Source organism: Sus scrofa, chromosome 17 (assembly GCF_054392235.1).
Source record: "Sus scrofa isolate SSC_HxYL_T2T_F1_AM1 chromosome 17, Sscrofa_HxYL_maternal_Yorkshire_Landrace_v2.0, whole genome shotgun sequence".
Classification (NCBI taxonomy): Eukaryota; Metazoa; Chordata; class Mammalia; order Artiodactyla; family Suidae; genus Sus; species Sus scrofa.
The window spans coordinates 42,086,110-42,217,371 of record NC_139399.1 but is presented as its reverse complement, the minus strand read 5'-3'; the positions used below and the strand labels follow the sequence as shown (position 1 = coordinate 42,217,371).

The 131,262-nt window shown below is 50.2% G+C and overlaps 2 protein-coding genes and 3 long non-coding RNA genes across 8 annotated transcripts; 4 read left to right on the top strand and 1 right to left on the bottom strand.

The window, feature by feature from the left end:
- The first annotated feature begins 33,206 nt into the window (after positions 1–33,206).
- On the top strand, positions 33,207–45,816 carry LOC106506648 (uncharacterized). Its single transcript, XR_014832338.1, has 3 exons — positions 33,207–33,332; positions 33,559–33,667; positions 42,942–45,816. It is a non-coding gene; the product is annotated as an uncharacterized LOC106506648 (long non-coding RNA).
- Positions 45,817–59,594: 13,778 nt separating this feature from the next.
- Positions 59,595–102,934, top strand: LOC146395248 (uncharacterized). The gene is made up of 3 exons (XR_014832339.1): positions 59,595–59,735; positions 60,907–60,943; positions 102,806–102,934. It is a non-coding gene; the product is annotated as an uncharacterized LOC146395248 (long non-coding RNA).
- Positions 61,000–68,152, top strand: LOC146395249 (uncharacterized). The gene is made up of 2 exons (XR_014832340.1): positions 61,000–61,062; positions 62,961–68,152. It is a non-coding gene; the product is annotated as an uncharacterized LOC146395249 (long non-coding RNA).
- On the bottom strand, positions 66,093–84,996 carry SLC52A3 (solute carrier family 52 member 3). Of its 3 annotated transcripts, none has more exons than XM_021077535.2 (6): positions 84,935–84,996; positions 82,391–82,499; positions 73,604–74,216; positions 71,406–71,911; positions 68,312–68,435; positions 66,093–67,832 (listed from the first exon to the last, which is right to left on the bottom strand). In XM_021077535.2, exons 3-6 carry the CDS (start codon positions 74,168–74,170, stop codon positions 67,620–67,622), a joined length of 1,410 nt encoding a protein of 469 aa, XP_020933194.1. In that variant the 5' UTR covers positions 74,171–74,216; positions 82,391–82,499; positions 84,935–84,996; the 3' UTR covers positions 66,093–67,619. The 3 variants fall into 3 exon arrangements, with proteins under 3 accessions (XP_020933194.1, XP_084860034.1, XP_020933195.1); XM_085003908.1 differs by lacking the exon at positions 84,935–84,996 and adding an exon at positions 84,340–84,472; XM_021077536.2 differs by lacking the exon at positions 82,391–82,499.
- Positions 102,935–106,620: 3,686 nt separating the features above from the next.
- On the top strand, positions 106,621–118,706 carry FAM110A (family with sequence similarity 110 member A). Of its 2 annotated transcripts, XM_021077746.2 has the most exons (3): positions 106,621–106,832; positions 113,712–113,827; positions 117,145–118,706. In XM_021077746.2, the coding sequence occupies exon 3, from the start codon at positions 117,242–117,244 to the stop codon at positions 118,127–118,129; it is 888 nt and encodes a 295-aa protein (XP_020933405.1). In that variant the 5' UTR covers positions 106,621–106,832; positions 113,712–113,827; positions 117,145–117,241; the 3' UTR covers positions 118,130–118,706. The 2 variants fall into 2 exon arrangements, with proteins under 2 accessions (XP_020933405.1, XP_020933406.1); XM_021077747.2 differs by lacking the exon at positions 113,712–113,827.
- The last annotated feature ends 12,556 nt before the right edge of the window (positions 118,707–131,262 follow it).

Sequence of the window (131,262 nt, the reverse complement as noted above, 5' to 3'; positions counted from 1 at the left end):
CCCCCCAAATGGCCAAGACAATTCAGCTTTTTCAGGGGAAATGGGGGGGCTTGGGCAGGGCCTGGCTCCCGGGGACAGCTGTATGGAAATGACAGCGCCTCTCCTCCGTCCTGTCCCGTGATGGCTGAGGGTGGGGAGCCAGCGCCTTCGGCTGCGGGCAAGGCGGAGAAGAAGCAGCCAGGACCAGGAAAGCAGATGAGTCAAGAGGAAGGGGCCGAGAGGGGCTGGGAGACTAGCCATGTATGGAGAGAGGAAGGATGTGTTGGGAGCAGCCGCAGGTGAGGTTGTTGGTGACTCCAGAGTCTGACTCACCGGGTGGGAACTGGGCCTTTGCCATTGGCTAGCTGTGTGACGTCAGCCTAGCTGTGCTCCCTCTCTGGGCCCCAGAGCTCTCATCGGTAAGATGGGGGCATCTAAACAGTCCCCTGCCAATCCTCAGGGGGGGTTTGGAGGCTTGGCAAGATGATTCATAGCACCCAGCCCACAGTGAGTGCTCCGTCCATGCTTGAGACAGCAAGCACTTCAAAGGCTTTGGTCATTCGTTCATATGATGAACATGTATGTATTGAGAGCCTGACATAGTCTGATGGTTCCTGGTGCTGGGAAAATAGCAATGATTAGAACAGAGTCCCTTTCCACTTGGAGCTGATGTTCTAAGAGGGGAGAGAGATCATTAATCACTAAGCCCATAAACATATAAGGTCACACCAGTGATCCCACTTCTGAAAATTTATTCTGTGGATGTGTTTGGACAATGTGAAATGAATGTATTTATTTATTTATTGCAGTCTTCTTTGGCCTAACAAAATCTCAGTTGCAATCTAAATACCTATGATATGTGATTATCATAGGTATTTAAATAAAGTAGGGAATAGCCAGTGGAGAACTATACAGCCACCAAAAAGGTGAGGTCGCTCTCTAGGTAATGATACAGAAAGCTCTCCAAGATGAACTGACAAATAAGAAAAGGGATGTGAGAAATACTTTAAGTAAAAGAGGAGGAAATAAAAAATATTTTAATATCAGCTTGTGTAAACAGCAAACTAATAGTATCACCTATGAGTGGGAGGAGGGTTGGAATGAGGGGTGGGGAAGAGACTTTTCACTGTGTGCTTTTCTATAGTTTTGATTTTTGTGCTAAGTAAATGTAATACTCGTTCAAAAAATGTTTTAGGGATTCTTGTCGTGGCTCAGTGGTTAGTGAACCCGACTAGCATCCATGAGGATGCAGGTTCGATCCCTGGCCTTGCTCAGTGGGTTAAGGATCCAGCATTGCTGTGAGCTGTGGTGTAGGTCACAGACACGGCTCAGATCCTGCATTGCTGTGGCTCTGGCATAGGCCAGCGGCTCTAGCTCCAATTGGACCCCTAGCCTGGGAACCTCCATATGCTGTGGATGTGGCTCTAAAAAGACAAAAAAGCAAAAAAAAAAAAAAAAAAAACCCACATTTAAAAAAAAATTTCCTCTTTCCTCCTTCCCTTTCCTAATATTTATGGGAGGTGATGGATGGGGTGGGGGACCAAGCAGGAAGGCAGCTGAGGGAGGATGGGTCAGAGAAGGGAATCACAAATAAGGAAATAAGAAAGGCTAGCGTGCACCTTGTGGTGTGGGAATGGAATTAGAGAGATCAGTGTAAACTCCTGGCTTTAGACATATATAGATAGGTAAGTATAGATGCAAATGAGTGTGTGTGTGTGTGTGTGTGTCTGTGTGTGCCATGCATGTGTTTCTCAGCTCTGTCCACAAAGAGAGCCTAGCAGCACTAATACCCACGTAGCAATGAGTACTCCTAGCACCAAATCTTGCTTTCAAAAATGTAGCATCCTCCACTGGAAGGACGCAGGGAAAATGACTGATGTGAGGGCTCGGCCAGGGAAGGTAGACACAGCCTGGAACTTGTCCCACAAAGTAAGTAGAAGTGCTCAAGTAGTGCTGGAGACACGTCGAAAGAGCCTAGAAGCTACTGGCCAGATCTGGGGCCATTCGAACATTGGAATAAATGAAGGAGTAGCAGATTACAACACATTGAATAAAAATAGGACTCTAGGGGAGTTCCTGTTGTGGCTCAGAGGATTAAGAACCTGACTAGTGTCCAGGAGGGTGCAGGTTTGATCCCTGTTTTGCTCAGTGGGTTAAGGATCTGGCGTTGCTGTGAGCTGTGGTGTAGGTCACAGATGTGGCTCGGAGCCTGTGTTGCTGTGGCTGTACTGTAGGCTAGCAGCTGCAGCTCTGATTCACTCCCTAGCCTGGGAACTTCCATATGCTGTTGGTGTGGCCCTAAAAAGAAAAAAAAAAATAGGATTCTAGGAATCTGCACTGATGTCATAATACATATGTACACACTCATGTAGCCTGCACGAAGGAAGAGAAAGCTCTTTCTTACAGTAGAATGTCCAATAATAAATGTAGGAGGAAGGCTGGAAATATTATGGTAGCAATTGATTTTGGAAAGAATCATTACTAGAAGCTAGGAAGAAAAGCACTGTGTGAAAATTTGGGGGGACAGGATATGTATATAGTCTTAAGGTATCTCCCCCCAAGATAATGTATTAGTTACAAAGGGAAGGAGAGCTTTTTTTTTTTTTTTTTTTTTGTCTTTTTAGGGCTACATCTGTGACACAGGAGGTTCCCAGGTTAGGGGTTGAATTGGAGCTGTAGCCACTGGCCTATGCCACAGCCACAGCCATAGCAATGCCAGATCTGAGCCGTGTCTGCAACCTACACCACAGCTCAGGGCAACGCTGGATCCTTAACCCACTGAGCAAGGCCAGGGATTGAACTTGTATCCTCATGGATACAAGTCAGATTCATTTCCACTGACACACAATGGGTACTTCTGGTTCAGCTGTTCTTTGTTCAGCTGTTCTACTGTTCTCAGTATATGAATCCAGTACTGAGAGACAAGTGTTAGGTAAAAGGACAGATAGCTTATTGAGGAAGCTGGCAATCCTGGGGAGAAGGTGGACTCATGTTGCAAAGAGCCAACTCCCCATTGCTGATCGGGGGCAAGAGGTTTTTTTTTTTATTTATTTATTTTTATTTCCCCACTGTACAGCAAGGGGATCAAGTTATATACATTACATTTTTTCCCCACCCTTTGTTCTGTTGCAACATGAGTATCTAGACATAGTTCTCAATGCTACTCAGCAGGATCTCCTTGTAAATCTATTCTAAGTTGTGTCTGATAACCCCAAGCTCCCGATCCCTCCCACTCCCTCCCTCTCCCATCAGGCAGCCACAAGTCTATTTTCCAAGTCCATGATTTTCTTTTCTGTGGAAATGTTCATTTGTGCTGGATATTAGATTCTAGTTATTAGTGATATCATATGGTATTTGTCTTTGTCTTTCTGACTCATTTCACTCAGGATGAGATTCTCTAGTTCCATCCATGTTGCTACAAATGGCATTATGTCATTCTTTTTTATGGCTGAGTAGTATTCCATTATGTATATATACCACATCTTCTGAATCCAATCATCTGTCGATGGACATTTGGGTTGTTTCCATGTCCTGGCTATTGTGAATAGTGCTGCAATGAACATGGGGGTGCACGTGTCTCTTTTAAGTAGAGTTTTGTCCGGATAGATGCCCAAGAGTGGGATTGCGGGGTCATATGGAAGTTCTATGTATAGATTTCTAAGGTATCTCCAAACTGTTCTCCATAGTGGCTGTACCAGTTTACATTCCCACCAACAGTGCAAGAGGGTTCCCTTTTCTCCATAGCCCCTCCAGCACTTGCTATTTGTGGACTTATTAATGATGGCCATTCTGACTGGTGTGAGGTGGTATCTCATGGTTGTTTTGATTTGCATTTCTCTTATGAGCAGCAATGTTGAGCATTTTCTCATGTGTTTGCTGGCCATCTGTATATCTTCCTTGGAGAACAGTCTATTCAGGTCTTTCGGGGGCAAGAGTTTTTAAAGAGGAGTTTCAGGGGTGCACAGGTGGTGGTGGTGGGGTGCTAGGGGCAGAACAGCACGCAATCAGCTCCAACAATCTTCTTGAAATCGGTCATGTGGTGGTCTGATCAGCTTCTTCTGGATTGTTTCAAGTACAGTTAATTTTCAACTCCAGGGTCAGTTTGTTCCCATTTCCTGGAGGCCACTTCCTGGAGTGGTGCAAGATGGAGCAGCTTATGTCATGGCTACAGTTTGGTCATTATGTAGTTAACCTCTTCCACCTGGTGGGGGTTTCAGCATCTGCACAACAGCTCAAAGGCTGTATGGCTCTGTAGCCCTGGAGGAGGAACTAAATGTCCTTGACTTTGTGTAATGGCTAAACTACTAGTATTTTTTCTCGTTTGACTGTTTTCCTTTGCTCGTGCATTTTCTCATTTCTCTGATTAAATTTATTCTTTGGCAGAAGTTTTTCTACAGACAAGAGGCAGGCAGAGGACATTTGGTGTGTGTGCGGGCTGTCCTGGGAAGGCCTCATAGGGACCTGCTCCATTACAACCTCACCTGTTGTGGGACACATGGGTAGGATGTGCAGAGAAGAGCCAAAGATGCAAAACCTAAATCTAATCATGAGGAGCCGTTGGGTGAACTCCAACTGAGGAACATTGTACGGAATAACTGGCCTGTAATCTTGGTAAATGTCAAGATAATGAAAGGCAAGAGAAAACTTGAGGGACCCCTCCAGATGAAAGGAGACAAAAGAGATAAGACAACTACATACAATAAGTATTTCTGGATGGATCCTTTTATTAATGGTGAAAGATTATTACTGGGACAATTGACTATTTGACTGGGGTCTGAAGCTTAGATGGCAGTAAGGTCACCATGTCAGTATCCTGGTTTTGATGACTTTATTGTGATAATGTAGGAGAATTTCCTTGTTTGCAGGAAATAACAGACTAAAGTATATGCAGTTAATGGGGGATCGGGTCAGCAAATGACTTAAATATTTCAGAAAAAAAAAATATAAAGAAAGAATGATAGGGGAGTTCCCGTCGTGGCGCAGTGGTTAACGAATCCAACTAGGAACCATGAGGTTGCGGGTTCGGTCCCTGCCCTTGCTTGGTGGGTTAACAATCCGGCGTTGCCATGAGCTGCAGTGTAGGTTGCAGACGTGGCTCAGATCCTGCGTTGCTGTGGCTCTGGCGTAGGCAGGTGGCTACAGCTCTGATTAGACCCCCAGCCTGGGAACCTCCATATGCCGTGGGAGCAGCCCAAGAAATAGCAAAAAAAAAAAAAAAAAAAAAGACAAAAAATAAAAGAAGAAAAAAAAAAAAGAAAGAATGATAAAAGCCAGCATTTGGGGATCCTGGGTGAAGGCGATATGGCCATTCTTTGCACAATGTTTCCAGCTCTTCCATAAGGTTAAAATTATTTCAAAATAAAGAATTTTTAAAAAACTCATTCAGAGGGAGTTCCCTCTGTGGCAAAGTAGGTTAATGATATGGCTCATCTCTGTGACGTTGCCAGTTTGATCCTTGGCCCAGTGCAGTGGGTTAAGGATCTGGTCTTGAAGCAGCTGTGGCTCTGGCTGGATTAGATCCTTGGCCCAGGAACTTCCATATGCTGCCAGTGTGGCCAAAAAAAGAGAAAACAAAACAACCCCCCCCCAACTCCTTCAGATGGAATGGAAACAATATAATGTCAGGAATAGCAAATGGAGGGGTGGTGCTCTTCTAGATGGTCAGGCAGGCCTCTCCGGGAAGGGACTTCTGAGCAGAGACCTGGGTGAAGGGAGGGAGGAGCCCTATGGATGTGAGGGGACAGGCTTCTAGGCTGAGGATCCCATCAGAGAAAAGGCAGAGAACGGAGCCAGCTTGGCAGGTGTATTGGATTCTACTACCATGTAACAAATTACCACAAACTTAGTGGCTTTAAACAATACCCATTGAGCTCACAGTTCTGTGAGGCACAAGTCTGGCACAGTCCCTTGGGCCATATTACGCCGCCTAATCACAGGAGTAAACGTCATTGCTGTCACAGTCCAGGGGATTCTGCTGGACACACACACCTGGGCGCCATCTTCGAATTCTTCCATCTTCGTAGTAGGGATGCCAGGAACAAGGAAGCCAGTGTACAGGAGTGAGCCGGGGGTGAGGGCTAGGACAGAGCAGAGTATTTCAGGTGGAGAGACCCACATACACCAAGGAGCCCAACGGGAGACTGGGGTCCAGGAAGTGACCTTGTGCATTTTTGCTCCTAAGTCAGGGGAGGGTCATGCTCATTCCCCGTGGGATCACTTGAAATAAAGAGCAACGCCAGGGTAGGAAGCAATAGATGATTTAAATGGAAACAACAAAACAAAGCAAAACAACACCTGCCTAAAGTAATCAGTGCGTTCCTGGGCATGGGTGATGAAGGGATCTGCTCTATGCATTTGGCCTTGGAGGGTGCACTGCAAGAAGCCACAGGCTCTAGAAATCTAAAAAAGTTGGCTGGAGGATAAGAACCCAACTGGTATCCATGAAGATGCAGGTTCTATCCCTGGCTTCGCTCAGTGGGTTAAGGACCCAGCATTGCCGTGAGCTGCAGCATAGGTCGCAGTTGTGGCTCTGATCTGCCGTGGCTGTGGCGTAGCCCGGCTGCTGCATCTCCAATTCGACCCCTAGCCCGAGAACTTCCATATGCTGCAGGTGCGGCCGTAAAAAGGAAAAAAAAAAAAAACTTTTCAAAACTCAAAGCAATAAGGTTTAAATGTCTGCACAGTAGTTCCGTGTCAACTGGTGGTCAGTAATAGATTCACATCTCCTAGTAGTTAGATATGTGTTATAGTTAACACGACTGCACTTCGTTTCCATTTAAAAATTACCGTATTTATTTATTTTCCCATAGGATCACATGCAGTGTACAAAATAAAAAGGTACAGAGAGGGATAGAGTGATAAGGAAGTCTCTCTCCCCCTTAACCCCAGGCCACCTCTCTCTCCCTCCAGACCAGGGGTATTTTATGCACACGAGTGAATAAGCATATACACACTTTACTCCTTCCCCTTGTACAAGGGTAGCATTCTGCCTTTCTTCCCCCTGGCGAAGTGTCTTAGACATGCTTCCGAAGACCTTGTGTGGAGCTGCCCATTCTTTTGTAAAGCAGCTATTATTTGGATGAACATCATTTGTGAACTGGCTCTGCCTGCAACTCTTACCCCTTCTTCTCTCCACACTCTAAGCACTCGTGGCCTCTCCCTGGCCTCTGGGAGCATCTTGGAAGCTCCCGTTCATCCCATTGCTTCCACTCAAATGATGAGTGTGGGATCTGCTTGCCAACAGGGCTGAGTCACACCACCCAGAAGTGTGCAAAAGTTAAGGTCCCAGCCCTGGAGCAAATGTTGTCCAAAGAAAGAACGCAGGGCAGAAGGGAGACAAATTTATCAGGTACCCATGGGCAGGGCACTGAGGGCTCAGTGCTGCCAGTCTGAACATTGTGGCCCGCCTCTCGTGTGCACATATGTACATTTTTCTAGAGTGTCTCCAGGAATGGGATTGCTGGGTTATAGCGTAAGTGCAAAATAAGGCCAGGTTGTTCTCCAAAGTAGTCGTACAAATTGACCCCCTAAAACCAGTGTCCAGGAATTCTCCTTATTCTACGTAAGTGATCGCAGTTGGATTGGTCCAGCTTTTTAAGTTTTGTCAATCTAGTGGACATGAAATGAGCTTTTAATTTGGAGTTTCCTGATTACTCAAAGGTTGAGCATCTTTTCTATACTTACTGGCTGTTCATGTTTTCTATTTCTTATGTCTGTTCAGATCTTCAGCTTGTTTTTCTTTTTTGTTGTTTGTCTTGTTGATTTATAGGAACTCTTTATATATTTTGGACACTAATCTTTGTCAGATTGTCAAACACATTTCCAAAGTGGCTTGTCTTTTCAGTTTTTTTATGTTGAACTTTGAACAGGGTCTTAATTCTAATGTAAATTAGTTTACTAATATTTGCCTTTTATGGCTTGACTTTATGTTTCTTGTTTAAGAAATCTTCTCCAGGAGTTCCTGTTGTGGCTCAGTGGTTAACAAATCTGACTAGGAACCATGAGGTTGTGGGTTCGATCCCTAGCCTCGCTCAGTGGGTTAAGGATCTGGTGTTGCCGTGAGCTGCGGTGTAGGTCACAAACACCGCTTGGATCCCATGTTGCTGTGGCTCTGGTGTAGGCTGGCAGCTATAGCTCCAATTGGACCCCTAGCCTGGGAACCTCCATATGCTGCAGATGCGGACCTAGAAAAGACAAAAAGACAAAAATAAATAAATAAATAAAAAAGAAAACTTCTCCAGTCCAAATCCATCCCAATCTTTCTACAATGTATATGCACCTATATTAAAAATGAGATATGAGTTCCCTGGGCCTAGTGGTTAAGGGTTCAGCATTGTCACTGCTATGATGCAAGTTTGATCCCTGGCCAGGCAAATTCCCACATGTAGCAGGTGTGGTGAATAAAAAAAAAGAGAGACCTATTGTATGTACTATTTTGTAGCTACTTTTATACTTAACAGTATAACATGAACATTTTCCCATATCTAAAATTCTACAGCATCATTGGTAAAGGGTTGCATAGTTTTCTATTGTACAGGATACACTATTGACTTACTGAATCCTCTATGCATGAACAGTTACAATGTTTTCACCTTTTCGCTATTATCAAGAAAGTCGCCCAGAACATCCTGCAGCTATTGTGGTCCATATTCATGATGATTTCTTGTAGGTAAAGTCCCAGGAGAGAGATTGCCCATCCAATTAAAGATTTCTGATCCATTGTACCAAATTTGCCAGAGGTCGCACTTTTGATTCCTTTCCCAGAAACAATATGACATTGTATTTAATTGCCCTTCCCAAGAGTCTAGAATCAGCAAAGTAGACGGGTGGCACTGGGCAGGGGTCCTGGGGACTGCGTTTTGAGTGGGAGCAGGGATGTTCAGTTACGCACCTGGAGATGGTCACTCTGGCAGGAGAAGACTACCCACTTTCTTCCTTGCCACTTCCCCACAGGTAAGACATCTTTATTGGGTAGCGTTGAGCCCAAGGAGCCAAGAAATGCCTGGTGGGATTGGCTTGGGTGCTAATTCTTTGCTAATTGTATTTTGAATGGCATGAGTGACTGCCTCAACTAGCCCTTCTGTGAGCCGAGGACTGCAAATGGTGTCACTTATGGCTGCTGCCACTGTGGCAGAGCAAGCAAGGTTCTCAAGAAATGTTTGTCTAGTGAATGAAGGAATAAAAAAAAGTCTCCCAGAAAACGCCAGTTTGAGAACTTGAAAACCTTAGATCAGGACTCCCATCTTGCTGGGGGTATCAAACTTCTAATAAAGTATTTTAGCAAATATCAATATATATCTTTTTTTGAAAAATAGTCATTGATACTGATTTCACTTATAGCAGTGGTATAAAATTTCCCATTAGTATGAATTAGCTTTATTTTAAATTTTTTATTAAAAAATTTTTTTTATGGCTGAACCCACAGCATATGGAAGTTCCCGGGCCAGGGACTGAATCGGAGCCACAGCTGCTACTTACGGCACAGCTGTGGCAATGCCAGATCCTTAATCCACTGCACCCAGCCAGGGATCGAACTTGTGCCTTCATAGAGAACCAAGCCAATGCAGTCTGATTCTTAGCCCACTGTGCCATAGTGGGAACTCCCTGGCTTTATTTATTTTTTTCTTTTCTTTTTAGGGCCGCACCTGTGGCATATGGAAGTTCTTGGGCTAGAGGTTGAATCGGAGCTGCAGCTGCTGGCCTACACCGCAGCCACAGCAACACCAGATCCAAGCCGTGTCTGTGACCTACACTGCAGCTTGTGGCAACACCGGATCCGTAAGCCCCTGAGTGAGGCCATGGGTTGAACCCACAGCCTCATGGACACTATGTCATGTTCTTAACCTGCTGAGCCACAACAGGAACTCCTCTGGCTTTATTATTATTATTTTTTTAATGAGGCAGCTTAAAGGAAAATATTAAGTAAATTATATGAAATACAGACGGAATGCAAATGGGAGTTGGTGAGGGCAGGGAGGTGGTATGATTATGTTGAAACTTCGGGAAGCTCTGCTTTAATGGAAACACCCTTCTCTGAAGACGTCTAAGACCTGGTGGGGTTGAGTCAGGGAGTAGCTGGGCCTTGGGATTCTAGGGAGGGATCTGGGAGGCTCCAGAATATAGAGACATTCTGGGGCGGGGCGAGTGCTCTTTATGGTATTAAACAGGCATTTAGGGACTAAAACGTATCCCTCCCTCTTTATGCCACTTGTTACTTATAGCAACTCTGTGAAGTTTCAGGCAATGAGGAGGTTACCTCCTCCCTTTAACAGAGAGAAACCAGGGCTGCGGGGGGAGCAATTTGCTTGTGGTCATGGGGTGAGGAAATGGGGGAGGAGGACCTGGCCCCAGTGATGGGTTTGGAATTTGTGAAGAAGTGTGTCGGGCCGTGGACCTTTGGGACCAAGAGCCCCACAGCCCTTTCATCATAACAGTAACAACCACCATTCCGTTCATGGAGCGCCTGCTCTTTGCTAAGCAACCTCGGCTGTCTTCCTGGATCGCTTCTCAATGACCCTATGCCGTGGGACCCATCATCTCCCAGAAGGAGGAGTCCCGTTGTGACTCAGTGGTAACGAACGTGACTAGCACCCATGAGAACGAGGGTTCAATCCCTGGCCTCACTCAGTGGACTAAGGATCCGGTGTTGCCATGAGCTGTGGTGTGGGTCGCAGGTGGCTGCTCTGTTTCGTCCCTTAGCCTGAGACCCTCCATATGCCGCAGGTGTGCCCCCCCCGCCAAAAAAAGATGGTGTAGGAGTAAGACGTGGCGCTCACCTTCTCCCGCAAGCACATCACCATGTAGAATGATTGGCACACAGCATCTATTGAATGCTGGCAGGGGAAAGGGAGACAGAAAATAACCACAGAAAGACCTAAAGGGGTGAGCTAATTTCATGTAACAATAAATGCTATGAAGAAAACCAACAGGGCACTCTGACGTGGTCCCTGGAGGTAGAGAAGGGGCTGTTCCATGTGAGGCTATGGCAGTGTGTGTGGGGGGGTGGTACTTCTCCATTAGAGCTGGAGACAGGAATGTACTAGATATGAACCCTGGCCATTTGAGAGCCCTGCTTGTGACCCCAAACCAACGCCACCTCTGTCTTGTGTGGATTTCAGAATGCTTCTGCCAGAGATGCCTCACTCCCATGTTAGGAGCCCTGGAGTTGTGGCTTATGGGTGGGAGTGTCTGGACCTGAGAATAGAAGAATGTAAGATACTCAAGCCAGAAGAGCTGGTACCCACGGAGGGCTGCCCTGTCCAGCTCCAGGGGCTCTGTGTTCTCAGCCTCAGGGCAGTTGTATAGCATCTGAAGGTCTCTGGAGGTGATCCCTCCGGCTAGAGGGGAAACCAAGTCCCGAAGAGGAGAAGGGCCCTGCCGAGGGCTGTAGCTTGCAGTTGTGCCAGTGCTGGGCTCAAGGGTGCCCAGCCAGCGGCTGAGAGGCTGCCTGTTTCTAATTCACACAAAGGAACACTATGGGCTAGTGGTGGCCCTGGGCCTGATGGGTCATGATGGTAGAGATGGGCTCCTGGTCGCCTGCCCTTCTCTGGCCCCACCAGCCCCAGAGGGCAGCAGGTAGAACCTCCACGCTGTTTGAGGATTGCGGCCCTCCTTGATTGCAGTGAGGGGGGGCCTTCACGGGCCCATTGCAGGCCTTATGGAACAGCGAAGAGAAAGGCCTGGGACTCCCTGGGGTCTTTGTTAGAGCTGACAGGCTGAGGAGTGTCAGGGCCTGGGGCAGGGGTGGCCCAGAAGGGCCTTATCTCCTCTGGGCCAGCGTCAGCTCATGTCCCCAGCCTGCAGGACAGGCTGGAGCTGCCAGCCTGAGACTAGGGGCTGCCGTGAATTTGCATTTATATTGGAGACTTCTGTTTCAGAGCCTGCAGGGAGGAGGGAGGCCACCGCGGTCAGCTGAGCAAGAGGCTGAGAGGAGCGGCCGCCAGCCTCATCCTGCCAGGGGCACGGGAAGTGGCCGGTGGGCTGCGCCCACCTGGCCAAGGAACAGTGGCACAGAAGGTTCTCTGGGCACAAGGCCGGCCCTGACAGCCTGCCGGTCCACCCGCCCAGCCGCTTGCCAACATCAGCTGGGAGTTGGCTCTGCCCTGTGGGCCTGGGAGAAAGGTCAGAGCCCTGTGCCAGCAAGGGACCGAGTGAGGCAGGGGTACTCCTGGGACGGAGGGCAACTGTGTGTCTTCCTGCCCCACTCTCTTCTCAACATGAGAAGTGGTTTCAGCCCCGAAAGCCAGGGCTCAGAGGTGCTGAGCAGTAGGTCCAGGGTGATCCAATTTGGATCATGAAGCCTGTGAAGCCCCCACCTAGTAACGCTGAGGGTCCTCGCATGCCCTGGGAGATGCCCTCTGACTTTAGGGCTGAGAGGAGTCAGCACCCCTGTTGCATCTGATTTCTGGAGTTGAAGGAACTCATCACCAACTCCCGACACCCTTAGGACTGGCTTTGTGATGGCTCAGGGGTCACGTTTCATTTTATGGAGAAGCCCATGGTCGTGATCAGGTTCAGAGCAGGTTGACACCGGCCTTTGGGGAATGCAGCTTCTCCCTGTGAGATTTCATAACGGGGCAGGAATGATAGGGAAGCGAGAAGGAGGGGGGAAGGGAGGAAGAAAGGGAAGCATGGAAGGAAGGCATGGAAGATGGGAGAATGGAGAGAGGAGTGGATGGAAATAAGGAGCCAAAGAGGGGCACGAGAAAAGAGTCAAGGCCAGAGGGCACGGGGAGAGCGGCCTGAGCCCTGGCCATGCACTGGGTGCCCTTGGCTGTTGCGAGTCCCCTCCTGGCTGGGGTATGGAGTGGTGCCTCCTGCTACAGCTGAGGCTTCCTGACTTCCAGTGACAGGCTGAGCCCTGCTGCAGGTGGGGGACCAGGGACTGCCTGGTAGGTGCTCCAGGGAGCAGAGGTCAGCGCCTGTTGTGAACTTGGGGCTCAGCTCTGGTGAGCCAGGCTTTAATCTTCCTCCTTTCGTGCTTTGCTGCCTCTGGAGGTGGGAGCTCCGCCTTGCTCTTCGCGCTCTCTCCACTCCCTCCCTCCCCCATCCCTCCAGACGGAGGTCTTGGCCCCATTCCCCAGCCTGTGACTGTGGGCTTGCAGCTGACAAACCTCCTGGTCCTGGCTCTCCATCCAGCAGCACGAGCCCTCCCTGTCTGTCACCAAACAGTCAGGATGGCCTGTTCCACCTGGCAGGCTGGCTATTGCCCAGCTTAGTCTTAGGAAATGAGGACCAGCTCTGACAACCCACTGCGTAGGTTCAAATCCTGGCTGTGCTTCTTCCTAGCTGTGTGGCTTTGGGCAAGAGCCTTTGCTTCTCTGAGCCTCTGGCTCCTTGTCAATAAATGGGCATAATGCTCGGACCTGCCTTTTGCATCACTGTGTGGATTTTATAAGATCATGCATGGAAAGTGCTTGGCACTCAACACATCCTACCTCTTATCCAAACTTTATCTTTCAGCCTAGTGAGGAATGTTAGGTTCCAGGACCTGTCCCTGTGCCTCCTCCATTAACCTTTTCTTTTTTTTTGTCTTTTTAGGGCCACACCCATGGCATATGGAGGTTCCCAGGCCAGGGGTCAAATCAGAGCTGTAACTGCTGGCCTACACCCACAGCCATAGCAATGCCAGATCCAAGCTGCATCTGCAACCTACACTATAGCTCACAGCAACACCGGATCCTTAACCCACTGAGCAAGGCCAGGGATCAAACCTACGTCCTCATGGATACTAATCGGGTTCGTTATCACTGGGCCATGACGGGAACTCCTCCATTAACCTTTTTATGCCTTTTGTCACCTATATGACTGTTTCAGCATGTATAGGATGGAACCCTGCCACTGTTATACCACTGCCGCTTCTCCCAGCTAACATGTAATGAGTGCTTATGATGAACTATGCATTGCTCAAGCATTTTATTTATTTATTTTTCTTTCTCTCTTTTTTTGTTTTTATGGCTGCATCTGCAGCATATGGAAGTTCCCATGTAGGGTTCACATTGGAGCTGCAGCTGCTGGCCTACACCATAGCTTGCAGCAATGCCGGATCCATAACCCACTGAGCGAGTGAGGCCAGGGATTGAACCCGCACCCTCTCAGAGACAACATCGAGTCTTAACCTGCTGAGCCACGAAGTGGGAACTTCAAAGCATTTTAAAACATGGCTCCAGGAGTTCCCATCATGGTGCAGTGGAAATGAATCCAACTAGGAACCATGACGTTGTGGGTTCGATCCCTGGCCTTGCTCAGTGGGTTAAGGATTCTGTGTTACTGTGAGCTGTGGTATAGGTCACAGACTCGGATCGGATCCTCTGTTGCTGTGGCTGTGGCTGGCAGTTGTAGCTCTGATTGGACCCCTAGCGTGGGAACCTCCGTAGGCCATGGGTGCAGACTTTAAAAAGCAAAAACAAACAAACAAACAAAACCCAAAAAACAAACCATGGCTCCAAATTCCCTGACACTCCTGTCAAGAGGTGGAGCCTATGTCCCTTCCTGCGATTGTTTCTAGAAATAAAATGTAGTAGAAATGACACTGTGTGACTTCTGAGGGTGGGTTAGATGCAGCCATACCACCTGTGCTTGAGCCTCAGGGGACACTCACTCTTGGAACTCAGCTGCCACACTGTGGGGAAGCCCAGGACCCACAGAGAGGCCACATGTAGGTGTTCTGGCCAGTAGCCTCCGCTGAGCCTAGCTCGGCTGCCAGATGTATAAGGGAGGACACCTTGAGGTGTCCCTGTGTCTGGTCCTCAGCTCTTTCCAGCCGAGGCCCCAGATATTGTAGAACAGAAGGAAGCCATCTCCAGTGTGCTCTGTCTGAATTCTTGACCCATAAGAATCAGTGAGCTTGGAGTTCTTATTGTGGCTCAGTGGGTTAAGAACCTGACATAGTGTCTGTGAGGATGGAGGTTCGATCCTTGGCCTCGCTCAATGGGTTAAGGATATAGTGTTGCCACAAAGTGCACTGCAGGTTACAGACGTGGCTCAGATCCGGCATTGCTGTGGCTGTGGTGTGGGCCGGCAGGTGCAGCTCCGATTCAACCCCCAGCCTGGGAACTTCCAGATGCTACAGGTGGGGCCCTAAAGAGGGAAAAAAAAAAAAAAAAAAAAAAAAAAAGAAGAAGAAGAATTGGTGAGCTTAAGAAACTAGGTGTTGGCGGGGGGATGTTACTCAAGAGTAAATAACCAGAATCCCCAAACCAACCCTGGAAGTAGTTGTTAGAATCATCTCCATTTCCTAGAGGAGGAAATTAAGACCTGAGATGCTTCAGTGAGTTGTCCAGAGTCACAGAGAGCACAAAAGCAGGGATTTGTGCTCATAAGTCTGACTTAAACCTGTGTACTAAAGAATCGTGTCCCATCCTGCAGGACCCAGTGGGCCAGAGAGGGGACTGGATGTCAATTTGAGGGCCCTGGGGAACCGCTGTGGAATTTGTGAGATGAGAGGGCACTCAGAAGCTCAGCTCTCTTGGGTGCTGTGTGGAGGGAGGCGAGAAGGGGCTAGAGGTGGCCGCCAGGATGGACAATGCCATTCTTCCATTGTCCTCTTTCTGTCCTGCCTCTCTGAGCTGTGAAAACTGCAGTAGGAGCCCTGGTATCAGGCCCTCGTGAGCTCTGCACCTGTCAGAACTTGGCTCAGCCAGGGATGCCCGCCAACTGGGCTGACCCTCGACAGGCAGAGCTGGGCTCCAAAGGCCAGGGATTCAGGGCCAGTGTGAGCAGAAAAATGACCCAGGAGAGTCCATCGCCCCGTGCACCTCAAGGTGGGCCACGCAATCCAAGATCCCCTGTGCAGACATCTGTTTGTTTTGGAGTTGACTGTGAGTGACAGAGAGCCCCAAAGAGCAGGGACTTAAAGGAGACAAACAGTGATCTCTCTTCTTTATAAATAGTCTGGAGTTCCTGTTGGGGCTTAGTGGGTTAGGAACCTGACTAGTATCCATGATGATGTGGGTTTGATCCCTGGCCTTGCTCAGTGGGTTAAGGTTCTGGCATTGCTCCAAGGTGTGTCGTAGGTCGCAGATGTGGCTCAGATCTGGCATTGCTGTGGCTGTGGTGTAGGCTGGCAGCTGCAGCTCCAATTCGACTCCTAGCCTGGGAACCTCCTTATGCAGCAGGTGTGGCGCTAAAAAGAAAAGAAAAGAAAAATAGCCTGGAGATAGGCAATCCTAGGCTATCGGGATGACTCCTTGATACCCAGGGACTCAGGTTCCTTCTGCCTTATGGTTCCACATTCAATACCTCATGGCCCCAAATGGCTGCTCATTCTCCAGCAATCATGTTTACATTCCAGCCAGAGGGAAGGAGGAAGAGGCAGAGAATGCTCTCCTTCTCGTTAAAGACCTTTCCCAGAAATTGCACATGGAGACACATGGCCACACTTAACTGCAAGAGGCTACGAAGTACGGTCTCTGTCCTGGTGTCCACGTGTCCAGCTATGTCTGGGGGTTCTAATACTAAGGGAAAGGGAGATACTGGACATGGGGCACCACCAGCAATGCCGCCATACCTGCAACCTGGCAGCTAGAGCGAGTGTTTTGAAATTCAGATTGGATCATTTTACTTCCCTACTTAAAACCGTCCTGTAGCTCTCACTGCTTCTTCGATAAAGGCCAACTCCTCATCCAGCCCTCGGGGCTGCCCCATCTCATCCTGACCCACCTCTGCTGCCTTACCCTCCCCAACCCGTTCCCAACGCTGAACTCGAACCATGCCCTCTCTCACCCCGAGTCACCTTTGTGCTCTGACTCTTCGGAAAATTCACAATCAGGATGAGCCACAGAGGCAGTTAATGACTTAAGGGCTCTGGTTATAAAGCCCCTACTGTGTGCCTGGTACCCTCCATCCATTTTCTCATCTTCATCCTCTCAACAGCCCTGTGCGGTTGGTACTGCAGGACCCCCTTCTGCAGATAAAGAAACGGAAACGAGCTGGGTGGGACTGTGTCATGATCTCCTTGTCGCACTGCCTTGCTGATGAAAAATGACATCTGTAGGTGTGGTGCACAACACTTTCCTCCCATCAGCTCATGCAGTCCTCACAGCTACTGTATCCCTTTTGAAAATGAGGAAATAGAGGCTCATAGAGGGACAGTGCCTTCTCCGAGGTCACACAGCCAGGTGGTAGCCATGTCCCGATTGGAATCCAGGTTTGCCTGCCCGTTGTCTCCCAATAGCTGCCCCATCTGCCCCCTCTGGGGGAGGTGTGAGGGCAGACCACTCTCTACCTTCCAGGGTCCTGGTGAAAATGGCAGGGATCCCAGAGTCCAGCCTGCAGATGAGGAGACCAAGTTCCCAAAAGGAAGAACCTTGGTCCACACACCATCAGGGGAACTGTTAGAAGGGACCCAGGTCTCCTAACTTTCAGTGCCTGCATCTTGCACACTTGGCTCGTCCATGCACAAACGTTTATTGAGCACCTCCTGTGTGCCAGGCACTGTACTAGCCTCTGGGAATCACAGAGATGAAGAGAACAGGCAGAACCCCCTGCCTCCGCCTTCCCCATGGAACTGACATTCTCGGACAGAGTCAAGGAGGGAGAGACTGAAACTAACCAAATCAAGCGTCAGCAGCTACTGTCTTCCCTCTTTACTTCTTGCCTTCGACAAACATTGATTGAGAACCGTATTTCTCTAAGACAGACTCGGCCCTGACTCTGCTGGTGTGAGAGTCTAGTTGTGGAGACAGGCACCAAATGAGGAGACACACAGATAAACAAGATAAATTCAGATTCTACTAATGGCAGAGAAGAAATCAAGGTTAGGTAGTGATGGCTTTAGATGGTGTGGTCGGGGAAGGCCTCTCTGAGGAAGGGACTCTTGAGCTGAGACCTGGAGACTGTGAAGTGGCCAAGCAGGAGGGAAGTTGGCCCAGTTGCTGGGAACAGCAAGGGCGAAGGTGCCGAGGTAGGACTGAGCTCGGGGGTGTGGGGTTGCGGAGAGAAGGCTGGGGAGATGGGAGCAGGGTGAGGGGGGTCAGATCAGAGGGGGAGGTTGGCAGGAAGGAGGATGTTGAGAAGGGCCAGGGTGCCATCAAGGGGCACTGAACAGACAAAAGGATGACTAGAGCCCCGGGGGGCACTGCTCAGGTTTATCCCTGATTGCCCAGCCAGACGCCAGAGGGGTGGGGATTGAGCACCTGCTGGCCTGGCACTGCCTGCCTCTGTAGAGATAAAGCCCCCTGCAGTGGAGCCCCCTCGGCAGTTCCTCCACCTGCATAGCCAGCCAGGGCATTGTGTGCTGGCTCTGACAGGCACACCTGGTGCTCTCACTAGCCTGCTGTCTGTCCTGATTTAGGGGCTCCTCCAGGCTGGTTTTGGGGCCTATTCCCTGAAGTCCACCAGCTGGGACTAGGCTGGCTGAGCAGGAGGAAGCCAGGCTCTGGGAGTGGCCAGGGAAGAACGCACGTCTCAACCTGGCGAAAGCCCATGGGATCAAGAGAGAAGGGGTCCTGAGCATCCTTGAAATCCCCAGACCTCCCTTTTCTGATCATCCTTCCCCAGGTGACAGAGAACCGGGGGCTTGGGTAGGAAGCAAGGTTCAAGTGCCAGTTTTGCTGTTACCCTAGGAGATTCTCTCTCCCTTTCTGGGCCTCAGTATACTCATCTGTACAAGGGAAGGGTTGACTTGGCTAAACTAACAGTGTGGACTCTAGAATCAGGCTGTCTGAATCTTCACTCTACCGTGTAGTTGCTGTTTGAACCTAGCTAAATTACTTTCAGTGCTCAGTTTACCCATCTATAAAGTGGGATATCTAATAATAGTACCTATTTCAAGGGTCGTGTGAAGATTGAGTTATGTGTGCCTGATGCTTAAAACAGATGGTAAATGCTGTCGTTAACTCTGATTATTATTGGGATGCAAATCTTTAGAGAATGTTTGTACTGCAAAGACTCAGTGGAGATAACCGAGTCCATTTGTTTGCAAACTTTTTGGTCTTTGTTTTTAATAAGAAGCTCTGCATTGCTCAAGAGAAATTTTACTCAGAGCCCCAGCTGTTCAAGGGGAGTGGGGGGGGCGACTGCCCCACCTGCTCCCCCGTCTCTGTGTCTGCAGACCCCAAGGGGGCTACTGGAGCATAATTTGAAAACTCCTGTTCAGACTGTCTCCTTCAGCTCACAGTCCCAGGGAAACAGAATCAGAGAGTGGGACCAGCCCAGGCCCCGCAGGGAGTGAGTGGCTCAGCCTAGCCTAGAACCCAGATCGCCTGGTTTTCTCAACGCAAGACAAGGGGCAGGGGCTGGGAGAAAAGCAAGGACCAGAAGCCACTTAGGGGACTGGGTGCATTGTGGCGTCAAGCCATTAGCATGCAAATGACATGCAAATTGATGCAAAACAGCATGTTTTATGCTAATTTGCAGAGTCGAGAGCGACGACATTTTTGGTAATAGGGCAGCAGTCCTGGTCCCTGGGCATTGCCGAACACGCGTCCCTTTTTTCTTTCTTTCTTTCATTATTATGATCAGGCCCATAAATCTTGGTTTGGCTGTGATCCCACCCCTTCTTGCCTGCAAGCCTGGCTCTTGTCACCCTCAAGGGCTCCCTCCTCAGTTCCCTGGTCCTGCCTGGGCCCAGGGATGGGCTAAGCAGGAGGAGGTCAGAGAACCAGGACATAGGAGCCACCAGTCAGCTCCAGGAGGTGAGCCCATCCTGGAAGCTGCTTCTTTTTCTTCTTTTTAAATTTTAAAAATTATTTTCTTCTATTGAAGTGTGGTTGATTTAGTGTCGTGTGGAAGCTGTTTCTTGAGGAGGAGAGCTTGGTGGGAGTCTGATGGGGTGTGGGACCATGTCAACCACTCCTCAGTGCCAACTGGCCTGTGGGCATCTGATTCGTGCCTGCCAGGCCTCCCGAAAGAAAGCCGGTCCTAACCCCAGATTTGGTGTTTCCCACAGCTCCCATGGCCACTGTGGCTTCCGTGCCATTGTCCGTTTGGCACTGGTCAACCTCACAGGACACTCAGGGAGGGCAGGGCCTGCTCCTTTTCTAGTCGGGATGCTCTGTACCTGGGACACAGATGTGTTTGGTGTTGGAGAACTGGAGCAATACAGAGATCTGGCTATGTCCCTGGGTCCGCTTGCAGTTTCTGAAATCACGCAGCTTGAATTCAAATCCCGATACCTCTGCTTTCTGAGAAAACACTAACATTCATTGCTGACTGTAATGACGCACCGACCAGGTTCACTTTGTGCGGGTGGTTTCTGCTCTCCCTGATAAGCGAATCCTACAAGGTGGGTATTAGTATGGCCCCCATTGTATGGAGGAGAGGTCAAATGACTTGCCCAGAGTCACATCCCGGAGGGAGTGACCAAAGGGGCCTTTATGGACACGGAGGATGAGCACCTCACTAGGCAGTAGCTCTAAACCACTGAGCTGCTGGTACAGGGAGCCAGAGCTTCTACCTGTGCCATCAACTCACCTTTTGACAGTGTTAAACATTACCTGCACCTTGTGCTCCTAGAAAACATGGGTGGTTAAGAAATCTTCCCAACCTTTTGTTTTCTACAATCCCTCTACCCTTCTGTGTTGCAGGAAATGGTTTACTGCAGGCTTAGGCCGCATAAGATTTAAGATTCTGTCGGTCTTTCTCATGGCTCCCATAAGACTCAAAATGACTCTCTTGTTTGTCTGTGACCTGTCCCCTTTTGTCTGAACCTGCTGATAAGGCCAGACAAAGACCGTCCCCTTCCCATTCTTTGTCTCATGGTTGATAGATGAGATTAGAACTATTTGTCCCCTCTGAAACTAGACATAAACATTTCCTGTTCAGCTGTTTGAGGTGTCTTCCCCTGACTGCAAGGCAATCTCAACTCTAAATCCCCCCACCTGTAACCTCTCGACTCCACCCTATAAAAGTCTAAGGCAAACCGGCCCTGCCTAGATTTGGGGGTCCCAGGTGCTTTCCCTATTGCAAGAGCTGGAATGAAATCGACCCTCCCACTGTCCCCTTGTATTTTGTCTTTGACACTTTACACCGTGGCATTTTCCACCTAAGGCTCCGGGGCCCTTTAAAGGCCCTGTGTGTGACCTTGGATCACTTCCTGAGTATCTCTGTGCCGGGGGCTCCTCTGCAGCAAAACGGGATGCTCAACGGCCCCACCTCCTCAGGTTGAGACAGGAGATCACGCCAGGAAACGCTTGGCGCAGAGCCAGGCACAGAGTGAACGCTCCAGAAATGTCAACCATTGTGCGTGCAGGAGAGGCGAGCGGTGCTCGGAGACTGGACGGGACGTAACGGGACCTGCCGGGGGACACTCGGCGGACGGAAGTGGCGGTCGAACGCACGTCTGGAGCCCTTTGCCACCCCCTCCCGCGCTAGGGATGTCCTAGGACTCCCCTCTGGGTCCCTCCGGGATCGCCGGCTGGGGCGGGGGGCACATTCCCCACTCCCGCCCTCCCCCCCGCCCGCCTTTGATTGTGGCGAGCAGCGAGTCGCGGAGCAAATTAACTTTTTGCACACTTCATTATGCGCCGCCCCGCGTCCCCCGGGGCCGCGGCCCCGCCCCCGCCCCGCGCCGACAACTTGATTGGGCAATTAATCTTCGCGCCCCCCGCCCCCCCTCCCGGCCCGGGCCTTTGTGCGCCTGCACGCGGGCCGCGGGCGCCCGCCGGGCCGCCCGGTCTGCTCGCGCTGATAAGGCGCCCGCGCCGCCCGGCCCCCGCCTTTGTTAGGGCGCGGGAGGCGCGGCCGCCGCTGCCGTCTCGCACCCCGTCAGCGCGCCCCCGCCCCCTCGGCTCCGTCCATCTGTTTGAGCTTCACAATCCTCCAGCGGCCGGGGCGGGGGAGGGGTCTCGCTCTCGGGCGGGGAGCCAGCACCCCCTCCACTCCGCCGCCCCATGTGTGAGGAGAGCTTCCCCCCCCCCCCCGCAATCCCCGAGACACACACGCACGCGCACGCGCGGGGTGCCCAATTAAGCAGCGCAGTAGTAATTAAGGGGGGGGGCACGAGGCACAGCAGCAGTCTAAGGAATGGGGAGGGGTCTTAGGAGCAGTGTCCAAGAAGGGGGGGACCCGGCCCCCATCCGTACCCCAGGTGTGTAATGCCTGGTTCCCGCCTTGGGGTCTTCAGGTTCCAAAGGCTGGGGTTGGGTGGCGGAGGGGGGGGGGAGTCCCTGGGAATTTGCCTTGAAAATCATGCCTCTTTGTACATTTTTCTGGGTTGAGCCAGCAGCTGACCCAGCCTCAGAAAGGCAGCCCTGAATCAGGTAACGTTGAGAACGAGGTTCTAAATGGAGGGTAGAGGCAGGGCTATAGTAGATGCCAGCAGCAAGGTGGTTGGAAGGGGCTTACCCCTCTCTCACTGTGGGAGGTTGTGCGTCGGGTAACAGCTCTGTGCCCAGGTATGGTGGAGGCCATAGGCCAGGACCATGTGGACACATTGCTGGGCACCCAGCATGTGCTCACAAGTGTCCATTCTTGGTATTTATTTTCTCGGTCTTCTGTAGACAGGCAGGGCAGAGAGGATGAAAGCTGATCAGTGAAAGATGGTGCTGGAAACAAGCTCTTGAGGTTCATCTTGTGCCAGGGCCAGTGGGGTAGAGTGGTGCCCGGGCATGAGTGCAAAACCTGTGGTCTCTGCAGAGCTTAGGGCAGGTGTGTGTGTGTGTGTTTCTTGGGAGGTGTCTGCACCAGCGTGTATTGGGTGCAAGTTTGGGGAGAGGGTTCAGAGCCTTGACTAGTTCTCACAAGAGGGGTGTGATCCTGGGCTCACAGTATCTCTGTGTACAAGGCTGGCAAAGCAGCTTCATCCACAGGATTCACCAGCAGCACTGACTAAACACTCACTGGGTGTGGAGTCCACAGGAGCACCCCTTGGTACTAGGACAGCATGAGCAAAGCAGAGCTGTTGGCTGCCCTCACTGACTCACAATCTAGTGTGGGAGATGGATGAGAAAGAAGAAAACCCGTGAATAAGGAGATTCAGTGGGTGATAAGAGCTGTAGATAAAAACAAAGCAGGACAACTGATTTGGTGTGTGGGCCCCATTTGTCGGATGCCCTCATCCCCACCAGGATGCCCATTTGCCAGGGCTGTGAAGGCTACACCCCTGGACCTAGAGATCTAGGCTACCCTGACCAGGTGCAGCCTATCTCCCCACTCCCTAGGACCCAGTCTCCCCACCTGGTTCCATGGGCATGGATCCGGGTCCCTGGGATGATGGGCAGGCCTCAGCCTGCTGCGGCCTCTCTCCCTTATTCCTGTGCAGGTGGCGGTGGTGGTTCCCTCTGATAATGACAGCCTCCAGTCTTGCATGACCGAAAGGCCTCGTGGGTTTATAGTCCAGAAGGGGCCCTGTAAGCAGGAGCTGAATTAAAATGAAGAAATACAGCCTCCCCACCCCCTCCTCATCTCCTCATTCGCACAGCCCCTGAGGCCATGGGTGAATAGTTTCTCAGTCCCTTGGCCTTGCTGAGTTGCGTTAGTGAGCTGGGTCTACACCTCCCTATGGGTCCTAAAGTCAGGAGGCACCCAGAACCAGTAAGTGGAATAAAGAAAGTGGTATTTGAATGTCCACCACCCCCAACCCTTGCTCTGTACACACCAGGTTTAGATCTCTTGTGAATTGTTTTCCGATTTTTTTTTTTTTTTTTTTTTTTTTTTTTGTCTTTTTGGGGCCACACCCATGGCATATAGAAGTTCCCAGGCTGGGGGTTGAATTGGAGCTGTAGCTGCCGGGCTACACCACAGCCACAGCAATGTAGGATCCGAACTGCATCTGCAATCTACACCACAGCTCATGGCAACACAGGATCCTTAACCCACTGAGCAAGGCCTGGGGTCGAGTCCAAGTCCTCATAGATGCTAGTTGGATTTGTTACCCTGAGCTACCAGGGGAACTCCTGGTCTCTGATTCTGATGTTCTGGCTCTAGACATTCCAGAATTCTAACATTGTGACTCTGACTTTCTGGAATGTTGACATCCTATGCGTCTTACATGATCGTTCTGGATTTCGATGATTTCTGCCCTGCATGTTCTAGAATTCTGGGACTCCAGTATTGATTTTGCTGGGGCCTACTAATTTAAATAACAGTAGAGGAAGACCACATGCAGAGGCACAGGATACTAGTTGTAATAATAGCAATTAACAGTCTTTCAATCATGTTTTAACTCAAGGGTTTTTTTTGGGGGGGCATTATTTTCAGAATCTTCTAAGTGCCAGACATCATCCCAGGATTATATAAATAAATAAATACATACATACATAATTTGTTGGACAGTGATGTGTGCAGGAGAGGGGTAGGGAGTAAGGAGGTGCAATTAAAAATAATGGTCAAGGTAGAACATACTAAGAAGGTAACATTTAATTTTCTATTTGTTCTTTCATTTATTGATATTTGAAATGTCAATCTATTGACTGTATATTTATTTCTCTTTGCAAGTCTACCACGTTTTGTTTTTTATATTTTGGATTGCTGCCAGTTAGGACATTAAAAGTTTAAACTTGTTATATGCTTTTGATTAAATGATATCTTATGCATTATGAAATAACCTTATCCCTTGTAAGAGTCTTTGCTCCAAAATGAATTTTTGTCTGATATTAAACCAACCACTCTGTTGTTCTTTTGATTAGTGTCCATTTAGTACATCTTTTGCCGTATTTATACTTTTATCTTTACATGTAAACTGTGTGTGTGTTTGTTTTGGTAGGTGACACATATTTGGGTCTTTATAAAAATCCAATCTGATAATCTCTGCTTTTTTATTGGAAGTGTGTAGACCATTTACATTTAATGTGATTTTGATATGGTTAGAGTTAAGTCCATAATCTTGCTATATCACCTTTCTCTCATCTGCTCTTTCCTTTTTCTTCTTTTTCTGCCTCATTTCTGATTAACTGAGCACTTTTCATTATTCCACTTTACCCCCTTTATTGGCTTATTAGCTATAATTCCTCATTTTGTTATATTTCAGTGGTTGCATTAGAATTTATGGTATATATCTCTAACATATCACAGTCAAATTGTCAAGTGATATTATACCACTTCCTATGTAGTATAAGAACCTTACAATAGTATAGTTCCACTTCTCTCTTCCTGACTTTAATGCTACTATTCTCTTGCATTTTACTTACGTAGATGTTACAAACTCCATAAAATATTGTTATTTTTATTTGAACAGTGAATTATATTTTAAATACATTTAAATGACAATACAAAATCTTTTATGTATATATTCATTAGTTAGTATTTTGGGGGCTCTTTATTCCTTTGCATAGATCCATATTTCCATCTATTATCATTTTTCTTCTGCCTAAACAATTTCATTTATCATTTCTATAGTACAGTTCTGCTGGTGAGGAATCCTTTTAGCTTTCGTGTGTCTGAGAACATTTTATTTCACTTTCATTTTTGAAAGAAATACTAACAGGAGGAGTTCCCGTCATGGCTCAGTGGTTAAAGAATCCGACTAGGAACCATGAGGTTGGGGGTTCAATCCCTGGCCTCACTCAGTGGGTTAAGGTTGCGGGTTCAATCCCTGGCCTCACTCAGTGGGTTAAGGATCTGGCGTTACCATGAGCGGTGGTGTAGGTCGCAGACGCAGCTCGGATCCCGCGTGGCTGTGGCTCTGGCAGAGGCTGGCAGCTACAGCTCCGATTGGACGCCTAGCCTGGGAACCTCCCTATGCCACAGGAGCAGCCCTAGAAAAGGCAAAAAGACCAAAAAAAAAGAAATACTAACAGGAAACAGAAATCTATGTTGACACATTTATTTTTCTTTCAGTAAATTAAGATAGTTTTCTTTTTTTTTCCATACCTGTGGCATGCAAAATTCCTGGACCAGGGATTGAACCTGTGCCACAGAAGTGACCTTAGTCACCACAATGACAATGTCAGATCCTTAACCTCTAGGCCACTAGGGAACTCCCTAGCTTTACTATTTCCTCCTTTCTATTGTGTCCAGTAAGAAATTTGCCATGATTCTTAACTTTGTTCCTTTGTACTTAACATGCCTTTTAAAAATATTTTCCTCTTCATCACCGGTTTTGAGCAATTTCTTCATGATGGGTGATTTTCTTTCCGTTTCTTCTGTTTGAAGTATGTTAAGCCTCTTGCATCTGTGCATTTGTAGCTGACATCAGATTTGGAACATTTTAAAACATTCTCTAGACATTCTTTTTCAAATATCTCCTTTCCTCTGAGGAACTCAGTTGTACATGTTAGACTGTTCAAAGTTGTTCCACAGCTCTTAGTACTTTTCTTGTTTTTATTTTCATATTTTTCCCCTCTATGTATTCCATTTTGAATAGTTTCTCTTTTCTCTGTCTTCAAATTCAATAATCTTTTCTTCTGCTGTGTTTAAGTCAGCCATTAATTCCAGCATATTTTTCATTTCAGACATTGTGTTCTTTATTTCTAGAAGTTTAATCTGGATTTTTTTTTTTTTTTTTGTCTTTTTGCCTTTTCTAGGGCCGCTCCTATGGCATATGGGGGTTCCCAGGCTAGGGGTCTAATCGGAGCTGTGGCCACTGGTCTATGCCAGGGCCATAGGATCAGAGCGGGATCCGAGCTGCGTCTGCGACCTACACCACAGCTCACGGTAACGCTGGATCCTTAACCCGCGGGGCCAGGGATTGAACCCGCAACCTCATGGTTCCTAGTCGGATTCGTTAACCACTGAACCACGAGGGGAACTCCCCTAATTTGGATATTTTTGTATCTTCCATATGTCTCCTTAATTTTGGAGCATTTGGAACACTGTTTTAATAATTGTTTTAATGTTCTTGTCCACTACTTTTGTGTCAGTTCTGGGTCAATTTCAACTAATTTATCATTCTTCTTATTTTGGGCCATGTTTTCTTTCTTCTTTGCATGCCTGTGATCTTTATTTGAATGCCAGACTGTGAATTTTACTTTAGCTGCTGTATATTTTTATATTTCTTCTTCTTCTCTTTGGCTGCACCTGCGGCATATAGAAGTTCTCAGGCCAGGGACTGAATCTGAGCCGCAGCTGTGACATCTCCTGAAGCTTTGGCCATGCCGGATCCTTAACCCACTGCACCATGGTGAGAACGCCTATATTTTTATATTTTTATAAATCTTCTTGAGTTTTACTCTTAGATTCAATTACTTGGAAACACTTTGATCCTTTCAGGTCTTGCTTTTATGATTTGTTGAATGCGTCCAGAGCAGTGCTGTATTAAGTGCTAATTTTTTTTATCAATATTGAAAGAAGGCCTTCCTGACTACTCTAACCATTGCCCCACAAATTATGACTTTTTATATTTGTCACTATATTTAGTTCTGTGTGACTGCTAGATACTTCTCTCTAATCTTTACCCATGCTTTTCCCAGCTCAGTTTTGTCACACAAAAGTGCCAACGAGTGCTCATGCTAATACTCTAGGGGGACTTTCTGTGGATCTCTGCAATTCTCTTTTTGCGCAGCGCTCTCCTCTCTGATACTCCTTCTTGCAAACCCTGCTCTCCTTGGTCTCCCTGGACTCCCAGCTGCATTTCCTTAACTCAGAGTGTCTGCTGGTCTTCACGCCCTCCCTGCCCTGGGATCTGCAGTAAACCTGGGCAATCAAGGGCTCCCATGGTTGCTTCCCGTCACTCAGGGATCACTGTTGTTCATGGCCTGCTACCCAGTGTCTTAAAGACTGTCATTTCATATGTCTTGCCTGGTTTTTGTTTGTTTGTTGTGTATTTGTTCTATTTTGTGGTTTCAAGTAGGAGAGTAAATTCAGTTCCCGTTGCTCCATCTTGGATGGGAGCAGACATCAGAAGGGAACCTTTGAACATAGACTTGAGGAGGTGATGGAGTGCATCATGGGACTATGGGGTGGGGAGGAGAAGAGAATTCCAGGTAGTGGGAGTAGCCAGGTACCATGGTCCTGAGCACCTGTGCCTGAAAGAGTCCTGCGAGCTCTCAAAGGCCCTGGATCTCCCAGGCCCAGCAATGTTTCTGCCATGTGTAACCATCTCAAGGTTGTCACCTGCCACCTAGTGGGGGCCTGGGAGTGGGAGGCTGAGGTGGGAAGAGGGAGCAAGGTCCTAATTCTGGCTGCTCCTGTTTCTTGCTGTGTGACCTCAGGCAAGCCTCTGTGCCTCTCTGTCCCGTTTCCTCACTTGTCACATGGAGAAGTTTTGAGCACCTTAGGTGGGAAAGTATTCTCCTGAAGAGGGGGTGGCAGTTGATGGTCTGGGCTGGGGCAACCCAGTATGAACTGTTCCCCTGGCCCTCTGCCTGGGGTGACTGAAAAGCAGTTGGGAGCATAGAGGCCTTTCTCTGGGTCCTGAAGGTACATAGAGCACAGGCTGGTTGGCGGAGGCCTGGGGCTCATCTTGGAATGGAGACAGATTGACAGACAAAGAGGAGGCAGGAGGATGGGACTCGGGTGCCTCTGGGAAGAGAAGGAAGAGGAAGGGATGAGGAGCAGGAAGGAGGAAGGTAGGGCTATGTGCAGCCTCAAGAACCCAGGAACTTCGAAGTCTCCCGCTAGAGGTTGGACTGGTCCTTTCCCCAGGTGGGGTGGGGAGGGGTGCTTGCTGGTTCAGCCCTCTGGATCCTTGGAATAAATGAGGGAGGGACTTAGGTGGTAGGGAATTGCTGAGACTGTGAGAAAACACTCTCCCCTTCCCACAAACTGACCCTTCACCCCTGTCCCCAACTGCACTGCCACTATGATGTCTGAACAAGAGCTTTCTCCTCTGAAGGCAGTTTTCAAAATTGAATGAGATTGCTGGGCCTGACCCCAGGTCCGAGGTGCCTCCCGAGCATGTGCCTGCCTTGCAAGTTCCCAGATGATGATGCTGTTGCTGGTTCTGGGGACACACATTGAGAACCACTCACTGCTCTGTTGAGTGCCCTGTCAGTTTGGGTCCTTTAGGCTCAGACGCTGAGAGGGAGCCTGGAGAGTAAGAGGTTTATTAGGGGGTGATGCCTCTGCAAGATAAGGGGGAGAGAGCAGAATTGGAGGGAGAGCTTCAGTCCACTGTGCGGGCCTGGCATCATCGTCAACCCATTGAGGAGCCCTGGAGAAGAAGGCACCCATCAGAGGAGCCCCTTATGGCAGAAGTGGTCCAGCCCTGCTTCCTCACCTGGTGTGGACATGGGCTGGGATTGCCCAGGAAGAGCGTGGTCTTACCTCAAAAGCCGAGGCGGATTCTGCAGGTGGTGCAGCCAGAGGCTGTTGGCTCACTGCTTTCCTGGTATCTGAAGGTCAAATTCTCTCTTGAAGAGAGACCAAGCACCCCTCCAAGGCTGCCATGGTGTCTACCATAGGCCAGACTCTGGGCAGAGCATTTACCTGGATGAGTGCAGTTTCATACCCACCCAGAAAAATCTCAGAAATAGTTGTTCGCATTTCATATATGGGAAAAGTGTGGCACTGAGTGATTAGGTCATCTGCTCAGAGATGGAGCTGGGATTTGAACCCCTCTTGTGCCGTAGCAGTCGCTCCTCTCCATCTGGGAGGTGAAGAACTCTAATCCCCTTTACAGCTGGAGAATCTGAGGTGTGGAGATGTAACTCGCCTGACCTTAGAGATTAAAGTAAGTGGGGGCTCTGGGATTTGAACCCTGCTCTGATCTGTCTCTTCTAACTGTAAGGTACTGTTCTTAGATACTTCCAGAAGGATGTGAAAGCAGCATCTTGGAGCTGGAAGGTGCCTCCCTGGCATTTGGCCAGTGGGGACACTGAGGCCCAGGGAGGTAATCGACCATGCCTCAGTTCCTCTCTGTGCCTGCTATGTGTGGGGTGTTACCCACCCATCATTCATACATTCAGCATACAGCGTGAGACGCCTGTGGCTCAGCCTTCCAACCCAGGGCACTTGGGTTGGGGAGGCAGACATGGTACAGGCACAGGCAGCTCTGGGACTGCACTGGGGATTAGGTGGGGTGACTGACTCACGTGGGGATGCATTCAGGGGGGGCTTCCTGGAGGAGGTAGCTTGAGAAGAGAAGGGCAGGGCAGAGGGAAGAGTAGAAACAAAGGCTTGGAGGTGGGAGCATTCCCCAATGTTGCCTTTAGGGAATGGATCAAAACCCAGCAAGTCTGGAATGCTGAGGTGGTGAGGGGAAGGTGTGGCCAGAAGTGAGGCAGAGAGAAGGTGGGCCCGAGTGTGGTCAAGCTCTTGCCTTGAAACACGACCCCAGCTCCGTTCAGGGCAGGTCTACTCTCTCCAGGAGACCTTTGATCGCCAGGGCTTTGAATTATCCAGATTTTCCTCATCTTTTTGACTCCTCAGTGGTCTCTAGCCCCTAAGGTGGCCCCTAAGTATCCCCCTCTCCTCAGACGGACATCGACCTTGACTTCTAATAAAGTCGGCCTGGGTAAACAGTAGGAGTTTGTGGAAATGTCGGAGCGTGACCTCTAAGGCCAGGTCACGAGATGTATTGCAGCTTCTGCCTTGGTCTCTGGGTTTGGTCACTCTGGGGGAAACGAGCTGCCATGCCGTGAAGTCACTCAGGCAGCCTGTGGAAAGGCCCACAGGGAAAGGAACTGATGTCCCACTTCCAGCTGTCACCACCTCGCCCGTCATATGAATGAGCCACTTTGGAAGCAGATCTTCCCGCCCCAGTCAAGCCTTGAGATGAGAGCAGCCCCAGAACCACGCAGCCAGGCTGGTCCCAGATTCTTGACCCAGAGAAATCATGAGCCTTACTAAGTTATGCTTATTGTTATGAGTCACTGAGTTTTGTAATGATTTGCTGTGCAGCGACAACTCATGAGGGCTTCTCCACACCCTTTCTTGGCTCCTCCTGTAAATTGTTCACTCATTCTTTCATGAATATTCATTGGATACCTACTGTGTACCAGGCACAGGAGATCAGGTTACAGGCCCCTGTTCTCAGAGCCCCAAGATTCAGGCCTCCTGTTCCACTACAATGTTCTAAATTCACCAGCATTAGGTCGCAGACTGAGCTGGATGTCTCTGAGTGACTCTTAACCTTTTAGGAGATTTAACCTGTTTTGAGAGTCTGATGAAAACGGATGGCTAGAAAAAGTCAGCTCTACACATCATTAAATTGGGATGCACTTTCAAAAGGATCCCAGGCTATCCAAAACAAAAGCTTAAGGCTTCAGATTTCAGAGTCCCCAGCGGAGTGAGGGGTAAGAAGGGCCTCAGCTGCTGAGCTGACATTTGCTTAATGACACAGCCCATCCTGACTGCAGCAGGCTTTCAGCTTGCTCCAGGCTGAGTGCACGTGGCTTGGGTTCCCTTCTCTTCTCTGTGCCCCTGACAGGCTGCCCTGCAGAGAGGCCGGCCGGCCTGGCACGGTCAATTTAAAAAGGAGAGGCTGAGGAATTCCCGCTGGGGCTCAGCGCTAACAAACTTGACTAGTATCCATGAGGATGCGGGTTCGATCCCTGGTCTTGTTCAGTGGGTTAAGGATCCAGCGTTGCCGTGAGCTGCTGATGCTATATGGCTGTAGTGTAGGCCTGCAGCTGCAGCTCTGATCCAACCCTAGCCTGGGGACCTCCCTATGCCGTGGGTGGAGCCCTAAAAAAAAAAAAAAAAAAAAAAAGAGAGAGAGAGAGAGGATGAGCGTGAGGGTGCCCATTTGAGTGTGTTCAAGCCGGCTTCTCCAGCCAAGCTCTGCCTGCGTCTGAAGAGGCCGGGGAGTATGGAGTCGGGATGGCAGCCTCTGGGGTGGACTGTGGGCTTCAGCCCTGTGCCCTGGAGGGGAGGGTGCTTCTTCATCTTCTGACTAGTTCTTCAGCTTTGGACTGGGGTCAGGGCCCCCTGAAGGGTGGCTGCAGTGTAGAAACAAACCCTCCAGGCCAGGCGCACAGGGGGCTCCTCGCCTTGAAGCTTCTGTGGTTCTTCAGCCCTTGGCTTCTCCTTCCTGACTCTGGGCTGCTGCGGGTCCCCTGCCCCGCTCAGGGAAGCCACCGTTTCCAGGGGGCCATCTCTCCCGGTGTGGCGGTCAGGACTGTCCCAAGAGCTTGGTGCAGCTGCAGTATTTGGGGGGCGGGCAAGGCAGCTTCTCTCCCCCAGGCCCCCCACGAGGGACCCCTTTCCTCCTGAACGTTTGCTTCTCCTTCCTCTTTGATTCTTTCCATGTCTCTCTGCTTCCATCTTTGTTTTTCTTTCCTTCCTTTTCTCTTTTTCTCCTCCACTCTCCCTTCTCTCCTTCCCTCTGCCTTTCCAGTCATTCATCTCCTTCTCTTTTCCCTCCTCTTCGTCTTCATGATTAAGAGCATGGACTCCGGCTGCCTTGGGTTCAAATCCCCGCTCTGCCAAATACTGGCTGTGTGACCTTGGGCAAATTCCTTCATCTCTCTGTGCTTTGGTTTTCTGAGCTGTCAAATGGGGTGCTGACTAGGAGCCATCTCTCTTGTGGTTGTTATGAGGAGTGACTGAGCCCAGGGCCTGGCCCTCTGGGTGCTCAGTGAGTGTCCGCTGCTCCCGTTAAAGTTCATGTTCTTCCGTCCCCTCCTTTGCTTCTCCTTACTGAGCCTCCAGGCCCTGCCGTCCCACTCTCGCCCCTTCTCTGCCCAGATTTTGAGCCTGCCTCCTGCCCCTGCCCACGCTGTTGCCCCATCCATCCCGGCCCCAAGAGGCGGGGAGGGCAGGCTGGGGCTGAGCTGCCCCCGGAGCAGTTGCAGAGCCAGGTGGTGGGAGCTCTTCCTAGGCCCTGCCCACGACGTGCCGAGCTGCCTTTGTGCCGCCGGGTGACAGCCTCTCTCAGCGCCTCACTTGGCAGAGCCGTGCGTCTGGCCCGGGTACAGCTGAAATGCTCAGCCTGCGAGGCAGCAGCCTCGGAAGGCAGGGGGCTCCGGGGCTCCCTTCTCATCCACTTCCTGGACCATCAGCCCCACGGGGACCCTGGGTGCCCTGCCCAGTGCTCCCCACACAGCAGGAGTTCGAGCAATGGGCAGGCACAGAGGGTAATACCAGTGAAGGCTTCCGGAGTCCTTGCTTTGGGCCCATCGCTGCTCTAAGTGCAGAGACCCTTCGCTGTGACAACAACCCACTGCCCAAGGGACGGGTCTCATCCTTATTTTATTTTACTTTATTTTATTATTTTCTTTAGGGCTGCACCTGTGGCATATGGGCGTTCCCAGGCTAGGGGTCGAGTTGGAGCTATAGCTGCTGGACTACACCACAGCCACAGCAACGCGGGATCCATGCTGCGTCTGTGACCTACACCACAGCTCAGGGCAACGCTGGACCCTTAACGCACTCATCGAGGCCAGGAATCGAACCCGCATCCTCATGGGTACTAGTTGGGTTCTTAACCTGCTAAGTCACAACGGGAACTCCCATCATCCCCATTTTAGAGATGAGCAGACTGAACCACAGAAAAGTGAAGGAAACTGCCCTGGGCTGAATGAATGAATGAAAAGATAATCTCAGGAAGGAAGACATTTTCCATGACAAGTGACGGACCCTCAGTCACACAGGTGGTGAGTGGAAAAAATTAGGGCTTGATCCTGGGAATCCAGCTGCTTCTCCCCTGCCTGTAACCACTGTAGGGTGGCATGGCTGGCGCTCAGACACGGCTCCCTCCCCTTGCTGGGCCTGGGCGAGGAGTGAAGCACTGACCAGAGGGGCCGGATCATGCTGAGGGCAGCTCGGCTGGTGTCCCAGTCCCCACCACAGTTCTTTGAGCATATTGTCCCTGTTTTCCAGGTGAGGCTCCTGAGGTCCAGAGACGACAAGCAACACGCCAAAGGTCACACAGTGGGTGAGTGTGACTCAGAAGTTTTCCTGGTTCCTGTCTTCCCAGTTTCTGTCTGAGGTGAGAGGACAAAGAACAAAGGCCGGACTGGATACCAGCCCTTCCGTTCTGTTTCTGCTGCCAAGGCGAGATCTTGGCGCCCCTCTGCCATTTGCAGAATGGCCTGGGCACGGGTCTCTCCACCTTGTCCTGGAAGCCAGGCCTGGCAAGGGTCATTGTGCTCATCTTTCCTCCTTCCCTTCTCTCTCCCTCTCTTCCGTCCTTCTTCCCTCTCTTCCTCCATCTGATCCTCCCTCCCTTCCTTCCTTTTTGCCTTTTTATTAAGGTATAAAATATACACACTCGAAGTTCTGGTCATGGTGCAGCGGAAACAAATCCGACTAGGAACCATGCGGTTGTGGGTTCGATCCTTGGCTTCGCTCAGTGGGTTAAGGATCTGGTGTTGCTGTGAGCTGTGGTGTATGTAGGTTGCAGATGCGGCTGGGATCCCACGTTGCTGTGGCTGTGGTGTAGGCTGGCGGCTATAGCTCTGATTAGACCCCTAGCCTGGGAACCTCCATATGTGGGGGGTGTGGCCCTAAAAAGACAAAATAAATAAATAAATACACACTCACATACCTAAAACTCAGACATCTAAAGGGTACAACTGAGTTTTTCTGTAAGTATACACCCGCGTATACACCCGTGTGACTACCATCCAGATCAAGTTATAGCACATTTCCAGCACTCAGCAGGCTCCCTCCTGCCCCACCTGCAGGTAACCACTTTTTGGATCACTATAAGTGTTGTTGCTTCTCAAAATTCATGTAAGTGTACTCACTGTGCCCATTTGACAGATGAGATAGTCCGGAGAGGGAGGTAGGCCTGCTGGCAGGCCTGGGTAGTGGGTACTGTCCAGTCCTCACTGCACACGCATGCTTTGTTTGTCTAATCAGAGGAAATGCAACTCCTAGCTCCAGAGGGTCTCACAGGAATCCTGGGGGTTTTGCAATCCAAAAAATGTGGGGAGAGTTATCTCCCTTTAGGATCACCAGGGAGATGCTTGCTGTCAGTACTGGGTTGAATTAAATAACACCCGCCCCCCAGCCATTTGTGTCCACCCCAAACCTCAGAATGTGACCTTACTTAGAGAGATTGTCTTTGCAGAGTTCCCACTGTGGCTCAGCAGGTTAAGAACCGGACTAGTCTCCGTGAGGATGAGGGTTCAATCTCTGTGGGTTAAGGATCCGGCATTGCCACAAGCTGCAGGGTAGGTCCCAGATGCAGCTGGGATCTGGCATTGCCGTGGCTGTGGCATAGGCTGGCAGCTGCAGCTCTGATTTGACACTTAGCCTGAGAACTTCCATATGCCATAGGTGTGGCCCTATTTTAGGAAAAAAAAGAAAAAAAAGAAGGAAAGAAAGAGGGTCTTTGCAGATGCGGTCAAATTAAGATGTGGTCATAGGGCAGACCCTCTTCCAATGCCTAGTGTCTTCATGAGAAGCCGGAAATTTGGATGCAGACATACAGAGAGAATGCCGTGTGACAGTGGAGGCAGACACTGGAGTGACGCGTCTACAAGCCAAGGAACGGCACAGACTGTGGACAAGCCTCAGAAGCCAGGAGAGATCCGAGAACAGATTCTCCCTCAGAGCCCCCAGAGAGAAGATGGCCCTGCTGACACCTTGATTTCAGACTCCTCACCTCCAGAACCGTGAGACAATACATTTCTATTGCTTAAAGCCATTCAGTTCGTGGCACTTTGTTAGAGCAGCCCCACAAAATGAATACAATCTCTAAGCCTGAGGTTTTGGGAGCTGCCATCTTTGACTCCAAATCTGGATGGGGGTCTGTTTCAGGAAGGAAAACTCTAGACACACGAAGAAGCTGCCAAGGGCTCCCAAGCAGGAGCCTGGAGCTCAGGGCAAAAACAATCATCTTCTGGGGGTAGAAGAAAGAAAATTACCTGCCGAGACCAGCTCAGCAGGATGGGGCTGATGAACAGGTGCTGTGGTACTTAAGGAAAAAAGTTAACATAAAACAAGACACGGAGACAGTAAAGGTGGAAACGGGGGGGACTCCAGGTCTCAGGGACCAAGAGCCCTGCCTCAAGAAACCACATGCTTTTATTGTGCTCTTTAGATGAGATCAAGTGAGGAGTGGCTATGGGTGGATGATACAGGGTTTGTTTACTATTATATAAGTTTTTTTTACTACTTTAAAAGCCACTTAGCTGGTAAAAGGTTAATCTTTTACTCTGACCTTTTGGCACATTTTTTAAGCTTAAGTCATTTACCAGCACTGTGACTGTTTTTCCAAGCAGGAAGATTGGATAAATAAAGAATGAAGATGGGATAAAGTAAAGAAGGATAAGATGGAGTTTTCAAAGAAACATGTCTCACGACAATTACCTTTCCTCCCAGATGCCAGCTCTAAAAGCAAGTGCCACAGACATTTCAACAGATGAGCTGGTGTGTAGCCTAGGCACATTTGAGCCCCCACGTCACCACGAAACCAAGCTTGCAGCTGCCACAACAGCTGAGCTCTTTGCCAGGCGGAGTTTGCTTTGGTCTGGTTAGCAAAGGTCCTCGAGGTTTTGTTATTCCCATTTTACAGATGTGGAAATGGAGGCTCTGAGACATTAAGTGACGGAGGCAGCAGGTGTGAAGCCCAGGCTTTGGGACCTTGTGACTCTGGGGAGGGTACCTCCTCTCCCTGAGCTTCCTGCTGTTGAACCACCAGCAGCAAGATGCACTGCTGAGGGAGCTACCTTTTCAAGCCTTATCACATGACATCTTCTCGAAACCCTGGGAGGCAGCTCTCAGCAACCTCGCCTCATAGCCCACGACCCTGAGTCTTGAGGGAAGGTATGTGCATGGGACATGCACAAAAACTGGGAAATGTAAAAGCAAATCTCCCTTGCAGCGATGTCATGTAATTTGAGTTGAATAAGAGCAAGAATGTGGATGTGCCTGGCACAGAAACAGTGCTTAATAAAGTCTTGCTTGAGATGTCACAGCCAGTGAGTGACCGAAGGGGAAGTCACTCCCTCCACCCCATCCCCCACCCCTGGTCTGTCATCCCCTGAAGTTCCTTCTTCCCAGTGATGCTCTGAGGACGGTGCCTGGCAGAGTGAGCCTTCAAGAAAGGTTAACTGGTTCAAAGTATTTTCAGAAAGCTGAACACAAATCTCATGCAAATATATAGTAAGCATGTGTCAAAGGTTTATTTAACTCATTAATGGGGGAACCAGCAGGATGGGAAAGCTGGTTCAGTGGAGGACAAGTTAGATGTGAAACTGACGAATGTCTTACAGGCAAACAAAATCATAAGCTTTTGCATTTTTTTTTTTTTTACCATAGGAAGGTTATCATTTACAACTGTGCATCTTTTTATAAGATACTTGTAACTTCCTCCACTTTGATTAATAATAATAGCCAAGTCAAACAAAGGTGTGTAGCTTGGAGAATCAGGTGACCCAGGCTGGCTGATAAGATAGTGCTTAGGATGACATTAAAAAGACACAGAGTTACTTTTACCTTATTTCTATGTTTGGGATATATTTGCTCTACAGCTGCTACTGTCATTGTTATTATTATTATTTTCCGCTTCTCTCTGCTGAAAAGCAGCTCCCAGACCTCCTGGATTCCCAGAAACACACAGATTCCACCCCACCCCAACTCACACAGGGACACCAGGACGGAACCTTTTCCCACAGATGACAGCAGTGGAAAAGGCACACAGGCCAGGCAGCAGATCACACCCAGGTTGGGGTCGGGGGTGCGGGTAGGAGCCACCAGAGGGGGCCTGGGCTAGTGTTGCTCTGTAAACCACCCAGCCGCAAAGATCTCTACCACCTTCCTCGTCAAGTAAAATAAAGCCACCCATGGATAAGATAATAAGTAAGGCGAAATTCCGTTTAGGGTAATGCAGATATGTTTATGAGTGTGCATGCGGGCAAAGCTCTCTGGAGAAATATCCCCCAACTGACCATCGTGGGGAGGTGAGGATGAAGGGGACGGTCCCCGGTGAAGCCCATTACCTTCTTTCAATTGGTTACCTCCAACTCGTGCTGTGTCACTCGCATCCTATGTACCTATGATGTTAGAAGGTTCCTGGAAGATGTTCTCGGGGAACTAGGAATGGGGTGGTTCTCTTCTGTACTCGTTGGCTTTTCATCATTGGCATTATTTCTGACCTTGAAAGTACCTCCACCTCCGTCTCTGGAGGTGCAGAGGGGGATCCTGAGCGCCCGCTCCCTGGGTGCCGCGGGGCGGAGAGGAGCCAAGGTGCGGTGTTCGCAGGCAGCCCCCGCCGGCTCCGGGCTGGGCCGGGTCCGCAGCTGACGGGGCGGGCGGGGGTGGGGAGCAGGAGCAGATGGACGGGGCGCCGGACGGCTCGGGGTCCCCCGGTCCCGTCCAGGTGGCTCGGGCCGACTCTGGGCCAGCTGCGGGGGCCGGGGAGGGGTGGGCAGCCCGGATGGGGAGGGGACCCCGCTTTCCATGACAATGCCTAGGCGGCGCGTACAAAGGCGCCGCAATCAGCGTTTTATTGGCTCGAGTTAATTATCTGAAGCGGGGAAGGGGCGGGCGGGGCCGGGTGATTCCCTCGTGGGGCTTGGGGGGGTGTGTGTGTGGCGAGACCGGAGGAGGAGGGGCGGTGGGAAAGCGGCTCTTCTCGGCCTCTTCCGCCCCGGGCTCCGTGGCAAAGCGCCACCGCCCCCTGGTGGGTACTTCTTTAATTCGTTCACTCATTCATTCCTTCATTCGTTCATTCACTCGCCCATTCACAGCGTTGCTTTGCGAAGCCTTGCGTGTGAGTTAGTGTGAAGTCCTGAGCATAGGGCTGACAAGGGGGTCACGTTTTTGAGATGCCACGTCCTGGACTGGGCCTCTCTAGTGCTGCGGGCCGACTTATACAGGCAATGATAACACAGCCTGGCAAATGCTCGAGGAAGGGCAGCAGCTGGGCATGGGCCCAGAGAAGACCTTTGGCAGAGGAGGGAGCCTGAGCGGGCTGGCTGGAAAGATAAGACTGGAAAGGCAAGTGGAAATTAGCCAGGTGAGGGGATGGAGGGGCGTGGCAGATGAGGACCTGGCCTGAAAAATATTTAGCAAGTGCAAAGGGTTGCAATGAGAGCAAGTAAGGTGCTCCTGGGAAGATCCGCTCATTGGGAGAGGGGCCTAGAACTTACTGTGCAGGAGGGGGAAGGGCAGGTGAGGTCAGGTGGACGTGTGGGCTGGGGGTGGTGTGAGGTGGGAACACCTGCCCTGTCATTTCCTTTATTATTCTCTCCTTTGGATTTGGAGAGAATTTGCTATCTCCCCTCTCTACCCCCCACCTAAATTGCTCCCATGTGGGCTCAGGCCTTATTATTCTCCCCCTTTCCCACTGTCTCCTTGTCTACCTATTTTCCTTTATTATTTTGCCTTTCAACCCAGCAGTACTCTATCTCCCAAAATGACCTTTCTAAAAGCCAAGCTATGTGGCCCTATTCAAACTTACAAATGCGTAGGATCTATAACCCAGTGGCTGCAGGTGTCAGAAAGCCCATAGTAATACTGGTTTAAACAAAGTAGAGGCATTTCTCTGTCATGTAAATGAAGTCTGGTGGCAGGCAGTCTCAGGCTGGTATGGTACTTTCTAATTCAGAGAACTAGACTCCTATCTTTTCACTGCACCATGCTCAGTATATGGCTTCTACTTCATGGCCCAATGTGGATGCTGCAACACCAGCCATCACATTCACATCCAAGAAGGAGAGACTTCCAGTCATTAGGAAAGAGAGGGGAGTCAAGAAGGGAGGAAAGTCCCTTTAAAGACCTGTGATCCTTTTATGTACATTCCATTGGCCAAAACTTGATTACATGGCCAGAGTAAGCTCCAAGAGAGGCTGAGAAATAGGGTGTGTGCTCTAAGTAATCTGTGTCCAGATGAGAACTGCAGGTTCTGTTTCAAAGGAAGAAGCGAGGAGTTCCCGTCATGATTCAGTGGTTAATGAACCCGACTAGCATCTATGAGGACGAGGGTTCCATCCCTGGCCCTGCTCAGTGGGTTAAGGATTCGGCATTGCCATGAAATGTGGTGTAGGTCGCAGATGCCGCTCAGATTCTGTGTTGCTGTGGCTGTGGCATAGGCCAGCAGCTACAGCTCCAATTCGACCCCTAGCCTGGGAACCTCCATATGCTGTGGGTGCAGCCCTAAAAAACAAAGAGACAAAAAAAAAAAAAAAAAAAGGAAGAAGTGAAACCTGGATATTGGAGGACAACCACCAATCTATCACACTCAGGAGTTCCATTTCTGGGAACTGACAGGTGCACTCACCCATGTGACATGGGACACATCTACAATATAAGGTTATTCACTGCAGCATTGTTTATAACAGCAAAAGACAGAAAACAACCTCAATAGGGGACTGGTTAACCACATTTTGGGGCATCCACCTATTGGAGCATTACACAGCTATAAACACAAGCAAGGAAGCTCGCTGCACAGATATGTTGGTGTTACTGTGGGAGACAGAAGATAGTCTGACTTGTCATTCTTTCTGCTAGGAAATTGGCAGGGCCTCTGTCATCCCCTTCATCCCTCCCCCAGTCCTTCCTCATTCCCCAAATGGGATTGCTCTGCACTAGGAAGACCCTGCTCCCTATCACCGGCCCCCGCACTGTGGGTCCCTTTAGAACCAGTCTTTGTGATCCGCCGCCCCCCCCCCCCCAAACAACTGCAGGATGTGTTTTTCTTTTTCTTTTTTTTTTTTGGTTTGTTTGTTTTGTTTGGCCATGTTGTGTGCAGCCGTTTGGTGTGGAATCTCAGTTACCAGACCAGGGACTGAACCTGGCCCCCAGGGGTGCAAGCTCTGAGTCCTAACTACTAGAGCACCAGGAAACTCCCAGGCTGAGTATTTTTGCCAAGCTGGTTCTTGGGTGCTCTGTGCCCCCACCAGTTTGCTCACCTCTTGGGGCCTTTTGTAATATCTTCTCTGTTTCATCAGACCTTTTGATTGTACTGAAATGGTTTCTGTAGTCACTTTTGAGAAAAAAAAATCATTAACTTGTGTACTTAACATTTTGAATTTTAGTCTGAGATGTTTCTGTTGTTGAAGATCCTTGAATGAAAAGGAACCCTCGGGAGTTCCCATTGTGGCTCAGCAGGTTACGAACCTGACTCATATCCATGAGGATTTGGGTTTAATCCCTGGCCTCACTTAGTGGGTTAAGGATCCGGCATTGCCACAAGCTGTGCGTAGGTCGCAGATGTAGCTTGGATCTTGCATTGCTGTGGTGTAGGCCAGCAGCTACAGCTCTGATTTCACCCCTAGCCTGGGAATTTCCCTATGCTGCAGGTACGGCCCTAAAAAAAAAAAAAAAAAAAAAAAAAAAAAAAAAAAGAAAGAAAAAATAAACTTGCTTCTACCTGAGTAGACTCTCTGGAAGAGGTGTGACTGTGCGTGGCTGAGGGCTGGGAAAGAGGGAAGAGGGAAATGTTTCCATATCCTGTTATACTTACTGACTCTTTTAAAATTATTTTATTTATTTATTTGCTTTTTAGGGCCGTACCTGCAGCATATGGAGATTCTCAGGCTAGGGGTTGAATTGCAGCTACAGCTACTGGCCTACACCACAGCCACAGCAATGTGGGATCCGAGCTGCATCTGCAACCTACACCACAGCTCACAGCAACGCCGGATCCTTAACCCACTGAGCAAGGCCAGGGATCGAACCTGAAACCACATGGTTCCTAGTCAGATTCGTTTCTGCTGTGCCACAACGGGAACTCCTAAAATTATTATTAAAGTATAATTGATTTATGATATTGTGCCAATTTCTACTATACAGCATAGTGACCCAGTCATATACACACACACACAATTCCCTTTCTTATATTATCTTCCATCATGATCTGTCCCGAGACTGGATATAGTTCCCTGTGCTGTACAGTGGGACCTCATTGCTTATCCATTCCAAATGTAATAGTTTGCATCTAGTAACCCCAAAGTCCCCATCAATCCCATTCCCCCACTCTTTTGGCAACCACAAGTCTGTTCTCTATGTCTATGAGTCTGTTTCTGTTTTATAGATGGGTTTCTTTGTGCCATATTTTAGATTTGACATATAAGCGATGTCATATGGTCTTTCTCTTTCTCACTTACTTCACTTAGTATGAGAATCTCCAGTTGCATCTATGTTGCTGCAAATGGCATTATTTCAATTCTTTTTTATGGCTGAGTAGTATTCCATCATACGTATGTAATACCACATATTCTTAATCTATTCATCTGTCAATGGACATTTAGGTTGTTTCTGTGTCTTGGCTATTGTAAATAGTGCTGCAGTGAACATTGGGGTGCATGTATCTTTTTGTTTTTATTAAGGGCTGCACCAGCAGCATATGGAGGTTCCCAGGCTATGGGTCAAATCAGAACTACAGCTGCCGGCCTACGCTACAGCCACAGCAACTCAGGATCCGAGGTGCATCTGTGACCTACACCACAGCTCACAGCAATGCTGGATTCTTAACCAACTGAGCAAGGTCAGGGATCGAACCTGCGTCCTCATGGATGCTAATCAGATTCTCTTTAAATCCTTTAAAACCACTAGGGCAACGTTCAGATCTGAGCGTTCCTGCCTTACCTGGGCCCATCCAGGCAGCAGCATCCTTCCAGGTTCTTGTCAGCCTACCCGCAGACAGCTCAGGGCCCAGGTACTCAGTCTTGTGTGCCTGCGCCATAGCCTCAGCCACTCTTTCCCATGAGGCTCAGCTGCATGGTGAGTTCTCAGCAGTCTGTAGACTGAAGGGACTGGTCTCCACAGTCCTGCTATACTTGGTTGTCCCCTGTTCCTCATCTGTCCAGACCACCAAGTGCACTGGTCCTCACCAGGAGCTGGACCCAAGGGTTCCCAGAGATGGATGCGAGCCATCTTTAGGGACCGACATGCTTCCACGTCTGTCTGTCTCCCTCTAGGCAGCAGGCTTCTGACCTGCTTCCACGTCTGTCTGTCTCCCTCTAGGCAGCAGGCTTCTCAGGCCAGAGACTCCATTGGTGTCCTTTCTCCCCAGGCCCAGCACTGGCCTGGGCAGAGGCCTTGATAAAATTAAATGAATTGATAGCTGTATAAAGAATGTGCCCCATGGCAAGGCCAATAGAGCCCTGCTCTCTTAGGACACATAGTGAACACATACTTCTTGGGATCGTGTGATCTGAAGTTCGGGACCCCTGGCACCCGTGAACATGACCTTCTTTGGAAATAGGGTCTTTGCAGACATAATCAAGTACAAGGTCATCCCAGATTAGGGTGGACCCTGATTCAGTGACTACGGTTTTTTTTTTTTTTTTTTTTGGTTGCACCTGCAGGATGCATTAAGTCCCATACTATAGCAGTGACTATGCTAGATCCTTAGATCCTTAACCTGCTGTGTCACCGGGGAACTCCAGGGACTGGTGTCTTTATAAGAAGGGGGAGATTTGGACACCAGAAGAGAGAACGCCACGTGATGATGGAGGCCGAGACTGGAGGCATGTCCCTACAAGCCAAGGAACATCGGGGATGCAGGCAACCCTCCAGAGGTGGGAAAAGGCAAGGACCCATCCTTCCCTAGAGCCTCTGGGGAGAGCTTGGCCTTGCCCACACCATGGTATCAGACTTCGAGACTTCAGAACAGTGAGAGCCCACGTCTCTGTTGCCTTACACCATCCAGTTTGTGGTAATTTCTTTTTTTTTTTTTTTGTCTTTTTACCTTTTCTAGGGCCGCTCCTGCAGCATATGGAGGTTCCCAGGCTAGGGGTCCAATTGGAGCTAGAGCCACTGGCCTATGCCAGAGCCCCAGCAACAAGGGATCTGAGCCGCATCTGCAGCCTACACCACAGCTCACAGCACCGCTGGATCCTGAATCCACTGAGCAAGGCCAGGGATCGAACCCGCAACCTCATGGTTCCTAGTCGGATCCGTTAACCACTGCGCCACGACGGGAACTCCAGTTTGTGGTAATTTCTTACTTCAGCCCCAGAAAACTAGTATTCACCCCACACCCGTCAACACCGAAGACAATCCTAGGTATCGACAAGTGCTTTGGAAAAATAAAAGTCAACAATATATAAACAAGGCATGTGCTAGAGAGCAACTGAGAACAGAGTCACATCGGCCAGGGTGGTCAGGGAGGGCCTCTTGGAGGAGGTGACGTTTCAAGATGAGTCTACACATGAGGCAGAGGTGCTGGGGGCCGGCAGGGGGTCGGGCTTGGCCGTTTTGAAGGCTACTGGCTGCAGCCCTGGCGGTGGAGGACACCTTGCTGGGGTTTGGGGGGAAGTCCCCAGAAGTGAACCTGGGTCGGACGGTGCTCTCTTTGCCTCTGTAGGGCTTAGAATCGGCTGCATGACTGGGGTGGGTCGCCCCTGGCCTGGGCCGGCTGGCAATGGAGGCGGCCAGCCTCACAGCTGACACTCTGTGCAGTAATAGTGATTAACTACCGGGTCCTCTTCCCTGCTCGGCCCGAGGCTGCGGGTGTGACAGCTGCAGAGTGAAGCAATGAGGCCAGGAAGGGGTTAATGGGTTGCCCCTCCATCTGAGCCCTTCAGACAATGAGAGGAGGTGGGGAGGCCCCTGGTGGGGGCGGGGGTGTGTGGCATCAGCTGGGGTGAGTGAATGAAGCGGATGGAGGCCTTGTCCCTGGGGAGAGGGCGCCAGTGCTCTGTGGAGAGAGGGGGAGGGTTTGGGGTCAGAACCCTCCCCCCTGCTATTATTTTCATCCGTCCCCTGCATCCCCTCCCCTCCCCTGCCCCGCCAGCACCTCCCAGACAACTGCCCTCTGGGCTCTAAAGTGGGCAGCGTCTTCAGCCTCATGGAATTCTGAAGCAAAGAGCCTGAAAGTCCAAGAACTGGAGAATCGTGAAATGTCATGGCTGGTGGGAAGCTCATCTTCAAACTTTTCATTTTCAAACTTTTTTGCTCACATTATTAGCAGTGGAACCCCAGACCCCCACTGTACCTCATTTTTCTCCCAAAACAGCGAATAGTGCATTGATTATATGAAGCACAGTCTCAGGACCAGCCTGCCTCATTCACCGGCAGTTCTGCCACTTGGGGGCAGCATGACAAATGTAAGAAGTTGGCAACTGCCACCACAATTGCTGTATAGGACATTTCCATCACCCCTAAATTCCCTCATGCCCCTTTGTAGTCAATCCCGTTTTCCCTAATCCCTGGTGTGGGAGGTTGGATCAGCCCCACCACCCCAAAGATACTAGATTCTAATCCTGAATTTTGTAAATGTTACCTTATTTGGAAAATGGATCTTTGCAGATTTAGTAAATTAGGGATCTCGAATTGAGGATGGCCCTGGGTTATCCAGGCAGACCCTAAATGCCATCACAAGTGTCCTTATGAGAGAGAGGTGGAATTCCTGCTGTGGCGCATTAGGACTGGCAGCTTCTCTGCAGCACCAGGATGCACAGTGGGTTAAAGGATCCGGCGTAGGCACAGCTATGGCGTAGGTCGCAACAGAGGCTTGGATCTGACCCCTGGCCTGGGAGCTCCATATGCGGCCCCCCCAAAAAAGAGAGAGAGGCAAACATACAGAGGAGGAGGAGGCCACGTAACCACGGAGGCAGACATCGAGGTGATGTGGCCACAAGCCAAGGGATGATGGAGCTCCGGAAGCTGGAAGGGGCAAGGAACATCTTGTTGATCCCTGGGAAGCTTGGAGGGAGAGCAGCCTTGCCTTCATTTCAGACTTCTGGCCTTGGAACTGTAAGAGAACAGTTCCTGCTATTTCAAGCCACCCATGTTGTGGTGCTTTGTTACAGTGGCCCTAGGAAGTGCATACACCTGACAACCACGACCTTTGTCTGTCTGGATTGTTTTGCCTTTGGAGAATGTTAGGTAAGTGGAATCCCACTCTGTGGAGCCTTTTGAGTCTGGCTTCTCTCACTCAGCATAATGCATTTGGGAGTCATTCATGCAGTTCCATTTGTCAGAGATCTGTTCCTTTTTATTGCCAAATAGCATTTCAGGTATGGGTGCATCATGACTTGTTTATCCATTCACCAGCTGAAAGACATTTGGGTCAGTTCCAATTTTAGGTGATTATAAATAAAGCTACTGTGACTATATGTGTGTGTGTGTGTATATATATATATATGCAACTGAATCATTGCTGTGCAGCAAAAATTAACACAACATTGTAAATCAACTATGTTTCAATAAAAAATAAAGGAAGTTCAAAGAAAGAAATCTGCTACGAACATGTGCAAGTCTTTCATGTGGATAGAAGTTGCCATTTCTCTAGGGTCGATACCTAGGAGTGCAATTACATGATAACTGTATCTATAATTCTATAAGAAACAGACAAACTGTTTTCTGCTGTGACTGTTCCATCTTGAATTCCCATCAGTACTTAGTATTGTCTTTTTAAAAAAAATTTAACCTTTTTAGGAGTTCCCTTCATGGCTCAGCTGTTAACGAACCCGACTAGGATCTGTGAGGTTGCAGGTTCGATCTCTGGCCACGGGATCCCACATTGCTGTGGCTGTGGTGTAGGTAGCCAGCTGTAGCTCTGATTCGACCCCTAGCCTAGGAACCTCCATATGCCATGGGTGCAGTCCTGAAAAGCAAAAAAAAAAAAAATTAACCTTTAAAATTTTTTCTTTTCTTTTGTTGTTCCCAGACTAGGGGTCGAATTGGAGCTGCAGCTGCAGGCCTGCACCACAGCGACAGTGACACCGGATCTGAGCGGCATCTGCAACCTACACCACAACTTGCAGCAACATTGGCTCCTTAACCCTCTGAGCAAGGCCAGGGATCGAACCCGAATTCTCATGGACGCTATGTTGGGTAGCCCGCTGAGCCACAACGGGAACTCCAAATTTAGCCTTTGAAATAAACATATAGTGATCATAGTGTCGTGAGGTTATCGTGAGGATTAAATGAGTCTATTGCCGAGAATAGTGCCTAGAACATTAAGATGTGGCCCCTGCCTTGGACGTGTTAGGTCCTCCTTCGGTTAGTTATCCCTGTGGGGAGGTCAGGACATAACAGGGATGGGGAACTCAGTGCCAGGTGGGCTGGCAGGGGCCTTGGCGAGAAGGCAAGCGCACGCCCTGCTTGAAGGTCAGGGTCCCGAGGAAACAGACCATGAGATGGAGATTGGGTACAGGTGGTGTTCCAGGGAATACTCTTCAGATCTTCGGGGAGTGAGGACAGCAGGGTCGGGCAGTTGCAACAGAGGCTTTGGGCAGTCTCATCAGGAGCTCTGGAGTGGGCACAGCCTTTCAGAGATGTCACACTGAGACAGGCAGGTCAGGCCTCTGTGCTCTGCACTGACCAGTCTTTGGAGACATATAATCTTGGGTAAAGCAGCTCCCCTCACTTTGAGTCATCAGCAGCCAACACTGTAGGCCTGTGGGGGCTGGTGCTTCAATCCAGCCGAGGAAAGCAGGCCCACGGGATCGGAGCTTTTAATTTTTCAAGAGTAGCAGTACATCTATATTTTGATGTTGTTTTCTAATGTTTAAAACTGCTGGAAACTCTTTCAGACTTTTAGACCATATTATGAGGCACTGACGGGCCAGGCCCAAGGGTTGAATAGGACATGGGCACCTACTGAGGTCCCCTGAAATAAAAGCCACTCTGTCACCATCTGATGTCTGTTAGTGTCTGGTTCCCCATGGAGTGAGAGCCACGGGGCAGGAAACTTTGGGTTCCTGCTAGGACAGGGCTTGGCATAGACTGAGGGTAAATGAAAACAGGCAGGGCCAGGAGTTGCTGTTGTGGCTCATCAGTAATGAACCTGACCAGTATCCTTGAGGATGAGGGTTTGATCCCTGGCCTCCTTCGGTGGGTTAAGGATCCGGTATTGTTGTGCCTGTAGCGGAGGCTTATGGAACCTCCATATGCAGCGGCTTTGGCCCTAAAAAGAAAAAATATATACATAAAGAAACAAGGAAAAAAAAAAAAGCAAGGCCAAAATGGGTGATTTGCTAAGCTTTACTTAGCTTTGCTAAGAAAGGAGAAAACGACAACAAAAAAACAAACAACTCAATGAAAGAAAAAAGGGCAAAAGACCTGAGTAGACATTTTTTCCAAAGAAGATGTATGAATGGTCAATAAACACAAGAAAAGAGGCTCGAGGCTACTAATCCTTAGGGAAATGCAAATCAAAGTCGCCATCAATGAGATAGCACTTCACAGCCACTCGGATGGTAATTATTAAAAAAAACACAGAGGGAGTTCCTGGTGTGGCTCAGCGGGTTATGAACCTGACTAGTATCCATGAGGTTGCCAGTTTGATCCCTGGTGTCTCAGTGGGTTAAGGATCCAGTGTTGCTGTGAGCTGTGGTGTAGGTCTCAGACATGGCTCGGATCCTGTGTTGCTGTGGCTGTGGCGTAGGCCAGTAGCTGTAGCTCTGATTCAACCCCTAGCCTGGGAACTTCCGTATGTTGCAGGTGCTGCCTTAAAAAGCAAAAACAGGAGTTCCCGTCGTGGCTCAGTGGTTAACGAATCCGACTAGGAACCCTGAGGTTTCGGAGGTTGCGGGTTTGATCCCTGGCCTTGCTCAGGGGGTTGAGGATCCAGCATTGCTGTGACCTGTGGTGTAGGCTGCAGATGCGGGTTGGATCCCACATTGCTGTAGCTGTGGCATAGGCCGGCAGCTACAGCTCCGATTCGACCCCTAGCCTGGGAACCTCCATGTGCCGTGGGAGCAGCCCAAGAAATGGCAAAAAGACAAAAAAAAAAAAAAAAAAGGAAAAACAAAAGAACCCCCAAAAACAACAGACCCTCCCCAGAAAATAACAAGTGTTGGCAAAGATACAGGGAAAATGTAATCTTTATGCACTACTAGTGGGAATGTAAAATGGTGCAGCTGTTATGGAAAACATACGGCAGGTCCTCAAAAATATTAAACATAAAATTGCCATATAATCCAGCAATACACTTTGGGGTATATATCTAAAAGAATGGAAAGCAAACTTGAACAGATATTTGTACACTCGTGTTCCTAGCAGCATTATTAGCAGCAGCCAAAAGGTGGAAGCAACCCTAGTGTCCATCAACAGATAAAAGGAGAAACAAAATGTCATATATATAATGGGATGTTATTCAGCCTTTTGTTTTCTCTTTTTTTAAAAATGATTTTTATTTTTTCATTATAGTTGATTTACAGTGTTCTGTCAATTTTCTACTGTACAGCAAAGTGACCTAGTCACACATACATGTATACATTCTTTTTCTCACATTATCATGCTCCATCATAAGAGACCAGGTAGAGTTCCCAGTGCTATACAGCAGGATCTCATTGCTTATCCATTCCAAAGGCAATAGTTTGCGTCTATTAACCCCAGATTCCCAGTCCATCCCACTCCTTCTCCCTGGCCCTTGGCAATCACAAGTCTGTTCTCCAAGTCCATGAATTTCTTTTCTGTGGAAAAGTTTATTTGTGCTGTATATTAGATTCCAGGTATAAGTGATATCATATGGTACTTGTCTTTCTCTTTCTGACTTCACTTAGTATGAGAGTCTCTAGTTCCATCCATGTTGCTGCAAATGGCATTATTTTGTTCTTTTTTATGGCTGAGTAGTATTCCATTGTGTATATATACCACATCTTCTTAATCCATTCATCTGTCAATGGACATTTAGGTTGTTTCCTTTCTTGGCTGTTGTGAATAGTGCTGCAACAAACATACAGGTGCATGTGTCTTTTTCAAGGAAAGTTTTATCTGGATATATGCCAAGTGCGATTGCTGGGTCAAAAAGAAGGAATTTCTGACATATGCTTCAATATAGGTGAACATATATTAGGAAGACATTAAGCTAAGGGAAATGAGTCACACAGAAGGACAGACATTGTATGATTCCATTTCCGGGGGGCACCCAGAGTAATCGAATCCTGGAGACAGAAAGTAGAATGATGGTTGCCAGGAACTTGGGAAAGGGGATGTGGGGCATTATTGTTTTAACAGGTACAGAATTTCAGTTTGTGAAGATAAAGAAGTTCTGGAGATGGATGGTCGTGAGGGTTGCACAATAATGTGAATTACTTAAGGCCACTGAACTGAACACTTAAAAATGGTTAAAATGGGAGTTCCCGCTGTGGCACCATAGGTTAAGAATCTGACTGCAGTGGCTTGGGTCGCTGTGGAGGCGAGGGTTCCATCCCCAGTCTGGCGCAGTGGGTTAAAATAGCTGGCATTGCTGTGCTGTGATGTAGGTCGCAGCTGCAGCTCAGATTTGATACCTGGCCTGGGAACTTCCATATGAATAAAAATGTAATTTTTATGTTATGTATATTTCACCACGATTTTAAAAATAAGATAAAAAAGGAAGGACAACTTTTCCCCTTATCTGGTAGCCAGCTCCATGATGGCGCCCAGTGAGCCATGCCTGCTGCCCTTTATGCCCTGAGTAGGGCTGCCTTTGTGACGCCAACAGGGTGGTGTAGAAATGGGAGAGTGTGGGATTTCCCGTCGTGGCTCAGTGGTTAGCAAATCTGACTAGGAACCATGAGGTTGCGGGTTCAATCCCTGGCCTTGCTCAGTGGGTTAAGGATCCGGTGTTGCCATGAGCTGTGGTGTAGGTTGCAGACGCGGCTCGGATCCCGCACTGCTGTGGCTCTGGTGTAGGCCGGTGGCTACAGCTCCGATTTGACCCCTAGCCTGGGAACCTCCATATGCCAAAGGAGCGGCCCAAGAAATGGCAAAAACAAACAACAAACAAACAAACAAACAAAAGAAATGGGAGAGTGTGACTTCTAAGGCTAGGGCATGAAAGGCACTGTGTCTTTCATGTTGTCACTTGTTCACCGGCTGTGGGGCTGGCAGCCATCGTGTTGTGAGGACATGTCACGAGCAGCCCATGGAAGGAACTGAGGCTCTTTGGTAGCAGTCAGCTCCATGTGTGTGTGACCTACCTTGGAAATTCATCCCCCAGCCCCACTAAACCTTCAGATGACTGTAGCCTCATGAAAAATTCTGAGCCAGAGCCACCCAGCAAAGCCACTCCTGAATCCTGACCCCTAGGAACTGATCGAGATATAAATATTTACTGTCATCTTTAGTCACTAAGTTTTGAGTTCATTTGTTATGCAGTGCCTGATAACTAATACTTATTACAAAATTATGTTATGTATTTTATGACAGATCATAATGAGTTCTCTCACACCCACACGTTAAATTCATCAAATTCTGTTCACTCATCCTTCAAAACACATCCAGAATCCAAATCCTTCCTCCCATCTCCAAAGCTACCACCTGGGGCATTGCCATGGCCTCCTCACTGGTCTCCCTGCTTCATTCTTGCTCTTCTCCAGCCTGTGCTGCCCCCGCAGCCAGAGAGAGCCTGCCTTCAGCTGTGCAAGTGGAGCTGCGACAGGAGGGGACCTCGTGGTGTCTGGGGCGCTGCAAGGAGACTTCAAGGAGGAGGCTCCCTTGGGGAAATAGGAGGATTTAGCAGGGCCCTTCCAAGGGGAAGTCACCTCCCTTCCCCCCACAGAGGAGTGGCTCCTGACAAAGCCAGAGAGAGGGCAGTGTCAGGGCAAGGGGTGTGTTATGGCCCTGTTCACTTTGTAGCACCCAGGGACTTTGCACTCTGTTTGGAGTCACCCTGGCTGAGAATGTGAGTGTGAGAGGGGTGTGTCTCCATGCATCTTTGTACACCTGTTCCCAGCAGGTCCCCAGCAGGTTGGTTTAGAGCAGAGACTCGCGTTGAAATCCCAGCTCTTGTGTTCTGGCTGTGTGGCCTTGGGCAAGGTGCCCAACCTCTTAGTGCCTCCATTTCCTTCTCTGTAACATGGAACAAAAAATACTAATACTGGAGTTCCCGTCGTGGCAAAGCAGAAACAAATCTGACTAGGAACCATGAGGTTGTGGGTTCAATCCCTGGCTTCACTCAGTGGGTTAAGGATTGGGCGTTGCTGTGAACTGTAGGTCACAGACATGGCTTGGATCTGGTGTTGCTGTGGCTGTGGTGTAGGCTGGCAGCTGTAGCTCTGATTTGACCCCTAGCCTGCAAACTTCCATACAGCCCTAGAAAGACAAAAAAACAAACAAACGAAAAAATTCTGATACCTACCTCATAGGGCTCTTATGAGGATTTAATGAGTTCCTACGTGCAGAAGATACTAGCACATGCAGAAGGGTTGGCTGTTATTGTTATTATGGACGTGGATCAAATCCCAGCTCTGCCATGATGGCTTTGCTGTGTGACCTAGTGAAGTTCATTTTGCTGCTCTGGGCTCAGTTGCCTTACCTGTAAAATGGGATCACATTGGCATTATCTGTGGGGCAGCTGTGGGGATTCAAGGAGATCTAGGATGGGAAGGCCTCCTTCTTATGTAAGGTTAAGCCTCACATATGTGAGATGCTGGGCGCGTCTGCCTATGTGGGCATGGGAGGCATTCCTTTGGCCTTGGGACCACTACCTTCCCTCGGACTGCCCCCGCCCCCCGCCGCCATCTGCAGGACCCCAGCTGATCAACCCTCCAGGCACACCCTTGTCGTGCCCTTTCTCCAGCTTCTTGGGCTGCAGCGCCACCTCCTGGCTCAAAGCTACATTGCATCCAGAGCCCAGAGCCTGCATGGAGGGAAGGGAGCAAGCAAGCACTTGGGCCCCTGCTGCGTGCAGGTACATACATATAATGTATGCACTGTGCGTGCGTGCGTGCGTGTGTGTGTGTGTGTGTGTGTGTGCGTGTGTGTGTGTGTGTGTGTATACATGTCAGCATAGGTGCCAACCTCTCTCTATAGAAATTGAGCCACCTCAAGGAGGTCACATGGAGACAGCTGTGAAGCTGGGCTTTGAATCCGCAAGCCCTTTTCCCCCACTCCAAACACCCTCCCAGGGTGAGTTCAAGTTCTGCAGGTGAACCCGTGCTCCCCTTCAGCCAGAAAGGAGCCAGGAAGTGAGGTCGAGGATCCTTGGGAGAACGTCATGGTTGTCCCCCAGGGCTCGGATTGAAGACAAAGGAGCACTGAACTGTGAGTCCTCAGGCTGGGGTCTCACTCTGGCTCCCCCCGCCGCCAGCTGAACAACCTTTGGAAAGTCCTCATCATTTATTCTAGCACGTCTCACTTCGAAACAACAGTTAACGGTGGGGAGAGCATTTAACATGCGTGTTAGGTTCTAATGTGAAGAGAAAATTATAAATGCATATTTTAAAACTCTGAAAAATGCTTTCAATCGCTCGTAAAATAAAATATTGGCAGTTTTCTGAAGATAGTCCTTTGCAGTGACAAAGACACTGAACATGGTGTGGCAGCGTGTGGTAGCCACTGCATTGGCTTAAACACTATAATTTTAGATTTGGCTCCCACTCAGCTGTGTGGGATTCTGTCCACGCCCCCAGCATCTTGCTTGTAGCTGGGCTCGTGTCCAGGCAGAATCGCCCACACCACGTACTCAGTCTCCCTTATCTCTCTCTTGCAGAGTTGCATTTTCTGAAGTTACATAATAAAAACAGTTAACATTGGAGTTACCTGGTGGCTCAGTAGGTTAAGGATCTGGCGTTGTCACAGCTGTGGCTTAGGTCGCTGCTGTGGCTCAGGTTCAATCCCTGGCCCGGGCAACTTTACATGCCCTGAACAAACAAAACACTGCTAACATCTATTGAGCATTTATTATGCAGCAGGCACTGTTCTGAGGCCGTTATCTGCATTAATTCATGTCATCCTCCTAACAATGCTATGAGATAGGTACCATTTTACAGATGAGTAAACTGAGGAGCTGAGAGGTTAAGTAATTAGCCCAAGATCACACAGCCAGTAAGTGGTAGAGCCTGCACTTGAAACCAGGGAGTCTGGGACCAGAACCCATAACTCTTAACTCTCGTTCTACCCATTTGAAGGGAGGCCCCATGGGTGCTATATGTATGTGTCTGTGTGTCTGATGTCAGCCCACACGTTCCCTGAAACAGTCTAGAACCTGGTTGGGGTCATTTTTGCATCCCCAGTACTGGTCCTGTGCATCTGAGGCCCACTCAGAGTGTATGCTCAGTAATCGTTGAACCAATGCAGAACTCTCACTGAGTCCCACCTTCTTCATCTGTAAGACAGAAATAAGAGTCAGCACTTCAGGAGTTCCCGTCATGGCTCAGCGGTTAACAAACCCAACTAGCATCCATGAGGATGTAGGTTAGATCCCTGGCCCTGCTCAGTGGGTTAAGGATCCAGTGTTGCCTGGGAGCTGTGGCGTAGGTCCCAGACGTGGCTCAGATCTCTCGTTGTTGTGGCTGTGGTGTAGGCCAGTGGCTACAGCTCTGATTCAGCCGATAGCCCGGGAACCTCCATATGCCACAGGTGCAGCCCTAAAAAGAGAAAAACCAAACCAAAACAAAACCAAAACAGAGTCTCCTCAGTGAGAAAGCCCTTTAAAGCTCCTCTCTTCTCCCTGGCCCACCTCTTGTTCACCCCCTCCTTGGACTTTCAGTCTAGTCTGGGCAAGCTGATTGAATGCTTATTTTCCCAGCACTGCATCAGTAACATCATATTTGCAACTTGAAATCAGCAACAATGAGAGTATTTATACCATGGAAATTGGCAATGGTACAAAGAGGGAGTTGCCCTTTAGAAATGTTAAACATTTACCACCATCAAGATGTTCTAATGACCACTTTCTGGGAACAGCACAGTGGAAGGATCTCAGCCACTGGCTCTGGAACCACACTACCTGGGTCCAGATTCCAACTCTACTACTCATCAGCTGTGTGACCTGGTTCAGTTACTTAACCTCTCTGAGTCTCATTAGTCTCATCCTTAATAAGACAATTACCTATTTCATTAGGGTAATGAGAGCATCCATAATTATTGCTCTCTTTGAGAAATAATTTTTATTTATTAATACTATAAATCAGCCTAAGAGTTGGAGGAACTTGCTATTTCCCCATCCCAGGAAAGGAGGTGACAGGAATGGGACTTGCAGTGTCAAAGAGGGGCCTTGACAAGGTCACTGCGTAACCTCAGGTCGAGGCCCTTGTGTGGCTGAACCCCACTGACTCTATGTGGCAGTTCCATTTAGACCTGCGGTCCTACCTACTCCCCTTTCGGTGTGACTGAACTTTCACCTACTCACAAAAAATGCACCCAAGCCACATAAGTTCCTTATCAGCTTTTACCCTTGCCTTCATCTGATAGGAAAACTGAAAGAATGCCTTGCTGACCCAGATGGGTAATGGTCTGCAAGAAATAATAGTCATGAGACCCCCGGGGGAGGAAAAACCCTCAGCTCCCATTGGTGTGGACGAGCTTCTCCCTTAGTAGTCAGATTGTATTTTTAACTTTGGCCCCTTTAAATCTCCCTGTATCCCGTTTGGCTGCACTGATTGTCTGGACTGCCGTCTGTCTGATCCTAACTATGTAAATTACCCACAATAAACCTCATAATTGCACTTTGTGGGATTGCCTGCTTTGTTTTTTGATCGCAAAAATATTGAATGATATCCTCTCGGTTTGGAGGATATCATTCAATATTCCTGCAATCCAACAGCCCTAATGGGGTGTGTCTTGAGGTACCAGCAGCCCAGATCTTCATGAGCCTTTGTGGCTGTGTGCATAGTAGGTGGGGGATAAGTTCCTCGGAGGGAAACCTGCTATTAGCTTTGGAGGCTGGGACAGATCTGGGGGGAAGCAGATGAACTATCCTTTCTGCCCTCCCCTTGCCTCCCTTCTTGCTAGTGGACACTGAGTGCTGTGCACATTTTAAATGCATGACATGTAATACATATAACAAGAATAATACAAAAAGGGCAAAAAAGAAATACAGCAGTAGAGGAGTAACAGTTCTATATCTTACTGTAATTTAGTGTAAATCTGACACACATTCTGATAAGATGTGTATAGCAAGTCTAAAGCAGTCACTAAAAAAATGAAAAGAAAACTATTAAAGAAATCAATTCATTGCAGCTCTATATACAATAGTCAAGACATGTGGGAACAACCTAAATGTCCATCGACAAAGGCGGGGGGACACAATGGAATATTACTCAGCCATTGAAAGGAAAGAAATAACGACGTTTGCAGCAACATGGATGGACCTAGAAATGATCGTGTAAGTGAAGTCACACAGACAGTGAGACCCCAACATCAACTGCTACCACGGACATGTGGAATCTAAAAGCAGGCACAATGAACTTCTTTGCAGAACAGGCACTGATTCACAGACTTTGAAAAACTTATGGTTTCCGAAGGAGACAGGTTGGGGGTGGGAGGATGGGCTGGGGGCTTGGGATGGAAATGCTATAAAATTGGGTTGTGATGATCGTTGTGCAACTATAAATGTGATAAAATTCATTGAGTAATAAGAAAAAGAAATCAAAATGTGACCCTAAAAATTACTCACTTAATGTAAAAGAAAGCAGGAAGAATAGAGGAACAAAAAAGACACGAGACATAGGGAAAACATAAAATGGCAAAGGTAAGGCTAGTTCTATTCCTAATACCGTTAACTATGAACAGATTGGATCAAAAGGCAGAGATATTCGGACTAGATAAAGACACCAGGCTCTAAGTATACACTGTCTACAGGAGACACGTTCTAGATTCCAAGATACAGCTAGGTTGAGAGCAAAAGGATAGAAAAATATCTATCATGCAAACAACAATCATAAGGAAGCTGGACTAGCCATATTATATCAGAGGGTCAATCCATCCGGATGATGTAGCAACTATCAACCTATATGCCAAACAACAGAGCTCCAAAGTACATGAAGAAAAATGGACAGAACTAAAGGAGAAATAGACAATTCAATACTAATAGATGGACACTTTAATATCCGTTCAATAACGGACAGAACAACTAGGCAGAAGATCAACAAGGAAAGAGAAGACTTGGACAACACAAAAAAAAATCACCTAGACCTAAAAGACATTTGTGGAACATTCCATCCAACAAGAGCAGAAGACATTCTTCTCAAAGGCCCGCGGGAAATTCTCTAGGATAGACCATATGTCAGGCCAATGATGAATCTCAATAAATTTTAAAAATTCGAAATCATACAAATAGCTTCTTTGACCCCCCACACTAAGAAGTCTATGGAAAAGTCCCATATATGTCTGAAAGCTGGAAGCTTCTAGAAAATGCTCATGCCATCTGTCTAGGCATTAATTTCATGTCACCCTGTTAGGAGCACTACATTATCTAACTCTCGGGAAGCACTTAGAAAAGAAAAGAATGCAGTAAGCGCATGATACACTTTAGATGTTATCATCCTCACAGAAACATTATGGGGGCAAGTTTAGTTATTTTCCCTATTTTACAGGTGACGAGATACTCAGAGATGCACAGTAAGTTGCCTGAGGTCACACAGGAAATAAGTAGGGGAGCCAGATTAGAACCCGGTTTGTTAGACTTCAAAGCCCCGCACAAGTGCAGAGAGGCAGGGCTCGACTTTCATCATTGTGTTGTTTTCAGTAGCTTAAAATTGGAAACCACAGATGTCCACCAACAGATCCGTTCAGTAAACCCTGGCACACCCAGCCAGGGAATGCTTTGTGCTGGTTACAAGAAATGAGGCCACCCTATACATAGGGGCGTGGAACCATCTCCAAGACATTCTGTTCAGTAAAAAGAACATCTGAAAAAAAGTTCCGTAACTCACAGGAACGAAGCCAAATATTCCGTGAGATCTAAGTCTCTGTCTGTGTGACCTGTGAAAGCTCATATAAAGCAAAGGAAGGTGATTTAAACAATAGAATCTATTTATAGGGTGCTTTCTTTCTTTAGACTTTATTTTGGTTGAGTTTTGAGATAACAAAGGAAAAAAAATTTCAAAGTACATCAAAGTGTCAAAAAGAAAAAGGAAATCACTGGAAAGCCTTTCCTCTAGAATTAACTACATTGACATTTTGGTATATATCTTTTCAGGTCCTCTTTCTGTATGACTGCCTGAGTGTGTGTGTGTGTGTGTGTGTGTGTGTGTGTGTGTGTGTGTGTATGCATATGTATATACTTACAGAGTATAACATACATGCACATACAAATATGAGAATTCCATTGCTGCCCCTCACTTTATAGAAGCATAAACAACATAGAGGTTTATTTCTCTGTCACATTAAATCTGGGTCCCAGGAGTTCCCACTGTGGCTCAGAGACGAATATGACTAGCATCCATAAGGACACAGGTTCGATCCTTGGCCTTGCTCAGTGGGTTAAGGATCTGGCGTTGCTGTGAACTGTGGTGTAGGCCAGTGGCTACGGCGCCCATTGGACCCCCAGCCTGGGAACCTCCATATGCTGCAGGTGTGGCCCTAAGAAGACAAAAGTAAATAAATAAATAAATAAATCTGGGCCCCAGATGGTAGCTCCCCAAACCATTATGGTTTCAACCTCCTCCTAAATTCTTGCTGTGTTGTTCTCCACCTGTGGCTTCCTCCTCACGGTCTATGACAGCTGCTCTAGATCCAGTCATCACATTTGCATTTCTGCCAGTAGGAGGTCCTGCCCTGCCTTTTAAGTGCACAGCCTAGACATTATACACATTATTCTTGGGAACATTTGTCTGAACTTAGTTACATGGCCATTCCTAGCCACAAGGCATCCTGGGAAGTGTGGACTTTACTCTGGGCTACTATGTGCCCAGTTACAGTCAGGGGTTTGGTGACTATGAAGGAGACGGGAGAATGAACATTGTAGCAGTTGGCCGTGCTGTTTGTTGCTTATCTTGTTCTCTTAGGAAAGCATCTTTTCAAGTTCCCGCAGCTGCTCAGGGGTTAAGGAACCCAATCAGGATCCATGAGGATGCAGTTTGGATCCCTGGCCCCTTGCAGGGGAGGGGCCCCCTAAGGATCTGACGTTGCCAGCGGTGACAACTCTGATGCAACCCCGAGCCTTGAAACCTCCATGTGCTGTGGGTGCAGCCCTAAAAAGACCAAAAAAAAAAAAAAAAAAAAAAAGTAGTATCTTTCTTATCAAGAGAAAAAGCTCCTTATTTTACATTCTAAGCATTGAGCCCTGTGAGAACACATGGGTCTGAGCTAAACTGCAAGTTGTAACAGAGCAGCCTTTCTTTCTTTTTTTTTTTTTTCTGAAGAAATATATGAAGAAAGTGGAATTATTACTGCTTTTGCAACTATTCCCATATTAATAAAATTATATAAACACAACTCTTCACAGGGTATCTTTTTTTTTTTTTTTTTGGTTGCACCCACAGCATATGGGAGTTCCTAGGCCAGGGATCGAATTGGAGCCGCATCTGTGGACCTACACCACAGCCGTGGCAACTCTGAATCCTTAAACCGCTGCGCTGGGCCGGGAATCAAGGCGGCAATGCCACAGAGACAAGCTGGGTCGTTAAGCCACTGCGCCACAGCGGGATCTCTCAGAGTATCTTCTTTTTGACTAATGATGGCCACAGTGTTTATTCCCGAGCCACGAAGCTGTAAAATATAATAAATAGGCTTGGATTTATTGGAAAAGAAGCTGGAACCGAATTCACGAGATTCAATGAAAACACAAAAGTAAATAAAGAAAGGGGGGATTACTCAGGCTTCTCAGCAAAATTGTCCCACATAAGGATTGATTTCAGGAGTTCCTGCTGCAGCACAGTGGATTAAGGAGCCAGTATCGTCTCTGCAGTGGTTTGGGTTGGATACCTGGCCTGGCACAGTGAGTTAAGGATCCTATGCTATGGTACCACAGCTGTAGCACAGGTCTCAGCTGTAGCTAGGATTCAACCCCTGGCCTGGGAACTTCCAGATGCAGAGGGTGTGGCTGAAAAAAACCAGGTTGGGGGTCTAATCGGAGCTACAGTTGCCGGCCTACGCCAGAGCCACCACAGTGCGGGATCCGAGCCACATCTGCGACCTACAGCTCACGGCCACGCCAGATCCTTAATCCACTGAGTGAGGCCAGGGATCGAACCTGCAACCTCATGGTTCCTAGTTGGATTTGTTTCAGCTGAGCCACGACGGAAACTCTATTTTTTTCATTTTTTTAAAGTTTTATTGACGTGTAGTTGATTTACAATGCTGTGATAATTTCTACTGTAAGCCTTTCTTTCTTAAGGCACACTCAGAAGCCAGCTGCGCACCCAGAAATTTCCATGTGAAAGACAGAGTCCTGGCAACACCAACTCGTGTCCTGGTACTTTCCCCAGGTTTTACTTCTAGAAACGTCCTGAAGGGAACCAGGAAAGGCCAGGCCACTGCAAAACCGGAATTGCAAGGTAACGTGTGTGACAAAACACTGCAAGTTCCAGCACCTCCGCTAATCATGCTTCTAGGATTAGCGCTCATCTGTGCATGTGCAACCCATGTCTTGCCTACAAGAGCACTAATTTCTCCTCCCTTTTTTTCACTTCCCCGGAGGAGTTTGAGTATATGTGTGTTGGGGGGAGGGGCAAGGAAGTTGGGGTCCGGGGGTGGATTGGTTTTCTGTTTCTATTTCAAACCCGTTGACAGTGAGTCCTGGAGGCACTGAATCTCCTTGTGGCTGTTTCCCCATCTGAAGCTAAGGTTGGCCTGGCCAGTTCACGTGGTTTGAGACTCATGTCTCTGACACAGAAGGATCAGGTAGTACACAGCCTAGGCGTCCTGGGTCCAAGTTCTGGTTCTATCACTCACCATCTACGTGCCCTTGAAAGGGATAGAGTAGGCACAGGTAGTTGTAGGAGTCCCAGTAAGGGGTGAGAGATAGAGAGGGAAACCTAGGGGCCTTCAGGAGGTCACTGTAAGTTAATAATTGCTCAAGAAAGCTGTCAGAGGAGTTCCCGTCTTGGCGCAGCGGAACTGAATCCCATTAGGAGCCATGAGGTTGCAGGTTCAATCCCTGGCCTCGATTAGTGGGTTAAGGATCTGGCATTGCCGTGAGCTGTGGTGTAGATTGCAGATGTGGCTCAGATCCTGTGTTGCTGTGGCTGAGGTGTAGGCCGGCAGCTGGACCCCTAGCCTGGGAACCTCTGTTAAAAAAAAAAAGAAAAAGTCACCAGGACAAGGCAGGCTTGCTTGACCAGTGGCACGACTAGTGGAGGCACGAGAATTGCCTCAGGTCATTGGGTGGGGGATGGGGTGAGGCCTGCATTCAGGTTCAGACCAAGGGCAGGCGTTTAAGGACCACCTTTCTGCTGATTTGAATAAGCACCCCGACAGTCCTAGTTTGACCTTATAGGGTCAAATACTCCCTTACCGGATACTAAGGAGGTGCTACCACTCAAAGAAAGAAGAAGAGGTGGCCTTTTCCGACCCCTACCCCCCTTGGATGATAAAACCGTAGCCCATCAGATCCTGGGGGCCGAGCCTCCTTGCCTGCCTGCTTGCATCTCTCACAAGCGTCCTATCTTAATAAATCTGTTTCTTGCCTATCACTTTGCCTCTCGCTGAATTCCTTCTGCTCAGAAGCATGAAGAACCTGAACCTCAGTGAGTCTGGACACCGGGTAAATGATTCTAATTTTAAACTGTGGGTTCAAGTCCCAATCTGGCTTTAGGCGGTGTTCGAGTCTGCATTGGGCTCTGGCTAGGTTCAGGCCATTGGTGCTGTCAGTTTCAACCTAAGGTAAGATACCGAAGTTTTCTGTGCCTCAATTTCTTCGTTTGCAAAAACAGGGCTGATAGTAATAGGAAGTATGTCGTAGGGCTTCGGCTGCCTCTGTTCACCAAGGCTGAAGAGAAATGCAGAGACAGAGTTGGAGGAAACAGAAAAAGTCGTTTTAATTGCCAGGCAAAGAGGGGAACACAGCAGGCTTGTGCCTCAAGGACTGTGCCCCCCGTTGGAGGGGGTCGTGAGGGGGCTTAGAGTGCTTGAGGAGCTGGGCATCATCAAGTTCATGGACATTGTCCTGATTGGTGGGTGGTGAGGTCATTGGGAGCCCGCGTCATCTGACTTCTGGGGTCTACGTGCTCTTGGGCAGCGTACAGTTGATTTCTTCCATCTGGTGTGGGCTTCGGCACCTACCAAACAACTCCAAGGACATGGCTCAGAATATGACCTATAGTCTTTGCAGAAGAACTCACTAAAGGCCCTTGACTTTGTTGAATGGCTAAACTATCATTATTCTGTCTTGCCTCTTGTCCTTTTTCTCTGTATTTTCTCACTTCTCTGATTAAATTGATTCTTTGGCTAAAGTTGTGCTATAGATAAAAAGGCAGGTGAAGGACATGAGTGGGGGGTCACTCTGGGGAGGCCTCACAGCGTCCAGCTCAGTTAGACTTCTGTGAGAATTAACTTAATAAAGGCGGAGTTCCTGTAGTGGCTCAGCAGCAGCGAACCTGACTAGTATCCATGAGGATGCAGGTTCAATCTCTGGCCTCTCTCAGTGGGTTAAGGGTCCGGTGTTGCTGTGGCTGTGGTGTAGGCCGGCAGCTGTAGCTCTGTTTTGACCCCTAGCCTGGGACTATATGCCTCAGGTGCGGCCCTAAGGAAAAGAAAAGAAAAGAAAAGAAAAGAAAAGAAAAGAAAAGAAAAAAATTAATAAAGGTTCAGGAAGAGCCCCGGGCATGGGAAGGCCCTTGTTAGATGACCGTGGGAATGGCCCCACGCCCTGGCATCTGACCACCAGGAAAGGCAGCAGTGGGAAGCTCCTTAGAGCCATAAAGCTCCTGGGCAGCGTGGTGGCCATCAGTGGGGTGGACCTGCCGGATGCCTCCTTTTTTGGGGAGTCCTATGCTGACCAACGCCAAGGAAGCAGGTTGGTGTAATGCCTCACTATTCCCTTCAGGTGACTTTGTGGGTCTCTCCTCAGAGCATCCCTGATGTTATGGGTCCAAGTTCATGGGACCACCTTCCTCCAGGAGAAACCTGAAGTGTGGAACCTCAGTAGTTATGTCAACAGCTCATCAGAAAGAGCCCTGGATTCGGAGCCAGGGTCCGTGCTCTGACTTGGTGGCCCGTTTCCTGGAGGACACTGGCTAGGTCGGTCCCCCCTCTGGACCTCTGTTTCCACATCTGCAGTGGCATGGACTCTGGGGGCTGTTTGGCAGCTGTCACAATGCAGGTGGATGCAACTTACAGGCTTAAAGGGGCTGTGAGAACTAGAGAAGCAACACCATTGGATCTGTTTTCTGTTGCTGCTGTGACAAATTACCTCAAACAGCATCTTTATTTAAAAATTTTTTTTTAAAACGTATGTTTTCTTTATTTTTTTATTTTTATTTTTTGTCTTTTTAGGGCCACACCCGTGGCATATGGAGGTTCCCAGGCTAGGGGTCGAATCGGAGCTGCCGGCCTACGCCACAGCCACAGCAACACCATATCTGCACCTTGTCTGCAACCTACACCACAGCTCATGGCAATGCCAGATCCTTAACCCAATGAGTGAGGCCAGGGATTGAACCCGCAACCTCATGGTTCCTAGTTGGATTCATTTCCACTGTGCCAAGATGGGAACTCCTCAAACAGCATCTCTAAAGGATGCTAATTTCTTATCTCACATTTTTTTTTTTTTGTCTTTTTAGGGCTGCACCCACAGCATATGGAGGTTCCCAGGTTAGAGGTCAAATCAGAGCTGCAGCTGCCGACCTATATCACAGCCACAGGAACGCAGGATCCAAGCTGCATCTGTGACCTACACCACAGCTCATGGCAACACCAGATCCTTAACGCACTGAGTGAGGCCCAGGATCAAACCCGCAAAACAGTGGCAGCGAATGTCTCCTGGGGACTCCCCACTCCAGGAGTTTGGGGAGCCAGCTTCATGTCATCATGTCATGGTCTATGCACGGTGATCGGAAAGAAGGATTTTCCGGATTTAAAGCAAGGCGGAGAAAAGACACGTTTATTGAGTTTATTGAGATGAGAGATGCTGCAAGCGCAGCAGGGCAACTTCCTAATGGACTTCCTGATGAGCAGGGAGAGCTGACACCCGTGGTCATGTCTCTTTTTATAGTCGGGGAGCGAGGCGACCTGCTGACCTGCTGATTGGTTGGGGAAAGAGGAGTCTTTCAGTACAATCGCTGGTTAGTTGGGGGCATATATTGCCCCTGGGGGTAGGGTGACGATTGGGCCACATAACCTTTCCTAGTAGGGGGTAGGAAGGAATAGACCAGGTTGCTCAAAGGGGTGGAGATGGGTGGGGCGATGCTAAGGGTCCGGTAAGTCTTGCCTTGGCCACAGGCTTTGAGTTCTGTCTCCTTGAAGGGGCCTTGACATCCAACACTTCAAACCAGAACAGCTCCTCTTGTTCTGGTCCCTTGGTGCTGAGACTCCACCCCCTCTCCATACTCAGATCCCCTCAGCCTGGGGTGGAAGAAGAGTCCTTTGTCCTTTTTCTATAGGGTCCCTTTGCTCCATCAGTCTTTGACTTCCAGAAAAATTTCTTAGGAGACCAAAAAAGGACAAACTGCATATTTCAATCTCTGTGATAAGCTGGCTTCTGCACGGCTTATCCAGAGCAGGGCCCTTTCTGCCCAGGCTGGCTGCAGTAGTTTTCAAGCCTATCTGTATCTCCTGTGGTCCCCCCACAAAAGCCACACCAGCCAGCACAACCCCCCACCCCTTTCCAACCTTGGCCTCCAAGGCCGCCGCCTGTGCACCTGCCTCCGGTCTACCTGCCTTGGCTTCCTTTCAGAGGCTTGCATGCAGCCTGCCACCTCCCACCCCAAAGCTTCTGCAAGTGACGTCTCTGCTGCCTGGAAGGCCCCTTCCTTCTTGCTTTACCTCCTCCCCTCCAATCACCTTGAGATACCATCTTGGGAGTGGGGGGGAGGGCATCCTCAGGGATGCCCACCTGCTGCCAGCCCCAGGCAGGGTCCAGCGTCCTTATCACACTCTTCAGGGAGAATTATTGGCTGGATAAGAGAGGTGTCATGTGACTTGGGTCAGACTCATAACCGGACTTTAGTTTAGGGAGTGGTGGTGGCGGGGGTGAGAGTGGAGTGGAAGAGTCCCTAGCAGATATTGTCAAAAATGGAAGCTTTTCCTTTTTTCTTTTTATAGCCACACATGAGGCATATGGAAGTGCCTGGGTGAGGGTTTGAATTGGAGCTGCAGCTGCCGGCCGACACCACAGCCACAGCCCCATGCAATCAGAACCGTGTCTGTGACCTATGCCACAGCTTGGGCAACGCTGGATTCTTAACCCTGAGCGAGGCCAGGGATTGAACCCGTATCCTCATGGACACAATGTTGGGTTCCTAACCCGCTGAGCCACAATGGGAACTCCTAAAGGAGAAGCTTTTTAGGGACAACTATGGAGCCCTAAATGATTATTGAGCAATCAATAATTGTCGCTAATTAATCCTCACCACAACCCTGAAAGGGAGGGGCTTTTAGTGGCCCCTTTGTACAGAGGAGGAGCCCGCAGAGAGCTAACTCGTGCTCTGTGACGAAAAGGTTGTCAAGTTCATAAAGACTTTCAAGGAGCTGGGTGAAAGCCAAACCCCAGGGAGGGCTGTCATATGGAGGTGCCTTTTCCAAATACCCGGTCAGCCGCCCTCCCACCTAGTCCTTGGCGGAACGTAATAGCGAGGCTAGCACCTCGCTCTGCACACGCTTCAGCATCTGCTTCCCGCATGCGTGTGTAATTAATCTTGGAGCATCTTCCCATGTCAGTACAGAGAGCCGGGCTTCTTGCTCATCATCCACTCCAATATCTTTTCTGGGAAAGAATGGTTCGAAACAACCCGAATGCCCTTGTGAGGGCAAATACAAAGAAAAACATTTCTTCCCCGTGCCAGGAAGTGGAGGCGACATCCCCACTGTCTTTTCTTAGAGCCTTTACTTTAGGAAGCGTGTACATTCTTTCTCTGCTCCTTTGGCATGTATTTAAAAAAAATACAAATTCGACTCGAAAAAGCTGAAAAAGCCTCTTGCCAGTTTTGCCACCCAGAGATGTTTTTCTCAAGGACATGGGAGTCCTCTGTTTACAATGTAAAGATCAGGAAGCCAGTGCCTCTACCAGCCAGTCTCCGTGGGAGGGTAGGAGCTTAACTTCAGGGTTTGGCCCCAACTTGTCAAACCACCTCCACTCATAAAGATAAGAGTTCCTCTTTCTTGGAGATAAGGATAATTAGCTAACACAGAGAGCCACCCCGGTCACCAGGGGAGCTCAGGATGACCAGTGGTGCTATTTAGTTCTCTTACTTGAGGACAAGTTATCACTAGAGAACCTGGATGTAATTGGTTGTGTCTGCCAGACCGTATACAAGAGTGGGGTTTCTTTCTGCCTGTGCAATCTCTTTAGCAGGCTGTTTGTCATGTGGACGACCATTGGGTTGAACATATATTCAATGATAAAACAGTTTTCTTTCTCTTCTACTTTTGTGGAGAGGTTTTTGGAACCGGTTGGAGATTTCGTTTTTCGTTTTGTCTCCAACACCTTCAAATGCCTTTCTACAGAGGGCTGGTTGAACAGACCTGGCACGTCCACACAGTGGAATACTATGCAGTCATGACAAAGAGGCTGTCTGCATTTTCTGTTGAGGGAAAGTGCAAAATACACAGTAGTTTACAGCTTTTTATGTAAAAAGACTATATTTGAATTTGCTTATATTTGCATAATTTCTAGAAGAGGAAACAAGGAACTAATAAAAGTGCTCACACTCATGTTAAGAGGAACTGGGCAGAGAGGGGAATGGAGAGGAATAGAATTTTTTTGCTGAACATCATTTAATATTTTCTGATTTTTGTAACAAGTGAATATATACATATATATATACACACACACACATACACACATAGTGTATATTTTAGGGCTGCACCCGCAGTGTATGGAACTTCCCAGGCTATGGGTTGAATCGGAGGTGCAGCTGCCAGCCTACACCACAGCCACAGCAACACTGGATCTGAGCCGCATCTGTGACCTATACTGCAACTCAGAACAATGCCAGATCCTTAACCCACTGTTTGAGGCCAGGGATCAAAGGCATGTCCTCATGGGTTCGTTACTGCTGAGCCACAACAGGAACTCCACCTATGACTACTCAAGATAAACTAAACGGAGGGGTGGTAGCAAGCTGACCAAAAAACCACTAAAGAAGAGAAGTCCTAGGACCAGATATTCTCTAGGTCCTTGCTTCTGTCTATTTCTGAGCTCATAACCAACTGAAAACTGATCATATTGGTATAATTTTGGGTGTTCATGTTGGACCTTTTCTTGGACAGATGCTCTTAGTGTCAAAGCAGGGAGTGTCTTTATTTATAAAAAGAAAAGCAAAACATAAAACCAAAAAACTATCACGTAACTAATGCTGCTAACTCCTCCCCACGCTCCTCCTGCCTGCAGTTCAGACGGCTGCCTCCCAGGGTCCTCAGGGTTCAGTGTGGCTCAACCTGACCCAGTGGAGGTGGGGGGGGAAGACATGTGTTCAGAGGCTTGGTGTGGTTCCTCCCCCTCAATCCTCTCTCTCCCTCTTGGGAGCTCACTTACTCTCCAAGGAGCAGGTCTTCCTGGGTCAGCAGGGGTTACAGGAAGGGGTGTGTGCGGTACAGCGTTCCTCCATAGTAAGAATTGGGAAGCCAAGATGCTCGAGATTCCAGCATAAGCCATCTGTCTTCTAGAAGCTTCTCTGTGAGGATGGGGGTGGGGAAGGATATGGGAAGGGATCATCCTTCGAGCCCTCTGGCCACTTCTAGGCTGTATTGACAGTCACTCCTGTTATTACTGCTGGGCATCAAATCAGGAAATGGCCCAAGAGAACTTACTACCTGCTGGGTGCTTCTCCCTTTTATCCTTGTGCCAAACCTACGAAGTAGATGCTGTTTATTATAACCCGCATTTTATGGAGGAAGAAGCAGAAGCACAGAGAAATCAGGTGACTTCCCTAAGGTCACATAGCTAGTAAGGGCCAGCGTACCCTCCCAGCGGTTCTACTGGATGCTCAGTGTAGTCCACTCTCAAGAGCCGAAAGGAGTCCTGAGATGCTGGAGCTGCAGGCGCTGTGACACAGAGTTGGGGTGGGCTGTGCTTTGCATTTCCAGGTCTCGTGGAGGGCCGGAGCATTTCCCACCGTTCGGAGGGGAGTTTGTGTTGTTGCTTCACATACTCGGCTCTGCCTCCCAGCTCCCTACCACTGGCTCTGTGACTTTAGGCACTGGCCTTACCTTGAAGGGTCCCAGTTTCCAGGTGTTGGTCATGGGGACGGGGCCCTGGGGTGGACTACGCCCCTTCAGTTGGCCTAGGCTGAGCACTGCAGGCTGCAGAAATCAGCGGAGGAGAAGAGCCTGAACACATTGACCAGTGGGAACATGACCACCGCTCCGAGGAGGGAGCCCAGTTGCACTGCTGCACCGCACCACAAGAGGGCGCTGCGGCTAAGGTCGCGCAGGATCACGCCCAGCATCACCTTGACGTAGCTCAGGCAACCAATGAACAGCACCCACGAAACCACCTGCGGGGATTGGTTGGGAGAGATCACGAGCGTAGGTGACTTTGGGGCGAGCCTCAGGGGCGAAGGGCCCTTCTAGGGTGACCTAACAGGGCTAAGGGAACCCCATGGAAGAACCTCTAAGTTCAAGGACAGCCTTTTGGAGGTAACTCCCCTAGGCTAGTTGAGCTACCCAACGGCAGAGGAGACCCCAGTGGCTTTCTGTCTCCAAGGATCAGGTCAAGGGCAACTGGGAGAAGGCCACTGCTGACATACACGTAGAAAGAATGTGGCATTCAGGGGAGAGACTGACCTGTCACCCTGGACCAGCCACCTCACCTTCCTAAGCCTCTATTCCCAGATGAGAAGCCTTCTGCACCTCCCACCCCCAGTTTGGGGTCCCTGAGAGGAAACACAGACTTTGGTCAAGAGAAAGCACTGTCCTCTCCGGCTCCCGGGCCTTGGCTGGGGGCTGGGAACAGCTCCACAGGCCACATACTTACAATGAGGACTTCTCCACCCCAGTGGCCCTGCATGAGGGGACAGGGGCTCATCACGGCCATGGCCATGTTGTAGGCCCCAAAGCCGGTCCCGAGCACTGCAAGGACCCCCAGGAACGGCAGAGACCTAGAACAGAATTGGGGGGAGGTGTGAAAGAAGGAGATGAGAAGCCTGACCTCTGCCCCTAACACCCTCGCCCCAGCCCCGGGGAGCTACATGGAATGGTCAGCATCTCCAGGGTGAGAGGCGGAAACTTCCAGGCTACTCTGCTGAAGTGGGTCAGTGAGGTTCCCAGGAGTCAAGGCTGGTCTGGGTCATCCTGAGTGTTAACAGCAGGGCCCAGCATCCCAGCAGGAGGAATAAAACAGTCTCTAGCACTACACGAGCCTGGTTCAAATCCCAGTTCCATCTGTGAGACTGGTCCCTGAGCCTCAGTTTCCTCACCTGTGAAATGAGTCTTGTGGGGCTGGGAGACCCCGGGAGGAGCAGAGTGTGCAGGGCCTGGCCTGGTTGTGGCCCGCCTGGTACCATTCGCTACCATTTCCTCCGGCAACACTTCCAGCCTCAGCCAGGAGGCCGGGCTGCGCAGAGGGAGGCTTGGATCCTGGGCACTTGGGGTGTCCCTTCCCCTTTGGGCCTCAGCTGCCCTGCCTAATGTGAAGTGGGCCCGATCTGGGGGCCCCACGGGCCAGCTGGGAGGCGCTACTGCTGGCCTTGCATGAAGGCCTCCGGTCTGACCACTGAGGACATTGTCCTTCGCTTGAGGCCTTTGCCCTGGGCTGTCCCTGGGCGGAGTGTGGCATTCAGGGAAGATGCAGGACTCTACTCCTCAGGGCACCAAGACAGCCCTGCACCCCTGGGTGAGAGGGGAGAGGCTGCCCCTGCCTCTAAGGACCCTTTCTGCTCCCAGATTGTTGGATTCTGGGACCCCCAGACCCTGTATGTCTAACCTTCTGAGAGCCTCCGTGTCTGCAGGTCTGTGGCCTCCAGTCCTGCTTCCTCAGACATCTCCAGCTTCCCTCCACAGTTTTTAAACCCCCAGGGAGAAAATTCAGCTTTCTGGCAAACTGACAGCTTCTGTCCAGCTGTCGTGTCCTCATTTGCCCTCCTTCCTGGGCAGGGGGCAGGGGGCTGTGAGGACAAGCAGGGCCGGGGGCTGGTGAGAGGCAGGGGGACCTCAAGTTTCACGACCCTGAGGTGGTTATTCCTCCTGTGGGATCTGAAGCCCTGTATCAGAACCACTTGGGTTGCTTATTAAAATTTGAAATCCCAGAGTTCCCACTGTGGCTCAGCAATAACGAACTCGACTAGTATTCACAAGGATGCGGGTTCAATCCCTGGCCTTGCTCAGTGGGTTAAGGATCCAGCATTGCCCTGAGCTGCGGTGTAGGTCACAGGCATGGCTCAGATCTGGTGCTGCTGTGGCTGTGGTGTAGGCTGGCGGCCACAGCGCCAATTAGACCCATAGCCTGGGAACCTCCATATGCCAAGGGTGCGGCCCTAGAAAGAAAGAAAAAAAAAAAAAAAAGAATTTAAATCTTGGGTCCCAGGCTAGGCCAGCTCAGTCTGCATTTGATCAACTCGTGCAGCCATTCTTCTAGAACTGCTGTTGTGATTGGGACAAGATGGCAGATTAGAAAGACTTACACTCACTTTATCCCACGAAAACACCAAAATGACAACTAACCACTGAACGACGATCAATAAAATAGACTGGAAACGACCAAAGAAGATGTCCTGGGGAGTTCCCGTCGTGGTGCAGTGGGTAACGAATCTGACTAGGAACCATGAGGTTGCAGGTTTGATCCCTGGCCTTGCTCAGTGGGTTAAGGATCTGCCGTTGCCTTGAGCTGCGGTGTGGGTTGCAGACTCGGCTCAGATCCCGCGTTGCTGTGGCCCTGGTGTAGGCCAGAGGCTACAGCTCCAGTTTGACCCCTAGCCTGGGAACCTCCATATGCTGCGGGTGTGGCCCTAAAATATATTAAAAAAAAAAAAAAAAAGAAGAAGAAGAAGCTGTTCTGCATCCAAGGACTAAGATGAAGCCCCGTCGAGGCGGTAGGAGGGGCGCTGTTGTGACATTAACAATCCTGAAGGGTGGGCTCCCAGCAGGCTGGAAAATAACTGTATTGCAGCAGTTCTCCCACAGGAGTGAGCCTTCCAAGCCCCACGTCAGGTTCCCCAGCCTGGGGATCCAGCATTGGGAGGAGCCCCCAGAGCATTTGGGGTTGCAGGCCAGCGGGCCCTGTGTGCAGCAGCTCCACAGGCCTGGGGGAAACAGGCTGCACTGTCGGAGGGCGCATACAGGACTCCATGTGCATTGCGGCTGGGAAGGAGCCTGCGTGGGCTGGAGGCGGGAGGGCAGGGCTGACATCCTGGCACTTAGACCAGGGCAAATGCTCTCTCTGAGCCTCAGGCTTTCCATGTGTAAAGGGGAACCTCACGTCCTGCTTGCTTGCTCCTCTGCGTGGGCCCCTGGCAGGAGTGGTGGACACTTACATTGGACCTGACATGCATCAGGCATGTACTGCTTTAAAAGCTTTGCAAAATTAGCTCATCCCATGCTCCCAGCGACCCAAGAAGAAGATTATTAACCCCCTTTCCCAGATTAGCTTCCTGAGGCTCCTGAGAGGTGGAGGGATTTGTCCAATATCACAAAACTGGGAAGTGGCAGAGCCAGGATTTGAGCCCAGGCAGTTGAGCCCCAGAAACCTTTTTTTTTTTCTTTCTTTCTTTCTTTTTAGGGTCACAACCGTGGCATCTGGAAGTTCCCATAGGAACAGGCCAGGGGTCAAAGTGGAGCTGCAGCTGTCGGCCTACACCACAGCCACAGCAGTCTTGGGTCCGAGCTGCATCTGTGACCTACGCCACACCTTGTGGCAATGCCGGATCCCTCACCCACTGAGTGGGGCCGGCGATGGAACCCACATCCTCATGGATACTATGTTGGGTTCTTAACCTGCCGAGCCACAACGGGAACTCCATGACACCATATTTTGGACCACTACAGCTCCCCCCTGATGGGGGGGTGCGGGACCCTGGGTTCTGACATGCGATGTGCCCCCACCCAGGGTTCTCCTGGGCCAGGCGGGGGCAGACCTGTTAGGCAGAAACATGGAGAGGAAGCAGGCGAGAGGGTTGGCCATGGAGCTGAGGGTGGCGGACAGGTGGTAGGCCACCGGCCCGTAGGACAGGCAGGAGTAGGTCTGCACGGAGGGGAGCACGCCGTTGGTGAGCGCGTTCACAAAGGCCACCAGGAGGTAGATGAAGGTCAGGCGGGCTGGGTGGCAGGGGGCTGTCTTCTCCTCTGGAGGCTCCTGGCCCTTGCCGCTGTCCTCGGGGCCTGGGGGGCCCAGGTCCTTCTCTTTGTGTGGCCGGATGGGCTGTAGCGTGATCTGAGAGGCGAGGAGGTCTTCCGTGGAGGCTTCCCAGTGCTTGTGTTGGTGCTGGAGGAAGAAGAAGGCGACGAGGCAGCAGGCCATCATGAAGGAGAGCAGGAGGAAGAAGACCAAGGGCGAGAAGTGGGCAGGGAGGTAGCGGCTTTCCAGATGGACCACTTGGGCTGCCGTTCCAGCGAGCTCAGAGACCAGAGTGCTGCCAGCTCCCTGGGGAAAGACAAAGCAAGGGCTGGTTGGATCCCTGGGTGATGTCAAGACACGGATGACAACACCGTTAATGATGACAAGACAGGCACGCCTCCCTTTACGATGCTTCGACTTAATTATTGCGCTTTGAAGATACGTGGTGGGTTTTTTCTTGTTTGTTTTTTGCTTTTTTAGGGCCACACCCACGGCATATGGAGGTTCCCAAGCTAGGGGTTGCATTGGAGCTACAGCTGCTGGCTTACGCCGCAGCCCCAGCAGTGGGGGATCTGAGCCGCCTCTGCGACCTACACCGCCATTTGTGGCAATGACAGATCCTTAACCCACTGAGCAAGGTCAGGGCTTGAACCCGCATCCTCAAGGATCCTAGTTGGGTTGGTTTCTGCTGAGCCACAGTGGAACTCCCGATATTGTGTATTTTTACAAATTGAAGGTTTTGAGGCACCCCTGTGTGGAGCAAGTCCAATGGTGACATTTTTCCAACAGCATCTGCTCACTTCATGTCTCTGTGTCACGTTCAAACCCTCCAAGCTAAAAAAGTTTTTGACTCGCTGAAGGCTCACTTAATGGTTAGTTAGCATTTTCATTTTTTAGCAATTAAGTATTTTTAGTTAAGATTTGTACATTTTTAAAGACATAATGGGAGTTCCTGTCGTGGCTCAGTGGTTAATGAATCCAGCTAGGAACCATGAGGTTACAGCTTCCATCCCTGGCCTTGCTCAATGGGTTAAGGATCTGGCATTGCCGTGAGTTGTGGTGTAGGTGGAAGATGCGGCTCGGATCCCTCGTTGCTGTGGCTCTGGCATAGGCTGGCAGCTACAGTTCCGATTAGACCCCTAGCCTGGGAACCTCCATGTGCCACGGGAGTGGCCTTAGAAAAGGAAAGAAAAAAAAAAAATCTTCCAGGTTATGGTAGCCCGGGTCAATTGTTTGCAACCACTGCTGTACTGCTGTGGTTTGAATAATATCAGATGTATATTTTGTCCAGTATCCAATGAGAAAGTTTGATGTTGTCACAACATGAGGTATTGAAGCAACCTCTAATGTCTGTGGTTCTCAGTCCTGTCTGTACTTTAGTGGCACATGGGGAATTTTGACTAAATACAAGTTCACGACCCTGAAATCCAAAAAACTCTGAAAGTCGGAATTTTTTTCATGACTCGGTTGGCAGCAACACTTGAACTGGATATGAGTCTGTTTACAGCCCTCATCCAGGAGTTCCCATTGCGGCTCAGCAGGTTAAGAACCCGATGTAGTGTCCATAAAGACGTCAGTTTGATCCCTGGCCTTGCTCAGTGGGTTCAGGATCCAGCGTTGCCATCAGCTGCAGCATAGGTCACAGATGTGGCTCAGGTCTGATGTGGCTGTGATGTAGGCCGGCAGCTGCGGCTCCAATTTGACCCTTAGCCTGGGGAGTTCCAAGTGCTGCCAGCGTGGCCCTAAAAATAAATAAATAAAATCTGAAACTCCAGATTCCAAAATACATCTGACCCCTAGGATCTTTCGGAGAAGCCCCACCCCTACCCTGGATGTTGGGGGGAACCTGTTGGTGGATCTCAGCAGCTCCTTCAGGTGATCTAACGCCCTGACACACCACCAGGTCAAGAACGCTGGTCTACCCAGTGTCCAGGAGACACAAGCCCTGCAGGTGTGACCAAGGACAGAGCTGCCACGGCTCTGGGTAATGGCAGGTACCTGTGAGGTGTCCATAGCCCTGGTGGTCTCAGGGTTCTGGGTGGTGCCTGATGTCTCGGTGACGTTGACACAGGTGGTGAGACCCGAGCCCTGGGCAAGAGCCACCAGGGCAGGCAGGAGGCCACTGAGTCCTTCACCCACAAAGAAGGTGGTGAGGTAGTGGGTGGGCAGCCTGCTCATGAAGGGCAGGAAGGTGACGGAGGAGGTGCAGTCCACCAGGGCCAGGAAGAAGGTGAGGACCAGGAAGGCGATGCTGTGGTGGCCGCCCAGCACCCAGGAGGTGACATTCCAGAGGAAGGCGAAGAGCGTGCAGGCGACGGTGCCCACCCCCAGCACGGTGAAGATGATGGGCACTTCAGAAAGGCAGCCAGGCCGGAAGTGATGAAGTAGGGTGATGAGCAGGGGGCCGATGTTGGCCAGCTGGATGACCACTGTGAGGTAGGAGGGCAGGTACCAGCCTTCGGGGAGCTCTGTCACCAGCAGGGGCAGCTCTACCCAGAGCCCGTTGATGGCCACCCAGGAGCCCATCCCGAAGGTGCAGACCAGCAGGTGTGTCAGGAAGGCCATGGTGACGTCTGCCCTGGGGCAGAGGCTGCCGCTTCCTCAGATCAGCCTGCAGTGCGATGGATGGAGAAATAGACCAGGTGAGCAATGTGTCAGGTTCACCATCCAGCTAAAGAGGCCCCTGAGCCCAGGGTTCTCGCCTATCATTCCCCTCTCCATAAACAAGTAGGCTCTTTGTTAGCAGAAAATGTGGCCAAATTCCTTCCACTGGGGAAGTTCTCCCAATCATGGCTGATAAATCCAGAGGTCACGAAAGAGAAGTTTGATACATTCAACTGCATAAATGTTAGAACTCACTAAAGCAAGCCAAGAAAACACCCTCTGCCAAAAAAATGCCAAAAAATACCAGCAACGAGATCAAACACACAGATGACATCCTGGAGGAAAGTGCTACCATTTAAATCACAAAGGGTTCCTCCTCCTCATATGTAAAGAGTTTTTAGAAATTAAGAACAAAAAGACTCAAAAGAGAAGTAGCCAAAGGACAGGAACAGGTCGGAGGAAATAATGCAAATAAGCCTTAGACAGACGGAAAGATTATTACCTTCATTCACTGTGGAAAATGTCAAGTAACAGTAACTCCAAGGTGCCATATTTCACTGAGAGATTGTCCTAAAGGTTACCTGCCCTGGACCAAGTGACATATGTACGAGGTTAGTATTCCTTGTTAGTAACAGCAAAATAGGGGCGATGCCCCCTGCTATCCACAGCAGAGGAGCTGATGGAAGGGATGGGTGTCTTTTGGAATCACACACACCTGTCACAAGGAATGAGGGCTGCAGGAGACAGCCTATCACTAGCTGATAGCATCGAGACAGACCTCGAGGCTAAGTTGATCATAAGCAGCAAGGTAGGTAGACAGTGTGCTGCCCCAGAAGACAGAAAAAGAGGAGGAAGAACGCGTTTTCTTTGCTTGTATCTGTACAAAGCAGCTGCTTGCAGGACACACAGAAACTCCTGGGGAGTTGGTAGCACCTTGGGGTAGATCTTTTTCTATAGCTTTGATTTGGGAACCATGTAAATATACTGCCTGTTAGAAAAATATGGTTTCCTGATAGAAAATTCCAGTCTGGTGTTTTTTTCTCCTGAAATGATTGTTCCTTTGCTGGACAGGCCCTCGGAGACCACTTAACTCTAGCCCCCCGCCCCAAACCATTCTATGGTCTGTTCACCATCTTCCCAGTGACCTGTGTCATACCACCTGTGCTGATACACTCAGTCTGAGCAAAAATATTGGAGACGTTTGTCTACTGAAAAAAAAAAAAATCAGGAGTTTCCCTGTGGTGCAACGAGATCAGTGGCATCTCTGCTGTGCCAGGATGCACGTTCCATCCGCAGCCCTGGCCTGGAGCAGTGGGGTAAAAGATCCAGCATTGCTGCGGCTGCAGCAATGGCTCAGCTCTGGCTCAGATCTTATCCCTGGCCCAGGAACTCCATATGTGGTGGGGCAGCCAAAAAAGGAAACCAAAAAACAACAGTGCGCAATATAAGAGTGGTGAGTTTCAGTTTTATTCAGGGATCTTACTTACTGAGAACTCTAGCCCGGGAGACAGCCTCTTGGATAGCTCTGAGGGACAGTTCTGAAGAGGCAGGGGAGGAGCCAGAATATATAAGACTTTTTTGATTGGGAAATACATGTAAATATTTGGTACTTACATCTTGGTAAAAGATTACTGCTGATCACACACACACACACACACACACACACACACACACACACACACACACACACCCAGCTATCTCAAATTAATGATTTTAGTGCTTTTCTATGTATGGGAAGATGCAAGATTTCTGAGTCATTGAAATTCTTCCTTAGGCACCTTAACTATACTTCATGCTATTTTTACATCCTGAAAGCCCCTGGGGCCAGTCGGGGTTGACTGCTGTGGGTTGCAACTCAACCCTTATTCTTGGTTTAAATCACATTCTTGGTTTAGCGCTTTGAGTGAGGCCAGCTGTATGGACTTGAATCCAGCTCTGCCATTTAACTAAACTGGATAACTGGGGGGAACTGAGTTTGCCTCTCTGTGCCTCCTATCTCCCCTCTGTAAACAGAGGACGGTGATGGTATCAGGCTCACGGTTTGTAATGAGATGCAAGGTGCTAATGGGTTTCTGTTGTCTCCAATAACACCTGGTGCACAGGAAGCCCTCGCTAAGGGTTAGCTGCTATCTTTTGTGGTGCAATGCCAGGTTTTTTGTTTTTCTGGGTTTTTTTTTTGTGTGTGTTTTGTTTTAATAGCTGCACCCACAGCATTTGATCCATGCCAGGGATTGAATCAGAGCTGCAGCTGCAACCTATGCTGCTGCAATGCCTGATGCTTTAATCCACTGGGCCAGGCCCGGGGATCGAACCTGCGCCTCCCCATCTACTTGAGTTCCCGCTGTACCACAGTGGGAACTCCCAATGCCAGGTTTGGTGACAGATTTTTTTCCCCCTAATTTGCTTGAAAATTAAGATATGATCATTAAAATTAATAAAGGGAAAAAAAAAGTTCCCCATGAGCTACTAGCTATAATCACTGTTGGTTACATGCACCATTTTGGAGAGAAATGCTGATTGGGCCAATCACCTCTTTTCCAGATGGGAAATGGGTGGGGGTCTGCAGAGCTGGAGGAACATTCCCCCCCCCATCCCCCCAAAACCCCACTGGTGATGGGATTTGGAGCAGGTCCCCTGTAGCACCTGGCTCTTCCCACCCTTCCCTGTGACCCTGAACCCTGGGTTCTGCTCAAATCACATCATCAGCCTTTTTTTTTTTTTTTTTTTGTATCTTTTTGTCTTTTTAGGGCTGTACCTGCTGCATATGGAGGTTCCCAGGCTAGGGGTCCAGTCAGAGCTGTAGCCACCGGCCTACACCACAGCCGATCCTTAACCCACTGATGAGCGAGGCCAGGGATCGAACCCTCGTCCTCATGGATGCTAGTCGGGTTTGATAACCACTGAGCCGCAATGGGAACTCCTCACAGTCAGCCTTTAACTCCTTATGTCTCTTCTAGCACATGCAGGGTATCCCCTGTGGCTACACCCCACCCGAAAAACTCCTCTTCAGATTCCCACACACACCTGAGTCTCAATTCCAGCCTCCCTTCCTCCCTTCCTCCCTCCTCCTCAGGAAAACTCAGTCCCCAGGGGCTGTGGCCTCCCCTTCCCCTCTGGGAGGTGCCCAGCAGAATGCAGCATGGCCTCTTTCAGCGCCACTTGAATCACTAAGCCACTCCCTGTCTGCAAGGCTGACCTTACTAACAGCCCAGGACAGGCCTGGCTTTGGGCACGTCCAAAGCTCCGGGCAAGTTGTTCCCTTTCCTGAAGCTCCTGCCTGGCCTCAGCCGGTGCAGTGCTTCTCGCCTGGGGCGCCATCTCTCCCCATCTACACCCCAGCTTTCCTGCCCACCCTCTCCCTGCCCCAAACCTCTCCTGGCTGCCCAGCCCAGGGACCCCAGGACCCTCCTTTTCAGGTTTTTCTGGTGTGGGTGACTGAAACTCCTGGAGCACAGGGGCTGCTTTGGAATCTGGCATTTGGACGGCCAGAGAGCCTTCACAGATGACCTAGCTCCGGATTGGTAAACTGGTAACTCACTGGCCACTGCTCAGTAGCAGATGTGTTATTTTGGTGTGCAGTGTGTTGTAAATAATTAGTTCCTGAAACCCACAAGTCGGGAAGGAGGTGGCACACAAAACTCAGGAGTTCTGGCTTCTTGGGGATATTCTGGAAGACCACACCAGGCCAACAGGCCCATGTGCCTGTGGTAACCCTCAGCCTGCTTTGACTGAGGGCACCTGGCTGGGCCCTTCCATGCCCCTGTAGGCACTGTGATGCCAGATCAAGCCCAGCCTTGTGTGTGTGTGTGTGTGTGTGTGTGTGTGTGTGTGTGCGCGCGCGCGCGCGCGCACGCGCGTGTGTGTCTTTTTAGGAACGCACCAGTGGCATATGGAGGTTCCCAGGCTAGGTCCAATTGGAGCTGTAGCCACCAGCCGACGCCACAGCCACAGCCACTAGGGATCTGAACTGTGTCTGTGACCTACACCACAGCTCACGGTAATGTCGGATCCTTAACCCACTGAGTAAGGCCAGGGATCGAATCCGCAACCTCATGGTTACTAGTCAGATTCATTTCTGCTGTGCCACAATGGGAACTCCAAGCCCACCCTTATTTTTGAGAGGGAGATGTGGCTTGTCCAGGATCCCTCACTAACTGGGGGCAAAGTTGGGGCTGGGATCCAGGTTTGGGCCTCACCCTCAGTCCTGGACTCCAGGCACTGCCTCCAGCCACCTCACTGCTCTCTCTCCTGCACTAGTGTCTGGAGGCAGACACCTGGGTTCAAATCCCAGCTCCAACCCTGTGCCAATAGTTAAGTTCTGGTGTCAGACTTCTCTTGTGCAAAATGGGGAGGCTCCCGGTACCAATGTCAGGACTGTCGTGATCATGAAGCTGCGAAATGCCAGTATGGTACCTGACACACAGTAAGTGCTCCATAAATGTTAACAATCATAATTACTATTTCAGCAAATATGTCAATAGCATTTATAAACAAACAATTATCCTGAATACACTTCTGGATACCACAACAGACATAATTTCTTTTTTTTTTTTTTCTTTTTTCTTTGGCAGCACCCAAGGCATGCAGAAAGTCCTGGACCAGAGAGCAAACTTGAACCAAAGCAGTGACAAAACTGAGTCCTTAACCACTAGGCCACCAGGGAACTCTGACATACAAAATTTTGTCATCACTGCCCCCCTAAACAATCCACTGGGAATTATTAATTGTCTGCTTTGTGCCCAGCGCTGTGAGTTATGCAAGCAGAAAAGCCACAGGAGCTGTCCCCAGGGAAACGTATGAGGAAGAGTTGTGTGTGCTGTGGACTGCATCCTGGGCCCAGGCAGAGGCAGAGTTGCAGGTGGAGGGGAGGGGCAGGGGCCGGGGCTGGATGGAAAGGTTTCCTGCTCTACCTTGGCCAAGGCTGGTAACTCAACGGCTACAAAATGGGGGCAGTCTGGCTCTGGAGGTCTGGTGAGTGGAGGAGGGAGAGGATGTTTTTCAAAAGCCAGCAGTTCTGTGCAGTTTCTCGGCAGCTCACTGTACTAAGACAGAAACAGGTGCTGGCTGCCCACTCCCACCTGAGACCAGGATCTAAACCAGGCAGATTCTCACTGGAAAAAAAAAAGCTAACCCACATCAACTCAGGTACTTCTGCCTAGGATTGGTAAAACCATCAGATGGAAAGAAGAGGTGAGGTATTGCGTGATATTCCAAGGCAAGTCTACTAGTTGCTTCCCACTAGCCACTTTCTTTTTCTTCCTTTCTTCCTTATATCCACGATCAGATTTTTGGTTGGGCAAGTGGCCACTGAGCTAAAAGACTACATTACCCAGCCTCCCTTGTGGCTGGACATGGTCATCCAATCAAGACCAGGCGATTGAGGTTATAAGGGAATTTGAGAAGTCTCCTTAAAGGAACTGTGAAGGGTTCTTGCTTCATCCTGCTGTCTAGAATTCAGATGTGATGGCCAGAACGCCAGCAGCCATTATGCACTATGGGAGACGGCAGGGGACTTGAGGGAGACCAAACCCCCCTTTGGACTTTGTGGCACAGAACAGCCACAAATGTTTGTTTATAAATGCTGGACCATTTTATTTGTTGTTGAGTAATAACACCATTAATAGTAATAAGCTTCTATCTTGCTTAAACAATCTTATTTTATAAATAGCAGAACACTGGCGAAGTGTAAAGAGATGTATGTTGAAGGGTGTGTACTGACCAGTGACAGTAACCTAAATCTAACGAGTATGTTTACCTAACTTGCTATTAATGGCCCGACTCAGAAACTCAGGTCCTGCTCCAATTAGGATTTGATCAAAAGCCAAAATGAAACAAAGTTGATTGTTGAGACACTCCTTAAAGAGATACCAAATGGAAAAGATTAGGAGTAAATATGGGGGCAAAGGTCTTCCAGAAAAATGCAGAGAGACAGAGACAGAGACAGAAAGGGAGAGAGGGGAACGGGGGGAGGTAGCTTTCAATATGGAATTTGATGGCAAAAGTCAAAAGTATAAACTGAGACCCAGAGGCATTTCATAGTGTTAAAGATTAATTCATAATGGAGTCAAGACAGAGTCAATATTTATATTCTGAATAACACTGTCCTGAAGCCTCAGACCTGCCGGGAGACATGGACAGAAGCACAGTCAAGGGTGGGGTGCTGGCTTACTGTTCCAGGACCTGACAGCAGAAGAAGGTAAAAAATAAACAAGGATATATCAGGAGCAATAACTGAGATGCCTATTAAAGGAGGAATAAGTAAATAATTAAAGGGAGGAGGCAAATTGGCAGAAGATGGTCACCTTTATCACCTGAAAAGCTGTTAAACTATGAGTTCAGCAAGGTGGTCAGTTACACATTTACAAGTATACAGTTTTCCTGCATAGAACCAGTTAGAAGACAAGACTTCTATTTGGTAAAAATAAATAAAGCTGGATCTCTTTTCTTATTGCTTAACCAGCCCATCACCCCATCAAAAAAAAAAAAAAATTTCAGCCAGAGAAAATGTTTGCATATTTTTTAAATTTAAAAAAATCCTAAGAATACCCCCAAAGAATATCTAGGCAGAGAGAATAGCTTGTGCAAAGGTCCTGGGGCAGGGACGAGCCCAGGCCAGTGTGGCTGAGCAGTGGGCTTAATGGGGAGAAAAGGGCAGTCAGGAGAGGCAAGGAATCTGAATTTCATTTATGTGTTCCATGCCCCACAGAGCTGAGTCCTCTGGGTCCTGAGGCAGGTGTCACCACAGTCTCATAGTTTTGAGGGCAGTGATTTGGCTTTGCAAGTCTCTGTTTCCTCATCTGGAAAAAAGTCACAATGGTGTTATTGTTGCCAGAATTTGGCCTCTGTCTGCCGGTGCTGAATTGAAATGCAGAGACAGAGTTTTGGATAAAGGAGAAAAAAGTAGCTTTATTGCTTTGCCAGGCAAAGGAGGGCCACAGCAGGCTCAGGCCTTAAAGACTGTGCCCCCCTTTAGAAAGAATTGCAAGGAGTTTTCTAGTACAAAGGATTGGGACAAAGCCATCAGGACTGGGACAAACATGCATTCCTCTTTCTTGGGGGGAATCTTAGCCATCAAAGCTGGAGTCCAGAGCTCTCCGCCTGATCACGAGGGTGGTTTTCTGGGTTACTGTCTAGAAGAACAGTACTTGCGAAAATGGCATATTGATCAGAGATTAGACCAAACTAGAAAAGTTCCTGAAAAACATCATGTGCTAATAATTTTTAACCCACAGGCAATTGTGCTCAGGATGCCTAATCTTTAGCTCATAGGTGATTGTGTTTAGGGTGTAAAAGAAGGACGGGGAAGGACTCGAAGCTGTTCGATTTCAAAGTATTCATTTCAAAAAGAAGCATAAGGAATATAACTTTTCTCTGAGGGGTATGAGGCGCCTGCATCATTACGGCCCAGCATGACCCACCTCGCTTATGGTTCCCCTGCCTTGGCTTACTCCAGGCCAGCCACACCAAAAGCCATTGCTCCTGGACCTGGGGGACACGGCCATCAGTGACAGTGAGTGGGAGGGTGTCCTCTGCTTGTGCAGAGGTCTGGAGCTTGCAGAGATCTAAGGAGTGGCTCAGAGTGTGCTGGGGATATTGTTCAAAAGGGCATGTCAGGGAGTTCCCCTTGTGGCTCGGGAGATAACAAACCTGAGTAGCATCCATAAAGATGTGGATTCCAAACCCCCAGGCCAGGAGGTTTGATCCCTGGCCTTGCTCAGTGGGGTGAAGGATCCAGCGTTGCTGCAGCTGCAGCTCAGGTCTGATCCCTGCCGGCCCCCCACCCCCTGAACTCCCCTTTGTCTCAGGGCAGCCAGAAAAGAAAAACAGTGTATGTCTGTTTTCTATTTTTTCTACAGTGACCTTGCAGTTCTTGTTCACTTATTTACTCGGTATTTATTGGATCCTTGCTGGGTGCTGGATACAATTTCTGCTCTCAGGAAAGTATGGGAAAAAACAGTTTCTCCTAAGCAAAATAGAAACACAGCAAGTCAGCCAGTGATAAGGGCAGAGGAGGGAAGCGAAGCTAGGAGGAGCCGGCAGGCAGCCCGGTGAGCGGCTACAATTGCAGATGGGGTTAACAGAGGACACTTGAAAGAAACCTGAGCTGTGTCGGAGGAATGAAGGGTTGGGGGAAGGGGACAGCAAGTGCAAAGGCCCGGCGACGGGGGAGGGGTGGCTCACCTGCCCAGTGCCAGAAACAGGTCTCAGTGTAGGAAGAACAGCAGGAGGCCAGCGTGGCTGCAGCAGCTCACGAAGGGAGGAAGCGGGTCGTGGCAGGTCACGTAGAGCCCTGCAGGCAAGAGTGTGGGAGTTTTCCCTGAGCCCAAATCTCCATTGCTCGGCAGAGGTGGGGCCCGATTTAATTTAGTTTTGAACACAATTGTGCTGGCTGTTGAGAATAATGGGGGTGGGTCCAGGGTGGAAGCAGGCAGGAAAATCTGTTAACCCATGAGGAAGCTAGTGCCGCCTTCGATCCAGGCAGAAAAGATAAGAGTAACCAGAAAAGCAACTACAGCAATGGCCCCATTCCTTGCTGCTGTCCTACCAGGCCCTGTGCGAAGCACCGCACACACATTATCCATCACATCCGCTTAACCATCCTGCCACAGGCATTATAACTAACACCATTTTATAGATGCAAAAACCGAGGCTCTGAGAGGGAAAGTCACTTGCTCAAGGTCACACAGCTGGTCTTCTGGGAGCGGAGGCCAAGCTGAGCGGGATCCCCTTCTGCTCACCCCCAGCCTCCCCAGCACGTGGGCTGAGAAAGGGAGAAATGGGTTTCAGGCCCTGGAGCACTGAGAGAGCCCACAGGAAATACAGAGACTCCTGGGTCTCTGCAGGGATTGGGAGACCCAAGGCTTTGAAGGAGGCCCTGAGGACACCCTGCAGCAGATGGGCAGACAGACAGGGAAGCCAGAGGGACAGCCTGAGGCCAAGGTGGTTCTCTCCTTCACATTCTTTTTTTTTTTTTTTTTTTCTGTCTTTTTGCCTTTTCTAGGGCCGCTCCCACGGCATATGGAGGTTCCCAGGCTAGGGGTCTAATCGCAGCTGTAGCCGCCAGCCTAGGCCAGAGCCAGAGCAACTCAGGATCCGAGCTGCATCTGCAACCTACACCACAGCTCACGGGGATCCTTATCCCACTGAGAAAGGCCTGGGATCGAACCTGTGACCTCATGGTTCCTAGTCGGATTCGTTAACCACTGAGCCACGACTGGAACTCCTCTCCTTCACATTCTTGCATCCCTGAGTCCCAGGCCCAAGGGAGTGAAGGGAATAGGGGCGGAAGGGCCAGCACCCCCCCAGTGTGTGGACGGGGCCATCCCTTCCCCCACCAGGTGGGTAGGGCCCTGTCCAACCTTGACCATCAGAACCCATGCAGCCTCCCACCCTGCGCTCTGTCCTGCTCTCGGCCATCTTCCTTTCTACAGCATTGCTGGGCCTCGGCATGGAGACTGGAGCTTATCTGTGTCTTTCTTTGAGCACTGGTCTCTTCCACATGAGCCTGGCTTGTTCTCTCGCTCAGTGTCCAGATGGCCCCCTGGTTTGTCCCGGGCTGGGCCACCTCACTGAGTCTGCCTCAGCCACTTCGGTTAAGTGGGCGGGGTGGCCCTGACAGGACCAGGTGACAGCACGGGCACTGGCCACACCCCACAACGGGACAAGGGTCTGAGTCAATGTGGTCCCAGGTTCCAGACTCCTAAGACTAGAGGGGTGGAGGTGTCATTGGGCAGGTGCGAGATGGCTTTGCGTGGACAGGTCAGGGAGGCAGACAGGGTCAGAAACAAAAAACCCAGACGAAGAGATGGAGAGAGAAAGAGACGGAGCCATGGAGGGGACAGAGAGCTGGAAGCAGAAACGGGCAGAAGGAGGGGCTGAGGGGAGCACGAGGCAGAGGAGGCCCCCGGCGGCTTAGAAAGGCCTTCACCTCTCCTCCCCACAAGCCACAAGTCCCCCCCCCCCACCCCCACCCCTGGCTGGCCTCCTTTCCTCTCAATGTTCCCTGCTCCCAGATGCGGGGAACCGAGGCCTGGAGAGGAAGCAGCGCTTGCCCCCACCCCCCCCACCCCCCATTCCCTGTCATCCAGGCCTGAGCTCACTGGCTGTGCGTCCTCAGGCCCATTGCTCACCCTCTCTGGGGCCTGGTTTCTCTAAAGGCTTTTAGGGCTTGGCTGCCAGGGAGGGAGCAAGGAGATAACGGGAGCCCAGCCAGCGATCAGGGACTCTGAGTTCCCTTCCTCCCTCTCCCCTCTCCCAGGGCCTGGAAGGGCTTCAGGCCTCCCACGGGGCTGACCTTGGCTGGGCGCCCCTCCCCTCAGTGCCCATCCCAACCCCTGGTCCCCGTGCCAGGCTGGTGAGACTCGGGCCCCCACCTGGCAGGAACAGCCATCCAGATGCCCCACTGGCATGGAGAGACAGCAGGGCAGAGGTCAGTGGGGGCCCAGTCTTTTGGCCTGGGGAGGAGGGGTCTGGCATCCACCCAGCTGGCTCCAGGTACCCCACCCTCCAACCCCACCAGCTGGCCAGCAGAGAGGGCCCCCCTTCCCTCATGCGTCCCTCCGGATCCAGCACCCGGTGGTTGAAATTAGGGGAAAGGCCATGGGCCCCCCGCTGTCTCCAGACTAGTGCCCTCCTGTGGTGCCCAGGGACCCTTGCCAGGGACTGGCCCCTGGTACTTGCAGCTGTGTCCTCGCAGGCCTGAGCCGCCCAGCTCTGCCGGCTTACCTGCCGGTCCGGTTCCCAAGAGGTTCTGCATGGGAGGGGCTGGAGGCAGCCGCCTTAGTAATAACCAGTCCCCGCCCCACCCAAGGCGGAGGGAAGGCGGAGGGAGGGGCCGTGGCTCCTGGCATCCCCCCCAGAGCCTACTGTGTGTCTGGAGTCTCCCCAGCAGCCCAGTCCCCATGATCCTAATGATTCAACTTAACAGTAAAGGGCTCACATTATTCAGCTCGTTGACCCCCCAGAAGACAAAAGACCTGCCCAGGCACTGGCTCAGGCCCCACCTTAGAGCCACCGTCATTCCTTTCACTCAGGACTGGCACTTCCTGGAGCAGAAACTCCCGGTTCAAATTCTCGTGCTGAAGTCCGTCACTTGGGAAGTGGGGATAATAAAAGCACCCTTCCTGTGGGGCGGAAATCAGAAGTGAGGAAGTGTGTGTTCATGAGCAGACTCTGGGCCAGGTCCTGAGCTTCACAGGCGTCGATGCGTTTAATCTTCCCCTTTTGGGAAGATAAGGCTACTAGCCCCATTTTTCAGATGAGGAAACAGGAGCCCAGAGAAGTCAAGAGGCTGGGAGAGCGGGTCTCTGATGCCCGTTGACAGCAACTACTCTGGCAAATAGCAATAGTTCACATATGATTAAATCTTTCAGTAATCTAGGGGATAGGCAGTGGCTACTTTTTTTTTTTTTTTTTTTTTTGGTCTTTTTGCCTTTTCTGGGGCTGCTCCCATGGCATATGGAGGTTCCCAGGCTAGGGGTCGAATCAGAGCTGTAGCCACCAGCCTACATCACAGCCACAGCAACACAGGATCCGAGCCATGTCTTCGTCCTACACCACAGCTCACGACAACGCTGGATCCTTAGCCCACTGAGCAAGGCCAGGGATCGAAACTGCAACCTCATGGTTCCTAGTTGGATTTGTTAACCACTGTGCCACAACGGGAACTCCAACAGTGGCTACTTTTATTCTTTTATTTTTACTGCCTCACCTGCGGCATATGGAGATCCCCAAGCTAGGGGTCAAATGGGAGCTGCAGCTGCCGACCTACACCACAGCCACAGCCACACCAGATCTGAGCCACATCTGCTACCTACACTGCAGCTTGTGGGAACGCTGGATCCTTAACGCACTGAGCGAGGTCAGGGTCGAACCTGCAACCTCATGGGCACTATGTTGGGTTCTTAACCTGCCCATCCACAACAGGAACTCTGCAGGTGCTTTTAGTCCCTACTTCATGGATGGGGAAACTGAGGCTCAAAGAGGTTAAGAGACTCCCTGAAGATGCTACAGCTGGTAAGTGCAGGGTCAGGATTCAAATCCAGACTCAAACCGGTGGCATATGTGGTGTGGAAGGCATCTGACAGTGTCTGGCACCTAGTAATTGCTCCCTGCATGTTGACTTGTGTGAATAATTCTGGCATGCTGTTTGCCTTATTCTCTGTGACAGCAATTTACTTGATAAGCAATCACTCCCCAGGCAAATGCTTGGGGTGTGAGGTGAGCAGAGGCCAGGGAAGGAGATCAGGTCCTTCTTTCAGCTGTCAGGGGCTCGGAAGTAGCCAAAACTGGTTTCTGTACACAGGCACCAATTAAATCTTGGAGTCAGAGTTTTGGGTGAAGCAGAAAGAACAGCTTTATTGTCTCGCCTGGCAAAGGAGGCCACGGCAGGCTAACGCCTCAAAACTGTGTCTCCCTTGGGTATTCCCTTCGTGGCTTAGCGGTTAACGAACCTGACTAGGATCCATGAGGATGCGGGTTCGATCCCTGGCCTTGCTCAGTGGGTTAAGGATCTTGCATTGCCGTGAGCTGTGGTGTAGGTCACAGATGCGGCTCGGATCTGGCGTTGCTGTGACTGTGGGGTAGGCTGGTGGCTGTAGCTTCGATTAGACCCCTAGCCTGTGAACCTCCATATGCCACAGGTGCAGCCTTATAAAGACAAATAATAATAATAATAATAAAATAAATAAATAAATAAATTAAATAAATAAAAATAAAAAATAAAAATAGGGGTGTTGATAAGGATTAGAGCATCTGCATTCTTTTTTCTTCATAGATCTTTTCAAAGTCATTAGGGCCAGAGTTAGGTGGTCCAGTGATGATTTCTGGGAATCTTTGGGGTGATCGCACCTTGACCTTCTCCCTGAAGTGAAGATTACTCACCAAAGGAAGGTGTTGGGGAGGGTTTCAGAGGGAGAAAAAACACCAGGGGCAGTAGAACTCTAACTAGTAAGTAAGCAGTAGTAGTAAGTTCACGCAGGACATAGCATGAGACTGTTTTAACTAGTTTTTAGTTGGAACGATGTTTCCTAATCATTAACTCTTGAGACGTAAGAATTTGCTCCCTCGAGGACCCTGAAATGCTTGTCCTCCGCTAGGACTGCACAGTGAGGCCCTCCTGGTCCGCATTTCTCCTCCGCATTGCCCCAGCCTGCCTCCCAGGAAGTTCTGCCTTAACTGGGACCTACATCTACTTTGCAAGTGCACCTTCTCATCTTTATTTTATTTATTAACTATTATTATTTTCGCTTTTTAGGGTCACACCTGCAGCATATGGAGGTTCCCGGGCCAGGGGTTGAACTGGATCTTCAGCTGCCAGCCTACGGCACAGCTACAGTAACACCAGATCCCAGCCATGTCGTCGACCTAGACCACAGCTCCCGGCCACGCCGGATCCTTAACCTACTGAGCGAGGCCAGGGATCGAACCCTCATCCTCATGGACACTAGTTAGTTTCGATACCACTGAGCCACGATGGGAAGTCCCTCATCTTTATTTTAAATTGAACAATGTATCTTTATTATCAGCCTTCAAAGATGCCCCCAAATGAAGAGAAAGACCTTAGCCTCACGTTTCCATCCTTCCTCAACTGGGACCAATACACCATGACTACTTTAGCCCTTGTGCTTATAGGTATAGCCTTTGTTCCTTACAGCCAGATCTGCTCATCGTTCTCTTAAGTGTTTACAGTACATCTAAACCACCACAATTTCCACACCGATCCTTCTACTAGAATATCCTGGAGTTCCCATTGTGGCTCAGTGGGTTAAGAACCCAGCATAGTCCCCGTTTGATCCCTGGCCTTGCTCAGTGCGTTAAGGATCTGGTGTTGCCGCAAGCTGCAGCGTCGCTTGCAGAAGCAATTCAGATCTGGCGTTGCTGTGGCTGTGGTGTAGGCCGGCAGCTGCAGCTCCGATTCGACCCCTAGCCTGGGAATGTCCATAGGTCGTAGGTGCAGCCATAAAAAGAAAAAAAAAAATGTTTTTAAAGAAAAAAAAATCTTTTCTGACCTCTCTTTCTGGTACAATCCTACGCATATTTCAAAGCCAATCTTAAATACCACCTCCTCCAGAGAAACCTTTCTTGACATATAAAGGTGTCTCATATAAACAGTATACACTGGGAGCTTAATAAATGTTTGTTGCACATGTGAATGAATGAACCCCAGCCAAAATGTTCTCTCCTTCCTTGTCATCTCCAGACACGTTTATAGCCTTTGTTGTTTAATTGACAGACTTTATTCTATTTCATAGATCTATGTATTTAGCAGTTTTAGGTTTACTGGAAACCATCCCACCCACATCCTTTACACAGTAGGACGCATTATCCACATCATTCCCAAGCTTGCTTTTTTCCACCTAATGTCTCTTGGAGATCTTTCTATATCCTGAGCAATGAGACCTTCATGCACCGGCTTCATTCATTCAGCCAACTTTTATTAAGTGTCAGCTATATGTCAGGCACTGTGAGAGGTGCTTGGGATATAAAACTGAACAAAATAACAAAGGCCTTGTCCTTGGGGAGCTGGCATTCTATTGGGGTGAGATGGACAACAAGCATCATGAAAAAGGAAATTACTTAGTACCTTAGCAGATATATTCTGCAGAAAAAAGAGCGAGTAGGGCGAGAGGAGAGAGGAACCTGGGAGGAGGGGACGGACCGGTGGGGGCAGGTTGCAGAGTCAGGACAGCCGGTGGAACCACTTAGAGGGAAACTAGTCCAAGCCGGGAGATGAGCAGGGCTGAGAGGTGTTCCATTACCGGATGAAGTCAGCCTGCTCCCCTTGCTGGGCGCCTATCATTTGCCATCCAGAACAACGCTGCAACAAAGCAGCGTGGTAGTCTGTCCTTTTGCCCTTGTGCGAAATACCTGTAGAATCCATTCCTGGCAGGGGAACTACAACAGACCCGAGAGCAATCAATCACTCGGTTTTAGTCCAAGGACGCTGCACCAAGCACGGCGGGGCAGGGCGGGGGTTGGGGGGAGAGGCGAGGGGGCTCCTCTCAGACAGGTAGACTCTGCTGGAAGGTCGGGAGGTCGCTCACGTTCAGCCAGGGGAGTTTCCAGGGCGGAGATGAGTTGATCCACGGCGGGGACCCACAGGGCTGGCACCTGGAAGTTCACTCTCAGTTGAGGGGTGAGCAGTGCTTTCCGAACAGGTGGATCGGGGCTGAAGGAGCCACTGCGTTACTAAGAGAAACCACTAGGGGGCCGAGGACTCTCCCAAACTCCTGAGATGGAGCTGGAGGCTTAGGACCTTCTCCCTGCAGGCTGTGTGGGGCCTAAGGGCCAGAGTGATGAAAAGGTGGGAGGTGGGAGGAAGGAGAGCAGGGCAAAAGGAGACGTGGGAGAAGAGGATTAGGGGAAGAGGTTTCAGTGGGTGCTTCTAGACCAGTTAGGGACTTGTTCTCTCCTGGTAAGGGCTTGCAGCATGACCTCATCAAAATGAATCCTGGAGTTCCCACTGTGGCTCAGCGAGTTAAGAACATGGTGTCCATGAGGATGAGGGTTCAATCCCGCTTTGCTGTGGCTGTTGATCCTAAGCCTGGAAACTCCCATATGTGACAGGTGTAGCCATAAAAAGAAGAAGAAAAAAAAAAGAATCTGACCTCACATCCATTAATTGAACTCAAGAGTCCAGAAATGAGTGGAGAAAAAATTCACAGGATAAATATATACAGTATGATGATTCCGTTTGTGTGAAAAAATAATCCGCACAAGTAAAAGCTACATGTTCTTTATGTGTTTGCCACATATACATCCATAGGAAAAAAAATCTGGAAATATGATTTTCAAATTGATAACAGTGATTACCTTTGGAATTGTGCATGTGCGGGGCGGGCAGTGGTGTCTGGGGAACGGGAAGGCAGGTGAGAAGAGATTGAAGAAGACGACTTCGCTGGTATATTTTACTTTTCTAGGAATTTATAACCCTGTTAATTGTGTAACCTAGAATTTAAAATTACTTAAGAAAAAAAAGGAAGAAAAAAGAAATAAAAGAAACATCAAATGTCATTTTATCATTGCATCAATAGAGGTCTTACATGCACTACAAGGGAGGTGACAGCCTCCTCTGTTCTACTGAGAACATTTCCTCTCCTTGGCTCTGTCGTGTGTGAGGAACAAGGACAGCTCATGCCAAGAACTGAAGGTGGGGGGAATTGTGGTGCCATCTGAATGGGGTGCAGTTGGGGAGCATGTCCTTCACCCTAGGTTGGAAGAACAGGGCTGGAATGGAAACAGCTTTCAGGTGTGGGTGTGGCAGATGGGTCCCTGCAGACAGACTTCTGCTGGGTGCCCTGGGGTGGGATTCCAGTAGCGAAGGATGGTGGAAATTCCAGTCCAGGTGGGGTAGAGATCTCTGACCCAGTTAAGTAGGAAAGGTATGGGCTAATTGGGGGATTTGGAATGTACGCAGACTGAGGCAGCATGATGTTCCCTAGGAATGTAGGGATGCCAAGGATGGAGTCCCAGCATCCTGTGGGAGGTTGTGGGAGATTTCGTGAAATGCCCACTCAGCTCTGGGAAACAACAGCTGGAGGCACGAAGGGGCGATTATTGAGATGAAGATCAGACCTCAGCCCTAGGTGGGCTTCAGTATCTTCATCTGTAAAATGGGTGAGGGGTGGAGTGTGGTCTCTCATTTTTTTTCCCAGTCAGTGATTCCTGGGTGCCTTACTGCGTCCACCTGAGGAATCGCAATTTCAAGCATTAGCCACCAGAGGGCGCCTTCTGACACGTTTAAGAAAAAAGAAGCAGGCGTTCCCATCGTGGCGCAGTGGTTAACGAATCCGACTAGGAACCATGAGGTTGAGGGTTCGGTCCCTGCCCTTGCTCAGTGGGTTAACGAACCGGCGTGGCCGTGACCTGTAGTGTAGGTCGCAGATACGGCTCAGATCCTGCGTTGCTGTGGCTCTGGCGTAGGCTGGCGGCTACAGCTCCGATTCGACCCCTGGCCTGGGAACCTCATATGCCACAGGAACTCGACCCCTGGCCTGGGAACCTCATATGCCACAGGAACGGCCCTACAAAAGGCAAGAAGACAAAAAAAAAAAAAAAAAAAAAAAAAAAAAAGCGGCCAGGTCTGAAGGAAGGAACTGGAGTCTGCCTTATCTGCTCTTTCTCTTTACTATTGTTTGAGATTCACTGGGTCTCATGCACGGGGAGGCAGCAAGGAACCTGGTCTCTGAAATCGAGCTGCTCTCTCTCCTCCCAACTCCTGTTTTTCTCCCACAGCCCACACTCGATTTCTTGGTAGGTCCTGTGGGATCCAGAATTGGGCCACTCTATACCCCCACTGCCACCACCCCGTCCAGCCTCCTTCATGTCCTGCCAGGACTTCTGTGGTCATCTCTTCACTGGCCATCCTACTCCTGCCCCTTCTCCCCTTCACAACGTATAAGTCGGAGCCTCTGCTCAGGACCCTCCCAGCCCTGCTCTCTTCCTCCCCAAGGACCGGGGCCTCTTTGGTCCTGATCTCGGAGAGACAGCAGTGAGTGATGGCTGGAAGTGAGACCTTAATTCCCTGCTCAGGAATTGAACTTGGGCAGATGAAAACCAGGAATCCCAGCCACTAGACTGGTCAGAGGCTAGAAGCAGAATTGCCCTGATTCTTGCCCCCTGTTGAAAGCAAGAATGTTTCAAGAATGTTTCAATGTGAAAATAGGTTTAAAGTCTATTGTTAGAGTCACAGCACATGTGGCAGAGCACACAGAAGTGATTTATTTAAGTCAGAAGCAAAGAAGCAATACACACCCTAAAGAGGAGTGAGGGTTGGGGGGGTCCCCCTGAGTGAGGCGTGCTCCAGGGAGGGGATTTAAATCGCTTATACAGCACAGTTCTTCTGGGTCTTTGCTTACCTTTGGCCAAGTATCTTATTTATTTCTCACACCCGAGGGGACACAGGACCCTCCCCAATGTGCGGGTGCATCTTTTGGCAAAGATGGACTCCAGAGCAAAGGGTGCAAGGATGGTATCAGGACTTATTATGGTCTGGCGCCCCCTCCCTGTTTGACCCCGGGAGTCTTACTGCGCAGGTGTAATTGGGGAGCTCTCCTTGACCCCAGGAGCGATTGAACTGGTCATCTTATCTTTCTACTCTGGCGGAGCTCACCTCTTGCAATTAGCTTTTTCCTTGAAGTGTCAGAGAGAAACAAAGCCCAATTTACTTGGCCTAACAAGTCCCAGCTGTTCTCAGCCCAGGGGCCCATGGACCTCCCACCTCAGTCAGTCCTGCGCTGTCCTGCTGGGCACAAAGTCCTTCCTGCCCCCCACTCTCCGCTCCAGCCACCCTGGCCTGCCTGCTGTCTCTCACCTGGCAAACTCATTTCCTGCCTCAGGGCCTTTGCCCTGGCTGTTGCTACCCGGGGCTCTTTCCCTAGGTGGGCCCCATGGCCTCTCCCTCTCTTTATTCAGGTCTCTGCTCCATCTCTTCAGAGGTCACCCCCTTTTTAAAAGAACCTGGGGGCCACCTCTCTCTACCTCCACGCACAGCTCCCATTTTCCTACTGTGCCCTCGAGGCTGTGTTTTGTGTTCAGCTGTGTGTCTCGTTTGGTGTCTGTCTCCCACCAGCGTCAGCTCATAAGGGTGGGGGGATGACTGTTCCTGGCTGAGGTCTTGGTACCTGGTCTGTGCCCGGCATGCAGATAAGCTCAGGAAAGCTTTGTTGATTGATGAGTGACAGCAGAGGGCGGGGAGAGGCAAAATCACACCTGAGTGTGAGAGCGACTTTGAGGTTCCTGTGTGATCCACGGCTGCACTGACGGGAGGGGAGGGTCCTCTCTGGTCGGGTGGGGGGCGCTGACCCCAGATCTCAACCTCCTCATACTTCTGGGGTGCTGAAGGCCACCCCCACCCCCTGCCGGTGACTCTGCCTGGTTGGGGGCCAGAGGCCCGCTTCTAACCCTTTTGGTTCCCGAGGCCCTCTCTTTACCTCTTCCCTCTGCAGGGCTGGGTGTCCTGCATCCTTAGGAAGCATCCAGGCCCTGGAGACAGGGGATCTGGGTCAGGCCTGGGTCTCAGCTTCTCTGTCTGTCTGGTGAGGAGATGGTGGGAGGGAGACGCCCAGGCCCAGATGCAAAGGTGGGGGATGGGCTGCTGTGGAGGCGCTGTGCCTTCTGCCCCCTCCTCATTCTAGACACTGGCCAAGGGGCCGGGCCCCCGGGGGACAGCTAAGCTGTTGGCTTCCTGGCCCCAAACCTGAGAGCAGATGTACCAGGGAGGGGTCAGTCAGTGCAAGGCCCTCAGAGCTGCTCAGAGCAGCAGATGCCAGCGCTGAGGAGAGTCGGGGGTCCCAGGGGAAGGGGCCTCAGACAGGGAAGGGATGCAAGGCCCCTCAAGCTTCCCAGATACAGGGCTGCTTCTCCCAAGCCAGAAAGTTCTTCCTCCCTTGCCCAGGCTTCTTCCACTCTCATGTCACATTCACAATTTTGGTCAAACCCACAGTCTGCCATAGTGATTGTTTCTTTTTTTTCTTTTTTTGGTCTTTTTGCTATTTCCTGGGCCACTCCCACAGCATATGGAGGTTCCCAGGCCAGGGGTCGAATCAGAGCTGTAGCCACCGGCCTACGCCAGAGCCACAGCAACGCAGGATCTGAGCCGCATCTGCAACCTACACCACAGCTCACGGCAACGCCGGATCGTTAACCCACTGAGCAAGGGCAGGGACCGAACCCGCAACCTCATGGTTCCTAGTCGGATTCGTTAACCACTGTGCCATGATGGGAACTCCAGTGATTGTTTCTTAGTGTTTTTTTCTTTAAATCAACTGGCTACGAATGACTTAGAATAATTTTAGACACATGGAAAAATAGAGAATGACATTATAAACTGCAAAGCCAATGCCCAGATTTCAGATCTCCATTTTCCATATTTGTTTCATCTATTTCTTTCTGAAATATTTTAATGTGAATTATAGTTATGGTCAAGTTTTGTCCCCACATACTTTTGTTTGCATCTCCAAAAAGTAGGGCCATTTCCAGGACCACTATTTCGCTCCCTAATTAGTATTTCTCTGATAGCTAATATTTAGCCCACCCAGACTTCCTCAGTCATCCCCTACAAGTGTTTTACAGTTGATAGTGGATTTATTGTAAAAGGAAACTCAACCCATGAAATGAAAAGCAAGTCTCTTTTGTCATAAATAGAATAAACTGGAGTTCCCGTCATGGCGCAGTGGTTGGGGAATCCGACTAGGAACCATGAGATTGCGGGTTCGATCCCTGACCTTGCTCAGTGGGTTAAGGATCCAGCCGTTGCCGTGAGCTGTGGTGTAGGTTGCAGACGGGGCTCGGATCCTGTGTTGCTGTGGCTCTGGCGTAGGCCGGCGGCTACAACTCCGATTTGACCCCTAGCCTGGGAACCTCCATATGCCGTGGGAGCGGCCCAAGAAATGGCAAAAAATAAAAAAATAAAAATAAAAAATAGAACATACCTCTGGAAATGGATAGTGTTTCAGGTGGTAGCTGAGGCCTGCTCTCTATTTGTTATGAAGAGATTAGCGGGCATTGGAGTTAAACACAGAGCAGCAGAGAAGACCTTTTTTTTATGGCATACAGAAGTTCCCAGGCCAGGAATCGAACCCACACCACAGCCATGATGACACCAGATCTTTAACCTGCGGAGCCACCAGGAAACTCTAAGAAGACTTTCTCACTGATATAAGGAGACTTAAAAAGGACTCAGAAAAGAAATCACCTTTCCCATGTTGGTGTTAGTGATGTTGAAAGCCCTCTCCTGGCCCGCTCACACTTACCCACCCCTGCAGAATAGGGGTCAAATTGGAACTGCAGCTGTAGGCCTACACCACAGCCATGGCAATGCCAGGTCTGAGCTGCATCTGCAGCTTGTGGCAATGCTGGATCCTTAACCCACTGGGCGGGGCCAGGGATTGAACCTGCATCCTCAGGGAACTGCATTGGGTTCTTAACCAGCAATGGAATTCCAGCATTATTAACTATGGTCACCGTGTTGTACTTACATCCCCAGAACTTATTCATCTTTTAGTTATTTATTTCTTGGCCATGCTCTTGGCATGTAGAAATTCCCGGGCCAGGGATGGAACCTATGCCACAGCAGCAATCAGAACCACAGCAGTGACAATGCCAGATCTTTAACCCACTGCGCCACAGGGGGACCCCGTGAACTTATCTTTTAACTCGAAGACTGTGCTCTTTGACCAACACCGCCCCTTCGCCCCACCCCTCAGCCCTTGGCAACTACCATTCTGTTCTCTACAAGTTTAATGTTTTCAGATTCCACATATAAGTGACATCAGACAGTATCTGTCTTTCTCTATCCCTCGAACCTCACTCAGCATAATGCCCTCAAGGTCCATCCATGTTGTCGCAAATGGCAGGATTTCCTTCTTTTTAAGGCTGAATAGTAATAGTTCATATATACGCATACACACGGGTACATTTTTTTCATCCATTCATCTGTTGATGGGCATGTTTCCATGTTTTGGTTGTCGTAAATAACACTACAATGAACACGAGGCTGCAGAAACCTCCTTGAGAGAGTGATTTCATTCCCTTTGTGAATATACTCAGGAGTAGAATTGCTGGCATGGTAGTTCTATTTTTAGTTCTTTTAGGAATTCCAGGAGTTCTCGTTGTGGCTCAGCAGTTAACGAAGCCGACTAGGATTGATGAGGATGTAAGTTCGAGCCCTGGCTTCGCTCAGTGGGTTAAGAATCTGGTGTTGCCATGAACTGTGGTTTAGGTCACAGACCTGGCTTGGATCTGGCATTGCTGTGGTTGTGGTGTAGGCCGGCAGCTGCAGCTCCAATTTGACCCCTCACACTGTTTTCCATAATGGTCATACCAGTTTGCAACTCGGGATCTGAGCCGCGCCTGCAACCTATACCTCAGATCATGGCAATGCCAGATCCATAACCCACTGAGCAAGGCAAGAGATCGAACCTACAACCTCCTGGTTCCTAGTCGGATTTGATTTGTGCCACAACGGGAAGTCCCGTTATCTCTTGACGTTTTGATGACAAGCATTCTAACTGGTGCGAGGTGATATCGCATGGTGGCTTTGACTTGTGTTTCCCTGATGACTAATGATGTTGAATACTTTTTCATGTATGTGTTGGCCATTTGCATGCCTTCTTTGGAGGGATGTCTATTTAACAATTGTTTTCTTGCTATTGAGTTCCTTATGTATTTTGAATATCAATCCCTTAGCAGATATACGATTTGCAAATATTTTCTCCCATCCTTTAGGTTGCCTGTTTCCTTCCAAAGTGATTGCATCTTTTTATTTTTTTAAATTTTTTTTACATTTTTAAAATTAAAGTACTGTTGACTTACAATGTTGTGCTAGGTTGCCTTTTCATTTTGTTCATTGTTTCTCTTGCTGAGCAAAAGCTTTTAGTTTAATATAGTCCCATTTATGCTTTTGATGTCATACAAAATTATTGCCAAAACATATGTCAAGGCATTTTTTTACCTGTGTCTTTTTTTTTTTTTTTTCAGGGCCACACCCATGGCATATGGAAGTTCCCAGGCTAGGGGTCAAATCTGAGCTACAGCTGCTGGCCTATGCCACAGCCACAGCCATGCCAGATCTGGGCTGTGTCTGTGACCAATACCGTAGCTCATGGCAACACTGGATCCTGGACCCACTGAGCAAGGCCAGGGATCAAACTCGTATCCTCAGGGATATGAGTTGGACTCGTTTCTGCTGCTCCACAATGGGAACTCCTACCTATGTCTTCTTGAAGGAGTTTTATAGTTTCAGGTCTTAGGTTTAAGTATTTAATCCATTTCCAGTTAATATTTTTTTAATGGTCCTTTTTTTCTTTTTTTTTTTTTCTTTTTTGAGGATTGCACCTGCAACGTATGGAAGTTCCCAGGCTAGGGCTCAAATCGGAGTGTAGCTGCCAGCCTACACCACAGTCACAGCGACTCAGGGTACGAGCTGTGTCTGTGACCTATACCGAAGCTCACGGCAATGCCGGATCCTTAACCCACTGATCAAGGCCAGGAGTCAAACCTAAATCCTCATGGATACTAGTAGGGTTCCTAACCTGCTAAGCCACAACAGGAATTCCCCAGTTAATACTTTGAGTGGTGTAAGATAGGGGTTCAGTTCCACTCTTTGCGTGTGAATGTCCACTTTTTCTAGCACCATCTGTTGAAGAGACTATATTTTTTCCATTGAGCCCTCTTGGGTCCTTTGTCAAATATTAGTTGACCTTATATGCTTGTGTTTATTTCTGGGCCCCAACTATTTTTTATACCAGTACCATACTGTTTTGATTACTGTAGCTTTGTAATGTTGGTATTTTTAAAAGATCTGCCTGCACTGCATGAAAGATGGATGTGGGAATAGAGGGCAGGAGAGGCCTAGGGTTTGAAGCAGTGTCCAGGCACAGGTGGGCCAGGTGAGCCCATTTTGTGCCTGTCTCCAGGGTGAGGAGTCTGAAGAGTCTGTGCTGAGAACAGGCCTTGGGCTTGCAGTGTCTGGACAATGCCCCTTGGTCCCCAGCCAGAGAGAAAGGGAGGTGGGGCTCCCGCAGCGAGGAGGGCTCATTTGCATTTGATTTGCATATGGAGTGGAGAGGTCAAGTTGAAAGCTGAAAAGGCCTGCAACCAGGCCCTTGGGCGGAGGGTCTTGGGTGTTAAGCTTCCACAAAGATTCTGTCTCTGGGGCCATGACCTTCAAGTTCTAGATGGGCTCTGCTCCCCCAACTGCAGTCTGGCCTGGCCCTGCCATCTGGGGTTGAGACGCTGGGAGGACAAAGGCCCCTCACCCTCTGAACCCTCTTCTCCTGCAAAATACCATCTGTCAGGCCCAGCCTCTGACTCTTGAGGCTCAGTGAGCACCGGCGGCTGGGTGGGGGAGGGGAGATCCCCCACCCCTGAGGGAGACCCCAGCCTCCCCGCCCAGCCTCCCCCATCCATCCTGGTCAGCACAGGCTTTTCCTGCTTCTGCCACCTGCTCAGTGCGAGCTGGGCCAGTCACCATCGCCTCCCCCAGCCTCCAGCCCTCTGCCCCTGGCTTTGCTTTCCCCAAGCATCACATGCAGAGGTGGGATTGCGTGGAGTATCATTTGCCACAATTAGAAAAATACTGTGGAAAAAAGAATGGAATGGGAACAAACAATGTTATTAAATTCTAGTTTAGCTTCAAGTGAAAAAGCCTGGCACATGCCCCTCTTGGAGGGGTCACCAGATTAACCCAAGGAAGCTGGAGAGGATTCCCTTGACCCTCGAGTTATACTAAGGAACATGAGAGCCCTTAGCCTTGGGTGACTATTTTCATTTAAATTAATTAAAATTCAATAAAATTTAAAATTCAGTTCCTCTGTTGCACTAATCACATTTCAAGGTCTCAACAGTCACATGTAGCTAGTGGCCAAGTGTACTGACAAACCCCAACAGAACATTTCACCCTCACAGAATATTCTAGTGGACAGCAGTGCCCTAGAGGATTTATTAGGTGCATCTAACTAAAAATAGACAGCCCTTGGATTTCCCGTGGTGGTTTAGTAGGTTAAGAACCCGACTAGTATCCACGAAGGTGTGACTCGATCCCTGGCCTGGCTCAGTGGGTTAAGGATCCAGCGTTGCTGCAAGCTGCAGCGTAGGTTGCTGTGGCTGCGGTGTAGGCTGGCAGCTGAGGCTCCGATTTGACCTCTGCCTGGGACCCTCCATATGGCTGTAAAAAGAAAAACAGTCATTCCTTTTTTTCTACTACTTTGGGAAATGCTAAGTTTGATTTTAACCTCACTGTGAAAACCACCCCCTCTCGCTGGCCCTGGTGTCAGGTGAGGGTGGCAGATCCGAGCTGTGTCTTCGACCAACGCTGCAGCTCAGGGCAACACTGGATCGTGAACACATCGTGTTTCACCATCACATTCTAAGGGCCCGGTATGGTGAATGTCTAGGGCTTTAGACCAGGGCGGGGTGGCAGGTGTGTGTGTGTGTGGGGGGGGAGATTCTAAGGATTTGAAGTGGGGAGCTGATGGGGCTCAGCCGGGGCTAAATCCAGCCTGACCTCCGAGGCTCGTCTGGTCCCTCCCCTGCTTCCCTCAGCTGCCAGCCTCTCCCTAAATCCCAGAAGACTGCTGGACGCCCTAGTGGTTCCCTGATGGCACCTGGTGCAGCTGGCTCCCTGGCTCCCTGACTCCCTGGCTCCCTGGCTCCAGGGCCCAAGTGAGTGTGCTCTCTGCCAGTTTCTGAGGAGCTCCGTCGGGAGCCGTGGTTGTGCTGTATAATCTCTGATATTGTTGTTAGAGTAGCATCTTATTGTTGAGCCAGGCTCTGGCCAGGGTTTTGCTGGCATCATCCTGGGTACCCCAATAGCGCCTTACAACATAGATGAAATTTTTCTTCCAATTACAGATGAGGAAACTGGAAGTTCTGAGTTTAAAGAACTTGCCCAAGTCAGGCAGCTGCTGAGTGGTAGAGCTGGGATTGGAACCTTGACTAGCTGACACCAGAATTCCCCATCTTGACCTTAAACTGCTCCTTTATTAACATTAAAAAAAAAAAAAAAAAAAACAAAACCCTTTTTTAAGGGCCACACACGTGGCATATGGAAGTTCCCAAGCTAGGGGTTGCATTGGAGCTACAGCTGCCAGCTACAGCCATAGCCATGCAACATGGGATCTGAGCTACATCTGTGACCTACACCACAGCTCACAGCAACGCCTGGATCCTTAACCCACTGAGCGAGGCCAGGGATCGAAACTGCTTTCTCATGGAAACTAGTCAGATTCATTTCCGCTGCGCCCCAAAGGGAACTCCCAAACTGCTGCCTTTTGTCTTTAAAATCTGAACTCCTCTCTGTGGCTTCCAGTCTCTCAGCAATGTAACATCTCTTCCTGTCTTTCCATTCCAGCCACTGGCTTTTTAGCTCAAATATATTGAGCTCATTCTTGCCCCAGGACCTTTGCACATGCTGTTCCCTCTCATCCTTCCTCCAGATTTCCACGTGGCTCCTCTTTCTTACCCGTCACATCTCACCTCTGAGGAGACGCCTCCCTGACTCTGCTATATAAACCAGTCCCTTGTCTTTCATGCCTGTTTCCTTTCTCTAGGCCGCTATCGCTGTGCTGCCCCAATCCTCTCTCCAAAACAGTAGCTGCCAGCTCCTAATGGTCCACACAGAGCTGAGGGCTCAGAAAGATGGGACGGCAGAGGAATGTTCAGGCCCAGCAGCAGCACAGGGACAACGCCCCTGTTTTTATACTTGCCAATCCTTTCTTGGATGCTATATCCTGGGAGCTATCATTGCTTCTATTTACCTGGTAAAAGCCTGCAGCAAGCTCAGGAGACTCCCGGGGGTGGGTCCCTGCAGTATCAGAGTGGAGGCCCAGGTTCTTGTCTCTGCGCAAGCTCTGGCTTCGCTCTCAGCCCTTGGGCAAGGGGTTGCAAACGACAGACTCTGTGCCAGCCTCCCCCCACCCCCCGCACCCTAACACAATAGAAAGGGACCACGGACCTGGCCACAGATGCAGCTTTACTCTGAGGGAACAGCTCAGGATTCAAACTAGAAACTTTTTAGTTGAACGGGCTGGGAATTTGGCTCTGATCTGTAACGGTAACTATAATAGACATAGTAGCAGTAATTGTACTACTTTGTAATTGGTTTTGTTCATCACTTACTGTATGTGACAAGCCCTGTGCAGAATGCTCGGTGGCGCCCATTTCTCATTTGATTCTCACAGCATCCCGGTGAAGCGCTATCACCATCCCCAGTGTGCAGTGGAGGAGATGCAGCTCAGAGAGGTGGAGCCACTTGCCCAGGATCACACAGCATTAGTCCATCAGGACTCCTGGCCAGCACCTGTCGCCCCTCTGGAAGACCCTTGGGAGGAGACAAGTGGGGGAGGAAGGGGGATGTACGAGAGGCAATCTGCAGGCTCTTTCTTAGTTCTCTTCTCAAATGCTGAGCACCTGCTGTGTGCAGAGGCCCGGACCCTGGGGTACGGGAGAGGAGCAAGCCAGCCCCTGCCACCCTAGTGCTCACTGTTGCCTCTGTGGGGGGAGTGGACCTGAAAATGGACATGCGACACAATCGGACATGTCAGGAGAAACCCAGGAGCCTGCGGGAACTTGGGAAAAGCTGCTCCAGTTCTGCTGGGGAGGGGGTCAGGAAAGGCTCTGGGGAGTGACTTCTACAGGTCCCGGTGGAGCAAACCAGAAGCACACTGTGGAGGAGGTACACGGCAGGCAGGGAGCACTCCGCAGAGCATCAGGGTGGTGGGTGGGTGCAGCTCCAAGCAGCCAGATGTTGCTGGGGCGGGCTGCACAGGGCAAGGAGTGGGGGAGCCGAGGCTGTGAGGGCTGGGCTCCCTGGCGAGGAGGTGCTCCCCTATTACATCTCCTGGCCACGCACCCTCCTGGGAATCCAGGGAGCAAGGGCCCTGTGATCTCGAGGTGTCAACAACTATATCTTGGGCTTTGTGGTTGCTCTGGTTCTGCCTGGTAGAATCAGATTCTTTCTAAGGACCAAAACCCAGAATCTTGCTTAGGTTGGGTATTCGGGGCATCTTCCTGAGCCCACTCACGGTGTTACTAGCCCCATTGTACAGATGGGGAAATTGAGGCTCAGAATTAGGATGGGCCTGGCTGAGCCAGCAGGTTGGCGTGTGCGTGTGCGTGTGCTTGTGTGTGTGTGTGTGTGTGACCTCAGGCCCGTAATATGCCCATAGGAAGATGGACCTGATTCTTTGGCAGGTGACACCCGCCCCCCTGGAGGCACTGCGGTGGTTTGAGAAGCATGCGCTGTAGCCATCTGGAGACTGAGGCCAGTTCCTGTTGTCTGGGAAGTCTGGTTGTGGGGGAGGCAGCTGGTACTTTAAGGAGGCGGGGCACTGGCAGAGCATCCTGAAGACCCACCCTCTGCAGACCGTGTTTTCACGGTTCCTGGGGGCTGTTTCGTAACTGTCCCGAGGACATAGGCCTCAGGGTTGGGTATGTGTGGGAAACAGTGGGTAGGCAAAGAGAAGGAGGAGTTTCTTCTCCAGGCCTTCTCAAAGCCTTTACTACAGTTATAGGTGCACTGAGAATCTCTAATTGCAGGAAAAGTGGGCAAAGAAGGGTGGACCTTGCCTCCTGGGAGCTCAGAGTCAGTGGAGGAGCAGGCGGGACACAGCCACAGGGACATGCCCTCTCACCTGCCATATGTGGGCTGAGTTTTCCTTTCTTTTTTTTTTCCTTTCTTTTCTTTTATTTTTTTTATTTTGTCTTTTTGCCTTTTCTAGAGCCGCTCCCGCAGCATATGGAGGTTCCCAGGCTAGAGGTCGAATCGGAGATGTAGCCACTGGCCTACACCAGAGCCACAGCAATGCCAGATCCGAACCGTGTCTGCGACCTACACCACAGCTCACGGCAACGCCGGATCCTTAACCCACTGAGCGGCGCCAAACCCACAGCCTCATGGTTCCCAGTCGGATTCCTTAACCACTGAGCCACGACGGGAACTCCTGAGTTTTCTTTTAATTCACTGCCTCATTTTGTCATCCCATTGAATATCCTTCAAAGTGTTATTTATTTTTTAAAAAATAATAATTCATTTATTAGGCATAAAGTCCAAAAGGTTTAAAAAATATTTTCTAAAACGCATTTCTCCTTTCCCAGTCAGTCCAAGAGGCACCACTGGGACCAGTTTCGGAGAAGGGGGGGAGCTGTGAGCTTCCAGAGAAATTCACATTCAAGCAAATGCATATACAGAAAACACCCTTTGAATTAAACGAAACAAAACAGAGTCACGGGGTACACAGAAGATAGAGAACTGATCCGAGGCTGATTTCCTCTTGGTTTCCAGGTGAGTGGAGAGAACACTGCCAAGGACAGGGTGCTGGAGTGGGTGCGGAAACAGCCACAGGCTGGTGTACAGGGCGCGATGTTATCATTGTTCAGGTGTTGGGGCAGGATAAGGCACACGGCTCCTCCAGCCCCCGATGCTCTGGGCACACTAAGGACAGCTTGGCCACCTTCTTGTTCTTTTTTATTTTTTTGCTTTTTTAGGACCACACTTGCGGCATATGGAGGTTCCCAGGCTAGGGGTCGAATTGTAGCTGTAGCCGCCAGCCTACACCACAGTCACAGCAAAGTGGTTTCTGAGCTGCATCTGTGACCTACACCACAGCTCACGGCAACGCCAGATCCTTAACCCACTGAGTGAGGGCAGGGATTGAACCCGCAACCTTATGGTTCCCAGTCAGATTCCTTTCTGCTGCGCCATGATGGGAAGTCCCCACCTTCTTGTTCTTATGGGCTTTCCCTCCCCACTCCACACCGTGGGGAAGAGAAGGGACCAGGATGCTTTCGATCACTCTGAATTGGCACCAGATGCTTATAATAAATCCTCAAAAATAGGGGTCATCACCAGGATGCTGTTGGCACACGACGTTGCTCAGTGTTCTGGAATCCGAATGGGCCCAGATGATTTCTCTTTGTGTGGCCTAAACTGGAATCTGAACAAAGTTCTTTCTGCCCTCTGTTTGCCTCATTTTCCTCATCTGAGAATGAGGCTCAGGGTATTTTTTTTTTTTTGGGGGGGAGTACATCCGAGGCACATGGAAGTTCCCAGGCTAGGAGTCGAATAGGACTGCAGCTGCCAGCCTACGCCGCAGCCACAGCAATGCCGGATCCTTAACCCACTGAACGGGGCCAGGGATCAAACCCGTGTCCTTATGGATAGCAGTTGGGTTTGCTACCACTGCGCTACAACAGGAACTCCTAGGCTCAGGGTTTTTTGTGTTTTGTTTGTTTTAAGCTCCAGGGCATCCAGGGCAGATGAGCAAGCTTTGAAGATGCAGGCGTCAGCAGGGCTTTTCTCCAGTCATCTCAAATCTCTCTCAACCCTGGATGAAATCTATACATTTCAGAGAAGAATCTGACCACAACACCGTTGTTGTCACTCCTGTTTTAATGATGGGGAAGCTGAGGTCTGGGAGGCACCCTAGCAATGAGTTCACAGGGTCATATGCTTCTGTCAAATTTGATAAAGTGAAGTATTTTAACCTCAGTCTGTTAAAACCACCATCTTCTTCCATTCCGACGTCCCCTGGTGTCAGATGATGTTGGCGTGAGTGCGAGCCTTCTGGGGCTCTGGCTTAAGAGGACCTTGCCATTTAGTTTGGGTTTAGTGGTTTTACTTACGTGGTTTCCAGTCACTTTTATGAATAGTTAAATGATTTACCAACTGCTCTGGTATGGGAATGGCTTCCAAGAATACCCCCACCCAGCACAATGAGCTGAGTCCCCTGGCACTGTGACATGAAAATGCAGAGGCAGAGGTCATAGGTTGATGTGTACGAAGGGTCCTACGGTGCCCAGTACCACCAGCATGTGGTAGTGGAGGAGAGGTTTGAAATGGACACATGGAGCTGGAAGCTTGTTTGTGGAAACTACTAGGGAGGTATGTCGAACAGGTAATTCACAAAAATATTATTTTTCTGGACTTCCTCATGTTTGTAGAATTGATTGTTGAGGTTTCTTTATCTTTCTAACCAAATCATGACTTTATTACCTAATTTTATATCTGTAATTTTACAGTCCTTTTCTTCAATGAGACTCCCTAAATTGTTTAAGCCTCAGGAAGTACAAAGTCTGGACCTGTTTTACTTAGTTTTCTTTGTCTTTTAGGATCACAGGCTCCGCCTTTGCCTCGCCTCACCGCTACTGTCAAACAGGTCTTGTGCAGTTTCATGGGAGTATAACAGGATGGATGAGAGGACTCCTGCTGGATCCAGATAAACTTTAGTTTTCTGATCTATAAAACAGGAATAATAATATAATCTTTCGGAGCTCCTGTCATGGATCAGAGGTTAAGGAACCTGACTAGTATCCATGAGGATGCAGGTTCCATCCCTGGCCTCACTCAGTGGGTTAAGGATATGGTGTGGCCACGAGCTGTGGTGTAGGTCACAGACTTGGCTCAGATCTGGAGTTGCTGTGGCTGTGGCGTAGACTGGTGGCTGCAGCTCCAGTTGGACCCCTAGCCTGGGAACCTCCATATGCTGTGGTTGTGGCCCTGAAAAGACAAACAAACAGAAATAATAGAATCTTTCTCCTCAGATGGTTATGAAGTCAAGTGAGACATTGTGAGTATGGCCTTGAGCACAGTCTAGCAAGGGCACAGTTAGTGCTGGGTTTTGTATTTAGCTGGTCCTCACAGTCTCCTGTTGATGTCAGAGCCAGTCCTGAAATGGCTGGCTGTGCCCATGCCAGAGTACAGTCATGGTTAGCTAGGGCTACATTATTAGCCCTCTTCCCTCACCTGCCCAAGGCATGTCACAGTCAATGCTCAATCACTGACAATCCAATCAAAAAATGAAAAACACCAGTTGGGACGGAAAACAGTCTGACTCCAAAATGAGCAATGCCCTAGACCCAAACAGTGACTCACAGCTAAAAAATTCCCTCATCTGGAAGGGCTGAGTTAATTTTTCTAATTCTCTTTTTAAAATTTGTTTTTTGGAAGTGCCCTTGTGGCACAGTGGGTTAAGGATTTGGCATTGCTGCAACTGTGGCACAGGCTGCAAATGTCATGCAGGTTCAGTCCCTGACCCAGGAACTTCCACATGCTGAGGGTGCAGCCAAAAGAAAACAATTATACTGGTTTAACTGTTGGAAGCTTGGAAAATTCATATCAGCAAAAAGAAGAAATTAACTATTGCACATGTTAATACATAAATGTAGTCCATGTGATATTACAATTACATATTTAATGCATATTTACATTGTACATAGTACTTTGACACAACTTTTAGAAATATAAGACTTAGTGCTTTCCCCATATTTTAACGTCATTCTAAATGACTGCATAATATTTCTCATCAGAAAGTGAGGATAGTTAAAGGTACCTATAACTATGAGCACTGACAAGAGTTGTGTCATGAAAAATTACTTGTAAAAAGCTCTGTAAACTCAGTTCTTCTGCAGGATGGATTTATATATCCAATCTCCTTTTACTGAGCACTGAAGTTATTGCTGTTATTTTGCTACAGTAAATAAAGCTGGGCTATATTAATCTTGTTCATATATTCGGTTATTTCCTTTGTCAATATTGAGAGTGCTGGATATACGCTACTTCAAACTAACCCACTCACTCTGCAGATTGGGGAACAGAGAGGGAAAGGGGCGTGCACGGGCTCACAGAGCGAGTTAGTTGGAAAGTCAGTACTAGGAACCGGGAGTAAGTCCCTGCTGAGCAAGGGCAAGAACCAGAGGCCACTGGGGAGGTGAGAGGCGGTGAGGGGCGGGGATGGACCTCGGTGCCGCCGGCCAGGGCTCACCCTCCTGGCTGAAGCTGAGTGGTCGCCTGGCAACGCGGGCGGCGCGGCGTTCGAACGGAAGCGAGAAACCAATCAGGATGTCCGGGGCAAACCATTCCGGTGTGGTGGAGGGGGGAGCGGCGCGTTCACTTCCCCTTCCCCTGCGTCCCCAGAACTTTACTCTGGTGGGGGCTTGGAACAGTCGAGTCCCCTACCTCCTCTCGGGTGTTGAGGGCAGCTCAGAAGGACCTCCCGTGCTTCCCTACGCGGGGCTGGGGCCTCCCGAGACGCGTTGTGTGCGACCGTTCCCCGCCTGGGTCCGAGCTGTCAGCCTCCTCAAGACCCGCACTGGAGGAGCCGGACTCGCCTAGCGCGGGCTCCAGGTGAGGGCACGGGTGGCCCGGGGCGCCAGCCCGGGTCTAGGGGGTGCTCAGTTCACCCTGCGCCTGCTGTGCGCGTCCTCCCCGCGTGGTACCTGCGGCGAGGAGGTGGTACCCCATTTCACAAATGAGAACGCTGAGGCTCAGGGAGGCAGTATCCTAGTCTAGCAGAGAATCCGATACAGGTCTTTCTGCTCCATACCTCAGTCTCTAGTCTACGTTGATCTAAATAGATCTGCCTTGAGAGGCTCAGATGGGTCACTTTCTTAGCCTCTTATCAACAGGAACATGGACAGTAGAGCCCTGGCTGGAGCCCCATCTGGCTGTCCCTCTCCCGTGTCGTCCTGCGGGGTGGGGGTGGGGGGTCCCCTCCTGGACATCTGTCTTCACTTCTCCAGAAAGCCAGGGGGTGGACTTTGGGCTCACTTGGGATCTTTCTGCCTGTGGGGCTCTGAATTAAGTGCTGTCCCTCTCAGAGGCTCTGGTGGGACTGACATTTCTGGGCTAGGTGCCAGGGGGGGCTGCTCTGGCTCTCCAGTTGTTGTTGGATTCTTGGGAATCTACCACAGGTCGGCGGGAAAGGCTAGAGGCAGCCCCTCAACCAAAGACACTAGTCACCAGAGACTTTGGAGTTGGGGGTGGGCCTGGGATCCCTCCTGGTAGAGCATCTGACCAGGCTCTGTTTCCTGGGGACCCCCACCCCCTATCTCCCACCCCCAGGTTGCTGCTGTTGCTGTCCTTTTGTAGGTGGGGAAACTGAGGGTCTAAGAAGTTAAGCCCCTTGCCCAAAGTCATATGGTCAGACTTGGCAACTCTGGGGCTGGCTCCCAGTCTATCTGGCTTCAATCTTGGATTCCTAGACACTCAGAATGGTGGCATCTGGAAGTCTGGAATCTCTTTAAGTGGAGTTACTTACCCTCTCTCCTCCAAATCCACCTCCTTGGTGGGGGGGAGAGGAGTTCTGGAAGCTCAGAAAGAAAACAAGTCTTTCCTTCATTCTTTTAACAAATATTTACCAACTTCATATGGCCCCACCCTCCCCCTTCTCTATTTTGTTTTTCTCAGTAGCATTTACCGCGCTGATGTCCTATAATTTCACTTATTAGCAAGTTTATTATCTTCTCTGACTGGAATGTGACGCAGGGAGGGGTTGGGCTAAGTGAGGTAGTTACCTCCAGTGCAAAATTGAGGGGTGCCTAAAACCCCAGTAATCAAATGACTAGAGCTAACATTTGTTGATCATTTGCTGAGCGCTCTGCTGGTGGGAGTTCAGTCGATATGCAGCACAGCCCCCCAGCTCTGTCGCAATTACAGGTGCTTCCTCCTGACCTAGCTGTCCCACTTCTAGGTGGAGTGACAGAGGTGCAGTGAGGCTGCAGTGTGGTTTGTAATAGAGAGAGACGACACACATACTTGGTGGCCGTTGCTAGAGGCTGACAGGTTCTTTATGTACTGATGTGGCACAATTAATAACATAATTGATAATATGTTAATAACACATATTAAGAACAATATAACTGAGTTAAAGAGCAAGATGAAAACAGTACAGAGAGCTGTTGCCATATGTGTAAAAAATAGACTATATGTCCATTATTGTTTGTTTGTGACTAACATCTCACTGGGAGGACGTGCAGCTATCTCGTCGCAGTGATGCCTGCAGGGAGGGAAACTGGGGACAGGAGTGGGAGGGAGGTTTTTTTTTTTAACTTTATTCCCTTTAGAGCTTTTGAATTTTGAGCCACATACATATATCACCGGGTTAAAACATATATGTCTTATAGGAGTTCCCACTGTGGCGCAGTGGAAATGACTCCGACTAGGAATCATGAAGTTGTGGGTTCGATCCCTGGCCTTGCTCAGTGGGTTAAGGATCTGGCGTTGCCGTGAGCTGTGGTGTAGGTCACAGATGCGGCTCGGGATCCTGTGTGGCTGTGGATGTGGCAGAGGCTGGCAGCTGTAGCTCCAATTGGACCCCTAGCCTGGGAACCTCCACACGCTGTGGGTGAGGCTCTATAAAAAGGAAAAAAAAATTATATATGTATATATATATGTATTATAGATGATCTAATCATGAGACCACTGTCCTGTCTCTGTTCTGTCACTTGCTCGTGACTTTGGGTAAGTTTCTGTACTTCTCTGGGCCAAGAAAAAAGGCCATGATTGTGAGCTCAGGCCCAGGCAGAGGGCAGCCTGGGACAGGAAGTGGGCTTGGTTGTGGGTCAGTCCCAACCCCACCTTCCTCATCCTGTGTGCCAGGCCCTTCCCAAAGGCTTTGCATGGCAGTATCTCTGCTGCCAGTCCCTTTGTCCTCATCTTGCAAGCTCAGGTGCACACCTGGCGTCCAGAGGATTGAGTGGGCAGAGGTGTGAGGTCGGCGGGCCAAACAGGAGATCGTTGCCTTAGGCTGCGGCACCCACACCCCTCCTGCAGCCTGTTTACCTCTTCTTTCTGAGGTTTGTGCAAGGTTGCCCTGGGCAGAGCTGACTCCAGGCAGGCTGGGGCACGAGTGTCTGGGAGAAGTCCAGAAATAGCACGGGGCCCGCGTGGCCCTAGAGGATGCCCAGCTGGGTGTTTCTGACCCGGACAGCTGGGCTGAAATCGAGCTGGGCTGTCCTAGTGTCCTGGGGTCCCTGCTGCCTGGAGCCTTGCTGATCCCCCTCTGGGGCAGAAGAGGGCCTCCCTGTCTCCACCCACGTCTGGGCCAGGCTTCTGCTGAAGAGAAAGGGAGAAGCAGGTGGAAGGAAGGGGTGAGGTGGGAGGGCAGAGTGTCAAGAACATTAGAAACCACACCTCTGCTCCCTCAGCAAAGAATAAAAATCACTAACACCTCTTGAGCACTTATTACTGTGTGCTAAGTACTTCACAAGTATGAACGCCTTTCATTCCCTCAGTCCTATGACCTAAGGTCCTTACTGCTGTGGTTCTTTCCCCCCTTTGAAGGGAAATCGAGCACAAGGGAGGTCTAATCCCTTGCAGAAAGTCACCTAAACCTGGAATTTGAATCCAGGGAGTCCAGCTTCAGACTCTGCACCCTCTCTTTACTTTCTTTTTAAAATATATAAAATAAAATTTGCCATTTTAACCTTTATTTTTGGCCACACCCGTGGCACCTGGAAGGTCCTGGGGGCAGGGATTGAATCTGAGCTGCAGCTGCAGTGACACTGGATCTTTTAACTGATTGCACTGGGCAGGGGACTGAACCTGCACCTCAGCGGCGACCTGAGCTGCTGCAATGACAGTGCCAGCCCCTTAACCCACTGTGCCACAGTGGGAACTCCCCCTTTTAACTATTTTTAAGTGTATAGTCCAGTGGCATTAAGTTTTTTCACTTGTTGGGCAACCGTGACCACCATCCACCTCCAGAACTTTTTCATCTTAAACGGAAACTCCATACCCACTAAACAGCAGCTCCCTGTTCTCTTCTCCCTCCAGCCCCTGGAAACCACCGCTCTACTTTCTGTCTCTGAATTTGACTCCTCGGGTTGCCTCATATACGTGGGAGAGTATTTGTCCTTTTGTGACAGACTTATTTCACTCAGCATAATGACTTCAGGGCTCATCCATGTTACAGCAGGTGTCAGAATTTCCTTGCTTTTTAAAACTAAGTAACATTCCATTGTATGTATGCATCCCATTTTGTTTATTCATCTGCCAATGGACACTTGAGGGTTGTTTCCACTTTTTGGCTACTGTGAATAATGCTGCTGTGGATTGGTGTGCAAATATCTGTTCAAGTTCCTGCTTTCAGTTCTTTTGGGGATATACCCAGACGTAGAATTGCTGGATCCTATTCTATTTCAACAGTTTTGTCCAGGGAGTTCCCATGTGGCTCAGTGGGTTAAGGATCTGGCATTGTCACTGGATCACTGCTGTGGCTTGGGTTCGATCCCTAGCCCAGGAATTTCTGCATGCCAAGGGTGCGGCCAAAAAAAAAAAAAAAAAAAAGAAAATTTTGCCTCATCGGCATACTATTTCCACAGTGGCTGCACCATTTTATATTCCCGACAGTACACAGGGTTCTAATTTCTCCTCATTCTCACCAACGCTTGTTATCTGTTTTTGTTTGTCTCTTTGATAATGGCTATCTTATGGGTATGACAAGGTATGTCATTCTGGTTTTGCATTTCCCTGACAATTAGTGATGCTGAGCATATTTTCATGTGCTCATTGGCCATTTGTATACCTTCTTTGGAGAAATAACTATTCAAGTGACTTTACATTCTTAGACTTGTAACCTTGGAGAGAATTGGTCAACACTCTGGGCTGATGAAGCCCTCACCCAGGAGCTGGGCCCTGGAGCATCTATTTGGTTAAACAGTTATCAAGGCTTACATTTTAGTGGCACTTGTCATGCATGGGCCTCGCACGGGGAGGGAGGCACTGTTAGGGATCCTGATTTACAGTTGGGGAAACTAAGGCATGGAAAAGCCACATATCTTACATTTCACAGCTAATCACTGGTTGAGCTGGGATTTGACCCCAGGCAGGTTGGTCCCAGAATCCATGCTGCAGGGGTAGCCAGGGTGATAGAGTCAAAAAAGACACTACCGGCCATGGACCCAGCTTGGGCAGAGGTTTGGATGTAGCATCTTTGGAGGAAGAAAGGGGCTCAGGGAAATGTCTGGAGCTCAGCTTGAATGGGGGCTCCTGGAGGCTGGAGGAGGAGAGGGACAGACGGAGGAAGGCCTGGGGCAGGGTTTGGGGTCAGCAGGAGGCTTGGTTCTGAGGGACCTTGGTCTTTGAAACAGCTTGGGTTCTAGTCCTGCCACTTGGTCAGTGGTGCTCTCTCTTGAGCTTGGTCCCTGGAGGAAGGAGATAGGGAAGAGCATGATGGGTTCTTAGCCCAAAGGGAGAGATGGGAAACAAATGAGGGTGAAATGTAAAATTACAAGGTATGATGGATGCTTGGGAGGGGACAAACTGGGTGAGGGAGTTGGCAGGATCCTCAGGGTGGTCAAGAAGGCCTCTCTGAGAAGGTGAAGAGGGAAGAGGTACCAAGGAGAGAAGGGATGGTGCAAAGGCCCTGAGGCAGAAAAGACCTTGGTGTGCTCGGAACAGCAGGGCCGACTCTGGCTGGAGCAGGAAAGGCTGGAGATGAGGTGGGAGAGGAGGCCAGGGACTTGGAGGGCTCGAGGGCCAAGTGGAGAGTGAATTTCCTTCTCAGGTGATGGGGAACCACAACACTGGGGGCATGAGGTGGTTTAAGCAGAGCGTGATGAGATCTGAGTTCTCTTGGGATAACCCTACCATTACTGCCCTCACTATAGTTGCAGAAACAGACCCAGGACCATAGCTGGGGGTGCTTCCTAAGGTGGCTTCTCCCTCAGGGACCCCAAGAGGGAGGCTGTAGATTCCTTAGGAGTCCTCTGGTAAGTGGCCAAGGCCCAATACTGGGGATTTGTCTCCTCCACGCCCCTGCCCCCCAGGCCGGGGTTCAAATTCTGGATCTGCCATTTACCAGCTGTGTGACCTCAGCCAAGTGGCCCCAACCTCTCTGTGCCTTGGTTTTCTCAACTATAAAATGGTCATAATAGTGGTACCTACCTTCCAGTGGAGGTGTGGGGATTAAATGAGTTAACATACATAAAGAACTTAGAACAAGAGCCAGGTACAAAGAAAGCACTTGGAAAAGTTCTTACCTATTTTATGAAAATTGCTATTTGTTGCCTTGCTTTTACTACTGTTAGAGCCTAACTGAGCACAACCCCCCCATCCTGACACATTGTTGTCTTAGTAGAGGACCAGGCAGGGACCCAGAGGGCTGCTGTGGAAAATGGTGGTCTTTTTGCCTCCTTTATCCCCCTAAAATCAGGCCCCAGGGGCTGGTGGAGGCCTCAAGGTTGACTCACTCCCAGGGAGAGGAGAGCTGTTCCTCGAGTCACTTACTGTCCCCTCCTGCCCTCCACCCCAGTCCTGGCATAGCCCCTTGCCAGGCACAGATGTGGACCCGGGCCCTCTTTGGTCTCCCCAGAGCTCTGGTCTGAGGCCAGTGGGCACTTTCTTCTCTGGGCCTCAGGATCCCAGCGGAACCTGGCTTAAGTGAATGTGCCACCTAAAGTGACATAATAGGGCTTGCGCTGGCAGAGGAGACACTTCCATTCCAGGGCTTCCTTCTTTGCAAGGCTGGTCACCTCATCTCTAAAATGGGGGTTAAATAGTTCCTTCCACCCAGGGGGCTCCAGAGATTTAAATAAGTACCGTGTCTGGCATTCGAAAATTCTAAGTATTATAATTACTATTATTGCTGTTTACTAAAGTTTACAGCTTGCACAGAGCTTCTACGGGCACTCTCAGGCCCTAATAACTCACAATGACCTGGCCTGGAGGGTGGGACTCTCCTTTCTTGACAGAATGGAGGGTCAGAGAGGTCCAGCAACCTGCTCAGGGACACACAGCTGGACAGGGGTGGCATTAAGATTTGGTCTGGAGGCAAAGTGCTCAGGTTGGATTCTCCAGGGTGGCTTTGGCAACTTACTCATTCTGTCCCAGCCATAGCTCCCCCTTATTCAAATGGGGGTAATAATTGAGCTGGCCTCATAGGAGGTGCGGGGAAGACTAAAATGAATGAATCAATACCAAGAGAAGCGCTTTGCTCAAGCCTGACACAGTGACCATTAACTAGCGGTCATCGAGGCTGTGGGAGAGAAGGACTCGGCTTTTCCATCTCGAAGGTGGGTGCTCTGGCCCCAGTGGGCCTGAAGGACTCTGCGCCAGATGTGCTGACGGGGCCAGTGCAGCTGTGGGAGGGGCGGGCCCGGCTCGCGGAAGAGCTTCCTGCTGGAGGCCCGGGGCGGCTGGGACCAGGTCCCGGCGCCGAGTCAGCTGCCAGCGGGCCTGGGCTTGGGTGCCGGCTGCTGCCTGGCTTTCCTTCTCCCTTTTCAGTAATCCCTGGGCCGGCGGGTTCACTCGCCCGCTGCCGGCCGCCGGAAGTTGCGCAAACGCGTGTTACCTGAGCCCAGGTGGGCCGGGCCGAGGAGCGCAGAGCCGGGCGCAGTCAGGTACGTGCGGGCCGGGGCTGGGGGCGCCCGGCCGGGGTGGGGGGCTGCCCGGGCACCTCTGCCCCCTCGGGATGGCGGGGACAGAGCAGGGGCTCACCTTCAGGGCTGGGCGAGGCTGTAGGAATCGTGCGGTCAGCTCCCTCCTTTAAGAGCCAGGAGGACCCGGGCTCAGAGAGGGGCGCCAAGCGGACAGAGTCACACAGCCCGCCCCCGGGCTGGCGGCCTCCTCTGCCGCTGGGAGTCCCCAAGATTTCCCCCAGCTGGGGAGGGCAGAAGCCAGACCCGGATACCGTCTCTCGCGACTGCCCCTCCGCAGCCTCCTGAGGCTTGGCGCCAGGGAAGCCGGTGCGGAGGGAGCAAGGTGGGGCCGTTTCCTCTGGGGATGCCAGTGAGAAAGGCTCGGGCCGGCGCTTTTGGGGTCATTTGTGGGTAGCTTTTGAAATCCGTGGGTGGCGTGCTGAGTGATGAGAGGAGGCCTCAGAGAGGGCACGAGTCCCGCCCGGGGACCGAGCGCCTGGCTTCTGGTCGCAGGAGCCGCAGCCTATCACGGTTTGCCCACCTGTGAAATGGGTCTTGTTCACTGATTAGCCTCCTTTGTCCTCAGCTTCGGCTTGGACAGATCCTTCTTGGAGAGTGCTTAGAGACCCCTGCGAGAGGGGCGTTCTCAGGAGTTGGGTCACAGCCATAATACAAACAAGGAGCCCACCTCAAGCAGCGCCACCGCCTTTTTGCCAGGTGTTGGGGAAAGTCCTCGACTTGTTTTATCTCTCCATCCTCACGGTGATCCGGAGGATCAGGAAGGTCTATTTTTAACAGCATTTGACAGATAAGGAAACCAAGTCTGGAAGAGGCACAGTTACTTGCGCAAGGCGCACAGCGGGCTAGTGGGCGAGCTCCGGGCGAGCCGCCCAGCGACCCCAAAGCCGGGTTTGGCTCCTTGCATCCGTCCCGGCCCCCACCGGAAGAGCGCCTGGGGCCAGTACGGCCGGCAGGAGCGGCGTGGGGCCCCAGGTTGGGGGGTGCGCTGGGCTTCTGCCCCAGCCCTGCCCATCTGACCTCCTTCCTCCCTCTGTTTCCCCGGATGGTGCCCGTGAGGGAACCACCGCAGCCACCAACGGGTTGGACTGGTTTGGGAGGCGGAGGCCTGGGGGTGGGGCAGAGTCTAGCTACCCTGACAGGGCTCTCAGCGGGGCTGCCTTTCCTGTGACCCTTCCTGCCAGAGGTCTCTTGGGGGTTGGCCCTGAACAGGGTAGCCTTCCTCTCCCACCTCCTCCATCCCTTCTACCTAGGGAGCAGCTCTGGCCCTGGGTCAACAGCCCCCAAGGTTCTACTCTTATCTTGGCTTTGCTGCAGAGATCTCAAACTGGGGGCAGGGGGCCAGACTAGGGGAGGGGGGTTAGATATGTTTGCTGATGTGTTTTGTTTGCTCTGTCCATTTACTATTTTTAAAGTTATTAATATCAAATATGCTAAGAATCTAGAGGGTTTTTTAAAAAATGCACTTCTGGATTTCCAGCTTCCTAGAACCTTCTAGACTTATCATCTTGGACCTATATCCCTGCAGTAGGCTGGGTGTGCCCCTCTCTAGTTTACCACTCACATTTGGCCCTCAGAATTTCAACTCCGTGAAAATCTATTGAATGCCTATTATGCGTAAAGATCACCATCTTGAAACGCAGATGCAGTGGCCAAATCAGACCCCTACCCCTCCTGGAACTATTTTAGGAGTTGGTGAACAAAGAGTAAAACTACCCTTTTTTAGATGAGTGAATTAGGCTTCATATGCATTTGTGTCTTATTTATTGGCTCTGAGACCTAGGTCGGTCACTTCTTTGAGTCTCAGTTTCTCCATCTATAAAAATGAGGTGACAGTTACCCACATCACAGGTTTGTTGGAAGATTACAGGAGAGGATGGTGTCAAATGTCTGGGAGAGGGAGACTCCTGCCTCCCCACGCCAATCCAGATTCTTCCCTTCTGGCATTCTGGATGTCTCGGTGGGGCTGTCCAATATAGCTCTCTGCTATGAATGGACGTGCTCTAGTCTGTGCTGTCTAGTAGAGTGACTGCTGGCTGCATATGACTATCAAGCACTTAAAATGTGCCTAGAGTGATTCAGGAGCTGAATTGTAAGTGTGTATTTAATTTAAATTTAAAGTTAAGACTGAGTAGCCATATCTGGCTAATGGCTATTGGATGAATTAGACAATACAGGGTTAGATGGCATAAATTACAGACCCCAAATGGTATCATCTAGACAGAGTTCCTTTCCTGCATTTTGCACCTGAAAAGGTTCAGGACTTGCTCTGTGGGTTTTCTTTTGGCTCTTCTCCAGGGGACTGTGGGCAGCACTTTGTGGCTCCAGCCCTTCCTTGGAAAAAAGGGTTGGGGTGGCCATCAGGCTGGGGCACTGGGGCCTGATGCTTAGGTGATCGTGTGGAGACATGTGCACCCAGGTGTGGGCCCTCCTGTCTATGGGTGCGCATCCCTCCGCTGCTGGCAGATCCAGAGTCTGCTGGATGCTGCTAAGCAGGGCTGTGTGATCTTGGCTATTACTGGCTTCGCTTAGTGCAGCATAGCTCAGGGCTGATGTGTCCACGTGACAGACGTCCATGGATCCCTATGGGCCTGGCATTGGAGTTTCATACTGAAGGCTAATGGGTGTCTGGACTCCACTGGGGCAGGGGTGGGGACTTTGTACACTCCTCCTCCACAAGCTCTGCTGCTGTGCCTGGGGCTTGGCATGTCTAGGCGGGTGGATGGCACAGGGCAGCTTCCTGCCTGGGTGAGGTAGAGGTTGTACCAGGCTCCCTGTGGGCATTCCACAGGGTCGACCCTAAGACCCTTGCATAAGCACCTCCCCACTTGGAGGCAAGGGGCAGAGCCGTTGACTTGATGAATTAGGTTAATCTAGTTTGCCTCCCTGGGCTTCATTTTCCCCATCAAAACAGTAAGATGGAGCTGTTAAGAGGACCCACTGAGGTTGACCTGGCTGGTACCCTGCACTCATCCTGGAGCCCATTTTGCGTCCTTTAAAATGTGCCTTGTCCTGTCTTTTCTGCTTAGGCTGCCCGAATCTTTCTTCTTAGGCACCTTTTTATCTCCGCCTCAGCTGGGCCTGGCCCCTGGAGGAGGCGGGAAGTGGGCGGAGCCACAGGCCCTCCATTGGGTACTTTCTGCCTGCTGATTGGCTCCCTGTGAATCAGAGGCGTGGCCATTACCTTTTAATAGGGAAGGCGTCTTCAGCCTCTTTCAGTCTTTGCCGAGCCTTTTGTCTGAGTGTGCACTGCCCCTTTTTTCTTTCTTTCCTCTCTGCAGCCGTTGCGGAGTCCAGCTGCCAGCCTTCTGCCTGGATCTCTGTTTCCTCATTTTGCTAGTCTCCTGAGACAGAAGCCTTCGGGGGTATGTTACAGCCATGCCCGTGGACACGCTGACTCCGGGAGCCCGGGATACCCCTGCCGCCCTGCCTTTCCGCCTCCGGACCAAGGTCCCCGGCTACCTGCTACGGCGTCCAGCAGACAGTGGAGCCCGGAAACCTAGCGCTGTAGAACGCCTGGAGGCTGACAAGGCCAAGTACGTCAAGAGCCTGCATGTAGCCAACACCCGCCAGGAACCTGTGCAGCCCCTGCTGTGCAAACAGCCACTCTTCAGCCCTGGGACTCGCCGCACTGTGCTCACGCCTAGCCGCCGAGTGCTGCCTGGCCCAGGCCGCCGGCCCCAGCTGGACCTGGACATCCTTAGCAACCTCATCAACTTGTGTGATAGTCCAGTGTCCCCTGCCGAGGCCAGCCGTACCCCTGGACGGGTCGAGGGGGCCTGCCAGCCTCCACCAGCCACGCCCCCACGCCCACCACCCAGTACTGCTGCAGTCCGCCGCGTGGATGTCCTTCCGCTGCCAGCCTCACCAGCCCAGCCCTGCCCATCGCCAGGCACTGCTGCCTCCAGCCCGGCCCGGCCCCCCGGTTTGCAACGTTCCAAATCGGACCTGAGTGAGCGCTTCTCGCGGGCAGCAGCTGACCTGGAGCGATTTTTTAACTTCTGTGGCCTGGACCCAGAGGAGGCCCGCGGGTTGGGTGTGGCCCATCTGGCACGGGCCAGCTCAGACATTGTGTCCCTGGCGGGGCCCAGTGCTGGGCCGGCCAGCTCTGAGGGGGGCTGCTCCCGCCGGAGCTCTGCCACCGTCGAGGAGCGGGCCCGGGAGCGCGTGCCTTATGGCGTGTCAGTGATAGAGCGCAATGCCCGGGTGATCAAGTGGCTGTACGGATTGCGGCAAGCGCGGGAGACTCCCGCAGCTGAGGGCTAGGCCTTCGCTACCCTCAGCCTTCGCCGCAGAACAGATCTTAGAGAGGCTATTGGCCTCTTGGCCCCTCCTGAGTCCATTCCATGGCTTGGAGCAGACCCAAGGCTGCTGCCTTGTGTGAACTGGGTATGGAGGCAAGGGCTTGGAGGCTGGACCAGCATCCATCTGTCAAGGACTGACCTGGAGAGAGGTGCCTCTTGACTTTGGACCACTGCTGACCCCTCATATGCAGGTCTTGACATGAATGTACCCCGGCTTATGGGTTTGGATTTGGGGCACTTGGCCCTCCCCACTGAGAGTGAGGGGCCAAGGGATCTCACCAAAGCTGTCTACTCAGCAGCTCTGCTTCTTTCTTCCTTCCTTGGCCTCTCTCCTTTGCCAACTTCCTCTTCCTTACCCAGTGGGCCTTGGTTCCCTGGAAATCAACCCCGGGTGGGGGCAGGGAGGAATGGCCTCTCCACTGTTCTTCAAGGGCCTTGGCAGCCAGGCGTAGGTGGGTAGACTGCAAGAGGGACTGGTAGTCTGCAGTGCTCTGACTTCCCTCCCTTTGGTTAATAAACACAAATGCTTGTTTTTCAAAGGCTGTGCCGTCAGACTCTTCTGTGTTCTCTGTAAGGGGAAGAGGTGGAAGAAGTTTTGGGATGGGGCCCATGAAACTCAGTAACTGTCCATCCCAGGATCTGGGGGTGGGGGTGGCAGGTGTGAGTCCAGTGCCTGGCTGTCCTGAGACTTGCCCCACAGAGCATCCTCAGAACCCCTCTGGGAGGCTGGGTGGCGGGCCTCCTTTGTAGTGGGGGACACTGGGTCTGGCCACAGAGTGAGTCGGGATAGAACTGGGAAGAGGATGGAACTTTCCCCTGCATCAGGAAGGGGACCTGCAGGGGAAGGGCTGACAGGAGCGTATACCCTCCCCAACCATAAGTGTTCTACCCTTTCCCAACCCAGCCCAGGTCCCAAGGGGGCAGGAAGCTCAGAGAGGTCAAACCCTGAACTTGAGGTCACACAGGCCATCAATCGGAGTTTGGAAGTGGAAGTTCTTGGACATAGACGGACTTGGGGTGGAGAGCAAAAAACAGGCAGTCTCGCTTCCAACTCTGGGTGACCCGGGGTAAGGCAGTCTCCCTCTCTAGGCCTCCGTGGGAGAGTTGGAGTTGTGCTCTTTTTTGGGGTGAGGGCAGGTTGAAGGAGGTGCCTGGCACTGGGCTTTGTCTTGGCTCCTTCCCATCTCCCTCCAGATTAGTTACCTGCTAAGAGTCCCCATCCTTGGCTGGTGAAGTAGTCAGGGCTAGGGCCGGGCACCCAAAGGGTGAGAGCCTGGGTGGCCTCTGGATCCCCGTCTTCCCATGGGAGGGGGTGGGGCTGGGAGGGGGCTTCCCCTCCCGCAGGCAGCCTGGGCCACAACACTCAGAAACAGGAAGCTCTAGTGGGGGCCGTGGTGACAGGTTTGATGTAGGTTTTATTTTAAGCATAAAGAGGAGATTTCCGTTGAGCTATTGACAAACATCCAGGTCAGCCCAGCTGTCTGTCTCTGAAAGTCTACAATCACCCTCCAGGGGACAGGGCTGGGCCTGGGCCGTTTGGGGAAACAAGGAGAAACTGGGTCATAGAAGAGGAGGGTGTTCACATGTATGAGAATGGAATTTATGATACAGATAGGGAGACTGAGGCACAGGGAGGGTGACCCCTGCCATAGGCTCCTGGCAGGTTTGGTCCCCATGTTAGAAGAGTGATGGGGGGAGTTCCCGTTGTGGCGCAGTGGTTAACGAATCCGACTAGGAACCATGAGGTTGTGGGTTTGACCCCTGCCCTTGCTCAGTGGGTTAAGGATCCGGCGTTGCTGTGAGCTGTGGTGTAGGTCGCAGACATACCTCGGCAGACATACCTCGGATCCTGCGTTGCTGTGGCTCTGGTGTAGGCCGGCAGCTACAACTCCGATTAGACCCCTAGCCTGGAAATCTCCATATGCCGCAGGAGCGGCCCAAGAAATAGCAAAAAGACAAAAAAAAAAAAAAAAGAGTGATGGGGTCTTGGGGATAACCTGGGTAGCCTCTGCCCAGGTGATGTCCTTTGAGGTGTCAAAGACCTTCCCTGAGGCCAACCTAGAGAGAATTCTGTGCTGCGCCCTTGCTGTGACCTGCCAGGCCCCCCGAAACACAAGGAGGTGGCTGTGTTGGCTGCATTTTACCTGTGAAGAAATTGATGTTCAGGTCACAGGACTGTTGGTGATGAGCCAGGAGACCCCCTTGTTCCTGAAGGAAGTTTAAGTGCTGGGCTCAGACCCGTCATACTCGACTGAATCCACAAGGTGACTTTTTGAGGGTCACCTGAGAGGGACACCTCTTGTCTTAGAGCAGGGAGGACTAGTGGGCCTCACAGAGCTGTCACAGAGTGGGTCTGCACTCCAGCCTGGTCACATCCCGGCCTGCTGGACACCCCAGTCCCTCCCACTCGGCCTTCCTGATTCTCCTGACACATGCCTCACCTTTCTTCCCCATCCTGGCAACATTTCCTCCTAGTCACTATTGAGCATCTACTGGATGCCCAGCAGTGGACAAGGCAGCCATGGGCCCTGCCAGGTCTAGGAAGAAGGAAGGGGCAGCTGAGCAGAAGCGAGTCCTATAACGCGTGGAGCATATAGGCTCAGGGACATCTGCTCTCAGGCTGAGCTGTTGGAGTGTGAGAACCAGGCAGACCCTGTTGGAGAAGTAGAGGCTCAGCCTGGCCCCTTCCCCCCTTCCAAGAATCCCTCCCTGCTCTCTTCCAGCAGACCCTCCCAATGTCCCCCTCCGTTACCCCCAGCCCAGCTTCTAGGGGCTTCTGCCACTCCCCTTCCCCACCAGCCTGTTAGCCTCGGGGATCAGCAGGAACAGGCCCTCTATTGTTCCCCTTCCAGTTGGAGTGTGAGGGGCAGTGAGAGGCTGCCGCTGTGTTTCAGCCCCTCCGAGGGCCTGCAGCTGCTGCCCTGTCCCCTGGGGCGGCCTGGCCTCCATAGCAGCTTCGCCAGGCCAGACTGGCCCCAGCTGCCTAGCCCCTAATTAGGCAGAGAAGAGATCTGCTCCCTGATCTGTTTCCCACCAGCTAATTATACACACGGGGGCTTGAGACACTGCAACCTGGCTGCTCACTTCTGTCACGAAGGTGTGATGGGCCCCTGAGGAAGGCACCTGTCCCCACCTGCCAGACCTCAGTTTACCTTTTTGGCAGAAGATGGGGTCTAGCCAGGAGATGTTGTTCCTGTCCCTGATGAATTGGTTTTGCTGATGAGTTGTTTGAGGCGAGCTGGGGGAGGAGACCCCCCCACCCTTTGGAACCACCTATGTCCTGGGGGAGCATCCAGGTCCATCCAGTTCCAAGACAGAAAGCCCATCTAGGTTTTTAAAAATGCGATATTGTTTTTCAGATACTCTATTCGTATACTTTCCCCAACATTTAATTACGGACATTTTCAAATTTAAAAGTTGAAAGAGGAGTACCTGCTGTGGCACAGTGGGATCGGAGGCATCTCTGCAGCACCAGGACGCAGCTTTGATCCCTGGCCTGGCACAGTGGGTTGAAGGATCTGGCGTTGCTGCAGCTGTATGCAACTGTGGCTCGGACCTGATCCCTGGTCTGGGAACTCCTTATGCCCTGGGGTGGCCAAAGAAGAAAAGAAAAAAGAAGTTAAAAGAATTATGCGGTGAACACTTATATATCCCCTTCCGGATGCATAATTGTTAATATTTTGCTAGATTTGCTCTGTCAGGCACCTATCCATTTATCCATCACTCTATCCATTCAGTAAGACAACTTATTATTATTTTTTTTTAGGGCCGCACCGGGGCATATGGAAATTCCCAGGCTAGAGGTTGAATTAGAGCTGCAGCTGCTGGCCTACGCCTCAGCCACAGCAACTCAGGATCTGAGCCACTTCTGTGACCTACACCGCAGCTCATGGCAATGCCAGATCCTTAACCCACTGAGTGGGGCCTGGGTTACTCATCCTCATGGATACTAGCTGAGTTTTTTACTGTTGAGCTACAACAGGAACTCGTAGAGAAGTTGTGCTTTGTTTTTTATTTTTTGAAATGTTTCATCAAAGTTGCAAACATCCATACACTTCTCCTTAAAGGCACTTCAGCATGTATATCATTAGGGTCCCATATTTGTATATGGTTATTCTTGGGGATGGGATGTGAAATTTGTATATAGTAAAATGTATAGATCTTAAAGGCACAAGTTGCCAAGTTTAGACAAGCACGCACTGTGCTGCAAACCCTGATCAGGATGTAGAGCCATGAACATTCCCTCAGATTTTTTTCCCCTGTCAATCTTTTATTTATTTATTTATTTTTGTCTTTTTGCCTTTCCTAGGGCCGCTCACGCGGCATGTGGAGGTTCCCAGGCTAGGGGTCTAATCAGAGTTGTAGCCACCGGCCTACACCAGAGCCACAGCAACTCGGGATCCGACATATGTCTGCGACCTACACCACAGCTCACAGCAACGCCGGATCCTTAGCCCACCGAGCAAGGCCAGGGATCAAACCCACAACCTCATGGTTCCTAGTCGGATTCGTTAACCAATGCGCCACGACGGGAACTCCTTTTTTTTTTTTCCCCCTGTCAATCTTATCCCCACGTTGTGGATGTATCTATATATCTATATGAATTAAATACTACTAATAAAAACATTCCCTTGCCCATCCTTCCTGCTCCCAGCCCTGTTCCCAAATCAACCATATTCAGTGTTTTAAACTATTTCTTCTGGTCTTCCTCCCTATTTCTAAGCAACATGCTTTTCCTGCTGTTTTCTCAATTAATTTTAGGCAAATACGGACTGACTTTCAGGTCTGATGTCCCCACAGGGTGGCTTCTGCAGCCTGGTTTGAATTTCAGCCCTTCCCCTTACTGGCCATATGACCTTGGGTCAGTGACTTAACCACCTTGTGCCTCAGTGTCCTCATCTGAAAAATGAGAGTGATGAGAATACTGAATTTATTGGATTATTTTGAAGATTCGACATGAGAAGGGCGAGGAAAAATGCACATCACCTGGTAAGAGGTCAAAACTCTTTGTTTTTGTAGGTATTATCAGGGAAGACTTTTTTCATCCTCCTTGCAATCTACATTCATCAACTGTTTCATTAAATGATTAATTAATGTTACTCGTATTGTGATCATATAAATATTGTTTCCTGCCAGGTTGCATGTTACAGTTACATTTCCATTCTTGCGCACCTCTCTGCTTCCTGGACTTATTACCTGCTTTGTTTTTCATTTGCTTAGTTTCCTCTTAACCCATCCCGAGTCATCTGACATCCTCAGCTTCCCTATAGTTGCACATAAAAGATACTTTATTGGTTCCAATTTCCTTCCTGAAACTCTTCAAGTGCTTTTTAACAATCCCCTGCCCCCCCTCCTTTAAAAAACACTATAGAGGAGTTCCCAATATGGCACGGCAAAAACGAATCTGACTGGTATCCATGAAGACGCAGGTTCGATCCTTGGCCTCGCTCAGTGGGTCAGGGATCCGGCATTGCTGTGAGCTGTGGTGTAGGTCACAGATGCAGCTTGGATCCAGCGTTGCTGTGGCTGTGATGTAGGCTGGCATCTGCAGCTCCAATTCGACCCCTAGCCTGGGAACTTCCATATGCCGGGGTGTGGCCCTAAAAAGCAAACAAAAACAAAAACCAAACCAAACAAAGAAAACCAACAAAAAACCCCCAAACAACTATGGAACCAATTTAAAAACAGAATCTCAAGCGCAAGTATGATTTGTAAGGTAAGCATTTGTGAGCAGCCACTCTCTGTCTCTGCCCACGTGGAGCTCTAAGAGGAATAAAAACTTAGGCTGTGGAACCCCAGCCAGGCCTCTCCATTTATCCACGGGAACCCCTCAGCACTCTCTGCTCCCTGCTGCCAACCTCTGGCTTGTCCTGGGCCCTTCGCTTTATTCATCCATTCATTTAACAAGTCTTCTGGGTCCCTCTCCACGCCTGGCAATGAGCTGGGCAGTGCCAGCCACATAGAGCTTGAGCAGTGATGACCCACGCAGCCCCTCAGTGGCCTTCACATCGGCATTACATGACACCGGCAGCCAGGAGAGTGGTCTGAATAGAGGAGTTGTCGGGGGTTGAGTGATGGCTGGGTGTATGCGTGTGTGTGTGTGTGTGTGTGTGTGTGTGTGATTCATAGCAGCATGTGATTGTGTGTGGGTGCTGACAGATTTTCTATGAAAGGTCACCTGCGTGCATTTATGTGCATAGGTGTATGTGCATAGGTGTTGCAGTGTGTGTTCACCAGGCATATGTATCAGTTAGCCTTTGCTGCATAACAAACCACCCCAAATTCAGGGGCCTAAAACAAAATGTGTTAGTTCTGAGTCTGTGAATTGGCCATCTGCTCTGGGCTCAGCTTGGCAGTTCTTCTGGTCTTGCCTAGGCTCACTCATGCAGCTGCTGCCAGCTGGGGTTGGGTGGTTAGGGCTTTACTCACATGTCTGGCAGTTGGCAGGCTGTTTGCTGAGGTGCTTCCGCTCACCTCCACGAGGCTAGCTCGGGCTCATTCACTGGGTGATCTCAAGGTTTCAAGTTTAGCGCCAATGTACAAGTGCTTTTTAAAGCCTCTTCTTTTGTCATGATTACTAATGTCTCATTGGCCAAAGTGACATGGCCAAGTCAGATTCAAGGGGTAGGTAAATAGACTCCATCTCTTAGTCACACTGCCAACAGCACGAGGACAGTCATAGAGGAATTATTGCAGCTGGTTTCAATTTACCGTAGTCTCTGTGTGCTGGGGGATGCTCCCAGCTTTGGAATCAGAAGAACCTGGATTTCTTGGTGCTACCCCTTGTTGCCTGATCTTAGTCAAGTTGCCTCGGTTCTCTGAGCTCTGTAGACTGGATAAAATTGAGTGACATGAGATAGTCTTTACAGCAGCTTATTCTATTCATTTGTTCGTTAACACAGCACATATTTATCAGGGATTACTATCCACCGGACCCTAGGCTCATCCTGGGGAGATTGTAGTGAACCGAATGGACCAAAATACCTGCCCTTGCAAGGCTTAGTGTAGGTTGCAGACAGATGGTAATTAATCATCTCAATAATTTTATGGTCACTAAGATCAGGTCCTGAAGGAAAAAAAGGTTGCTGACTTGGCCAGGAGATCTGGAAAGCCTGAGATATCTGAGCTGAGATGTGAAGGATAGGTAGGAGTTAATCAGGAGAAGAGGGTATAGGAGTGGAAAGGGATTCCAAATTGAAGGACTAGCATGTGCAAAGGCCCTGTGGTGGGAGCAGTAGATTATTGGAGCAGAGAGAAGGTGGGTGAGGAGCAACACGGAGCAAAAAGGCCAGATGTGCGAGGTTGTCAGAACCTTTGAATAATGTAAGTGTCTGCCTTGCCAGGCAGCCTGAAGTAAAACCCACAGGTCTAACACCGTTCCACAAGTCCCTGAGGACCAGGAGCCCTGTCACCCCTCCCGCCTCCCCTTTACCTATTCTGCCACAGTCCACTGCCTCCTTGATGTTTCAGAAACACACCAGGGCGCATTTCTACCTCAGGGCCTTTGCACCTGCTATTTCCATTGCCAGTGTCTATCCTATCCCAGGTATCCACATGACTCACTCTCTCACCTCATTCAGGTCTCTACCCACGTGTCACCTCCTCAGGGACGCGTTCTCTGACCCACCCACTCACTGCTCTCTGCAGCTAAATACATCCTCATCCAACAGCCACTAGTTCCCTACCCTGGCTTATTTTTCTTACTAGAACTGTTCCCCCTCCCCAAGTCCCCCCACTCCAACTTACAACAAAGGCCACATTATGTTTCTTTTGTGTGTCTCCCTAGAATGCAGCTCCTAGAGGCTGGGCTCTGCTTGGCTCTAGGCTGTGTCCCCATCCCCTAGGGAATAGGAGGTGTTCCACAACCTTTTGTTGGGTGAAGGAATGAGGGAAACTAAGTGAGTGCATGGCACGCGGGCAAGAACTGACTCCTGGAAATCAGGAGGTCTGGCTTCAAGCCCCAGCTGGGTGAGCTAGACACATCCTTCATCTTCCCATTCCTGGGTCTCCCCCGCTTGCTGTGAGGTACCTGCGGTCTCCAGGTAGGCTCTGGTTTTAGAAAGGAAGGCATCAGGCTGCAGAAGGTTAGCGCCTGTTGAGGAGGAGGGGACCCAGGCCCTCTCCCTGGCTCTCCTGAGGATGTAAATAGCCTGGCTCAGCCCCTGGGTTGGCCCCTTACCCTCCCTGTGGCCTCCAGCTGGAGCCAGGGGCCTCTGTCTGGAGCCTGCCAGCCTGGCGCTGGGCTGGAATCAGGCCTCCTGACAGCTGGGCCGGGCAGCCCTGGGAGGTTCTTACAGGCAAACCTGTTGGATGCCCCCAACCTCCCTCCCCACGTACCCCTCCTCCCTCAGTGTCCACTGGCGGGTAAATAAATCCCTTAATCCTCTACATGTCTGCAGCCTTTGCAGCTTGCAAAACTCTTTCGTGGAAGTGTCTAATTCCACTCTGCGTGGTAGCTGCTTTACGGGTGGGAACATTAAGCCTCAGAGAGGACAGTGGCTCCATTGGAGGTCACATAGCCAGGACCCAGTGCAATTATTAACCCAGCCCCGCCCTGCCTCTGTGTGTGTGTGTGTGTGTGTGTGTGTGTGTGTGTGTGTGTGTGTGGAGGGTGGCATTATCACAGTAAACCTCACTACCAGTACCCTCCCTTCACCACCAGCCCCCAGGGGCTCTGATAGTGTGTGGTGGTTAATAGCTCATGGAACCAAAACCACCAGGAATCCTACAGGCGCCAGACACCTGTAAATATTTAATAAATATTTATTTATTTTTTATGGCCACATCTGCAGCATATGGAAGTTCCCCAGCTAGGGGCTGAATCAGAACTGCAGCGGCTGGCCTACGCTACAGCCACAGCAACGCTGGATCTGAGCTGCTTCTGTGACCTATGCTTGTGGCCACGCTGGATCCTTAACCCACCGAGCGAGGCCAGGGTAGAACCGGCGTCCTCAGGGACACTGTATCGGGTTCTTGACCTGCTGAGCCACAACAGGAACTCCAATGCCTCGGTTTAAATCCCACCTTTGCTGCTTCTCACTAGGTGGACTCTTGGGTCCCCCATGTCCCCCACCTCGGTATCCGCCAAGAGGGCAAATCCCTTAACTCTGGACACAATTGGGACTTACGTTATAGGTATTGACCAGGTTTTTAAAAGTTTAGTTGGTTGCCAGTACCTAAGCAGTTAAACAGTTGGAAGAATCATATATGCAAACCAACTAATGAGCATCTGAGAGGCCCCAAGCCCCTACTGTGTGCCCGGCACAGAGCAACGTGCTCCCAGGTGATTTTGTTCTTGGGCTTGAGTGCCATTGTGATGTGGGTACCATTTATCATGTCCTCAATGAAGTCTCAGAAAAGTCAAGGGCACATGGCCAGGGAGGGCAGAGGTGGGGCAGGAGGTGTGTTTGGGGGTGGCTGAGACCATGGCATCATTCTTTTGGGGTCCTTGAGACCCAGTGCCATTTTTTTTTAAATGTATTTTTTGTCTTTTTAGGGCCTCACCAATAGCATATGAAGTTCCCCGGCTAGGGATAGAATCGGAGCTGTAGCTGCTGGCCTGCACCACAGCCACAGCAACATGGGATCTGAGCTGCGGCTACACCACAGTTCACAGCAACGCTGGATCCTTAACCCAACCACAGCTCATGGCAATGCCGGATCCTTAACCCACTGAGTGAGGCCAGGGATTGAACCCGCATCCTCATAGATACTAGTTGGGCTCATTACCGCTGAGCCACAGTGGGAACTCCCCCAGTGGCGTTTATTCAGGCAGATTTGTCACTCCCTGTCTGGGTCTCATATTCCTCTCGGCAAAACTGGGTGGGGCAGGGCTGAATGGAGAGGCCTGGCCCTGGCTCATGGGGCCGCAGGGCTCTGACCCCGCCCAGCCTCGCCCCTGAGAACGTGGGCTCAGTGGGGCCAAAGCTTCTCGGCTGTCATGAAAAGCGATCTTGAAAAATGTTCAGTATATTATTCTCTCGCTGTTTAAATGCGGGTATGTAGCTACTTAGATGTAAAAAATAACCCCGTACCGAGGGTATAGTTATTGATTACACAATTGGAAATGTCCATCAGTGAGAAGAGGTTCAATCAGCTCCGCCCAGCCACGCCAAGGGAGCCCACTCGGTGCTGAAAAGTTAGGCTGCGTGCTCTTGATGTGGACCAGCAAGGCACCTGCTTCGGTGAACAGAGCAAGGTGTGGGACAGCATGCACCGTGTGCTCCCTTTGTCAGAACTGGAATATGTGTCCGCACCCGCCGGACCAGCCTTAAGTCGCCCTGGAGAGTTACACTGGGAGCCCGATACCTTGGCGGCCGGGGGGTACTGGCTGGCTGGAGTCAGGGGTGGGAGGGACACTCGCTTCTTCCTCTTTGTCCCTCTCGAATTTTAAACCATTTGGATGTATTACTCATGCAGAAAAAAGAAAAATAAATTTAAAATAAAGTGATGGAAAGCAGACAGCGAGGAACCTGAAACAGACAGACGGACACACATCAGGCTGGTAGGACCTGTCAGCTCCCCACAATCGCCCCTGGAGCAACCACGGGCCACACTCTGGGCTCTGCCCAGCTTGGTTTTGGGGCTCCACCCTTTACGGTAATATTTTGGTTTCCGCCCGCACTGCAGCCACAGGAAATCCCTAGTCAATGGGCATCGGGTTCCGGGCTGCACCGCCTGGTGGTGGGCATGACGCATGCCTGGGAATGGCGTCATCCAAATGCCCACGGGATGACACAGCCCCGGATGGAAGGATGACACCTCCCGCAGTCCCACTGGCCCTGCTGGGCTTTGGCTTGCAGCCTCCAGGGAGGGTGGCGGTGTGGACACCACAACAGCCATTACCATTAACTGGTTCTGAGCCTTCGGGGACTCAATTCACCCATCCATCCAATATTCCTCAAACACCTACTATGTGCCAAACACTCTTCTAGGTTCTAAAGAAATGGCAAAGAACAAAACAAATAAAACCTCCTGCCCTCCGGTGGGGAGACAGGCCGTACTTAGTGGAATTGCTGAGGTGGAAGGGGAAGCAGAGAAAAGGGGCGGGGCCCCGGGGTTTTCCCATTTTTACTGATGGACGATTGATAGACGGTAACATCTTCTCATTTTAGGCACATGGTTGGGTGTGTTGGCAGTTCTACACATCTGTGTACCCAACGCTGCCGACAAGTTATAGAATGTTTCTATCCGTCCCGTAAAGTTCCTTTATGTGCCTTTGCAGTCAACCCCCAGCTCCCGCCCCACTTCCCGTCTAGGAAGGTGCTGGGCCATCTTCCTTCGCGGTGGATAGGATTTATCTTTTCTGGAGTTCGATCAAATGGAGACGGGCTCCTTTCACTCAGAGTAATACAGTGGCGATTCATCCACGCTGTTGTGTGTGTTGGTTCCTTTTGAGTGCTCAGCATCCCTGGGAATGGCTGTCCGGGGCTGTGTGTATTCACCCTGGCTGTTGATGGGCACCTGGGGTGTGTCCACTCTTCAGCTGTTACCAGTAAACCTTCTATGGACACTCGTGTGCCACTTTGTGTGTGCACGTGTGTTTTCATTGCTCTTGGGTAGATACCTAAGAGTGGAATTGCTGGGCCTAGTAGGAAATGTATGGGTAACTTTATTAGCACTGAGAAGTCTGCTTTTATTTTATTTTATTTTATTTTTATTTTTAAAATTATTTTTAAAATTTATTTATTTTTTTCCTTCTGTACAGCATGGGGACCAAGTCACACTTACATGTATACATTTTTTTCCACCCTTTTTTTTCTGTTGCAATATAAGTATCTAGACAGTTCTCAAAGCTACTCAGCAGGATCTCATTGTAAATATTTTTATTTTTGTTTCTTTTTATGGCCACACCCATGGCATAGGGGAGTTCCCCGGGCCAGGGACTGAATCAGAGCCACAGCGGCTACCTACCTACGCTGCAGCTGCAGCAATGCTGGATGCTTCAACCCACTGTGTGGGGCCAGGGATCAAACCCACGCCTCTGCAGCAATCCGAGCTGCTGCAGTTGGATTCTTACCCTACTGTGCTGCAGTGGGAACTCCGGACTGTGCTTTCAAATAGGGTGGTCAGGGCAGGCTTCACCGACCAGATGCCATTTTAGAAAAAGCCGGAAGGAAGTGAGGGGAGCCTTGTGGGTGAGTGTGGGGAAGAGTGTTCTAGGGAGAGGGAACTGGGTGTGTGTGTGAGTGTGTGTGTCTGAAGAACAGCATGGAGGCCCATGTGGTGGGATCAGGGTGAGTGGAGAGGAGAGGCCTGGAAGTGAGGTCAGTGTGTAACAGCGCTGGGATGGTGTCTGGCCCTGAAGGTCACGGTGAGGAGATTGGCTTTTACCCTGAGAACCCACGGGAGGGTTCTGAGCAGAGGTGGGACAGGATCAGGCTTGTATTTTAACCCCCCTCGCACGTTGCCAAGTAGAAAATGGGCTGTAGGGCAGGGAGCCGGGAGGCCGGTGAAGAGGCTACTGCAATAGTCCTGGCAGGAAATGCAGACGCTCCCTGGGGCTGAGGCTGCAGAGGGTGAGGCGTGTCAGATTCTGGGTCTGCTGTGCAGGTGGAGCCAACAGGGGATGCACTGGATGTGGGAGGTGAGGGAAACGGGGCCATGAAGGATGGCCAAGATCTGAGGTGGCCTCTAGTCACTCTAGGAGTGACTCCCAGCTGACAGCCAGAAAGGAAATGTGCTCCACAGGCCAGCAACTCCAAGGAATTGAACTCTGCAGAATTCAATTCACGCAGGGGCGATCACCTGTGTGAACTTGGAACAAGACCCTGCGTCTCCACGTAGGAACACAGGTCAGCTGACTGCTTGATTCAGCCCGGAGGGACCCTGGGCAGAGAACCCAGCTGAGCTATGCCCAGACTCTGATCCACAGGAACGGGAAGATTGTTGTTTTCAGTTGCTAAGTTTGTGATCGTGTTTTACCAGGCAGTAGGTGACTAAGACAGGCCTCCTAGATGCCTACAGTGTCAGAGCCAAAGCGGTACTTAGCAACCATTGAGTCCAACCACCTCCTCTACGGATGGGGAAACTGGGAATCAGAGAGTAAGCAGGCCTCAAAGCCTGGTCCCTGCAGGAAGGCAATGGAGGCAGAAG

Excerpts from the sequence above, each read along its gene's own strand:
- SLC52A3 (XM_021077535.2), bottom strand. The coding sequence starts at position 74,170 with ATGGCCTTCCTGACACACCTGCTGGTCTGCACCTTCGGGATGGGCTCC. Across the intron at positions 71,912-73,603 it reads GGGCTATGGACACCTCACAG|GGAGCTGGCAGCACTCTGGT; the intron begins GTACCTGCCATT and ends GTCTTTCCCCAG. Across the intron at positions 67,833-68,311 it reads GGGGTGGAGAAGTCCTCATT|GTGGTTTCGTGGGTGCTGTT; the intron begins GTAAGTATGTGG and ends CAATCCCCGCAG.
- FAM110A (XM_021077747.2), top strand. The coding sequence starts at position 117,242 with ATGCCCGTGGACACGCTGACTCCGGGAGCCCGGGATACCCCTGCCGCC.